Genomic DNA, 132,441 nt, shown 5'->3' on the forward strand with positions numbered 1-132,441 from the left:
GCAACCACAACCAATTAACAATAGTTAGTAGTGTATTAACAATATGACTATTCACCATTTACATAACAAACCCTTAAAAAAAATATTTGCTAGATTGAGTAACTTACTATTATAGCGTTGCCACAATAAGTGTGTCACTCATGGTAGAGCCAGGCCTTTTAGTCAGCGGGCGCTCGCTGAGGCCTAATCCGGAGCGGAGCGGACTTAAAATGTGGACATACTTATTAGTTATTCCTGTGGAATGCAGCGCCATATTTAAAATTTACTGTCAAGCGGCGCGGCACCATTTTGAAAAAATCTTTCTTGACTGCAGTGACACCTACGAATTAATTTCGCGAATTCGCGAATTTTATTAAAAATATCACCAAAAAAAACTACTTTAATTTTATAGATAAGCCTTACAGTGATAGTTTAGCATTAAAATGGCATATCTAATTAAATAACAATGAATGACCTTCAATTTCTGTGAACTTTATTATCATTATCAAATATCTGATAACCAAATTTTTCTCAGTCATGTATAAAATAACTATAATTACAAAATAAAACAATTACCTGTAGGAAACACTGATTTATTTCGTAAAATATTAATTTATTTACGAAACAAAGCCCTTTTATAGTCTTTCAATATCAAATAATAGTATAATACGAGGTTTCAAAAATACCAGCGCACGGCAGCGGCCACACAGTGAAACTTGAGTAAACGATAAGAAAGAAATTTCTTCCGTAATGTTGCCGCGGCCGTTAATAAATGCCATCCTTGTCTATTTATGAACGCATTCTGCAAGAAAAGCAAGCGAGGATATAGGTCTACCAGTTTATATTTGTTAGTGAAATACGTCACCGCTAACGACCGGGAGCCGGTCGCTTGCCACTCAAGGGTTTTTGACAGCGTGCCGGAGCGGTCGCCTGCCAAACAAGGGTGTCCGGGACCGGACGCTTGCCACTCCAAGGTAAGGCATTATTATGTACCTACGTCCCGTGACAATACATTACCTCATCTGCTAGTTAAATTTTGGTGGTCCGGCTAGTTATCGTCACGCAGGACGGAACTCTTCAACGGCGACTTGAAATTTGTACGCAAATATAGTTTTTGGGTGACAATCCAAGTAGAGTCAACGTAATGTTACAGTCAACAAAAAAGCCCGTATTTTTTTAGCAAACCACTTATATTACTAGCCTTTATTTAACTAGTCATTAAAGAGTATGATCCACATCCGTAGTCGGATTGGCTTTAATTGACACACTTACGTAAATCTGATGACAAAACAACAATCTGGTAGTAAAATCCTGGTGGTCCAGCCAGGCTCGCCTCCGCCGGAGGGAACTCCTCAATGACTTGTAGGACAAAAACAAAACTTTGCATAATTGAGCAATTTTAACGAGAAGGCGTTTATATGATACATACCAGTTGATGGTGCAGCCAGGGTCGTCTCTTCTTGAGGAAACTCCTCAACGGTTGACAGCAAGCACAGATATAAAACTTTTCCACAAAAAAGTTTAACAGTATCTACACACTTATAGTTATCATGTAAATTATGTATTACATTACAGTTAGAGTAGGGTCGGGGTATCCTTGGTTTTGCCGACAAACTTTACATCGAATGTCATTTTATCGAAAGCGTTTCAAGGAACATTCATTCTCGTAATATCGTTTGGTGTAATTTTGTCACGTGACCTGTTCATTCAAATTTTTTTACCCCTGACGCAAAAAGAGGGATGTTATAAGTTTGAACGCTATGTGCGTCTGTGTGTCTGTGTATCTGTCTGTCTGTGGCACCGAAGCTCTTAAACGGGTGGACCAATTTGAATGCGGTTGTTTTATTTGAAATCAGGTTTTCTAGCGATGGTTCTTAGACAGCAAAATCGGTTTAGCCGTTTTTGAGATATTGGACTTTGAAGTGACAAAGTCGGACCAACATTTTGTTGGTTAGGTTAGGTTAAGTATATGATTTAAAAGACAAACTGTTCAGGGAATATTATTTGGCAGATGATTCGTTATGTATGAATTTTAAATGGCAGAATTACTAAACCACGATGTTCATTTGTTCAAAATTTCATTACAACAAACACAGAAGGGTAAAGTTATAATGTAACCAGTTACCCCACACAAACTATTTGCTACCAGAAAATAGATTAGGTTAGAGCTGCAATAATTACATAATATATAAATAAAATAGGTTAGATTAGAACTGCGACCATACCCGAATCTAACTCCTACTAGAAAAGTAGTTTTAGGTATTAGGTTAGAATAGAACTGCGACTCCCGCAGAATCGAACTCCTACCAGAAAAGTAGTTTAGGTTAGATCTAACTGCTACCAGTTTGCAGCAAACGCGAGCAAAACTTTAGCACAATCTGTCGTTTTTATAAAATTTTCAATAAAATAGTACTTTTTTTGATTTGCCATTTTCACAAAAAAATATAAGGATATCAAAAAAACGGGTTGCGGCACAACCCAGTACTAGTTGAGCACAAACTGGCACAAAGTTGAGAGAAAAAAAAACAAAAATGGCTGTACAGAGTTTTTTTTAACATGTTTTTGTAAGTAGTGAATAAAAATATTGAAATATGATTTTAAGCATAAGCTAGCACAAGCTTAGCAAAACTTAGTGCATACGTAGTTTTTAATCTCCGACGCAAAATGAGGGGTGTTATAAGTTTGACCGCTATGTGTGTCTGTGTGGCTGTCTGTGTGTCTGTCTGTGGCACCGTAGCTCTTAAACGGGTGGACCGATTTGAATGCGGTTTTTTTATTTAAAAGCAGGTTTTTTAGCGATGGTTCTTAGATATGTTTTATCAAAATCGGTTCCGCCGTTTCAAGATCATCAGCTCTTTTGTTCGCTGCGGTAGGAATCTTAAACGCGTAAATATACTGATATAGATCCATATATACTTATATAATATTATAAATGCGAAAGTGTGTGTGTTTGTATGTTTCTGTGTATATTTGTCCGTCTTTCACGTCAAAACGGAGCAACGGATCGACATGATTTTTGGCATAGAGATAGTTTATACGGTCAGAGAGTGACATAGGTTACTTTTTATTCCGGAAAAATGCCGAGTTCCCGAGGGTTTTTTTTTATTTGCAATTTCTCTGAAACTATTGATGCTATCGAAAAACAGTTTTCGGCACAAGTGAGCACAAGTCTAGCACAAACTAGCAGATTTTTTTTTTTTGATTTTTCAAAATGGCGGTGCTAAGACGTTTGTTGTTTTGCGTTTTTTTTTCGAAACTATAGCCCATATCGAAAAACTGATTACAGCACTAGCTAGCACAAGTCTAGCACAACCTAGGACATACGTAATTTTTTGAAATTTTTAACACCGAGTCCATTTTATGACATAGACTTTCGTCTTAATTATGATTTGTGTTTTAAAAAAATCTGTGGGTCATATCAGAGTATGGTGTGCAGCACGTGCGAGCACAACTTAAGAACAATATATAGCGATTTTATTTCTTCAAAATTGTCAAAAATATGTCGTTTCTTACCTTTTTTGATTTACGATTTTCTGAAAAATTTAAAGATCAAAAAATGGATTGCGGCACAAGTCAGTACTATCTAAGCACAAACTGGCAAAACGTTGGAAAAATTGATTTTCCAAAATGGCGATGCTGAGATTTTTTTTTTATTTGCAATTATCTCTGAAACTATTGATGCTATCGAAAAATAGTTTTCAGCACAAGTAGACACAAGTCTGGCACAAACTAGCAGATTATATATTTTTGTCGATTTTTCAAAATGGCGGTGCTAAGACGTTTGTTGTTTCGCGTTTTTTTTCGAAACTATAAGCGATATCGAAAAACTGACTACAGCACAAGCTAGTACAAGGCTAGCACAACCTAGCATATACGTAATTTTTTGAATTTTTTGACACCGAGTCCATTTTATGACATAGACTCTCGTCTACATTATGATTTGTGTTTAAAAAAAATCTGTGTGTCATATCAGAATATGGTGTACAGCACGTGCGAGCACAACTTAAGAACAATATATAGCGATTTTTTTTTTTCAAAATTTTCAAAAATAGGTCGCTTCTTACCTTTTTTGATTTGCGATTTTCTGAAAAATTTAAAGAGATATCAAAAAACGGATTGCGGCACAAGTCAGTACTACCTAAGTACAAACTGGCACAACGTTGAAAAAATTGATTTTCCAAAATGGCGGTGCTGAGTTTTTTTTTTTATTTGCAATTATCTCTGAAACTATTGACGCTATCGGAAAACAGTTTTCGGCACAAGTGAGCACAAGTCTAGCACAAACTGGCAGAGTATATTTTTTTTCGATTTTTCAAAATGGCGGTGCTGAGACGTTTTTTTGTTTTTCGTTTTTTAACGAAACTATAAGCGATATCGAAAAACTAATAACAGCACAAGCTAGCACAAGTCTAGCACAACCTAGCAAAACTTTTTTTTTTAATTTGGACAAAGTGGCGGTGCTAGCCCAAAAAAAAGTTTTTTTGAAATATTTTTTTCGTTAACTGGAATTTTCAAAAATAGATAACAGCACAAGCTAGCACAACCCTAGCACAACCTAGCACAACCATTTGTTTTTCGAATTTCCAAAATGGCGGTGCTAACTTCACTCACATGAGATCTCGCAATATATTTTACAATCGGTGTTTGGTACCGTTATTGCTTTTAATTTTAAGTTGTCTTGTTGTAAGAGTTTGTACATATTGGCGTCCTTTTCTTGCGCGGCTGCGAGTTGAGTGAAGTCGATCGCGGTGGGGCACGATATCGCTTCGACGCGAGAGAGTGAGTCAGCGACAGTGTTCTTTGCGCCGCTAATATGACGTATGTCGTTTGTAAATTCACTAATGAATAATAGCTGGCGGGTACGTCGTGGCGTGTCGTTGTTCGATGCCGTCTTGTTTATAGCAAAAGTTATTGGTTTGTGGTCGGTATATATAATTAATGGCCTTCCTTCGAATATTTTTCTAAAATATTTTACAGCCATGTAAATGGAAAGTAGTTCTCTGTCGAACGCGCTGTAGTTTTGTTGCGCACCGGTGAATTTTTTGGAAAACTATCCCAGCGGCTGCCATTTATTTTTTATATTTTGTTGTAGTACAGCGCCTGCGCAGGAGTTGGATGCGTCACACATAAGGGCGATCGGTGCGTCGTGTGCTGGGTGAGCTAGTAAGGCTGCGTTTTGAAGGCTAACTTTGCACTTTTCAAATGCCTCTTTTGCTTCATTTGTCCATGGAATTTTAGTTTTATCCTTCTTCTTGCATCTATGTAAATAAGCGTTTAGAGGTGCTTGTATGGATGCGGCTCGTGGTATGGCGTCTCTGTAAAAATTTATTATTCCTAGGAATCTTCTTAATTCGTCGATTGTTTCAGGCAGGGTGAAGGAATTAATAGCTGATACCTTTTCTGCAGGTGGTTTGATGCCATGTTCTGATACGGTATAACCCAAAAAGTTTACTTCTTTCGCGCCAAATACGCATTTTGAGGGATTAATTGTGACTCCATAGTCGTTTAATCTCTGTAGTACCGTACGGAGGTGGGTAACATGGGTTTCTTCGTCCTGGGAGCCTATTATGAGATCATCGATGAAAGGGTAGCAGAAGTCGAGTCCTTGCAATACTTGATGGATAAAGCGCTGGAAAGTCTGACCTGCATTTCTTAAACCTGGGCACATTCTTGGGAATTCGAATAGGCCGAATGGTGTGATGATGGCCGTTTTTTCGATATGTTCGCCGAATACTGGTAACTGTTGATAGGCTCTGTTTAAGTCAAGCGTAGTGAAAATTTTGTTTTTATTTAGCTGATAGGTGAAGTCTTTCAGCCTTGGCACAGGATATCGATCGGGTTTTGTGACGTTGTTCAATCTTCTGTAATCGCCGCATACTCTTAAATCGCCGTTTTTTTTATGGACAACATGTAGTGGGCTCGCCCCACGGACTTTTACTTGGGCGGCAAATGCCCTGTTCCATCATTAACTCGAATTCTTTTTTTACAGCTGCGTAGCGGTGCGTGGGATAGGCCGTGCTTTACAATGTAGTGGCGCTCCGCTCGTCTCTATGTAATGTTCAACCGAATGTTTGGGTGTCTCTTTCATAGCTGAAGGTCGAGTTATGTCAGGATAATCGGCCAGGATGTGATGATACTTCTGCTGCATATCGATTGTTCTGATAGTGGGGTCGGAGAAATTGCAGACTCGAGTTTTTACCGCCATGTTCGTTGTTTATCTATAAGTTTTCGTCCGGCGACATCTACTAGGATTTGTGGTAGTTCAGAAAATCGGCGCCTATGATTGGTTTGCTTACTGCGGCGATAACAAATCTCCAAGAATACGATCTTCGTAAATTGAGGTCGAGTTTCATAGTTTTTTCGCCGTATGTAGGTATAATTGTATTATTCGCTGCGTATAGTTGAAATGTTGATGTTTTGCTTGCATATATCTTGATTTTGGGATGACTGATATGTTTGCGCCGGTGTCGATGAGAAATGTTAGCTTAGAGATTTTATCGGTGACAAATAGACGGTTTGCGTTTTCTGTGGCGCTGGGTTCCGTCGCGTCCAGCGCTGGTTTTAGTTTCCCGTGGGCGGCGTGTGTGGTTTTTGGTGAAAGGTGCATGGCTCCTCACAATTGTATGCTCTTGGTCCAAATCTTTGATGATAGTAACAGAATGATGCATTATACGGTGGTGTACTGCGGAGTGAGCTGCGGCCGCGCTTCATTGATTGGGAACGGGATCGATTCCATTGTCTGCTGCGCCCGCGCCAGTTGCGTTGCGGCGAGCGGCCGCGTCGGTTGTGTGCTTGCGCGATGACGAGTTGTGTTATCGCTTCGGTTAACCGATCAATTTTATCTTCGACGATGCGATGTTTTGCAGGTGCTGGTGAGAACGTTCTAGCGACGGCGTACAGTTCTGGTTGCGAAGTAGATGCGGTTTCTGATTGTGGTTTGTGGTAAACAGCTGATATTTGATGTTGCGCTTGCTGCTCCATCATCTTATCGGCCATTTGAGTGATGTCGCGTATGCTTGCTGACTCGCTGAGGGCTAACACGGAGCTTACGTTGCTGGGTAATTGTTTTAACCACATTCCGCGGAGTGTTACTTCTGAGAGGTGGTTTCCAGCTAAGTTTTGCATTCTTCTAAAAAGTTGGATGGTTTAAGGTCACCGAGTTCCATACCGGCAAGCACGCGTTGCACATTTTGTTGCTCGGATTCTTCGTATACCTCGAGTAGTCTTTGTTTTATGGCTTGATACTTGTTGGTCTCCGGCGGCCGCAATAACATGTCGTAAATCTCGTCGACATCCTGGCGTTCCAACTGCCCCAATACTAATTCGTACATAGCCTGGTCGCCTTTTTTCTGTGACGATACAATTGCTTCGAAGTGCGCAAACCAAGCTCGTAATTTGTCTCGCCATATAGGTGGAATGCGTAGTCCGACTGACAATCCTAGAACCTCGGCATGACTCTGCGCTGCAATGGTCATCGGTGGCTCTTGAGATCCGCCGGAATTATTCGTCTGTTCATCGTTGATTTTCTTAATTGTTCCATTTGCGTTGCTCTTGCGTTGTCAGGGGTCACCACTGTTGAGGAGGATGTTTGGTGGTTTTCCGAAGATCAGAAAGAGCTCTCAAGATGCAATGAATATTTATTTAAGTTCGATCTGTTTTTATACATTTCTATTATTGACACAAGACAGAGACCAAAGATATAGCTATTTCACACGACATGCGAAAATACAATTTGCGGGTGGATTCACCTGGACAGATTTCAAAATACCCGAATGAAATAATTGCTATACTTAAATATTTTATGTGTATGTTTGTCTGGCTACTGCACACCCTTTGTAGCCTACTTACGGAATAAACGTTTCGATTCTGAATTCGTTTTGAAATAATGAAGTAAGAGACCGATCGTTAACCAACTATAGAACGAATTTAGCAAGAAACTTTGCACAAACCTTTTTGTTTAAAGCCTCAAGTGGCTATAATGCGTTATATTTATAAAATCTTGGATTATCATATCATAGTGCTGGCAAAAAAAGCAAACAATATTACCTGGCTGCTGAATGTGCACACAATGTAGTCACACATGGAGAGCATGTGTAGATCCACCAACAGACCGGTGAGAGACACCGGGGTGTAGCGGCGGTGCGTGGCCGCCGTCTTGGCTATGGACGGGTCGCCGAGGAACTCGTACTCCGGGTACTTCGCACGGGCGTCATCTAATACCTGAAAAAAAGAAAAGTTCAACGACCGGTTAAAAAAAACTAAGCTTGTAGTGGTTTGGCGCCACAATAACTCGATTCTCATCATCATCCCAGCCTATAAAAGCCCCACTGCTGGGAATAGGTCTTACAGAATGAAACATTTTGGGCCGTAGTTCCCACGTGAGCCCAGTGCGGATTGAGCACTTCACACACACCATCAATTTCATATTCTTTCTAGATGCAAGCCCGGGTTTGAACCCACTATCCTGTGCTTAAGAGGCCATAGGTTACCACTAGGCCTTCTTATCTTCTAGAGATTCCCATCAAATACCATTTTTTCCGTGACATCAGTGACTTGCCATTCATTAAGCACGTTCTGCTAATAAAAACAAGTATGTATGTAAGTAAACTATTTATTATGCAAAAAAAAAAACAAAGAGATAATCACTCGTGGTTGGTTCCACAGGGGCTTCAAACCAAATTCATTTTCACTGCAATTTGTGTCCGGCCATTATTTGTATCTTGCTCTTGCGTACGGTGTCCGAAAAGGACGGCCGTAGTTGCCGGCCACAAATTGTAGTAAAATATGGCCCGTTTAAAAGCCCCCTTATAATAGCTCCTGGTCTACTTCGGCTGCAGTCTGCTAAACTATCGGGCAAAAGAGTTGTTCGCCCTTTCATGAAATTGAAAAATCCAAGTTACATAGTTTATAATACTACTGGGATAAAACAGACTTACATTAGCGTCGTCGGTGGCCAGATAGACCCGCTTCGTGTCCACAAATTGCGTGAGCGCGAGCTGGTCGTAGTAAGCTTTGACGTGCGCCATGTACTCGTGTATGTGGTGGAACGCCGCCTCCGTGCCCACTTTGTCTGTGCGCCGTATGTGCACCCTGGAACAGAGATAAACGAGTCACTTTTTTTTGTAGCTTAGACTTAACTAAGTTTTACAATACAATACAATACAATAACTCTTTTCTCAAACATGACATGAAATATTGACGCTGTGTTACAAATAATAGGCTGAGAAGTATCGCGCTGCTGGCGCTGTGGCTCAGCTGCGTGCGCGCGGTCACTCTAGCGGCCTGCAAAGAGATTTCATACAACCTTGCAGGCCGCTGGCCGGCAATGCGACCGTCTTTTGTTTCATTCAACGCGCGCTCTGCGACACGGCGCACGCCCACACCCAGCACCACCGCCTGCAGCCGCCGCGCGCCGCCCGCCGCCGCCCGCCGCCGCCCGCCGCCCGCCGCCCGCCGCCCGCCGCCCGCCGCCCGCCCGCCGCCGCCGCCAGCAGTCACACAACAAGGGCGACCAGACTAGCGTCCCGCCAGCTTCATTTCTTGTTTTTTTTTATTTTATTTCATGTCATGTTTGAGTAAAACATTATACAATCTCGCATCCCTATCCGGCCTCGCTACGCTCGGCCGTCTATATCTACTTGGCCGGAAACCCCTACTTCCCAGCCTCTACAGTAATGTACTATTATTGCACACCAACACAGTAAGCAGTACAGAAAACACAGGTATATACATATAGACTTTACTTACTTACCGTAAGACTTATTTAACCTAAGATTATTTTATGTTTATTACCTTTCTTTCTTATGTGATTTTTTATGAATTTTACGAATAAATGAATGAATAGATGACTTTTGAGACACGGAATCCTAAAAAACGGACTGAAACCCTTAGAACTAGAATCCTAACATCTTAGATAGTAGCGAGAAGAAATAAGAACAGATTTCGTTGATGATGCTGGAATTCCGCGTAATCAAAAATCTGACTAGAGATAATATTTTACAGGAGAGCTTTAAAATTGTAGTTTTTGTGTTTATATATAGCAGCCGCGATACGCTACTTTTGACATTAGCATTAGACATTTGTTAGTAACGGCGGCTTAGCAGTACCTTCGACGATTTCGCAAAATTCTAAGTGATAAAGAAATACGTAAGCTAGTTAATAATACCCGACGATGGGCGTCTTGAAGTTCATCTTGGTTATGGTTTCATTGATGGCCTTCTGCATATTGGACCGCGGCTTTAGTATGTATTTCAGCATCTGGCCCACCCACCACGAGGCCGGGTCGCCATTGAAGCGAATTATCCTGAAACATCATTCATTAAATTTAAACTAAGTAATAAAATTACTTGGTGGGTGCCGGAGAACGGCCAGCGACATCGAGGCAGACCGAGAAGGAGATGGCGGGCGATCTCCTGAGTTAGGATTCGACTGGCACGGTTACAATCGAATTGTAGCACGTACTGGTACAGGGGGCTGGACACGTACGCAAAGGACTGGCCTGACATTGCGTCAGAACGAGAGTTGTGGAGGTCAAGAGGGGAGGCTTTTGCCCAGCAGTGGGACACTATACAGGCTACTTAAAAAAAAAAAAATTCAAGCGGGGCTGGGGCAGGACATGTCTGCTGGATGCATCCGGATCGCTGGGTCAAAATTACCACTGATTAGCTTCCATGCGACGGGCACCGGGACAGAGGTAGGCCTTAAGGAGATAGCGGGACGATGTGGAGCGATTCCAGAGGACAGAAACTTTTTCCCGAAGCCAGAGATGAGTCAAAGAATAAAGGGTAGGCCTTAGGAAGGTTTTTGTACTCTATTTGTTGACGGCACTATAATTTGAACTGAGAAAAAAAAATTGCACCATGTACGAATGTTTGCGCGCATATGTATGCCCTCAGTTACATATTTATTTAACCGATATATTTTTGATGAAATTTGTTGCCAGTCTTTTTTATTTGCCGCCATTCCATGCTATTAGGATTCCCTAGTCCTAATCGAATCTATATTCTAAAATATTACCTATGAGCGAGATCCTTTGGCACGGCAAGCGGTAGAAACTTCGGCTTTTGCGATATGGAGTCAATGAACGGCAAGCGACACCACCTTGGCGTCGTGTGACACTGGAAACAAACGCAAACGTCGTGTAACACGTCTACACGGCTCGGCACAGTCAACATAATTATCTCTATAATTATCAACGATAATTACAGAGTCATAGTTATCATTTTAATAAAGTCTTATACCTGCGTATGTTATTATTATTATACGTAAAGTCTATTTATATATCCGAACGCATGAAATATAGTGCAGCACTTTTTCGTATATATGGGTCGATCAAATTTTTCTTGTCACTCGTTGCTATAGTTACGGTCTCCTGAGTCACTCTTTAAACCGTGAGTTTATAGGATTAAAATTTGCCAAACATGCATTTTTGTGGTATTTTTGAGCTATAATTGGTCATCTAATAAGCATGTTAGTATAATGTGACACAACGTTTCTTCTATTAAACTGTACTACTTTTGTCCCCTCGCTGACGGGACAGAATCATAGCAACACAGCAATCGAAATAATATATTTCCGGAACAATCACGACTACTATTTATCGCGCAAATTAACTTCAACGAGTCGAAAGAAATTATATTAGTTATTAGTGATTATCGCAAAAGTTTAAAAAAATATATTCAAAAATACTTCTAATTACAATAGAATAGAATCATTTATTCGCATTACACGTCATGTTTTTGAATAATAACTGGCAAATAAATATCCTATAATTATTGAACATAATTATCTTGATAATTTCGCACCTTGCTCGGTGACAAAATACAGGTAAAAATAAATAAATATCATGAAACAATTGACACCAATTGACCTAGTCCAAAACTAGGCAAAGCTTGTACCATGGGTACTAGGCAACGGATAAACATACTTAGACCTATACATGAGCATACAAGACCCGAGAATAAACATTCGTATTATTCACACAAATATCTGCCCCGGCCGGGGATCGAACCCGGGACTTCAAGCTTCATAGTCAGGTCCTCTAACCACTTGGCTATCCGGTCATCGGTTAACTCCGCAGCTTGTTAGTGGAGACCTTAACAATATTATCTTGACGATTGAAAGGTAATCTTGCTAATATCCAGTTAATAAAAGTTTTAAAACAAATCAGTGCTTAAGTGGCTAAATAAGAAACAAACAAGCTGAGATATGTGGTGCATAGGGGAAATCATGTCAACAGTGGTTTAGCGGTATAGCAGCGGCACGGAATACTAGGACCTGGGTTCGATTCCCAGTGTTGGTCTTATTTTTCTGGTTTTTCTGTGCATCTATATTTCAGTTTGTATTTTCAATTTAGGTTTTACGGGATGACCGTAAAAGTGAAAATTTGGAATTGAAATAAAAAATACAAAAAGATTCAAAAAAACCAATCTTAACAAATCAGTCCTTGTTCGGTAAAACGATCTAAAAAACAATATATGTATATAAAAGAAGTATCCCCTATGACCTGAACGATGACCAATTAGTGACCAATTAATGGAAGTTTTGACGTTCGAAGGATTAACGACGACATAAAACAAGATGACAATCAAAATGCGAAGATTTCCGACTACTATTGGTAAAGTACTGTAACGTACTAGTGACATTTTCAACAAATACTCACGCAACTATTCACAAACATAGGAACCTAATGTTAAGGCCACATTTCGAGTGTTAAAATGTATATACTTATGTATGTACTTATCTATACATCTGACTATTCAAATCTACTAACATAAAACACAAGTCGAGGCAAGTTGTTAGCAAGCCAGAAACTACAATTATCAAAATCCATAACGTATTTCATAGTTCCTCTAAATACTACTATTACTTTTAAAAAAAAATCTAAGTCTCATTTTGGTACATTACAAACTGAAGCTTATAATGAAACACGTTGGGTATAAATTTGTTTGAAAAAATGTGATTGGCGGTTGCCATTACTGTTTTATCAGCCAATAACCATTAAATCGGCATTAAAAATTCACGCAGGCGTATTGAAACAAAGAGAAATAGGCTTTAATTCTAACAGGACAAGGTTAATTTTATAAAAATCTGTGCGGTTTAATTAATCAATATTTTAATTGTAATAATGTGAAGTTACGCTATAATTGCACTTATTATATCCGGTGACGGATTAACTGACAGAAAACGCAAAACCTATGGTTAAAAAAAACAGAATTGTGAGTATAGGTAGTGCCACCAGAATTGAGGTCACGCACACAAGAACATGTCGTGTAATGACAGCGGGATTTTGACATTTGACACTAATTTTTGAATATTATTTATTTGAATAATTATTATTATTAATATTACTATTAACATTTGAATATTACTCGTGTGTGTTAGCGTGATAAGTCCCGTTGGTGGTATTTTGATTAGAAGTGAAAATCACGAAAGTTTAAAACGTTATATTTGACACTAGCCTAACATCAAGTAGCACGGTGAACGGTTGTGTTGCTCTGAGGATGAACTCTGGGTTAAATTTGAAACGTGTAGTGTGGTGGTGGTGATAGCTGGGTTTATGTGAATTGTGTGTGTTAGTTCATACAGTATAAAGGTGGATACACTGAAACACATAGACGTATCTGGGCCAATCAACTATTTTACCGACACTTTGGGCGTCTCCTGCGTTACCAAAATTGTCTCTGGCGGTACCAAAAAATCGTACTTCCAACAAGATATTTCACGGTTTAATAGGTTGAACTTACGTAGGATGGCATGTATTCATGTACACCATCTATTAAATTACACAAAAAAACAACTGCAAACTGCAATTGATTGAAAAATGTCGCGGACAGATTAGTGTCGGTAAAAAAGTTGATTGGCCGATCTATGACAAGGTCGCGGGTGACCAAATTGATTTTAACCGACTGCCCGAAGAATAAAAGCTTTAGAACAAAAGGCCATCTCACCTGCCCACTGCAGCACCTGGTCATCATAACTGCTGGTGCAGGTCTCTGATATGGGATAGAACACATAGTCCCATCCCTTGGTGTTGTACCGCCACCCTTTAGAGTTCAGTATGAGCGTACGTTCCGTGGCGTACGCGAATATGAGGCAGTACACTATGTGGTGAAGTTGACAGCCGAAGCCGCAGCCCTGGAATTTTAATTGAGCATACGTTAATTGGTTTTCCATACCACTATACTACCACTATACAATAATATTATAAATGCGAAAGTTTTAAGTCTGTTTGTTTGTTACTCAACTCACGTCAGTTATATTATTTAACTATTGAACCGGTTTAGATTGAAATTCGGTCTTACAGGTAGTTTGAGTCCCGGAGAAGGACATATTCACAGTTTTATCCCGAAAATTGCTTATCCCCGCGGAAGCGATAAATGAATCAACGCCGACGGAGTCACGGGTAACGGCTAGTAAGTGATAAATGTAGGAAAATTTCACGCGAGTCAAAAACGGCTAAAAATACGTACAGTCGAACAAATTGATTAATGTATGCACGTCACCAACAAAGATATGAATACAGCCAAAGTGCAAAATATGTACACACGACCTTCATTTTCAGGTAATAAAGTCCTGTAAGTATAGGTACATAAATTATTTTTGGCACTAAACGTACGTATATTTTTATTGCTGACTGTACCAAGGTGGAACCCTTTAATAATCAATTTCACAATAATTTTCTTGACAAAGTATGGGATTTCAACATAACATTAGTAGCCGCAAAGGTTCCACCCTGGTACAGTCGGTACCCTAACATAAGTATCCACATTTTTTAGCAACTACATAGTGTCGGTGATACTGCAAGCTTTTTCCATAAGGTATAATTTCCACTGTACTAACAGTACTGACAAGGTACAGTTCTGTTCAAAATAATTATTATTTCACTACCTCAATAGTTACATTAACAAACGTTTGATATAATCATCAACGTAATATAAGCGTACAAAATTCATGTATATGTCTCACTCATTGATAGCGAACTGAATACACACAAAGGTCAAATCAAATTATGATAATTTGTGTTAGATGAATGAACTATCGTGAACTTTGTATTGCCAATTAATACATCTTAATAGTTAAAAATTAATCGCTATTTTCCCTTGGTCATATAAAAGAAGATATAGAAAAATTAAAAAAAAAAACACCGGGGGCGAAGCCGCGGGCACCAGCCAGTATAAAATAAATTGGAGAAGTATTAAAATATTCTAAACTACAGAAAGTATTAGTCATCGTCTCGGCATACGTCCCAAAGGAGGGCACAGGCCTCCTCTTAGAATGCGCGGGCTTGGGTCGTAGTTCCCACGCGTGCCCAATGCTGATTTAGAACTTCACACACACAACATTAAAGCTTCGCAGATTTGTGTAGGTTTTCTCACGATGTTTTCCTTCACCGTAAAGCTGGTAGTAAATTTCGAATGTAAATTTGCACATTTTACGGCGATTCAATTATGGCTGGTTATTAATATTTTTCAATTCCTGACCACCGATTAAAAGTCATCATCGTGTACAGTCTAGTTCATAAGCTTGTGAGCAAAAATTTGATCAAAAATATCTGAACACGCTTCTACGTCGTCAACAATAGAGTCGTTCAGATATTTATTTTGTGATCAAATTTTTGCTCACAAGTTTATGAACTCGAATGTTGAGGTCAAAGATAACTTTACACCTTAGTACCTTGTCACTGTATGCCATGTGACAATTTTATACAAAAGTTCAAACATGAAGTGACAGCGACAAGGTGATAAAGTGTCGACTGTACCAATGTTGAAGTGAATAATGGTATACTATCGGAAAAGCTCGTATTTAAGCATCGTACAGCCGTTTTGACATTTGACACTAAATAATAAAGTTCAACATGGATATCAAAATATCGCTCATTGAATACGGGTGTGTAATGAATGAGCGGTATAACAACATTTGTTATAATTTAAAGGCAAGGAACTTCACGGAACTTTTTTATAAATAAAAACAACCTAACCCAAAGTAAATCAAATCGAATTAATAACAATGAAATATGGATATGGTTTTTAAGATAAATTGCATTATATCAAATGAAAATTATATCAACGCACCGCTCTGAACTATATCTTTACCCGTTTATCGGTACTACATGTGACCCGAAATGGAAAATACCGGTACATACCAGTTTAGTACCGAAATCAAACCCAGATCGTAAAACATATTGTAGTACGTCGAGCGCTAACAAAAATATAGTTTTACTCTGTTATCACAAATCAAGAGAACATTCACAAATCATAAAGATGCTAGGTAGGTTAAATCTTTTTGACATTGACATAAGATTGATTTTTACTTGGCCTGTGTAAAAACATTTTTCACTACATGTATAGTGTTGTTTACCAGATGTCGCCACTTGCATCCGCATGACATTTTGTGTAGCGTAAAAGATGTCATCACTCGGGGTCAACGACCTGTAGTCACAGGTGACGAGATAGCGCTAATTATGGAGCAAACTAATAATAATCATGTTATCACGGTTTTGAGAATGACCTTTTGAAATTTCATAGGCAACGATCGAACTATATATACATTCATCAAAAGTGTCTAGGGATATTTTTTATATTCCTCGACAGTGAACTAAAGCAATTACTTTTCTGCTTTGCTGCGCGAAAGGAGGCGGGTGAGCAAAGTAATTGTTTTAGTTTTATGTTATGGAACTCCGCGAAGTAACGCCTTTTTCAACAAATTACCCTAGGGAGTTTTGAGCATTTCAAGTAACAAACTCTTTATTGTAACAAAAAAAATTGACAAACAATATAACATAAAGGCTTATGAGAAAACATTAGACAAAAAATCCAACACTATTCAGTGGCTGGGGAGGCATGTACACTGCTGGTTTTGGGGCAGTCCATATGATGGATCGGAATTTATGACGAGTGCCTCGAATGCACATACTTGTGGCACGTATAATTAGTGTTGTGAAAAACGCTCATCCCGAGGCTTAAATACTCGAACCCTAAAGACTCTCGAGGCTTAACGACTCAAAGGCCGCAAAGATGGTTTCTTGCATCCATACGCACAATGATGATGATGATGTGAATTGTCAAATGTAGTAGAGTCTTTAAGACTCTGTAGTCTTAAGAGCTCGAGTCTTTAAGCCTCGAATATGAGCGTTATCCACAACTCTACGTATAATATACATTATGATACTTGATCTAAGCCAGCCCATTACGACACTTAGCGATTTATCCCATCGAGGTGTTTAATGAAGGCCGACATCTGTGGTGCAAAAACTCCGTCAACTGATGTGACGAGGGGGGTAAAAGTAGCATGTCGCTTTTCGCAGGCGTTCAAGTATTTTCTTTTGAGCATTTCATATAGGCATATTATTAGTGAGTCAAAACAGCAAATTTGTGTAGGGTTAGAGCAGTCTTTCCCAAAGTGGGCGATTACGCCGCCTTGTGGGCGCTGGAGGCCTAGAGGGGGAGGCGGTAAGGGGCCAGAAAAAATCTTCACCTTTGTGCCTTCATTAGGCGAGACTAATATGTTATCTATAGAGGATTTTAAGGTGAAAAAAAATTTGGGGGGGGGCTACGAAATAACTGATATTCAAAGGGGGCGTGAGACGAATAAGTTTGGGAGGAGGGAGTTAGAGTATCCCGAGAATTTTTTGATGTGTGTATTACTGCATATGATTCTATTAGTTCAAGACGCAGGCAGGTTGGTTTCCAAGAGATTGCGATAGACTTTTTTTATGTCCGCAGCAATGAAATGTGAAATTTATAACACGAAATATTATTTTATTTGTTCTACTAGCTGTAGAACCATAAAATGTTTCGCGATAAAAACTATCCTACGACCTTTTCAGTGTGTTCAACTCATAACCATAACCATAACCATATCAAATTTCATTGCGATTCAACAGCCACATTCGGAATTTCGGAGACGCCAATCAACAATTAAACTTTTTTAAACATGTTTTTTTTTTATTCGACTGGATGGCAAACAAGCAAGTGGGTCTCCTGATGGTAAGAGATCACCACCGCCCATAAACATCTGCAACACCAGGGGTATTGCAGACGCGTTGCCACCTAGAGGCCTAAGATGGGATACCTCACGTGCCAGTAATTTCACCGGCTGTCTTACTCTCCACGCCGAAACACAACAGTGCAAGCACTGCTGCTTCACGGCAGGATTAGCGAGCAAGATGGTAGTAGCAATCCGGGCGGACCTTGCACAAGGTCCTACCACCTGCAATTGATGATTGCCTGAAATGATTGCCAGAGAATATAGTAAACTGCTCTTTAAACACCATTAGTTTTTTATTCAAAAAACGGCTGACAATAAAACCTAAGAACTTTCGTGTAAAAAATAATAATGACCGTTATGTAAGTAAATGGAAGCACATCTAAACAGTCGCAGCGACTGATGCAATGGATGATGATTGGTTTGATCTACAAATAGCGTGGCTATCCACTTTGGTGGTCGCTTTCACGTTACCTGCCAATGTTTATGGGACTGTCTCTGCCGATAGCAGACTAAAGTTAGAGCGAATCCATTATCGCGGGTGCAACATCTTGATAAGTCGAAAATACTTCAGAAAGGATAATATGTATATGCTAAATTGGTTAGATTTTCAAAAAACTCGGACACGTATTTTTTCTTTTGTCAATTAAACAAAATAAATGGATATAAGTATAACCGACCGGTTAAAGTTCCGTGTGACGTCACAATTTTTACACTTTTTACTAAGGTAAGGTTTTACTAAAGGCCCAAACGAATTTATACGCTCTTAATTGTCATTTTTTGTGTGATTGACAAAAGAAAAAATACGTGTTTAATATTTTTTGACTACCTAACTGGCGTATCGAATATTCAATAGAATATTATTTTTCACTGAAGGGCTTAACCACAGGACCGCAGCGCATCAGTTTTTAAGCCCGTGGCAAAAAGAGCGGTATTATAAGTTTGACCGCTCTGTGTGTCAGTCCGTAGCACCGTAGCACTGAAACGGGTGGACCGATTTGGATACGGTTTTTCTTATTTGAAACCAGGTTTTCTAGCGATGGTTCTTGGATATGTTTCACCAAATCGGTTCAGACATTTCTAAGATATTAAACTTTGAAACGACAATGTCGGGGATTTTTAAACTTTCTTAAAGTTTCTTAAAGTTGGTTAGGTTATTTTGCAAACAAATTACATTTCCATCGTATTGGTTAAGTACTCATAAGCTGGATTCCTGTATGGAGAATATTAGTTCACGTTTGTCGTTAATGAAAGCTCAAAGGGATGAGCGTGACTGCGCGACTAATAGTTCAACGTTTTAATAGGCCGCACCTGTTTTTATACGGGGGCGGACCCAGCTATCGAACGAAACTCTATTTACATTTTTAATTTCAAAAAATAGTGATAAGCATCTTTCCTATAGAACATGGTAGTGTGATAATTTAAAGAAGGAAATATTCGCTACAATTGTAACTTTTGGACTACTTGGACTACAATTGTAATAAAAATTACAGTATTATTCTTACTTCTTTCTAATGCAATGGTTGCCTGGAAGTGATCGCAAACGCGAGGTTGCTTATTTATTGCTTACATTGTCAACTTTTCTCTGTGTATTTTTTTTCTGCACTGCTTAAATACTATATTGTGGTGTACAATAAAGTCGTATTGTACCTAAAATCACAATTAGCGTAACGATTTTGAAAAATACTGAAGGGACTGCGTCGCTTCAATCGGTGTTTAGAAAATTCTGTACGATACTTCAGATCACATTAAGGTTACTGACTTCCAAGTGGAAAAACAATGAAATTTAAAAATATAAAGAAATAAAAAAAAAATATGTATGGAGAGATTAATTTTGTGACTCTAAAATTTTTTTTTATTAAAATATTTTCCCGCATGTATGTTATTGATAATCGGTGCCTTAAATGTGGGTTAAATTTTCGCACGGGTCATCAACAACAACAACAACATCAAACAACATCAACAAAATCATCAACTTACCTTGTTCAAGTTACAGATGACCTTTCTCGCATCCTTGCAGTTCTCTGGGTTCTGGAGATGATACAACCTCCGCTGTATTAGATCGCTGACGTTGGCCGCTTCTTGCCTTCTCCATTCGTGGTAGCCATCCAGTTCTGGAAGCTTCTCTTGGTCCGAAAGGAGTGATCTACGGAAGAAGGGAGTCTTGCGTTATGTTGATTGAATTCAGCGTCATTTTGCGGAGTTCCATATTCATGAACTACCTATAATAAATATTTAGGTACCTAAAATTGGGCAGACATTTATTGATGATGACACGGGTACAATAATGAGTTTTTTGAAATTCCCATTTGATAGAGAGCTCATTTTATTATTTTCCAGCCGCGGTATAAAGCTAGCAGTGGCGAGCGTCCATAGAACTCCATTCCCACTGGCTTGCCCAATATTTTTATAAAAAATACAAAATCAAAAAAAAAAAAAAAGACAGCAGAAAGCAAAATAAATTATTTATGAAGGATGTGGGCGATCTTTACTTCGGCTTTACTACGGAAATATCTGACGCAACGCCACTGAAAGCTAGTAAATACATAAATTAAATACAAAAAGATTCCAAAAAAAAACAATCTTAAAAATCATAACATATGATATGTATGAGTATTGAAAAGAGACCCTTCGGTACCTATGTCATCACTTGTGTCGTGCCGTGCTAGTGATAGTTTGTTCAGTTCCGTTTATTAATAAAAAAATATAATGATTCATATAAAAGCCACGGGTGAACATTGTTTCTCCTGATGTATGAAATGTCATAAATAATTATAAAACACATTACCTAGCCGACTACACTTAACTAGAAAACGTTAATGATACAATTCGCGGATCCCGCGATAAATAAAACAAACTTAACAGTTTGCGGAATCGTAAACACATCTGGTGTTCCTAGTGTGAGCGGTTCCGCGAAATCCGAACATAACCAATAGCTTCAAAAGAAAATTGGCAACTAGGTTAACTATCGAATCGTGTGTATTGTTACTACGTATTTTATACTACTAAACTTTACATGTGGCTTTGCACGCGTAAACGTTTTTTTTTTGCGTATGAGACGCGAGTCAAATTTCATGTCTCTAATCATAACGTTGAGATTTCGAGATTTTATCCCGATCCAGCGGGAATATCGGGATAAAAAGTACCCTATGTGTTATTTCAAACATCCAGCTATCTACTTACCAAATTGCATCAAAATCCGTCCAGCAATTTTAACGTAAGGGAATAACAAACATACACACGCACATAAATACACATACTGACAATCTTCGCATTTATAATATTAGTATGCGCGGATTCGCAGGTGCACCATTATATGTGTCGCACCTTTAAAATTAAACTGAAAGAATTCGAAATTTTCTCATTAGAAAATTCAACCAGATTGTGTTTTATTTAAAGTTTATTTCGGAACTGTGAATATTTCAAATTGTTTCAGTTTAGTATTTGAATGATAATTTTGGGATTGTACTCGTATCGTAATGAGGGCTATCGCGAATGAATTCGCCACTAGAGGCGCTAGTGTAGCGTGAGGTCTCCGAAATGCAAATCTCATGGGTTTTTGGGTGAGCTACGCGGGTTTATTTATAATTAGAATAATTTTGAGAATATTTTGCAATATCTGAAATTAATTATGGCAAATATGCGTTCCGGGGCAATGAATGTCTGTGTTTTGAGACAGTTTTGTCTTTCGGAAACATTAGTCCTCCCTTTTTTCCGAACAAAACGGGGACTATTCAACACTGTGGCATGCACGATATTTTTATGGTACGGTTTTAAGGTGTATTACATATGATTTTAATCTAAACTTTGTTTTCACGCCCGTAATAACAGACTTTGAAAGCCATACTTAAAAACCTCACGCAACAGTGCGCCATCTAGTAAGACAAAAAACGATAGCCCTCATTGTATCGTGTGGTCTTCATTTAGATACGTCGTATGAAGAACACTAATGAAAATAATAATAATATAATATAATATAATAATAATATAATAATATCATGGGACACTTGACACCAATTGACCTAGTCCCAAACTAAACAAAGCTTGTACTATGGATACTAATAATCATAATATCTAGTCTAGGCTTGCTTACTTAGCTGTTAAGAATGTGAATTTTACATGCGCACATTCCAGTCTCGTGGGGATATCGTGATGAAAAGTAAAGATGCACCGGATCCCATTCAAATTGCGGCTTTTCAAAAGACGTGCATTCCGTTCATCTGTTTTGAAACTGGCCGGAACTCTCCTAGTAACTCAGCCGCAACCGTAAACTCCGCTTTCTCAATTCACCAAGAGCTTGTAAGGATATAAATCTCTGTATGTACGTTTAATCGTAATAAACGCCTGAATTTGTAAATATTTTTTTTCTCTAATTTTAATCTAGATTAAATTTACCCGGACTGAAGGATTCCTAATAGGGGCCATCCAAAAATCACATCACAGCCATTATGATCACTAAGTTCACAAAGGCAGTTATAAAGCAGGTCTACACTAAAGCAAATTGACAGTTTTAAATGTTGCTGTCCTGCTTATAATAGCAAAGAGTGACAAAGATAGAACTTTAATCACATGATGCGCACCCGGCTTTAAACAGTTGTCATTTATCGTAAAGTCCGAAATGTATACGAGTATTTCCAATATATTTTTACAAATCAAATTAAGTATTAAATTACGACGTTACAAGTAAATACAAAAGATTTTAAATATCAGATTTTAATAAAAAATATCTATTTACTATCACACTATTAAACAAACATAGGAATAATCGAAGCTAAAAGAAGAGAAATAAATAAAACTATTTTTCAGGGTTCATTTAGGACCCTAAACCGTGCTTGTATTATTTTCACATTGTAATGCCACAGATTATGTTATGTACGACCTGAATTTTTCTAGGCTATGCCTGGCAGTCTCACTGTGACGTCATCCAGCGTACTACGTAAAAAATGTATAAAAAATTAATACTGATCCAAATTTAAAATCGATGAAAATGGTATCTTAAAATATACTTTGCTTTCCAAAAAAAACCTATAGGTTTTTTTGTGCATCCCAATACGGTATTTGACAACTCGTGAATTTGCCATATCTTAATTTTATTATGAAAATATAGATGTACAGATAGTGTTTAGCGAAGAGAAAACTGAAATCGGTTGAAAATTGGATTTATAGTGATTTTTTGAAAAATCGATATACCTGTCTCTTTCTCAAAGTATGGCGGTACTGGCGTGTGACGTAACATGCCAGTATGTCTTTCTCTGTCTAATCTTGAATTTCAAACTTTTATAACTTTGTTACTTGTAAAGGTACCTTAAAAATTGTTTCTCGTTTCGATAACAGGCATTGTGAAGTTTTAAATTAATAAAACATATACAAAATAGTCAAATACCGTATTGCTTTTGGAAGCGGCCTGCATCCACTGTAAACCCGCGGCTTTAACCAGGTCATCCATTTATTTCGTTGGTGGACGTTCGAGAACTCACACATTTTTTTTTTAATCTTTATTTATTATGGAACTTTGATCAAACGATAATGAACATGTCAGTTCCCAAAGGCCTTAAACTCACACTTATTACTATGAAAATCTAAATTATTTTGCTTAGTGTGTCACTAATCGCAAGCCCCTACGTGACCCTACTAAAAGTATGACGTAATTTTGGATGACTTCATAAGTGCCGAAACGGCTGGCTCAGTACAGAATCAAAGTACATGGATAAAAAGTAACCTAAGTATTAGTTAGTAACTTAATAACTATCCTGTTGTCTGCTACATCTATGTGTCCTAAAGGAACTATATCATCCCAGCCTATATACGTCCCACTGCTGGGCACAGGTCTCCTCACAGAACAAGAGGGCTTGGGCCATAGTTCCCACGCGGGCCCAGTGCGGATTGGGAACTTCACACGCACCATTGAATTGCTTCGCAGGTTTGTGCAGGTTTCCTCACGATGTTTCCTTCACCGCAAAGCTCGTGGTAATTTCAAATGTAATTCCGCACATGAATTTCGAAAAACTCAGAGGTGCAAGCCGGGGTTTGAACCCACGACCCTCTGTTTGAGAGGCGATAGGTCAAACCACTAGGCCACCACGGCTTAAAGGAACTATATACCTACTTGAAATCCGGTTATTCGTTTCAGAGATTATGTACGAACATACCTTATCGTATTATTTTAGTACGTAGTTTATGAAAGATGCAGTAGCAAAACAATAAATCATTAAAATATAATACATATAATCAAAACTACGAGAAATTCACAATAACTAGTAACAATTGTACAGAATTATCGCTTCATTAATCGAGTTCGCAAATGTTGATAACAATGTCTCGTTAAACATCTTAATAGGGACGTCTGTATTTAAATGTATTGTAATTAAATTTATAAGACCACGTCATTGATTATGATAAAAGCGGAAAGTTAAGATAAATATCTATTTGAACGCTGTCATATATATATTTAAAACACGTTTTGTTACGAGAGGTGCGACCAAACCGCTGCTTAAAAAACGGTGACGGTACGGAATCGCAGTGACGCATCGTACATATGCGCACTGGTTTTTTTGCATGCTTTCCACACCGCTGCTTAAAATACGGGATCGCAGTGAAAGTCCTGACGTTTACGGCACGTCACTGCGATTCCGTATTTTAAGCAGCGGTGCGGAGATCATGCGATAAAAACGGTGCGCATACGGTGCGTCACTGCGATTCCGTGCCGTCACCGTTTTTTAAGCAGCGGTTTGGTCGCACCTTAATATATGTATTCATAACTACACCAAAACATAACCTACTTTTTAATAAACAATCTTTCTTTTTTTCAATTTCTACTGTCAAAAATAAATAAAAACTAGGACTATTGTAGAATCGACTTCCACGCCATTCCCGTGGCACGAGCTAGACATGCGGAGATATGTAGAAAAAATGAGGAGATACGATTACGTAGAAGAAACAGGGTCATCGATGTAGCCAAGCGGATTAACTCGTTGAAGTAGCAATGGGCAGGCTATGGCATATAGAAGTTATCGAATGGAGACCGCAGATCAGCAAGCGCTGCGTAGGACGTCTACCAACGAGATGGACGGATGAGCTGGTAAAAGCCACAGGCTCACGATAGCCGAGAGGCCGCTTACAAAAGAAACAAATAGACGTCTATGGGGGAGGCCTATGACCAAGAGTGGATGTCCTATGGCAGATATAATATGACCTATTAATTTATATTCAAAAACTAACCTTTTTCTGTCGGCAACCTGGTCCAAAATCAACTGCAGCCTATCCGACTTCTTCTCGTCAAATATAACTTTGTTCAACTCATGATTTATGTAATACCACAGCTCCTTTGTATTCGACTGTATCCGTCGTCTGAGATTCTCATATTCTTCTGACGGACCCTGTCCGGAGTCTAGGAATAGGCCAGCGTCTAGGTCCTTCAAGTTGCCGCGTAATCTAAAAAAAGAAACGTTAAGGAAAATGTGAGTCGGACAATTTGTCCACATTCTACAGAGCGTTTTAAAATACACAGGAATGTTCAGATGGCTGGGCAAGTTTAACTGAACACCCCTGAAAAAAAAAATTGCAGGATTTATACTACACACACACACACACACACACACACACACACACACACAACATCACGCCTATATTCCCAAATGGGGTAGGCAGAGCACACGAAACGTTACCGCTTCGGAGCCACTTTTAGCAATTTTAGGTTAATAAATAATTTTAATAATAATAATTTTAGGGCAATTTTATTTATAATAATGATCGACAAATGTATAATACATGGCCACCAGTATTCCTGCGTGCGTCCTTTATAAAGAACTAAATTGACATGTGCTTTGAAAATAACACAAACGACAGAAGATTCAAGACTCTAGGTTAAATTGCTTATTAAGTAAGTACATTGGGCTTTTATGACAGCATACAATTTTTGAGATCCAGGAGGATATCCAAAGTGTCATCATTTAGACTAAGAATATTCCATAAAAATTATGCTTTTTCCTTCGCTACCACAAATTATAATTCATTGATTCACGGATCTCCGCAAATTTACGAATAGATGTAGGACTTTTCAGGAATCTCCTGTCAAAATTGCCCAATCATCAGCAGAAATATTTGTGATTAACAAACTCCTGCTTATGACGTAAGTGTTCCGTTACACTTCTTCCTTAACCTATAAAACTATACGACTATTTAACTCGCCGATAAACGCGTTATCACGGGCTTATACAATTAAACAACGCAATGAACTTGTTTACATGTGCCGGTGTTTTAAATTGCCAACTTTAAACCCTCATTTCTATAGTGCGAGAAGTATCGTGCGAGTTGTAGACAACGAAACTAAATCGCGTACTATATAGGGTGGAACCTTTGCGCTACTGATGTCATATTGACATTCCATCTGCCAAAGAAATTATAGCGAAATTGATTATGAAAAGGTGTCACCCAGGTACAGTCACCTGCATTAATATCTGCCACAGCGGAGCGTGCAAAAATATTTGAGGCACGTCCTACCGGCGCTAGAAATAGTGTTGTATGTCGTATCAGATATCTATGCACGCTTTGGTGTGTCAGATATTGGTACACGATTCATTATCCTCTACTGTACATTGCCGTGGATGACCTGCTGAGCTGGCAACAACGTTGCATTTTTGTTAGTTTTTCTCGATTATTTCATAAAAATTAAATGATAATTAAAAATGTTTTCTGATAGAACACTTCTTAATATATAAGTTAATGTAGTCCAATAATTATTCGAGGTCCATAATTGTTAATATACAGTCAAAACTTAATAACTAAGCTAAGTTAAATTATTGGAGTAGACACATTTACTTATATGGGTCAATCAACAATTTCTTGTTTTTGTGTGTCACTAGTGGTAAATCTATTTTATTTCAAAAAATATAAGACATACATTGATTCTATTATGTTAATAATTTAATGAGACTATCATCCAACAACGGAACAAAATATAGAATAATAAATTTTATAATTTAGAGATAAATTATTGGTTTTCTAGGGGACACATTTTCACTTCCATACAAAAATTTCGTGTCCCTGTGCATACATTCAATGTTTAATTTCGTCTTGGTGTAAAAAAATGGTTCACTGGTATTTAATGTTATGGGTTATTTAAATAAAATACTGCAATTAGTATCTTAAAACGTTGTGCCAATCTACAGAACTTGAATATTTAATTTTACAGTACAGTTTAAAAAAGTGTCCCTGTGAAAATAAAAAATACTAAGTCCCCTAACTTACCATTCTAAAAGTAGGTGTAAATGTAAAGACGTCGCATGACCTTGGCTAGACCAATAGACAACCTATCTGAATGTCACATGACTCGGTCCGCCATTGATGCGGCATTTTTTAGCATTGTTCATTTTGTCTGGGGCTCTTACACAGGTACGGTGTCTTTATTCCAATTCTCCTGACTTACCGCGATATTTCATAAGTTTTTCATGATTGTGGTTCAAAATAGAGCTTAATACATGGCATGACGGTCTAATATTCTAAAGCAACTTGTTTTATTTTGTGTTTTCGTTTATATTATGCTTTTTACTGGTTTTTACATGAATTTGTCTCTTGGGTCATCGTCCCCTAGCTGACCTTTTCGGTGACCCAAGAGACTTTTTTGGTGAGTCATGAGACATTGATCTGTTTGTTAAAGCAATCCGTAACTGAATTCACTAAAAGCTATAATTTTAACATTAACAAACTTAACATTTTCGTATTTCTCAGGATTTTAAATATCGGTGACCCCTGTTCTTCTACGTATCTCCTCATTTCTGATTCGATCCAGTAGAGAAACCCCAAGCATAGCTCTCTCCATAGCTCGCTGAGCAACTCTGAGCCTATTTATAAGAATATAGTGAAGCACCACGTCTCGGATCCATATGCCATCACTGACAACACACATTGGTCAAAGACTTTCGTCTTAAGGCACTGAGGAATTTTGGACGAAAAGACATTGCGAGTTCCCTGAGCTGCCCATCTGAGTTGGATTCGGCGATTGACCTCCTTGTCGAAGTTGGACCCACCTAATTGGATGGTTCGTCCTAAGTCCTAGGTATACATACGCGTCAACAACTTCAAGAACCAAATTCTCAACCAAAACAAGGGTCGACACTACATGAACATTCGACATGACCGTCTTGTCCCTGTTCATTTTGAGGCCCACCCGTTGGGAGACTCGATTGAGGCCTTCGAGCATCAAGCTGAGTTCTTCCATCCACTTTGCCATGAACACGATATCGTCGGCAAACCGAAGGTGCTGATGCCTAGTCCTTTCCATTGCAGAAGCTTGAAGGCGTCTTCCAAAGCGGCAGTAAACAGTTTCGGAGATATGACATCTCCCTGTTTGAAGCCTCTTTTCAAGGGAATTGCCTTCGAACTCTGTTCCTGTACTCGGACCGAAAAAGTGGCGTTTTTATACAAACACTACAACATTTCGATATACTGATAGTCAATACGACATCGCTGGAGAGACTCTAGCACCGCCCGCGTTTCAACCAAATCAAAGACTTTCTCGTAATCCACAAACGCTAGACATAGCGGCAAGTTATACTCTTTGGTCTTCTGTATGACTTGCCGCAGCGTATGTATCTGGTCTACGGTACTATATCATTTTCGGAACCCGGCTTGTTCGGGTGGCTGGAAGTCATCGAGCCTGCGTTCGAGACGATTTTTACTATGACTCTGGACAGCTCCCTGGCACCCGGAGCTTATAAACATGGCTCAACAGCGAGATGGGCCTATTCTTTCTTCAATAGGGCGTGTCAAGTCAGTTGCAACATCGTGATTTGAGTTGTTTTTGTGAAAGAGGTTTTTGCCCATGTCGCTACCCAAGACATTATCAGCCACTTCACATTGGAGACACATCATCATCATCATCGTTAGCCTACAGCAGTCTACTGCTGGACATAGGCCTCCTCCACGGCGCGCCACAACACTGTCTCCAGCCCCTCGCATCCATCCGCCGCAGCGATCCTCTAAAGGTCATCCGTCCACCGTGCCTCAGGACGCCCTACACTACGTTTTCCCGTCCATGGTCTCGTCTGCTCCACCGTTCATCGGTCCTGCGACATACGTGGCCAGCCAAACGCCACTTCAGCGTACTAATTCTCTGAGCAACGTCGGTGAGTTTCGTTCTTTGTCAGATTATGTGATTTCGGATTTTATCCTTCGAAGAAACCCCTAGCATTGCTCTCTCCATAGCTCGCCCCGCATTAGCCCCGCAGTCAAAGTCCACGTTTCAGCTCCGTAGGTTAAAACTGGTAGGACGCACTGGTTGAAGGCTTTCGTTTTTAGGCACTGAGGGATGTCTGACGACAAGATATGCCAAAGTTTCCCGAAAGCCCTACTGTATTCGCCTATTAGCCTCTTTCTCAAAGTTGTTTCTACGGAGTTTTATAGTCTGACCAAGATATAGATACTCAGACACAACTTCGAGCGTGGCGCCACCGACGGTAACTGGTCTCGGAATGACATGACTGTTGAACATAACCTTGGTCTTGTCTAAATTCATTCCGAGACCCACTCTTCGGGAAGCATCATTGAGGCTTTTCAGGCTTGTCACAATCCCTGCAGCGACTCTGCCATTATAACTATGTCGTCGGCAAAAGGAGGTGAGAAATGTATGTGCCATTGATATTTATGCCATGTCCGATCCAGTCCAGCAACTTAAAATATCTTATATATATTGGAGACACACCTGTACTCAATATTGACGACGCCGAGGTATTGACCAGTGGTATTAATTAATGAAAAGCTCAGTTCTAATGCTAAAGTTTCATTAAGTAAAATGCTATATAATTGCTATGCAATGATAAAAGCTAAAGTATAAAAAAACACATATGCAAGCTCAAGTCCATTCCACTTTAAAAGTCTCTTGAGTTATCATTTCGTTCTCATGGGTGACCAAAAGTAAGCCTAGTCAACTTTAAAGTCTCTCGAGTCACCATTTTGTCTCTTGGATAACCAACTTGTCCCCAAAAAAGGCCTTAGTTTTTTTAATTTTTCACACAAGAGTTTCACGGTACTCGATTTTTTTTTTACACGATTTTGTTGTTAAATGAAAGAGGCAAATAAAACTTATGATGTACGTTTTTAGTTGAATTAGATAAACTAATGAAAGGCAAAATATTGTACAGTTTTTGTCCCCAGTGACTCAAAGACATAATTAGTAGTTTGTAAAACATTCTATATAAAATGTGTTTCATATATTTTACATGTAAAACCGATATAAATGTGTTTATTTATGTATTGCACTGATTAGATCTTAATCAGCATGCCGTGTTATCTTAATTATATTATGGTTACTCAGGGGACCACTTTTGAGCTCGAATTATGTTTATGGCTATATAAAAACATACATAATCATACAAGTCCGCGGCAACTCTCAATTTTTAAAATTTAATATGTTTTCTACAATAAAGGCATATATTATGTAAATAAATCTACATTTTATTTTGATTTGTTCCTTTGCCAAAAACAAGAAAAAGTTGATTGACCCATATATTAAGAAGCGTTCTATCAGACAACATTATTAATTTTCATTCAATTTTTATGGAATAATCGAGAAAAACTAACAAAAATAAAATGCAGCGATATGCTGAGCCGGGACCTTTTTATAGGGGCAACACTTATTCTTGTTATTTTTCCTAACCTAAATGTGTCATTGCTGTTATAAATAAATTATTTTCTTTCTTTCTTTCTTTCTTTCAACGTTGCCAGCTCAGCAGGTATAAACGCTATTTTAACAGGTCCATTGCTGCGCAGCCCTACAATGTAACTAAATTCGGAAAATATTTCTAGCAAAGCCTAAAAAGGTTAAAAGGCTAAAGGGTAAAGGTTTAAAGTCGGTATATTCATTGCGACTATGTAATTTAGTACAAAAAGGGTTCATAACTGAACTGGTCAGCCTTTACACGGCTTCAACTTGACACCGCCTCACTTTTACAGAAAAAAAGATCGATTCCTACATGATAGATTATAGATGCCTTATTGCCTAACACACTTGGGATCACAATCGTTTTCACCACTTCTTTCTGTCACACGGTGTAGGATGGGGGTAGAAAGAGGGTAGATTGCTATACGTTTTAGGCAGCTTCTATACGTATGTGCAATATAATTGATCGTTTGGATTCAGAGTGCTATTCAATCTTATTATACAATAAAATGTATTGTACAATGTTATTGTAGGTCTAGGGTCCCCTTTAAGCATAAAAAGTGGGACAATAATATTAGCCACTCTGACCCAAGAGGTCCGTGCCAGTGTGTGCGCCAAACACGTTACGTAGATACAAAACAAATTACATCCACACTAGTAGTAAGCCTTATGTCCACTTGAGTCCGATGTCGGTTAGTACCAAAGGGACGTTAAACTAGTTGCTTGTTCACAGGCAAACTGAAGCTGCTGAAATGGATATGCGGCGCACGAATCTTTAGGGCGTGACAAATAACCGACAATGTCTCGGAAAGCAGCAGGGCTACTACGAAACTCGAAACTCGAAGTTCGTGTCGTGCGGTCCCTCTCGCTCTCGTATTAAATAGTGTAAGTGTCAGAGGGACCGCACGACACGAACTTCGAGTTTCGATTTTCGTAGTAGCCCAGCTGCAACGAGTTGCCTCATAGCGCCGCAGCTTCGGGTTCAGGCAGTGTCTCCACATACGCTCGATCCGAGGCTGGCTCTTATGCAGGGTTTCTTAAAGAGGGGTCGACGGACCCCTTGGGGGTACGTAGCATGTGTATCTGGGATCCGCATTAGGTCATTCCGTAAACATATTTATTAGGAAATTTCCAAAAAAATATTTTTGACAGTTGGCCGGGGAATTGTTTAAATTGTGAAAGTGGTCCGTGACTGCAAAAAGTGCTCTAACGGATCCGCCTTAAAGGTAGCATTCCGTTCTTAGTACGTCGCGCGACCCAGTCGCTAAGAACGGAATACTACCTTAAGGTTGCTCAAATAGACACGCGACTATAAAATAACTATGATTTTACCGAGCTATCTTCCGAGTTCCAAGCATACGTTCAATTCTGCGGGACTCTTGCAATTCTTTTATCTTGAATATATTGCTATAAATAAATAGTGCACGTTAATATCTAGTTATAAAGTTAAAATAAAGGTACTTTTTGTCTTCCGCGTTTTGTTTCGCTTCATCCGAATTCGTCTACCCATAAATACATGTATCAGGCCGCCTTCAAACGAGACAGGAAAAGATGTTTGACACACATTAGGTGTATTAAAAGGAAATTCATGTTTAACGATTTGCTAATAAAACGTACGTATAGTAAACATGTCAAATAAAATTATGTGGGTACAGTCGAGGGCATAAATATCTATATAGCCGTAGCGTCAAATACACGTATGGGTAGGTACATCGACCTTATGGTTATTGGTATAGGGTTTAGATATTTTTGTCATCTTGGATATGTACATATTATATTTGTGCCCTTGACTGTACAGTACAGCCAAGGACCTATTTCACCACGCTGACAGGAGCGACTACTACTTTCATAGAAAACCATTTAGAAAATACGCGGGTTGGTCGATCGTTTATTTTCTCCTAGTAGCAAAATTTCCATTTACTTTTTCCCCCAAATGCTTTTTTTCCCAATACGCTTTTTTACTGAAGCTTATTTTAGCAATCGCGTTTTTTCCAATTTTAATCGACACAAAAACATAGTCAAGTTTTTATCGGCCCAAGGGGCCAAAACCACACAAAAGTAGGTAGTACTGTTTCGTCGTGTCGACACAGCTTAATATGTGATCCGATTTCAACATACAATAAAATAGGTCGGATTCGGATCGCTGTAGATGTTAAAGGGCGTAACGGTACCCGCTCTAAAAGAGACCGCTAGGCCTTACTTCTTCAATTCCGCGAACGAAACCTTGATTGCGTATGCGTATATATTTTTAGTCCGCGTTAACATAATTGATCAAACAAGCAGAAACACCTGCTTTCCTCCCTCAATCTTAACAACCAGAATAATTGATGTAAGCCGCATCGTGTGTTATTAATAACCTTAGAAGGCATGGGGCAGGTGATACCGTCCAGGCCGCTATACCATTAACGTTACAAGTGCTACTATTCTATATACTTGTCACTTTTTAGGGTTCTGTAGTCAACTAGGAATCCTTATAGTTTCGCTATGTATGCCCGTCCGTGCTAGTACTAGAAAACTATAATTTGGCATGAATATACATATCAGTCACGCCAATAGTGGTAAAAAAAAAATTAAAAAAAAATTAAGTAGGTAAGTACCTCCCAGTACAGTCGCCATCAGATATTTCGGAGCGGGCAAGGTGATCAAAAATATCGATACATGAACTCTAATACCTTAATAATAAAGTGCATGTGCCGATATTTTTGACTACTTTGGCCGCTCCGAAATATCTGATGGCGACTGTACGTGAAGTGGGTGTGTTTTTTTTTCTCGACTAACCCTATAGTGTGGGGTATTGTTGGATAGGTCCTTTAAATATATTGGGGGGTTGCCAGGACGATTTTTCGATTCAGTGATCTGTTTGCGAAATATTCAACTTTAAAGTGCAAATTTTCAATAAAATCGAGCGCATTGGTGTGGAAAATTTTGAAAAATTTAGCATGGTAGTAAGTATATCAAATTTACAAGGAAAATTATATGGGCTAAGATTGCTTGAGAATTATTAGTAGTTTCAGGGTAAATAGAAATCCTTAGAAAAATATTCTGTACTTGATTGTACATTATTGTATTCGTAATGGCTACGGAACCCTACCTTGGGCGTATGGGCGTGTCCGACACGCTCTTGACCGGTGTTTGTGTTTGAAGTTATGTCGATTTGCAGCAGTTATATTTTTTGTGGTACTGTTGTAGCCAGGACCTTTAAAAACAACTTCTGAGAGTGTAGATGACACCACCTCTCAGTTGACGGATTTTTTATGAACTGTCAAATCTCGATTCTCCTATAAATAAGTCGCACAGCTGGGCACTTCTCTCAGAATGAGAGGGCTTGGGCCGCAGTTCCCACGCGGGCTTAGTGCGGATTGAGAACTTCACTAACACCAGTACACTTAGCAAATCATGCAGGTTTCCTCACATTGTTTTTCTTCACCTTGAAGCTCATAGTATATTTAAAATGCTATTTCGCATATAAATACCGAAACATTCCCAGTTACAAGCCCCACCCAACGAGACCATTTCAGATATTCTGCTTAAGAGACCATTTTACTACGGGCCCCTAAATGTGAACCTACCAAGACCTGATATTTCAAGTCAACCTCTTGATTTTAAGTTAAAGAGTAGGTTACTTATAGACCTGCCCAAGTACGACAACTTGTAGGTCCTAGTAATTATGACATAAGTACTTCAGCCAGTAAGTACTCGACTCACGTATTGTATCGATGAGGCAATTCACTGGCCATGATGAACCTTGGCCATTAAATAAATAAACTGTGTCGCTACAACTCGTTCCGCGGCTGGTTAAGCTTAACCTCGTAAGTCCATTTATTTTTAATGCTTACTTTCCAACCTAATGTTGGTTGCTTATGTGGTTTCTAACCTCCTGAGAGCCCACGTTAAATTTCTACTGTGACATCAATGAGGGTTTTCACAGAGGTGAAATATAGCTAGATGGCATTAGACTCTATTAGAAGCCCGAAGTCGAAGACTGAGGGCTTTAATGAGTCCATGTTCGTAATTCTAGTACCGCCCGTGCGACATACAATGTTTTTCATAACATTTGCAAGTAAAATTTTATATTTGTAAAAGAAAAAATATAATTCTTCCAAATATTGGCGATACCTTAGGCTGTGCTCTTGGCAACGTCGCCCTCTACCTCCCCCTCCCGCAGCATGCGCCGCAACGTGCGTGTGCATGTGGTGGTCCATGTAGTCCAGCAGCAGCGTGCGCGGCGCCATCAGTACGGGCACTGACTCATTGACCGACCTTGGGCTTCATGACAAGACAATGTGTACGCGCAATGACTCATTTACCGACCACGGGTTTCATGACAAGCACATTAAGGTCGAGGGTTTTATTTCGGGGGTTGCAACTAAGGTAGCCTCATGTTACGACACTGTTTACGAGCAAGTGTGATGAAAATAACTTTCACATTTTCTTCGGTAATATTTCAACCGACATTGTTCAATTGTGATAACCAGACCCCGGAATTTTCACGGCATTTTTGATCTGTCTAAATGACTCTACCTAAATGATATTATTGTAAAACGTAACGTAAAATACGTAGTCGCAATATCTTTTATAAAAACACTAATGAAACGCTTACTAGCAATGAATAGTTAAGATCGTTTATACCTGCTGAGCTGGCAACGTTGCATTTTTGTTAGTTTTTCTCGATTATTCCATAAAAAATTAAATGAAAATTAATAATGTTATCTGATAGAACATTTCTTAATATAGGTACTTATAAGTTAATTTGTCTACTCCAATAATTATTCGTTATAGACTTTTATTTTCTTGAAAAACCGGTCATAAACATTAATTCGTTTTTAAGGAATATAAAAGTCTATCACGAATAATTATTGGAGTATAGTATCAGCTTGTCGAAAAATTCTAACTGAAGAGACTTCACACACCTTCACAGGCCGTACGATTTATTATTAACTAGTAAATACAGAAGCACTTACCCTGGCGACTTCCTAATTTGTGCTATAAGATTGCTATGCTGCTGCTTAAGCGAGTCTAACTGAGAAGAGACTTTCTTCAGCCGCTCTTGGAACTCTAAGACTTCCTCTGTGTTACCTGTGCACCTGAAATTAAACTTCTATTTAGACTCAAGCCACACAGAAGACGTGGGGCGGGGGCGCGTCGCGCTACAGTCGCGGCGCCCCTTGAATCAATTTTCATACTAAATGCATAGAAACATCGCGATCCAAAGCAGACAGAAGAGACGAGGCGGACATGCCCTCGCCCGCCTTCCTACGCTACGCCTTCCTTGTGTTTCGAAAATCGATCCCTGGCCAAATCTACTACGGACATACAGTTAAGGCAAACAAAAAAATAAAGATACAAATAAAATCTACCTTTCATCCATCCAAAGTCCGTCAGACACTGTCTGAGTGAAAAACACAGATATTTTTCTTTGTAACATGTAACAATGGTGGTATATCACACAATTTTTCATCGTAACAAAACGACAAATTTTCTTTACAATCTTCACGCCTATTTCTGATGCAGTTTAGCTAGATTACACGGTTGAATAACTTGAACAGGATAAGCGAATAATAATGTAATGAATGTGCCTAGACTTTAATTTTCTATACGGCGAAGTATGGCGACATTTACTTATAGGGCTGCTAGCACGGTCTAGGGTTAAAAAAAACATTGTTAACCCTGGATTACGCTAGCTGACGCGGTTTGCACAGAGCGGGTGGACACCTATTGAAAAATAGTAAGTATGAGCAACGCTAACCCGGAGTTATGTCATCATCATCATCATCTGCCTATCTTAGTCCAATGCTGAACATATAGACCTCTCCAATTGCACGATCCTCGGCCACTCTCATCCAGTTCTTGCCACCTTGCGAAAATCATCGCTCCACCTAGTCTGATGGCGTCCCACGCCACGCTTGCCGATTCGCGGTCTCTACTCAAGCACTTGTTTACCCCAGCGGTTATCGGTTCTTCGGTTGATATGGCCGGCCCACTGCCACTTCAGTTTGCTTATCCGGTGAGCTATGTCGATGACTTTAGTTAGTGTGAGTTATGTAGTTAACCCCTACATTTGGGTTTAAGTTGCTGTTTACCTGAGCGGCGCGATGAAAAGATACGTAACTACGATCCATATGACAAGCAAGACAACGGCGACCCGTTTCCACCGCGCCAGGTACATCATCAGGTAGTCGTTAGCGGTCATGTGGCCATTGGAGTAGTGCTTCATCGCTGCGCACGGGCAGGGCTGGTGTGGTTACAGCATCTCTGAAACAAAATAATGGTCAAAACACAGTCAAAACGAGATCACCTCTCTCCCTCTCTCTGTTGTATTTTCTCTTTAACTATCTTATTGTCTCTTTCTCTATAACAGTCTGTCTTTGTTCCTTCATTACTTCTCATGCAAAACCACTTAGAGGGTTTTAATTTGATTGTTCTGACCCGGGAAAATAAATCTATCTGCTATATGGACGGCCGTCTTTGAGAAAAGCTAAGCAAGCAGTTCAGTGAGCAATGTAAATCACTCCAAAAACATTAAACACGGTCAAGGAAGAAACCAATAGTGATCAACAAAAAACTACTGAACCAAGCACCCTGCAGAGCCTAACGGGAGAATGCATGCTCTTCTCCCGGCTTTTCAGCAAAGGGATGAAGCAAGACTCTATGATTAGTTAGGAAACCCCTCTAACTCCCTCCTCCAAGCTCCCCCTGTTGCAACTCCCTAGTTGGGGGCGTGCAACCGGGTTTTTTAGCCGGTGAGAGTCCAGCTCAGTTTGGGTCCTATATATAATGGATTTTTCCTGACTGCCAATCCCCATTTTCTATAAACAACCTCATATAAAATTTAATAAACTAAACCAAGTACCTAAACAAAAGCAAGAACCTAGTGTCTTTGCGAACTCTCAATCGAAAAAAACTTGTTGAACTTGAAATATTTAAACTCTATATCTTTGGCACAGTGCTGGATGCTCATAAAGCGTAACAACATTGAAAATCATTGTTATTATGTGTCATCATGTCTATCGCCCACTATAATAGTGCATAATACACATAGTTGGTAGGACAAAGGAAAACCTATGATAACATTGTGGTCACATGGATGTTTTTTGTGCGTTGTTGCAGATGAGGAAAATGACCTATTAGTCAAGGGTACGCTTCAGAGAACACAGAGAGAAAGCCCCAAAAATATGTATAAATGATAGCAGAGTGAAATTGTTATTTATTTATTTTTAATACGGTTAGTATTCAAAACAACCACGAACACAGCAGTTGTAGGTTGTAAGTATATCGTGTTGATATTGAGGGGATTAATTCAGCTAATTGCAATTTTATTACAGCCCAGGGGTTCCCAATCTTTTTAATAATGTGTAACTCCCTTTACAAATTGTAATTAATTTGCGATTCGACTGAAGCGTGTGCGTTAGCGTATGGTATGGTCTCGTGAAGCGACACAGTTTAGGATGATCTCTGTTATCTATAAGGAGCTGACTGGATGATTGACTAACATAGGTAATAAAGGCTCAACCCAAATTACTGAGCCTACGAAACTTCGGAAATTCGACCCCTCAAGGGGTAAAATGAGGCTAGAACTGTGTGTCCGTGCAGAGTTAATGAGAATTGAGCTTTGTTCTTCTAAGCGTAAACCACATAATAGGACGGCAGCGGGTCGGGTGCGGGTCGGGAGCGGGTCGGGTTGGGAGTGCGGTGGCCCTATTTACGAGGCTGTATATGAACCACAACACACCAAACGACGGCGGGTTCGAGTCATGTTCATATACAGCCACGTAAATAAATAGGGCCGCCGCCTTATTCCTGATCCTGACCCCCGATCCGACCCGCTCCCGACCCGATGCCGTCCTTTGAGTGGTTTACGCTAAATACGCTCTAATTTACTTTACTCCTTTAGGAGTGATTTCCAAAAAACATTGAATGCTTCATTGTTTCTGGTTTTCCATACAACATGCGCAATTCATGATCGGATAAGTAAGTACCTAATCTATGCAATTAGATATAGGTATGTATACAGCACTTCAAACTGAACCTGCCCATAAACTATGTCAATTACATAGAACACTCCTAGACATACATTAATATCATAATAATATATGTTTATGAAATAAATAGTATAAATGGTCTGTTCCCTGTTGTACAGATTACCATTTCTATAAATTTCCAATTTTACAAAGAGTCACCGTTCTTCTATGGATCTTCCTAACAATAAGTGGTAATTATTATAATGTATAAAACTTTCGTGATTTTCAATCATAATTAAAATACCACAAACGGGACGGGACTTATCCCGGCCACTCTGTAGGCACTTGTCTCACCGCCAGCGAGGAAACGATTGGCTATCGACTATTTTCTCGCTCAAGAAAGGAACAAAAGATATAAGATCCTGTGTGAGTAAAAGAGACACATATATTAATAGTTGATCGCTGGTTGTTCACACTGTCGGCGAGAACTCGCTCTTACATCTTTTGTCGCTCAGCGATGTCAGCTTGGCGGCCGCCCCGTACGAGCGAGTCGAGTGGAGCGAGTAATCGCCCGTCGCACGCGAACACTCGCTTACAGCCGAGCGACAAAACTACACTCGCTTCTCGCTGCTCGCCCACTCGTTTCTAGTTACTCGCTCTACTCGCTTCTCGCTCATCGTCGGCGGTGGGACAAGTGCCTAGTGGGACTAGTACCTAGTGTCTAGTGGAAACGTCGAGGTAAATATTACTCGTGCGTGTGTTTCGCGTGATAAGTTCCGTTTGTGGTATTTTAATTAGTGATAAAATGAGTTGGAAATTTGTTCAGGTGGGAATCTTTTAAGTTGGAAATCTGTTGAGTTGGGAATGTGTTGAGTTGGAATGGGAATCCTTTGAGTGGTGAATCCGTTGAGTGGGGAATTTATTGAGTTGGGATTGGGAATCTATTGAGTTGGGATTGGGGATATATTGAGTTGGGATTGGGGATATATTGAGTTGGGATTGGGAATCGATTGAGGTGAGATTGGGAATCTATTCAGTTGGGATTGGGAATCTATTGAGTTGGGATTGCGAATCTATTGAGTTGGGATTGTGATTCTATTGAGTTGGAAATCTGTAGACTTGAGATTATGTTCTGTTGGTAATCTATAAAAATTGAATTCTCAAAAAAACTGTATAATTGGACAGAATTTAATATTGATTACCTAAGTTAAAACAAGTTGCATTTATTTAATATCCAATGAGTATCTCCAAAATAATACCTACTAACTTGTATGGAGTTTGGTTAGAAGTAGGAAAGAAATATGTGAAAATGTACTGTTTTATCAAATTAAGTGGCCATTAAAAGGAATTTAAGTAATGATAGGTAAGTACAGTTCAACCATGATTCCTGACCCAACATAGAACATTCTCACAGTAAGTGACAATAACTTTCCTTGTCAAGCAATACAATGTCACTATGACTCTTTCTATGAAAAGGTTCCACAGTGGATCACGATGCAATTAGTTCAATAGTACATGAACTAAAAGAATTTCCTTACTCACCCGCGACCTTACGATAGCTAAACTTATGCAAAATATGCGTGTTCATGCAGTTCCTCCACCTCCACACTGTAAGAACACACACAAATCATACAAACCCATCTATCACCACCACCACACTACACTGACGCGTTTCGAACTCAACCAGAGCTCATCTTCAGAGTGACACAACCGTACACCATGGCGTAGCATATTTTGACTCTGACTTTGACTATAAGGTCACATGCAATTAACTAATAAATCTCCGAGGACTAAATATACATCTAGTTCATTTTTTTCATACAGTTATACATACATACAATACATGACATCAACTTTTGGACAAAAACTGAAATCTTGACTAGGGTTGCTTCCCAAGAATTTTCTGAAAGGTATTATGTATTATTTGATTAGGTGAAAGGAAAAAATTTAAATCAATTTGGTTGTTTGGAAATGTAGAAAGGCCACCAGCTAGTTGGGCCGATGACATCTGTAAGACACCAGGACCAACCTGAACCAAATTCACCGCATCTAGTTGCCACACATACATGCTGAGAAGAAGGAGAAGAGAGGTTGGTTGTTCTACAGATTACCCCATGCATAATTTTATTTTTAAATGCCAATTGGACTTTGAACATGTTTTGGAAATCAATATTTAAGTGTTAGGTCACTAGTATCATAGAAAAATTGACACATGACCTGTTGAATGTTCTTTTAAAGTTAACAGAATCCAAAAATAACAATTTGTTTACATAGGCACATACATACAGCACATGAACATTACGTGTAAAGTACATTTCAAAACTCCCAAGGAAACAAATCACCACTCTTTGACAATTAGAATGACAAAGTTTTAACTATGCTTAACATACATAACCAGTTACAACCAATGATTTCTCTATGTTAAAGGTTAACATGTTAAAGGTGTAAACTATTAAGTTTAAAACATGTTATCTGACCTATTACAATTTAAGAGTTTATAATTTCGAAGTAAAGTACTGTACTATTTGTAAAACAGTTGTCACCTCATTTTTATTTGCATGTTTATAGCAACAGTAAATATAATCGGCAAATAACAGTCGCGCGTAAGCGAGAACTACTCTCCTAAGCGGATATTGTCAATTTAAATCGTATCAACACCCTGCAATACCTAGACACATCGCAGTTGTCATGGAACAACGCGTATTTATCTCGTCTGACATCTACAGCGAAAGAATATTGCACCTCCAACCTTTGAAATAGCAATAAACTCAAAATCTGAGCACAAAATTACAGGAATTATGGAATTATAAACATGGTACCTTTATCCCGCGATGACGTGTTAAAAGTGCACTTAACACTATGTTTCTTAATTGTAAATTGATAAAGTTTGGAAGTTCAGTAATGTTTGCAAGTATTTAAGATTAAATAAGCTGAAAACTAAATATATTCATTTCACGTAGCACAAACACTACACTACACCTGTACACCGAGCCTGTGCTGCTTGCTGCTGCTGGCTGTCATTTCATTGTCTGTCATGTCATTTCCTTCACTGAACGAATGGATGGTTTTTTTTTTTAATTTATTTCATGACCGTGGATTCGAAGTCCTTCAGTCGGGAATGGATGGAATGGAATCAGTGTTGCCAGCTTTATTTTAACGAATCCACTAATTGAGGATAATTTTACGAAAGGGCTACTATGAAACTCGAAACTCGAGGACCGCATGACACGCGAGTTTCGAGTTTCATAGTAGCCCTGCTGACCATATTAAATATATGGGAGATTAGTAAAGCAGGGCTACTACGAAACTCGAAACTCGAAGTTCGTGTCGTGCGGTTTCTCTGACACTTACACTATTTAATACGAGAGCGAGAGGGACGGTACGATACGAACTTCGAGTTTCGGGTTTCGTAGTAGCCCTGCTGACACGCGTTGAAGGGCGTGTGTAAGCGTGGCGTGATGTTGGTTTTTAATAGTATGTCCGCACCTTTATGCTTGTAAATGAATGAATGAAAATGAAACTGAACTGCCGCGTTTCACGTTTCCCGCGCTTTCGGCCATAGAGTTGCCACTCTTTTTCTCTATAGGTACTTATACTCTTTGACTTGACAGCTTGACGGTATTCTTCTCAATATATTTATCTTACTCTATGTTCTCAATTCGCCGGGCTGGCGCGCTGTTTATCTTTGCTGTTTATACTGGTGAAGGTCATTTAGAAATCCATTAAAATGCCGAAAAAACCTACAAGGAACGCATTTTACTTTTATATGCTAGATTTTAAAGAAGAACAAAGAAAAAAGGGGATAAATTATAAAAATATGGCTGAGATTGCTGAGGCAGCAGGACCACTTTGGAGGGTATGTTTACTTATTAGAACTGAACTAGATAAAACGTCGTTATTCATGACTATTTAAAAATTATTATACTAATTGTAATTTTTTCGTGCATGCCCCAAGTTTGTAAAGACCTTGTAAACCGAACTATAAGCTTTTTGTTACAACTTTGTAACACGAAACTTCCAAGAAACTATTCGGACAATTCGTTATCAGTTACTGCACAGGTTCTCAAACTTATTCCACTAGCGACACAGAGGTTTATTATTTTACCCGGGCGCCTTATTAAAAATATCTAGGTATATGAACCATAACGCTTTTTTACTGGCCTAGTGCAGTGTCCCACTGCTGGGCTAGGCTTTTCCTCCTCCCTTCCACTCCTTTCAGTCTGGCGCAATGTCCTTGCGTACGCGTCCAAATCGTCCCGGCACCTCCTTTTCGGTCTGCCTCTCTGTCAATGGCCAGTCTGATTACAATCTTGAAAGACAGTTCATAATGAGAAAATTAGCTTTTTCATGGCGTCTGTAATGACTTCCTCCCATACCCTAGAAGATAATTATCTCTTTAAACCTTTTCAACAAATAGCCCTTTAATTGTAAAATTTTAAAAATATCAAATTGTTTTCTCTGCAAGAAGGCCACATAATGCTCTTTTAAAATGTCACTTTTTTAAAACTACCAGCGCTTTTGGAAAGATCATCTTTGCCAAGAAAAATGTGCCCCAATAAACTTGAAAGAAAGTAATTTTGTTTTCAAGGCAAACAATAATTTTATTACAACCTTGGTGCTGTGATGCACAGTTTGGAAACCCTCGTCGTTTCGATTTGTTTATTTTAGTAACAACTTTGAGACTGTAGGGAGGTCAAACATGCAATCAACAATGCTGAATCGTTCAAGAGAAAAAAAAAACTTCATGGAATTTGTGTTGAATTTTAATTACTAATAACTTTTAATATAGTAATGGTTGCAAGGGACTTGAAATTTGGCAGATGAAGGGTATTTTTAAATTCATGAAGGATAGGTAGGGAATAACACAGTTTTTTTTTTTAATGTAAAGTGACTATCTCCATGATTATAACTACAATCAGAACTGTTTATAGTTGCAACACTAGTAATAAAGACATATTGACCTAGAAAAATGTTGAGTGTTCAACATCCACACATTACTGGCCCTTCAATGTTGTTTTAGAGTTTAGACCATACTAGATTTCATGTTTGGCATGCAAGGAGTTGAGGCAGCATATTTTGAGGATTTTCCGATATTCCTTTATGACCTTGGTCATAAACAAATTGTTCATGGATGAAGTCGCTGGCAACTATTGTCCAGAAGCTCTGAAGCTTCACTGAGTACATAACAAGTTACCAATTCATATATTCCGAACTTTAACTGCTAACTAGTAGGTATATCTATTTCCCCTACCTACATTTCTACTATCTTTCGTGACTTGAAACTCAATAATAATTTCATAGGATGCACCCCCAGCGGCCCGTGCGAAGTTCGAAGAAATTTCGAAAAAGGAAAAACAGAAGGCCAACGTTCCAGAGAAGAAATACACATCAACAGGAGTCTCGCTCGCTGACATTGAACAAATGGACAAAGAGCTAAGAGACACCGAGGCTGCCGAAGTCAAAGCTATACAGAACTTTGTCAAGTTAAATTCTTTTAACTCAAATGAAGGTAAGGTCATCATTAGAAAGCTTGCAAAAGTATGTATGTAAGAAAGAAAGAAAGAAAATACATTTATTTAACGCCATAAAACAAACATAGAACAGATAAAGACATACATGACGCTAAATAGGTCCCCACTCAGCATAATGCCACGGCAAGCCGTGAAGCTGATTGTCAGTGAGGACCTTATCTAAAAACTGACTTAAAATAAAAATAACATTAAATTGTAATTGTATGTAAATTTATGTAAACTCTTTATTGCACATAAATATAAAAATATAAATACACAGAGAGGAGAACAAAGGCGAGCTTATCCCTAAAAAGGGATCTCTTCCAGTTAACCTAGTGAAGAGAATATATTTTGTAATATAGAGGATAAGCAGACAGTGAAAATTACATGTGGTAAAGAGAAAAAACAGAAATACTCAAAAGAGAGAAAATAAATACAATATTGTTTACATTAAATCCAACATAAAATGAGAAGAACATATTACAAACAATTACAAAAGCGAAACACAGTCTCGTCTCAGGTGGCAGTGTCTAGCCATAATTTCTTTAACCTCTCCCTGAACGAGGCCACAGACAGAGATTCCCTTATGGACAAGGGTAAAAGTCCCCATCTAGATGCTCATACATTAGACTCTCGTTAATTCAAACCTGCTATAATTCGAAGTTGTCACGAGTTCCCTAAAACATCTCTTCATATGGTTTAAACCATTTGATTATTCGTAAACCTTGATAATTCGTAATATTTTAAGAGCCCCTCGAGTTTTGAATTAACGAGAGTCGACTCTACTGCATGTGCTTAAACTATTGTAGACCTGCAAGAAAAGTCGTTCAAGCTGCCCTACATTACGGCACTCTAATGACCTCTTCAAACTTGAGGCTTCATTGTTTAAATCTTAACACGCTTGGAATGACAAGTGTTTTTACCACTTCTTTCTATCACTTGGTGTAGGATGCAGGTAGAAAGAGACGATCAATGCGTTCACGAGCTCACAGGCATTAGACAATACAGTCTGAGCCTATACTACGAAGTGCAAAATTCGGACTTCGTATCTTGCCGTCCCGCTAACGCTTATATTATTTAATACGAGAGTGAGAGGGACAGTACTATACGAACTTCGAATTTCGTAGTAGCCCCTCTGTTCTGTACGGCCTGGCACTTTTATTGCAGTTCTAAACTAGGCTTTAGAGCAGTTTGAAATACAGATACAACAATAGTGGTTTAGTGATAAACAAACGAGTAAATTTTCCCCTCCCCTTATCCCCTTTATTAGTTCAGTGTAGTTTTGTGGACATTTTTTTTTAAATTTAATATACAGCTTTTGATAAATACTTAACTCTCTGTTGCAGTTGTTAAGGTTCCCCTTGTTTACGCATAATGTCATAATTCTATTTTGCATGATCTGTTTACGCATAATAGTATTTATGCCGAAACTGTTTTCGCATAACAGTTTACGCAGAATTCTCTTACGCATAACCAATGTAAGCCGAATGGGCTTTACGCATAATTTGTGAATTCCGAATATTGTTTAGGCAGAAAATTACTGTCGCATAAATTAGTTACGCAGAAAGCTACTTTCGCATACTTAATGTAACTTTTAACGACTCTGAGGCGAAGTCGACGGAGCTGCGCTTCGCGGAGCTCCTATTCCGCCTAGTAAATGACAAAATACTAACCTAACCTATAGTTGAACAATGACGTTACCTGGGTTTTCTTTATGGCTTCGCCATTTGTAACGAAAGTTACAAAAAAAATCACAAATGCCTAACATCTGACGTTGTCGGTGAATCCAATTCTAAAAGTGCGGCCTCTTGCAAAGACAAATCTTGCCACGTGACATAGTGTACATACTAGATTTCATCCAAATTGGTCCAGCCGTGTCAGCGTGAATGAGTAACTAACATACCCATACTCACAAACTGTCGCATCTATAACATTAATAGAAATAGTTTTTATCCATTTCGACTATGATCCAAAAAGGAGGTCTGTATTGCGATGTAGTAGTCATCTTTGAAATCCCATCCAGGTCTTCTCCAAGCTGACATCTACATAATGGACGTGAACTACTACTGCCAGGCTGGCTCCGAGTACTTGATCGGTGAAAGCACGATCCTCCGATTCAACCTGATCGACGGAATCAAGGATACATACCCGGAAATGATTAATCCAGGTATGGAATCGCCTAATTCTTGTGTGGCTTTATGAACTGATTGATCACTCTGATCAGGGACACTTGTGGAAAGTCTAGGAAGGTCAAGGTGGTCAGGGAAATCGTGGGATTACGTCATTGGATACTTCATTCTTCTTTTCACAATTCAACAAAAAATGTCGAAGATATAACCAATTGAAGTCCCGTGTGATACTTTTTACTCCCGAACTTTGACGTGCTTCAACATGGACGTCTTTTGTTTCAAAACACAAAATACCTAACTTTATTCCGTTTTATCGCTTCATCTTCGTTAAATAGGGCATATTATGCGAAGCGCTGCGCAGGGGGCGACACTAGCGCAAACCCATGATAACGTCAGTTCTCTTTATATTTTGTCGCCATGACAGATCATGACCAAACAGTATTATTACCTATAGAAATCATGATATATTTATAATTAACAAAATAACATGATATTTTACATCGATAGTAACGATAGAGCTATATTTCCAAAAAATTAATTGAAATAATACGATATTATGGCATTTTACTCAAAAAACTGTTTATACGGTTTTGTGCTAGTGCTGCACTCTGACGGGAGAAAATTTCAGTAATATACCCTATTGACAAACTACCCAATTCATGTACTATTTTAAACACTTTTCACAGGTGGCATCCCCGTAGGCTACGCCCGCGACGTCAAGCTAGGCTGTGAAGAGCTGGGTCTGAACATGCCAGACGACACAAGCAGACCGTCTAACTACATGAAAATCCTTGCTAACACCATAGACTACTTGAAGCAGAGTGACCAGAGCGTCACAACACTGCCCCCGATCTATACTATGCCGGATAAGGTCGCTCCCGTGGTCAACTTTATACAGCAGATGTGCAGCAGGGCGGGTAAATCATTGGACTCTTATAATTATACTTAATTTGCAAGCCGCCAAGCTTCTCTGAGTTGCCAGCATAAACAATATTGATTTTCAACCATTTTGAATTTGGAATGTTGATAAACAATACTGCAACCTTTTTTTTTATCGAACAGCTAGCAAACGAGCAGGCGGGTCACCCTACACAACATTTTTGTGACCTGTACAAAAATACGGTTGAATATGGCTATTCTGTATCTGTAGGGTGCAGTGGGGTTAATGCACGTCCTAGTATATGATGCAACGGAATATACGACCTAATAATATTAATAATCATCATCATCATTATTCCAGCCTTTTTACGTTCCACTGCTTAGCACGCAGGCCTCCTCTCCTCAGATCGTGAAGATTTGGTTCCAACGCGGACCCAGTCAATCGCTACTACCATAGTAAAAGAGAACAAGTAGGCTCACTACGAACAAATGTACATCGCGCGCCTTAAATGTGTGCGCGCCGGTTGGCGCCGGTACGCACGCACCCGCCGCACGCACACACTGATAATTTAAGGAGGATTAAGTTTTCTTTAGTCAAGGCAGCGCTGCCGTCGGTGCCGCACGTTTCGAGCTCGTTTGTCTTGCGCTCGCGTCGCGAGATGATCACCTCTTAAGTTCGCGTACTCGTACTTACGTATTTTTTTCTACTAGGTATATTTGTAAATTAGCAGTATATAAGTGTAGTGTATGGAACTATGGCCCAAGCCCTCTTGTTCTGAGAGGAGGCCTGTGCCCAGCAGTGAGACGTATATAGGCTGGGATGATGATGATGAAGTGTAGTTTAATAGTTCCGTGCAGGGACACATGAAAAAATATTAGATAGGTACCTTCCTACCTACAAACAATATAGTTATAGTATTATGTGTAGGTAAACATGTATACAGTCGCCATCACTATTTTCAGCAATATTTTTAAATTTAGTATAATAATAATAATATAACGGCATAGAATCTGTCTGGTTTCTCTAGACACAGACATTAGACAATTTTAAGTTAACTTTTGTACTACAATTATTTGCCGGTAGGTAATTAATATAAAATAGACGTTGACGTCTCCTAAAGGGTCAGAGTGGACCTACTTGTTCTCTTTTACTATGCTACCTACTACATTGAGTTTTCTGACGTCACGATGTTTTCCTTTACCGTAAAGCTCGTAGTAAATTTCGAATTTAATTTCGCACGTAAATTTGGAAAAACTCGAGCCCGGGTTTGAATCCTCTGCTTTAGAGACCATAGGCTTTTTACTGTATGATCTGAGCTTTTGACCTAATCTTTTTTTTTTCGAGGCTGAAGTGCACTTCTGTGACTATGCCAGCCTCATTGAAAGACTCGATGGCGACCTAATCTTGAATTAAATACATAAATAAATAAATATCACGGGACAATTCACACCAATTGACCTAGTCCCAAAGTAAGCTTAGCAAAGCTTGTGTTATGGGTACTAAGCAACGGATAAATATAATTATATAGATATAGATACATACTTAAATACATATTAAACACCCAAGACCCGAGAACAAACATTCGTATTTTTCATACAAATATCTGCCCCGACACGGGAATCGAATCCCGGGACCTCAAGCTTCGTAGTCAGGTTCTCTAACCACTAGGCCATCTGGTCGTCTAAATAAATTGAATTTCATATTTAATTCTAGCGGAGGACGAGACGTTATTCCGCGTATACAAGCTCGACACTCTGTTCTACAATATGATAAATGCTATCAAAACTCGGCCGGAGGAAGGTTTCCCCAAGATATCTCTGGCTCTCACGCAGCTTAAGAAAGACCCGTTCCAATACAACCCGGGACTGGCCTGCGAGGTAAGTGTTGTTCATCATCATCTCAGCTTATATTCGTCCCAGTGCCAGGAATGAGAGTCTGAAAAGGTTTGGTCCGTAGTTCCCGCGTGGGCCCAGCGCGGATTGGGGACTTCACACACTCCATTAAATTGCTTCGCAGGCTTGTACAGATTTGCTCACGATGTTTATCGATATATACGATACCTTCATCGTACAGCTCGTGGTAAATTCAAAATGTATTTTTGCATATGAATTTCGGAAAACACGGTCGTGAGCCCGGGTTTGATCCTACGGTTCTCTGCTTGAGAGTACATAGGTCGAACCGCTAAGCCACCGTGGCTAATGTTACTACATTGTAAAAAGGTCTTTATGAATGCGAAATTTTGTAAGTCTGTTTGTTTTTTATCTCATTACGTCTAAACTGCTGAACCGATTTAGATGAAATTCAGTATACAGGTAGTTGAGTCCCGGGGAAGGACATAGGATAGTTTTTAATCCCGGAAAATTATGCGTAGGCTTATAAAAATACTGCTTTCATTCAGATTAAAAGAGTGGGTCTTCTGTAATTGTACTATTATTTATGACTAGCTTTTGCCCGCGGCTTTGCCCGCGTGGAATTCGGTTATCGCGCGCTGTTTCCTCGGGAACTGTGCATTTTTTCGGGATAAAAAGTAGCCTATGTCACTCTCGGGTCCATAAATTATCTCTATGCCAAAATTCACGTCGATCCGCCTCTCCGTTTCGACGTGAAAGACGGACAAACATACAGACAAACACACGCACTTTCGAATTTATAATATTAGTATGGAAGTATGGATTGTCTGCCTTTTCTCAACCCACGTTTCCCAAATGTTTCATTTGCCAACTCAGCTTTTTCTCTGTAACCGGAACTTTCGTAAAATGAACCTAAGCTAACCTACTGTGTTCTATAAAAGCATAAGAAAACATACTGAGAAAAAATTTTGCTTTAAAAGAAAATTGCGAGTTGGGAAATTAAACATTTGGCAAACAATAATTCTGCGAAAAGGCAGAACCTAATCAGGTTTATTCGGCGACAGCACCACGAAGAAATAGACAAGGCGGTGAAATGCACGCTCTCCCGCTGCAAGCGTTGGGCGTTCACGATACTGGATAGCTGCTGCCCCGTCGGCGGCGTCGACATGATACCCGGCGCGCACATACCCCAGGACTACGATATGGACGTGAGTGATCCCACTAACACCAATCAAGCGCCATTAATAAATGTCTCCATCAAACACCTAGCCTTAATAATAATAATAAAGAAAGAAAGAAAAAAAAATATTGCCACAAAAAAACCACTAACAATACATTTATTCCACTATCTGCTGGAATAAGCTACTTTCCTAAAAATATTCAAAATATATCGGATACGTATTTGTTCTTTTCACAATTAAACAAAAAATTATGAAGATATAGCGAGTTAAAGTTCCGTGTGACGGCACGCCCGTGTATTTCCCTGCAAAAACCCGCCGTCCTCAACAGCCACATAAATCAACACAGAAACTCAACAAATACACTACGAAAGTTGCTAACGCGTTTTGAACTCTATACGATACAGTCCGACGATACCATGGTATCCAAAACCAAAATGCTTCAACCCGTCCGTGGATACTTTAGTGTCATAAAGTTTAACCTTGATTTTGTGCACAAATCATATATTATAAGATTTATGAGATAGTATTTGAACGAGTAAATATTAATTTGCGTCACAGTATGTATTTTTTCTTTATTCAAAACCTAGAAATTTGTGGACGCGCGGCGCGGTGCGCCCGTCGATAAAAAACCTGGACGGTTAGAGTTAAGAGTTTTGTAGAGACGCTAGCGAGAGCTCCGCGCGTTGCGTAGCTCGCACATCCTCTCGCTCATTTAGAGCGAGAGCGCGGCAAACCGAACGCCCCCTTTTTGTCCTCCGCGAACCTCGCACTAGTTGCAATGAGGGCTATCGCGTATGAATTCGCCACTAGAGGCGCTAGTGTAGCGTGAGGTCTCCGAAATGTCAAATCTCATAGTTTTTGGGTGAGCTACGCGGGTTTATTTAAAATTAGAATAATTTTGTGAATATTTTGCAATATCTGAAATTAATTATGGCAAATATGCGTTCCGGGGCAATGAATGTCTGTGTTTTGAGACAGTTTTGCCTTTCGAAAATTTATGTCCTCCCTTTTTTGCCGAACAAAACGGGGACCATGCAACACTGGCATGCTCGATATTTTTATGGTACGGTTTTAAGGTGTATTAAATATGATTTTAATCTAAACTTTGTTTTCACGTCCGTAATAACAGACTTTGAAAGCCATACTTAAAAACCTCACGCAACAGTGCGCCATCTAGTGAGACAAAAAACGATAGCCCTCATTAGTTTGTTTTTTTGTATAATTTTTTTGCAAATGAAATTTCATCTTCTTCTATACTTACTTCAAACAATTAGGGTGTTTCATTTCTCACAACCAAACATTCCTAAAGAGGCATATTTATTGGTCGCGCACTCCGGACTGTCAAGTGGTTAAAGTATGTTTTCCTTTCAGAGCATCCTCTCGCTAAAAGAGCAAAAGCGTGTGAGGGCGGGGCCGTCCGTAGCTGGACCCAGCACGGTAAGTTATAAGCTAATGTTATCAATTACTTTGTTTGTTTGTATAGGTAGTTCCACCTTCAGGTTCAGGTCACGCACACAAGAACATGTCGTGTAATGACAGCAGGATTTTGACATTTATACTCATTCATTTAATTTAATTCGTTCTCCTTTTGTGCAATCAGTTCTTTTTGTAGCTGTGTGTGTAATCATTCATTTACACTCTGGTGGAACTATCTATAGCAGGGGTCGTCAAACTACGGCCTGCGGGCCAAGTCCGGCCCGCGAACCCCTCTAATCCGGCCCGCGGAAAGAAAGCGAGAGAGTTTTATAAGACCCGCCACTGACGGTAATTGGTCATAATCATAGATAGCCACTCATGAACATAATCAACAACAAGTGCGTTCCTTATGCGTTACTCCCGTTATGGGGTACCCCCTGAAGACATAAGTCTACTTTTAAAATTTTCGAAACTCGCAAGGGAATCAAAACTCACAGGGTACTTCCCGTGAACTCAGAATCTTGACGAAGCAACGTCTTATAGCACAGATAAAGGAAAAATTGCGAAAAACGTAAATTTTTAGTTACATCATATAATAAAAATATTTTTAATAATTTTAAAGTTACTACCTACAAGTTTGTACGGAACCCTGAGTGCGAAAAACGTAAATTTTTAGTTACATCATATAATAAAAATATTTTTAATAATTTTAAAGTTACTACCTACAAGTTTGTACGGAACCCTGAGTGAGGAGTCCGGCTCGCACTTGGCCGGTTTTTTTTATTAATTTAGTGTTCTGTAATTTGCGTATTTATTTTATTTACAGGCTATGCCATCGAGCAACTCTTCGATGACAGAATCCTACCTAGAAACTTCTGCTTCCATCGATGACGGTAAGTTGACGTTTTAGATAGTAAAGGGTCTCTGCCTGTTTTATTTTACATCCACTTTTGTGCACCGTTTGTTCACCTTCGAAACCCAGATGATGGTGATGATGTTACCCCTGGACAGTGGACATACGTCCTGATACGGTATTTGAGTATTTTTTTATTTAGTTAACAAGCTTGACAATCGAAAAGGAAACAATTTTTAAACTACTTTTACATTATAATAGTGTTATAAAGGAATGCTGTGCTGCATAGAGAAGAGCGTCTTAGTGTCGATACCCACCTTCATATCCTAAATTGTTAACTTTTTTTTACGTAAGTCAGTTTGAATAAAATCCTCAGAGCTACAAGCTGCGTTTCAATAGTTCTGTCCTGCACGCGAAAATAGACCCTATTACCATTAAAACAGAAAGAGATTTTATAATGGTTTTTAACCAAATTAATTTTTCTTTTCGCTAAATATTGTCCGTATATCTATATTTTCATAATTACATATAGGTTGGCAAATTCAGGAATTATAGAACACCATATTCCGTCTACTTAAAACATCACTGCCCTACTTCAGGCTCCAGTTTCTTAAACTTACAAGTCTAATAATAATACGAATGTTTGTTCTCGGGTCCTAGATTCCCAGCCTGCTGTATACTTTTATTTACAAACTATCTAATATACAAGACTAAAACTATTTATAAACTAAACTATGTTACAAAAAAAAACGTCTTAGATGTCTAATATGTATTTATCTATATAAGTATGTTTATCCGTTGCCTAGTATCCATAGTACAAGCTTTGCTCAGTTTGGGACTAGGTCAATTGGTGTCAAATGTCCCATTATATTTATTTTATTAGTGTTTTGTCTCTTAAATTGACCGAGAAAATGAAACAAAACACTAATATCGAGAATGGTGCCCAATTAGCTTTTGCTATGCCAGCCATTAAAAAAAAAAAATTTTTTTTTTTAGGTTCTACCAGAAAAAAGAAAATCATGCCGAAAATGCGAATGCCGAAAACCGATTGTGAGTATCCCCAAGCTATTTTAAGCTAATCAACGGTATAAAAAGCAGACTGGTCAAAATATGTTTTCACTTCCCATTCTCGTTAAGTTCGTATTTGTAAACGGATCAAGGTAGCGTGAAAAGTCTTTTCATACTAGTGTTTTATATACCCTTGTGTGGCAGATGGCACTAATAGATGTAGACTTAATAGATTGATGTTTATATTTCATCATATCAAATGTTATTATCATTATTGTGTAGTATGTATGATTATTTTTTATTTATCTTAAAGGTCAGTCTACATAATAAAATAGCTAAAAGTGGCTCCGAAGCGGGAACGTTTCGTGTGCTCTGCCTACCCCATTTGGGAATACAGGCCATATGTGTGTGTGTGTGTGTGTGTGCGCGTGTGTGTGTGTGCGTGCGTGCGTGCGTGTGTGTATGTGTCAGTCTACATCTCGTAACATATAAATCTAGTGTATTTTTTATTTATTATATACATATAAGTATATAAGATTACTGCATGCTTTTACATTTAAGTTCCTGCGCTATTACTACCTTTAACACAACCTTTAGCAGTGTGTTTGTCTGTCAATAGACTCGGCAGCGCTCCGGCCGGCGCCGGAACTAACCGACAGCGACCTGCTGAGCTCTGGTCTGGGCAATGTCGCCATCTCCTCTGGCCTAGGACGAGGTGAGTGACCTTGCGAATCTTTGTAAATCATCACCATCTTCAGCCGAGAGACATCCACTCGTGGACTTAGGCAGAGACGTCTCTAGCCCATGTAGCACCCGTGTGCAGTCATTTAGTGGCCTCTAGAAAGCGCGCGGTCAAAATGGAATAGGTACAAAGTACGGCGGCTGACGTCCCTAACACCGATGCGCCTGTGTGCAACACACACACATAGGTCGTCTTTCGGCTGAAGAGGTTCCACCATAGAATGCTATGATGACCAGGTCTGGAGTGACCGTTAGGTAAAGTAGGGCAACTGCCTAGAGGCCTCGCCCACGCGCACAAAAAAGACATCGAAAATGTTTCATAGGTTGAAAATTTTATTGGAAAATTCGTATCCTCGATTATTGCTTTTTTTGCACGCATGCTATCAGTTGATTTGATTGAAATAATGACGATGAACGTTTTCGCTCCGCCTGCATATCCGCCGCGCATCAGAATCCTGCGATCTTTACTATACCACGCGCCATATAAATCTTCCTAAAAGTTCATTACTTAATACTCCGTTTTGACGCATTTTTGAGATACACTTTTTATGCGACGTCTTTACGTTACTCCCGGATTGTGTTCGAATCGCTTAACGGTATAGTACCTATTCAATTATTGGTATTATACCTTTATAGTTTTTGTGGTACTAGTCGTGGCAATGAACTTTTAGGCAAAGTTAGGCGGCGGAAGGTATATGTCATAGGTTCCACCTTGGTAGCCTGCACACGCCCCGCAAGATATCATACCTCAAAACCATTAAATAGGCTGAACCTTTGATTACTTTAAAGTTCAGTTTACTTAAACTTCAGGTACCTACGAGCTTTTTTTTCCAATTGTATACAGTTTTTTTCCTTGATTTTCGGTTTCGACATAGGTTTTAATTCATTGATAGAAACTATCTGGTGATTAACTTTTTGGCCAAATAAAAAAAAGGTTTTTAGAAAAAGTAATAAGTTTGTTTTTTTTTCAGGACGTGGTCGTGGAAACTTACCAAGCTCAAGCAAGTAACGCGACTCAAGTAAGCACCTATGAATCTCTTAACGTTTGTGTAACCATGGCACTTCTCATCTTATTCTCAGGCGATTCATTTTAGATGGACACCGGAACATAGGCACGGGCTGTGTTGTTATCTTTCATGTACCAGTATGTTGCCGTAGATAATGAATAATTGATAATACCATGACCACGGAACCGTTGATAATGAATCATTGATAAAACCATGACCACGCAGCCCGAGATGAAACGTAACTGTTAATTCCTTGCTGTCTCAATGGTCCTAAAGAATACACTGGAGAGCTGGGAATAGAAGGAATAGTTTGGAAAGATCTAATGGCCGCAATAATAGCGATACTGAAATTAAACTTAAAACAAATATGCAGTGAATCTTACTTACTTTGCTGTTAAGTGTCGACTCATTCCTGAACGTGCCTTCCTGCATTGGCACGAGGACCAGGCATCCATTAATCATGTAAGGTGTTAAGAAGGAGCGGGGGAATCTCACGTAGAAGAGAGTCTCTGCAAATATCGCGTAATTATTCTCCCGCAAGAAACAATATGAAATTGCGCAAATATATTTATCGCTTCTATGCGAACAGAGGCGTCTTTAGCCCATGTAGCGCCCGTGTGCAATTATAACTTTAGCGCCATCTAGGAAGCGCGCGGTCAAAATGGAATAGGCACAAAGTGCCGCGGCCGGCGCTCCTAACACCGCTGCGCCCGTGTGCAACGCACACCCTGCACTATAGCTAGACTCCTCTGTATGCGAACGCCACAAAGTAGCACAGCCCTAAAAATACGCATTTTGAAAAATCTCACGTGAGGTGGGGCGAAAGGGATTAATCCAAATCTCAAGATATCTCACTAGTGCGGGAAGGGGGTTAAAATTTGCCAAAATTGCCTCACGTGATTAATGCACGATCCCTGATGCCGATGCGCATTGCTGACGTGAATGGTGGTTAATGGTGGTTCTGCTACAAATCGCGTATTGAGGTACCTTCCAATCGGTTTCTTCTATGCCGTGTTTATGCCACACATTAGCTAGAGGTTCCATTAGAAAAGGGTGCACTTGTTAAATGTGCCTTAGGTTACTATAATTGTATCAAAGTACTACATACGCTATCTACCTTACGAACATGTTTTATAAATATCCTCTGAGAAATCAGTAAAAGCAAATGTATTTTTCGATGTCCTTTAGCTTAAGTAAATATTGTTCTATTCGCATATAAGTTGACTTGGTTAATTAATATTTGTGTTATAGTAAATGTTATGTTATAGGAGTTACCGTAATGCAATTAAAGGTATCCTCCAAATGTGAAATTTAATGTAAGTATACCTACATAAAATATTTATGTAACTTTTTAACTGTCCAGTAATAGGTTTCTTTTGGTGCTGATAGTAATTACTTAACGACCATTTGTGATTTTTAAATAGAAACATGACAAAATGATTTTATGATGACCAAAAAAATTTGTAAGTAGTTACTTGTACAGAGAAAAAGTACAAGTTTACAAAGGGGACATCTAGCGGCCAATTCTAATAATTAATCCACTAATAGAAAATGCGTCAAAGTGTAAAAGAAATCTATACATGGATTGATTATTGCAACTGGTCTTTATATTACGACCTTGTATCCCCAAATTTTGTTTGATTATTAAGAGAGTGGTCATAAATTAATGAGGTGTTTAACACCTCCATAAGGGGGAGAGGATCAGGCCAAATCTCACGTGAATGATACGGGGCATCCCCCAAATATCACGCAATTTATTTTTCAGCAAGAAACAACGTAAACTCAGGGGTATCGCGTCTGCGATACCCCTGGTGTTTCAGATGTTTATGGGCGGTGGTGATCTCTTACCATCAGGAGACCCACTTGCTCGTTTGCCATCCAGTCGAAAAAAAAAAAAAAAAAAAACTTGCGAGAAAACTGGGTTATATTAGATAATTTATTGAATCAGGCGTTACTTTGCGGAGTTCCATTTCAATTAACTAAAACAATAACTTTGCTCACCCGTAAAATACTTACGCAATTACTTTGCCCGCGGGTGAGCAAAGTAATTGTTTTAGTTCATTGGGTTAAATTAAATAAAACATGTTCATCTACTAAAACTTGCCTAAATTCTGCACACAATAAAGCACAAATTACCGTTTTACACCAAAAATACGCATTATGAAAAACCTCACGTGAGATAGCGGGGAGGGAGTCGAGACAAATCTCACGACTTCTCAATAATCACTAAAATGGCTTCATGTAATATATGGAAGCGCCCTTAATGTAACTTGAGCATGTTTCTCTAAAAATTAGCCATCTTACAGGGTCCATTAATTCTATAACTGATTAGTTATAATATGTATAAGTGATCTCTCGGTTCAATATAGTATGTTTACTATGATTTCACACCAATTAATTAATTTTAATTGTGATGATTAATAATTTCAATCTTTAATTCACAAATCCTAACACTGAAGAAATCTGAAATATTATCAAAATATATAATCAAAAGTTGCATTGGCTCCTAGTCTACTGCGCCAAAATAAGTCAATAATGTTTGATAAATTGCCAAGAAAACAAAATAAAATAAATTATACCTAATTAATGTGATATTTTGATGTTTGTAAAACAAATTAAAATACATACTATAAAATTGTTTTGGCTAAAGCCACACCTAAGGTGGTACGTTTGGAGTTTTGATTAGTCTTTCTCTAACATCAGAATCTAACACTCGGAATCACAATCATTTTCACCACCTCTTTCTGTCACATGGTAAAAGACAAGGCTAGAATCTTTCATTCTTTTGTACATCATTTTACGTTTAAAAATCCACCAGGAGTTGTGCGGAAAAAACCACCAATGGAGTTGCTTTATTTTTCTACTTTTTTTTCAAAAAAATTCTATTGCACGATTTTTATCCCATAGCTCTAGTACACAGCCTGTAACGTAAGAAAGAGAGAGGATTCACATCGTCCAATAAAGCACTTGGTAGCTATCTTATGTTGTGTCACTTGGATATGTCTTAGCAAATGCAAATATCGAAGCTCTAAGCGTGCCACTCTTGGTTTTGCTCCATTAAGCTACAAGCTATTGGCCATATTAAAATAAGTTACTTATCCTAATTTCGTTTCCAGGTTAATTGAAAAACAGTTGTTTTTTATTTGCGTTGTTACTGTTTTGTAATTCTTTTGTTTCGTAGGTTTGACGAATACATTTATTTTTGTATGGAACCAGTTTTTTTTTACATACCTACCTACATATACTGATAAACTTCGAATTAAATGATTGTGTGGAAAGAATTTCATTTTCTTATGCGTATAGCTGAATAGATGCCGTATTTCGTTTGTACAGAATTAAAAAAATGTTATAAGTTTTATCGAAAATACAAACTGAGACATGGATGCACAGAAAAACCAGAAAAAGAGACCAGCGCTGGGAATCCAGGTCCTCAGCAATCCGTGCTGCGTGCTATAACCCCTACACCACCGCTGGACAGGAATTTAGACACGAATTTTTCCTATGCATACATATCTCAGGTTGCTTATTTCTACTACGCTACTTATGCAGCAGCACTATGTATGCATAGGAAAAATTCGTGTCTAAATTCCTGTCCAGCGGTGGTGTAGGGGTTATAGCACGCAGCACGGATTGCTGAGGACCTGGGTTCGATTCCCAGCGCTGGTCTCTTTTTCTGGTTTTTCTGTGCATCCATGTCAGTTTGTATTTTCGATATGGTTTCACGGGATACCCGTAAAAGTAACAAATTTGGAGTTGAAATAAAAAATACAAAAAGACTCCAAATAAATCATAGTTATAAGTTTTTTTTTTATAATTGTTTATAAAACGATTCTTTCCACATTTGACTTACACAGTTCTACTATTATGTATAAAATATATTTAAATAACTCTGGTAAGTATTTTACACGAATCCGAAACATATTTAAAAACAAAAGATATTATATTCGCAGAGAATGACACTCATTTTTTTCTGTGCACCTTTAAATCGATGCTGCAAGAAAACATTTGTTTTCAAACTTTCTTCACCTCGTCGATTTTCTCCAGTTTCGCTTTGCTCTCCTCTATTTTAACTTTTTCTTTCCTTCCAAAAAAGCTACGCGAAGGTTTCTTGATGACTTCTTTTTCCTTGGCTACTTCTTTTGACGTCTCTGCCTCTGCCTTAGTCTCTTTGGGCTCGTGAATTGGCACAGTTATCTCTTTTACCGGTCCCTTAGCTACTTCATGTCTGGTTGCTAAATGTACTGGTAGCGTTGCCTCTTTATCCACAGTTTTAACCGGCAATTCTTTACCCACCTCTGGTGGTTTATGCGTATCCACTTTAACTATAGTTACCGGAGCCTTTTTTATCCTTTCTGGTTCTATAACAACACTGTACTTTTCCTTAGGACCTGGCCCTGAAGGGACCTCGATATCGTTCCGCTTCAAGGTAACTGTGTAGCCATTTTTGATTGTTTCTTGCTTAATTTCGACCATTGCACTTCGTACTAACAGGATCATGTAGAGCTGGTATCCTGAAAACATATTTTACTAGAGATATACGTTTTATTTTTGATTTCCGTTAATTTTAAGGGAATGTTCAACAGGTCTAATTAAGTTAATTTCTTCAAGACACTAGTGGCTTAGCTCTTGCTTGTTATGTAAAAGGTGTTTAACTACACTTAGTAAAACAAAGAGGAGGAACGATTCGACATTGAACTAAAAAAAAAGTTCTGCTAACTGACAGAAATGATGTCAGTGTCAATATGTAATTACTCTAATTACCTCATCAAAAAATTGATGGAGCCACTTTCTCCTAAATTTGAATTGAATTGAACCTATTCATTTCATGGAATTCATTTATTCCTATGCAATAGGTGTCGCGAATTCAATTATCATCGTACATTTATCATGATTATAATCGTGATCAGACGAACCTAACGTTCTCACATAACTCACATTGTCTCATAATATTTTTCGCTGTGAAGCAATATGATTTTCTGTGAGATCGTTCCAAAGTCAAATTGGTCCGTTTATACCAAAGGGTTACGAATATTTATTTATTAATCATTTATTGGTATTTATCCCCAAAATATAAAGTAGCAGCTACAAGTCACACAATTAATAATAGATAAAATGAGAACCATTTTGACTACATTAATTTATTGCTTCTTTATTTAATTTTATACAAAAGGGAGGACTGCTGAACCGAGTCATTTCTAGTGCAAAGGCAGTAACTGTCGTCTGTAGCTAACCAACGCGGAAATACCGACGGCGTTGTAGGCACTTTTGGGCTGGGATTTGATAAGGGCGAGTTATTTGTAAATAATTGTTTTAAAGAAAATGTATAATTATTTATGAATTAATATAAATTAACCTATTCGATTAAGTTCTATTTACCAACAAACGATTTTCCGCTAATGCAATTAACCCGTCGAACGCCCTGCGCGCCACAGTGGTGCGTATCTAAGTACTCGTGATTAATCAATTTTTGTTACTACTTTCGATCACTCTTTAACATAGGGTACTTGTCCAAAATTACCCAAAAAACTCAAAAGTTATTAACTCAAAAGACATGTAAAATTGTAAATACTACACTCATTGTGCTTGTATTTTAAACGGTCGGTTAACGAAACTACTTACCAACACTAGTCAATATGAGGATCTCAAGCCCGACCGACGCGGCGAAGAAAACGACAGAATAAACCATGACAGCTGCCGTTATGACCCCAAATGTGTAGTACAAGAAAACTCGAAGCAATACCAGGTCATTCTGTAAAAAGTCACTCTTTTCAAGGAGGAATGAATGAGCATTTTCGCAAACTGTAAACATATTTTCTTATAAACACTTTCAAAAACTTTTTGACTTCTTATGTTTGTGATTTTCGTATTTACTTGCTGGATCGTGTATACAGGTGTCCTCACGATATTATTACCGTAAAGCTCATAGTAAATTTCAAATATAATTGCTCGCTAATCCTGCCGTGAAGCAGCAGTGCTTGCACTGTTGTGTTTCGGCGTGGAGAGTAAGACAGCCGGTGAAATTACTGGCACTTGAGGTATCCCATCTTAGGCCTCGGTGATCTCTTACCATCAGAAGACCAACTTGCTCGTTTGCCATCCAGTCAAATAAAAATAATAATAATAATTTCATACTACTCCCGAAAAACTTTAGCCCGAGAGGCCATAAGTAGGTCAAACCACTTACTACGACTTCATGACTTCAATAATAGCCTATTTTTAGAACCGGCTGATGAAAAAAAAACAGCGTATTCTCTACCCTGAATATACCGCACAGGAGTAGCGCGTTCGAGCCAAGTTCAACAGCATACGCGACGATGCAGACTGGCTGGAAGTTGGGCGGGTCCCCGTCGCCCGCGAGCCCGTTCAACGCCTGCAGCAACACTGGCTCGAAGGTGCCCTCGGCTAGGGCGATCAGGATGATGAACTGGAATTAGTTTTACGTACGTTACGACTAAAATGGGTTATTACTAAGAGTTTTTGAGCGTCACGATTAAAATGGGTCCCGACTGTTGAACTTTAAATTAGCTACTAAACAGAGTTCTAGACCACTAGACTTATTTTCTTATTTTTAGTTTTCGCAGTCGGGTTTTTTAATTTTTTTAATTTAATGTTTTATTTTACACTTTTTTGATATTTATGTGAAAACGGTAGATTAAAAGTATTATAACCTGTATATATTTAGAATGGGCTAATAATTAGCTTTCATTTTATACCCATATTGTTACAATATATTTTTTTTCTTTCCTCCGCCATATTTTTTTTGCAGACGCCATGTTGAAATATTATATAGCCTATGTCACTCCGACAGTTATGACGAATCCAATGATACCTCATATGTTAAAATCCGTCTAGCCGTTTAGGCTGCAGCGAGGACCAAAGAAATGGACATACATACCCACATACATACATACGCTCGAAAAACATAACCCTGCTTCGGGCAGTGGGGTAATAAATAATACTTAATAAATTGGCTTGAAAGTTTACCTTAGAAGGATAACTATCACAGCTTACTACCCAGTCTACAAATTAACGAGTAACAGTCGATCAAAACTCACTGCACGTGCCCCGACACGCCCTTGGCCAATTTTTTTCTCCGCAAAAAGTTTTCTGTTTCACGAGAATTAACTATACAATTTGTACGGTTAATTTTCGTGTCACAGCCGATTTTTTGCCAGTCAGTCGTTATTTATGGTTAACTATAATAACACGGGGCGTGTTTTTGGTACCTATGCACCCATTTGTAACAAGTTCACTTTTGACCCGGTTCGGAAATTTTGTAGATCCAGCACTGAACGCACTAAAACCCTTGTATGACAGGTTTATTTATTCCATCCCAGCCTATATACGTCCCACTGCTGGGCACAGGCCTCCTCTCAGAACAAGAGGGCTTGGGCCATAGTTCCCACGCGGGCCCAGTGGGGATTGGGAACTTCACACCCACCATTGAATTGCTTCGCAGGTTCGTAAAGGTTTCCTCACGATGTTTTCCTTCACCGCAAAGCTCGTGGTAAATATCAAATGTAATTTCTCACATGAATTTCGAAAAACTCAGAGGTGCGAGCCGGGGATTGAACCCACGACCCTCTGCTTGAGAGGCGATATTTATTTATTATGAGGGAGTAAAAATGTCCACTTACCCCCAGAGCCACATTAGCGCAAGCAAGCATCAGCGTGCCTGCTCTCACGCTGGCTACAAAGCAACATAGTTCCAACTTGAAGTTCAAAACACTTTGTTTTATATAATCCCCCAATTTCTCCATGTTGCCACGCGCGACTCCGAAGTACGAATGGACAAAAATGTATCATAATTATTACGTTTAATTAGGATGTTGCTAATAGAAAAGGTCAAATAAAATGTGTTACGCGACGGAATGCACACATTAATGTACACTTCGGATTGGCATTAGACAAATTTGTACGCGTGTGAAATGGAGTAATAGTACATTGTGTCTTAAGGGTGGTAAATAAGGAATTACGAACGAGAGTCTATTAGAAGCCTAGTAGCGAAAGCCCGTGCGACATATAATGTTTTACATCACATTTGCGAGTAAAATTTTATATTTCTAAAAGAAAAAATATAATTGTTCCAAATATTGGCGATACCTTAGGCTGCGCTCTTGGCAGCGCCGCCCTGCTGCATGCGCAGCAGCGCGCGCAGCGTCATCAGTACGGACATTTACTCATTTACCGACCTTGGGCTTCATGACAAGAAAATTTGTACGCGCAATGACTCATTTACCGACCACGGGTTTCATGACAAGTACATTACGGTCGAGGGTTTTATTTGGGGGGTTGCAATCAAGGTAGCCTTCATGTTTTGACACTGTTTACGAGCAAGTGTGATGAAAATATATTTTCTATCTCTACATAAAGTCGCTTCCCGCCGCCGGGAAACTTTAAACTACGCAACGCAACTGATTTGAATGCGGTTTTCATTTCACAGTCAGACTTTTTTTAAGGTACAGTCAAGTGCAAAAATACGTAGGTATCTATTCGAACCATACAAAAATATGTTCATCATCATCATCATCCCAGCCTATATACGTCCCACTGCTGGGCACAGGCCTCCTCTCAGAACAAGAGGGCTTGGGCCATAGTTCCCACGCGGGCCCAGTGCGGATTGGGAACTTCAATAGAACAAAAATATGTTACTACGGCCTTATTGCGTCGGAATAAGAGTCTGTGGTACTAATATTTTGCTCCCCTTGCTTTTGAGGTTACTGGGTGTTAGGGGTCAGAGGCTATTGCCTCCATTCGGGATTCGGGAGGGGTACGTCGAACTAGGGAGAGAGGTTCTGACGCCCGCGCGGGTCCGTATCTGGTGCAAAGGTTGTCCATCGCCAATCAGGTTTTCTAGCGATGGTTCTTAGACATGTTTTATCAAAATCGGTTCAGCCGTTTTTGAGATATTGAACTTCGAAGTGACAAAGTCGGGGGTTTCCAAGTTTTTGTTGGTTAAGTTATAGGATGTGTCTGTTTTTAACAATGATGTGCGAGGATGCGTTTCAATGAATGTGTTTGTCATGAACAAATAGAAATGTTTCATTTATCTATCCTCGCTACACTCAACTGTTTCCACTAGAGCTGTGCGGAGCGAGAATAGGTAAATAAAGTAATTCTATTGATTCGTGGCAAACACTTTACTTTCCTCGCAACACATCCTCTGACTTGAAAATACAAACTGAAATATAGATGCACAGAAAAACCAGAAAAATAAGACCAGCACTGGGAATCGAACCCAGGTCCTCGGTATTCCGTACCGCGTGCTATACCGCTACACCACTGCTGGTCAACGGTACAGACACGAATTTCCCCTATGCACCTCGTATCTCAGCTTGTTTGTTTCTTATTTAGCCACTTAAGCAGTGACGCTAGCGACATCTATACCGTAGCCCTCATCCGGACAAGAGATGTCGTTTTTTTGTGCATCTATATTTCAGTTTGTATTTTCAATTTAGGTTTTACGGAATGACCGTGAATGACCGTAAAAGTAAAAATTTGGAATTGAAATAAAAAATACAAAAAGATTCCAAAAAATCAATCTTACATCCTCTGACATCTCTGGTGGAAACGCAACCTAAGCTTATTCTCAACAACAACAAGTAGGTATCTTATGTTCACGGGTTTCGCCATCAACTGAGATTTGTGGATCGATATTCAAAATTCCCACCGTCATTAAGACTTATCTGATGAAAATGAAATTGATATTCCAGGCATACCTACCATACATAATGTCACATACATAATGAATGATTTGAATATACATATTTGGTAGAAAAAGATCGCAGACCGGGAGACGGTTTTGCAACTGAGGGGAAAATCAAACTATCCTCAAGTATATTAACATCGAAGTTACCATTTGTTTTTTAGGATGTCTCTGCTTTTTCAAAACTTTTTCGAACACTTATCAAAGGCGGCTTTGTTCGATTTTCGATTTGATTTCAAAGTCTAGAGTCAATACCTCTTTAATTAATGACGTTTATCAACAAACAGAAAAGTATATTTTCTTGCTGCTGTCAAACTGTTGGCGTTCTGCAGAATCAACCGCAACCCTGTCATCGCAACTGACATTGGCCCAAGCCTTAAGGCCGCCATTGAGGGAATAATAATAATAAGTGAAATAAATAAAAAGCTTGAATAATTAATAAATAATGTAATTTGTATATTTCATAATTCAGAATCAACAAGTCTTAAAATCAATCACTTTTAATTACAAACAAAACTGGACAAAAAACTTATGGGTCAAGGCTTTATCGTTTCGTTAACGATCGTTTCACTCGTTATACTCTTATCTACTTTTTCTTTCTTCCATCTACCAAATATTGATCTTTTTGGAGGCCTTATGATTTCCCTAATCACCTCTTCGTCTGTTTTCTCTTTAATCTCAGATTTTACATCCTTATCACTGACTTGCACCTTCTCTTTCTTAAGATTTCCCTCATTCTTGTCATCTTCCTTACTCGTTCCTTCCTTAGGTATTTTTATAGCGACAAATTTGAAAGGGTAACTCAGTGTCTCCTGTTTATTGGCTATGCTTACTTCTACATCCTCGATATTTTCATTTATAGACTTATTATCTGCACTGACTCCAGGCTCAGCTACATATTCCTTCTTGGGTAGCACTGGTGAATCTTCTGGCTCTATTCTAGGAGTATCTGGTTCTATTAAAGCGCTATATTTTCTTTCTGGTATATAATATATTGCTTCGATATCGCTTTGTCTGAGATTCATTCTGTAACGATTCATTTTTGCTTCTTCCTTTATTTCGACGATTACGCTTCTCACTAGCAGGATGAGGTACACCTGGTAACCTGAAAAAGAAACATATGTCATTTAACGTTATCTATGAAAAGGTTCTACAATGGGATGCAAATTATACCGCACGATTCCAATTAGTTCAAAATCTTACTTATTATTATCTTATTTAGAAATTTTACTTAAGTACAGATAGTTTAACTCATCTGTGCGCGCGGCGCTGTGTGCGTGCTCTTGTAATTATACAGTTTTAAATTGTGTGTTGCTCGGACGACGACTGACGGCTGCGTCACTGCCACACAAATTAAAGCTGTATAATTACACACGCACACAGCACCGCACGCACAGATGAGTTGAAATCTGTACTCCCAGGTAAAATGCCGTAGCCTAGTGGTTTAAGTTATAGAATATACCTATGGAATTTCATCGTCAAAACATTTAAACATGTACGAGTAAGTACCTACAGAAGGCACGATTTATGTCTAAACGTCACTTTTGTACGGCAGTGAAGCTTGTTTTCATCACTTCTTTCTGTCACACGGTATACGATGAGGGTAGAGAGATAGAGAACGCTATCTCAAGCAGCGGCGTAGCTAGGTGGACATGGGAACCGGTGCATAGAGAAAGAATTGGGCAATTGGTCTTCAAAATAGACAGGAATAAGAATTGTGGGGGGAGGCTCCAATAGAGAGATCTCTCTCCAGGCAGGTGCTATGCCTGGGGACCGAAGTCCGAAGGACGAGCGTCGGAACTTGTTTATATGCGACCGCGTTGAGAAACTTCGATAGCGCGATGTAGAACATGGTTGGAGTTTCTATTGTTGTTCACTAGATGGCGCTAGGAGTCGCTACAGAATAGGATACAGTGAGTTGAACTTTTCCATAAGCTCGAAGGTCGAGCCTACTTACAAGATATTTTTTCTTCTCTTTTTCTTTTATGCTCTTTTCAAAGCTTAGGTTAGAGGGCCCCTTGAGCTCCGGGGCCCTGGTGCACTGCACCACCTGGCCCAAGTCGCAAGCGCCCGCGTGTTAGACAATACGCCATATGATGCAAGAAAATGTAACTTAATAACTTACACAAGCTCACAATGATGAGTATAGTTGTCAGCATATCCAGTATCCCAATGACCATGGCGTAGACGAGCAGGGAGCACGCCGCCATCCCCATGCCGACGTATGTGAAGTACTTCAGTAAGATCACGTCTTCCTGGACAGATAGACTTAGGTTAGGATTTTGAGGGTCTTCAGCCTTCTTGATAATTAGAAAGAAAACTAAACGGTGTTTGAGAGGAGCCGCATCCCAGGATGATCAGTGGGCATTGTGGTGTCTCTTCACTATTTTTTTACACAAATATAGGCTTGTGTTGGACCACAATCACGCCTTATGGTAGGTATAGTATGATTGATTTTGTGATGTCCCGATCTCGTTAACAGGCCACCTTTCAAACAAAGCCATTCTATTCTATTGTGCCCTCAACCGCATAGGCATAATCCTACGTTTAAATTGAGCGGAAATATAAGATTTCATTGGAAAAACTACTTTATTGTCTAGAGCAGAAAGTGCATTTTAAAATAATTACTCGTTCGCAGAATACTTTTCCATGAGGCTGCTTGTCAAAGTCAAAGTCAAAATATCTTTATTCAATTTAGGCTATAACAAGCACCTATGAATGTCAAAAAAAAATCTACCACCGGTTCGGAAAAACGGAGAAGAATCCGGCAAGAAACTCAACGAGGTATATATTTTTTTTAAAACAGATTTACAATATTATTAAATGATATGTATACATCACAAGTATTTAACACAACTTTATTTTTTAACACAGTAGGTTCGCTATTTGAAGGCATCGCTAGTGCGGATCGGAATTATTTCCAAATATCCCTGTCCATGATATAATCATTAACATTATAATACGCCTTTGATATTAATGTCTTCTTGACAAGTCTTCTTGATCTGAATTTTGTATCCGTTTCATTTATAATATTTTTTGGAATTTTATTATAAAAACGTATGCAATTTCCCAGAAAAGACTTTTTGGTTTTAGCCAGTCCTGTAAGATGGAACTTTAAGCTTCCCTGTGTTTCTAGTAGCCTTTGGCTTATCGACGTTAGTGGGAAAAACACATATGTTCTTCCTAACATACATGATTATTTCAAACACATAAAGCGACGGCAGGGTTAGGATATCTGTTTCCTTAAAAAAAGATCTTAAGATTCACGCGTCTTCAAATTATAAATTGCTCTAATTCAGTCTACGACGCATTCAATTTTGAAGAATATTATCTGCCAACAAAGTTTTATTTAAAATGAACTGTATTGTAAATAATAAAGTCGTTATTCCAATGAGTTATTTTATCACATATTTCCGTTCATTTTAACCTGAGGATTATGCACTTGAGGACATAATAGAATACAATGGCTTTGTTCGAAAGGTGGGCTGTTAACGAGATCAGGACACCTCAAAAAATTCATACTATAAAGGATGATATGGACTAATATGTAGCACGTTTGCCTAATAAATGCTCATTTACCCTAGATTTGAAGAGGGCCAGATTGTAGCGATACACATAGTACGAAAAAAGAGATACAAAAAAAATACAATTATTCCAACATGTTTACTTTAAATTCTTTTGAATGTCGTCTTCACAAAACGACAGAACACCACACCCTCTGGCCAGAAGTCGCTCGCAGGGACATCTGCTGGTGCTGGACGGGCTCTAAGTAATCGTTAGTGGGTGCATATTTAAGGTGCATTTTCCACACCATAAAAAAAGAAGTAAGTAGGTAATATTTTTTCTTAGCCTGGTAAAGTCCCACTGCTGGACAAAGGCCTCACCTTTTCTCTGCCATTCGTCCCTATCGAGAGTACCTATGCTCGTACTACTCCACTTGATATGCGTCCAAGTTCTCCCGCCATCTCTTTTTCGGCCTGCCTCTGCTTCTAATGGCCCTCCCACGGAACCCAATGGGCAGTAATTTGGGCCCATCGTTGTGGGTGCAGCGGCAGACATGGCATCGAGTCCCGCTTAGAAAAAAAAAGTTGTAATATAAAATGATTTAAAATTATACAGTTACCCGATACATGGCGCATAGAAGCATCACGCTGGCACACAGCTCGGCGCAGTAGGCGACGATGCCCGATGACTTGACGTATTCGCCGTCCATGAAGGACTGCTGCGCGTGCATATACAGCGGCGGGAAGCTGCCCGTAGCTACTGATATTAGACTCACCACCTGGGGGCATGACATCTGATATACTTAAACCTGAAACCAAACCTGTGAACGGGTACACCTTATAACTCGCGCTTGCGCAAGCTTTCCTCATGGACCAACTAGTTGTGTCATTAGGATTTTTTTTAAATCTTTCCCATAGCACAAAGTAGATAATATAACCCATAAGCTCAACTAAACTATTATTGTTTAATATTAGTTCCTCGTCGCACAGCCCAGGCAATCTGCTTCGCTCGCTCGACTCGTGCGTTGTGGTCCCAATTCATACTAACCACTCCTCGCTTCGCTCGTCGTACCTAAATTTTCCTTTTTTTCGGCATATCGATGTGCCCTATAGAGCTAGGAATATCGACGAATGCGTTGCTCTAATCGACCTGCCGTATAGTTTCTCAGGCGCATCGTGATATGCCTGGCCAACTTTTAGGCATCTATCATGAAATGGCGCCATTTCATGATATGCCTAGGAATTTCGTGATCTGGCGGATTTTACGATCGGCCGCCAACATATAGGTAGAAAGGAATTGCTGTGCTCCGTCACTACATATAATACTTCCCGATCGGTGTCGTTGATACGCAACGCAAGGATTCTAAATAATTGATGAAATGAACTACAAACAATTACTTTGCTCTCCCGCGACCTTACGATAGCTACGTCTATGCAACAAATGTGTGTTCATGCAGTTCCTCCACCTCCACACTCGAAGAATACACTGAAATCACACAAACTCAGCTATCACCACTACCACACTACACTGATCCGTTTCGAACTCCCAGAGTTCATCCTCAGAGCAACTAAACGATTCACCGCATGGTACCAGACGTTAGTTTCTAACAAGAAATATCTCGGTTCTACAATGGAATTCGTGGCCTTAAAAATAAATTAAGTCGATCTAAAGGCATACTAATTAATGAATGGTCCTCTATTTTGACCTGGTAATCGATTCAGTTTGCTCGACCATTCTCTACTATGCACCTGTCTAATTACCGTACTGCTTTTTTCCGCACTAGTGACACAGTAATTAGACTTTAGACTTGAGTGCACAGATAAATGTAAATGGCAGCCATCCTTTTTCTAGATGTGCACTCAGTCTTAGTGCCGTGTTGCTTTTGCAAGAAAAAAAAAGTGAAACGGTAACTATACGGGTGCACAATAAAATGAGTATGACCGAACCTTTCGAACCTGTTGCTTTCAATCAGTAGATATAATATTTTCACAATTAGTACCTACTTACACTTGATATTAGGTTAAAATATCCAAACAGTAGAATCCCTACTTTTACACGAGCCACGAAACAACACAAGTCTAATTTAAAATGTAGGATACTGTCTCTCAAATTTTCAAATAACTCCATCTTGCCGCGCGGGCGTGGGCCAACGAAATGTTTAGCGAAATGACAGAACGCCGTTTAATTAGGATGTTGGTAATGGAAAAGGTTAATAAAAAGTGGGAATTAACCGCAGTTTAATTGAGTGACCGAGGCTAGCCTGGTCGGCGCCTAATAATATAGAACAGATGACCGACATATAGTGGCGTGCATTGGGTCCAGGGTCCAGAGTACTTAGGCAGCGCTAGGTCGCGCCGCCGGCTCAAGGCGCTGCCTACCCTGGACCTATGCCAACATTACGACTAATGGTAATGGTGGTTATGGTTGCAGGTGGTAGGACCTTGTGCAAGGTCCGCCCGGATTGCTACCACCATCTTGCTCGCTAATCCTGCCGTGAAGCAGCAGTGCTTGCACTGTTGCGTTTCGGCGTGGAGTAAGACAGCCGGTGAAATTACTGGCACGCGAGGTATCCCATCTTAGGCCTCTAGGTTGGCAACGCGTTTGCAATACCCCTGGTGTTGCAGATGTTTATGGGCGGTGGTGATCTCTTACCATCAGGAGACCCACTTGCTCGTTTGCCATCCAGTCGAATAAAAAAAAATGGTATCCATAGGCGTATATAGAGGGGGGCCGGGTGGGCCGTGCCCAGCCCAGTATGTTGTGCTACTGATTCGAAGTTCTATAATACTGATACGCCAATGATGGTATCGGGAACCAGTCTTCAAGGGTTTTGGAAGGATCAGGTTTTCCTAAGACTTTGTTTACCAAAGCTAGACGTTGCGTATTTTAGTAAAGAAAATTAGGTCTGCTTGCACGGTCTCTAGGGTATCAATTCCATACAGTTTGATACTACTGAACCCAGTGACTGAACCCTTATTTGTAATTTTGGGGTGAAATAAAAAACAAATTATCTAAATCGTAATTTTATTTTATTATGTACTTCATAGGTTCAATAGTTTGATATATCCGATTCAGACAAAATAATAGATAATAGGAATGAACATGATTTGCACTACAAAGCTTGCCAAATATAAAGTACACTCAACTAAACAAGTTTAGAGCAGTGTTTGAAATGTAATAAGACAAATTATAAGTACATTTTTGTAAAAGTGAGGGTGTTGATTAGTTTGTTGAACTCTGTACATTATACAAAAGATTATATATAAATGTTAGTTGTGGCAGGCAACGGGCAGCGTTTTAATCGGGAACTATATCTTACTTCATTCTCTGCAATTACGAGCAGGGCAAGGCACTGAAAAATATACTCTACGAGTATGTTGCTGTTCAATATAATTAATACTAATCGAATTTGTTGACCAATTTATTGTGTAAACCTAGGTTTATACAGATTAAATCTGTTTAAAAAAACTGACAAACTTTTGAGGACTTGAAAAGCTTTTAGTTATTAAGTTTTTGTCAGTTAAATTAAAATTAACGCTTGCTTAAGTTTAAACATGTACTACCTACTTAGGGTCTACGTTAGCTGGCACGAGTGCAGGGGGCCTACTCCGAAATTCGATAATCGAAGTTCGTATCGTACCATCCCTCTCACTCTCGTATTAAACAGTATAAGTGTCAGAGTGACGGAACGACACGAACTTCGATTTTCGAATTTCGTAGTAACCCCGCAAACCGCATCAGGTAGCATAGGCCCTTATGGAGATATAAGGGACGTCTCATAGACTTTCTTGGCTAAAAATCAACCCCTTTATTTAGGGTTTTAACACTTCAGTTAAAATTTCGAAGTAAGGATTTATTTGCAAAATCAGCTAGGTATTGAAAAAGAAATAGTTTACCAACTTTATAGTAATCAACTTATCACGTTTTTCCTAAAGTTTCCAAATAAAACTGAAAATGCTATAATCTGAACAATTCAACATGATTATAATTATTTCTATAAAAGTTAAATAAGAAAATAACTCTTTCTCATACAAACGAAAACCCTGTACAATTTTTCCACATAAACGATAAGAAAATAAACATAATCCATTTGAGTAAACATAATTATTTTATTTCAAAGTTCATTATGATAATTAAAACCTTTACCATGGCCTAATTCACAATTACAATACAATAGATACTTTACTGGTCCGTATCAAATTATATTTAAAATTAAAATGAATTAATAAGGAGCAAAAATGCTTTTTTGGGATTGTCGTACAAAATGTGATTTTCTTTAGAATCTTGTAAAATTCACGAATAATCACAAAAAACGAGTTCAAAGAGTTCTTACAGTGAGAAATAAAGACATGTACAGATATGAAGATAAAATTGAAAAATGAAAATTTTCACTTCCATTTTTTAACCCCCAATCTATTGTAATCAAAAATAACATGATTTTTGGGCAGTTGGGCAAAACACGTTTTATTTTTATCTGACATTGTTACATTCTCAGTTGTCCGCGTCCCTTTTTTAACCCCCGACGCAAAAAGAGGGATGTTCTAAGTTTGACTATGTCTGCCTATCTATGGCATCGTAGCTCTCAAACGGTTTAACCTATTTCGATGCTTTTTTAGGTAAAACCGAGTTTCCTTACGGTGGTTTTTGGCTAAGTGACAATAAAATCGGCTCAGCCATTTTTCAGACATTAACTTTGAAATTGCTGAGTAGGGGGCTTTACAAATCGTCCCATGCGACGAAAAAGGTTGTATGATAATAAATGACTAAATTGATTTTATTGTTTTGTTTTATTAAGCTATTCTCCAGCTTCATTTCTGTATATCAATTATTTCTCAAATCCAAGTACTTTTTGAGATTTCAACCCCTAAAAAAGTTCCATGTGATATGAGCTCGACGTAGAAAGTTATACATCTCGATAGAACTTTACACGCCGGTCGCCTCGCCCCGCGGAGGGGCGCGTGCGGGGTTCTATCGTCAGTCGTCACCGGTCTTCGCGGGAGATGACACGCTTTATTACTTTATGCTATTTTGGCACGTTTTCTTTGGTGTGGGTTTCTTTATAATTTTATGTTAATTTTGTGGGGCTTGAATTTAACTCCTAATAAAACGAATCGTCGCTCGAGACGACTTATAAACTTGGCACTAGACCAACGAATCAACGAAGTACAAGTGAAATTAATGATTTAATTACAAATGGTGCAACAGAGGATAGTCATCATGGTTCAGAAAGACGTAATTAGCTATTTCTTCTATTTAAAAAATAATAGTGAGTGTGTTTTTATGTTTTTACGGTTAAGTGCTTCTGCCGTTAGATTCCGGAGTAAAAGGTAGCATATTACCTCTTAGAACTTTATTTATAGTAAATCAATATAAACCGGAAAAAAAATATTCGTAACTTATTATGATCTTAGTAATGAAAGTTTTATATAGATTTCACGATCAGAAAAAGTTTTAATAAGCACGATGTATATAGTTATGTCCCATTAATCGATGGAAACTAGATAGAATTTCAGAGTTGTAAGAGCACTTGTAACCATTTACGCCGGAACAGACACGCGTTGTCGAGTTCACTTGTGCATATGTCACCTTCTTCTACGGAACTCATTTAAGTTAACACTGTTTACGTCTCAAACTTTATTTTCTATTTATTTTTATGGAATAAAATATCATACATACATACATATACGTGACGCTTTATTCCCTGTATGGTAGGAAAAGACAATAGAGCGCTATACGCTTCTATTCTGACATAGTTCTCTCGCTTCATCCACATTCATCACTCCTCACCCATGCACACACAGCATGTAGCTCGATGCTTTCGGGTACTTCTAACCTATATAGCCTCTCTTCAATATGCCGCCGATCTGGTCGGTGTCCGTTTTACGAGGATAATATAATAAACTAATGCCCCAGTCATATCTTCTGCAAATGTAGAAACATCACACAGTACGGAATCATGTTTGTATGTATGTAAACTCTTTATTGCACATAAAAATAAAAATACAAATACACAGAGGGGAGAAAAAAGGCGAGCTATTGATCTAGAGCGTGATGCGATGTAAAATCTAGGTAAAGAAAGTAGTGTCGCCGTTCAACCCGTCACTTTCTGTAGGCACATCGCCAATATTGGAACCATCGTCTACAAAGGAACTGACGCCTATAAATGAAATTTCTGATACCGAAACGGTTACTCTAACTCTAATTATGTCGCAAGTATCGTCTCGAACGCAGGCTCGATGACTTCCAGCCACCTGAACAAGCCGGGTTCCAAAAAGGCTTATAGTACCGTAGACCCCATATATACGCTGCGGCAAGTCATACAGAATACCGAAGAGTATAACTTGCCACTATGTCTAGCGTTTGTGGATTACGAGAAAGCCTTTAATTCGGTCGAAACGTGAGCGGTGCTTGAGTTTCTCCAGCGATACCGTTGACTATTGGTATATCGAAGTGTTAAAGTGTTTGTATAACAACGCCACTATGTCGGTCCGAGTACACGAACAGAATTCGAATGCGATTCCTTTGAAAACAGGCGTAAGATACGTAGATGTCATATCTCTGAAACTGTTTACTGCCGCTTTCGAAGACGCCTTCAAGCTTCTGGAATGGAAAGGACTAGGCATCTCATCGGCGAATACATCACTCACCTTCGGTTTGCCGACGATATCGTGGTTATGGCAAAGTCGATGGAAGAACTCAGTACGCTATTCGAAAACCTCAATCGAGTGTCAAGAACAGGTGTCTACTCCTATTTTGGTTGAGAATTCGGTTCTTGAAGTTGTTGACGCATATGTATACATAGGAAAAACCGTCAAATTAGGTAAGTTCAACTTCGAGAAGATTGACCAATCGTCGAATCCAACACAGATGGGCACCGTTTGGAAAACTCAGCAATGTCTTTTCGTTCAAAATTCCTCAGTGCCTTAAGACGAAAGTCTTTTTAAACCAATGTGTGTTGCCAGTGATGACAATACATATGGATCGGAGACGTGGTGCTTCACTATAGCCTTATAAATAGGCTCAGAGTTGCTCAGCGAGCTATGGAGAGAGCTATGCTCGGGATTTCTCTAGGAGATCGAATTAGAAATGAGGAGATATGTAGAAGAACAAGGGTCACCATTATCGACATGGCCAAACAAATTAGCTCGTTGAAGTCGTGGCAATAGGCAGGCCATATAGGATGGAGAACGTATGGCTGTTGGGGCCGAAAAGTTCCAACGAGATGGAAGGATGACCTAGTTAAAGCGGCGGGTTCGCGGTGGATGCAACTAGAGGGCTATGGGGGAGGCCTATGTCCAAGAGTGGACATCCTGCGGATGTGATGATCACGATGATGATGAAATACATTACTTTTAAAACTTTTTATATAATTTTCATGTGCGATCTTAACAAACAAGCACAAGGAACAAGTGTCATATTGTGAGTACCTAATGGGCAATGTCGTTTGTAATAAGCATTAATTATTATTTATTTCGTCATTGCAAATAATCACGTACAGTCGAGTTCATAAACATGTGAGCAAAAATTTGATAAAAAATATCTGAACATGACTCTATTGCTAACGGCGTAGAAGATAGATAGATAGATAGTCACATGTTGTTAAAAAATTATCAAAATATCCGAGGAATAAAGTTTCATATGCCTATAGACCTCGGTTCACAAAGTCAAACTCCGACAAAGATAGTTCTATATTCTCTTAACACCGAATTTTTGGCTGTGCGTTCCCACGAAAACAGTTACATATTACTTTAAGACCCAGAATTCCTTGAAAGCCTTAACATTTAAAAAATATTGCTACTAAAAAGTAATCCTGACAACTCTAGTAAAAACTATACTTAATTGCATTGACGAATTCCTATTACTTACAAAGCTATAATCAAATTAAACTAAGCGAAAATTCAAATGCCCCTAGTGAAAAGTAACAATTTTGCAGAAGTGACTTTATTCGTCGGATGGGACGAAATGTTCAAGTTGGCTACGTGTTAGTTTCGTAAAATGTTGATTTTCTTTTCCCTAGATGTTCGTACTACTGACTACGGGGAATAATCCGGAAGAGCAGAGAAGAAAAAGCCAATAGGTTTAAACGAGCTCTAGAAAGAGACCACATTTTATACGACAACGATTGAGACTACTTCATAAGAGCATGTACCACAGCATTAGCATTCAACGCCTTCAAATCAGTATAAGTCTGCCCCGTGCCCACGAAAACAATCGGCTGCCCAGTTATATAGGTCATAGAGATAGCAGCTCCTACCTTATCATCAATCGTGTCAAACTTGGTCAAAACAATACCATCGATAGTATGAGGGTTGGAGGTTGAACTATGATCGGCGAGAGCTTGGTTGAATTTGACCAGCTGGTCCACCGCTTCGTTGCCAACTAAAGCTTCGCCGACGAACAAGACTGTGTCGGGTTCGTTGACCTTGATTAGTTTAGCCAGCGCTCTCATTAGAGGCTCGTTGTCTTGCATACGTCCGGCTGTGTCGATGAGAACCACGTCTATTTTGGAGTCGGACGCGTAGCGGATTGCTTCCATTGCTATGCCGGCGGCGTCTTTGCCTGGAAGAGATAGGGTTTATATCAATATATATCAGTTTACACAGCAAAAATCATGCAAGTCACAACATTTAATCGCGACGTTTGATTCATTAATTTAAAGGAGCTAGTATCGTGAGGTAAATCGTAAATGTTTATTTTATTTTAATTTAATTATTTATTTTTAGTGATTATACAACTAAATATTCTGTGAATATTTCAAGCGTCTACCTGTTGCCGTTATTAATATCAAGCAAAAAAAATCACGTTTGCTGTATGGGAGCCCCCTTAATAATATTTTATTGTTTTTAACCGACTTCAAAAAGAAGAGGTTATCAATTCGGTTGTATTTTTTTTAGCATTTGTTATTATAGTAAAAATTTAAACTGTCTAACTATCACGGTTCATGAGATACAGCTTGGTGACAGACGGACGGACAGCGAAATCTTAGTAATAGGGTTATCGGGAACCCTAGAAAGCGCGTGTACCAACCGTATCCCTTCTCATAGAGCTGCACCATGGTCCTGTTATGTCTCTCCGCAGGATGCAAGGCGTTGAGATGTCTCGTGTGTACCAACCGTATCCCTTCTCATAGAGCTGCACCATGGTCCTGTTATGTCTCTCCGCAGGATGCAAGGCGTTGAGATGTCTCGTGTGTACCAACCGTATCCCTTCTCATAGAGCTGCACCATGGTCCTGTTATGTCTCTCCGCAGGATGCAAGGCGTTGAGATGTCTCGTGTGTACCAACCGTATCCCTTCTCATACAGCTGCACCATGGTCCTGTTATGTCTCTCCGCAGGATGCAAGGCGTTGAGATGTCTCGCGTGTACCAACCGTATCCCTTCTCATAGAGCTGCACCATGGTCCTGTTATGTCTCTCCGCAGGATGCAAGGCGTTGAGATGTCTCGTGTGTACCAACCGTATCCCTTCTCATACAGCTGCACCATGGTCCTGTTATGCCTCTCCGCAGGATGCAAGGCGTTGAGATGTCTCGTGTGTACCAACCGTATCCCTTCTCATAGAGCTGCACCATGGTCCTGTTATGTCTCTCCGCAGGATGCAAGGCGTTGAGATGTCTCGTGTGTACCAACCGTATCCCTTCTCATACAGCTGCACCATGGTCCTGTTATGCCTCTCCGCAGGATGCAAGGCGTTGAGATGTCTCGTGTGTACCAACCGTATCCCTTCTCATAGAGCTGCACCATGGTCCTGTTATGCCTCTCCGCAGGATGCAAGGCGTTGAGATGTCTCGTGTGTACCAACCGTATCCCTTCTCATAGAGCTGCACCATGGTCCTGTTATGTCTCTCCGCAGGATGCAAGGCGTTGAGATGTCTCGTGTGTACCAACCGTATCCCTTCTCATAGAGCTGCACCATGGTCCTGTTATGTCTCTCCGCAGGATGCAAGGCGTTGAGATGTCTCGCGTGTACCAACCGTATCCCTTCTCATAGAGCTGCACCATGGTCCTGTTATGTCTCTCCGCAGGATGCAAGGCGTTGAGATGTCTCGTGTGTACCAACCGTATCCCTTCTCATACAGCTGCACCATGGTCCTGTTATGCCTCTCCGCAGGATGCAAGGCGTTGAGATGTCTCGTGTGTACCAACCGTATCCCTTCTCATAGAGCTGCACCATGGTCCTGTTATGTCTCTCCGCAGGATGCAAGGCGTTGAGATGTCTCGTGTGTACCAACCGTATCCCTTCTCATACAGCTGCACCATGGTCCTGTTATGCCTCTCCGCAGGATGCAAGGCGTTGAGATGTCTCGTGTGTACCAACCGTATCCCTTCTCATAGAGCTGCACCATGGTCCTGTTATGCCTCTCCGCAGGATGCAAGGCGTTGAGATGTCTCGTGTGTACCAACCGTATCCCTTCTCATAGAGCTGCACCATGGTCCTGTTATGTCTCTCCGCAGGATGCAAGGCGTTGAGATGTCTCGCGTGTACCAACCGTATCCCTTCTCATAGAGCTGCACCATGGTCCTGTTATGTCTCTCCGCAGGATGCAAGGCGTTGAGATGTCTCGTGTGTACCAACCGTATCCCTTCTCATACAGCTGCACCATGGTCCTGTTATGCCTCTCCGCAGGATGCAAGGCGTTGAGATGTCTCGTGTGTACCAACCGTATCCCTTCTCATAGAGCTGCACCATGGTCCTGTTATGTCTCTCCGCAGGATGCAAGGCGTTGAGATGTCTCGTGTGTACCAACCGTATCCCTTCTCATAGAGCTGCACCATGGTCCTGTTATGTCTCTCCGCAGGATGCAAGGCGTTGAGATGTCTCGTGTGTACCAACCGTATCCCTTCTCATAGAGCTGCACCATGGTCCTGTTATGTCTCTCCGCAGGATGCAAGGCGTTGAGATGTCTCGTGTGTACCAACCGTATCCCTTCTCATAGAGCTGCACCATGGTCCTGTTATGTCTCTCCGCAGGATGCAAGGCGTTGAGATGTCTCGCGTGTACCAACCGTATCCCTTCTCATAGAGCTGCACCATGGTCCTGTTATGTCTCTCCGCAGGATGCAAGGCGTTGAGATGTCTCGTGTGTACCAACCGTATCCCTTCTCATAGAGCTGCACCATGGTCCTGTTATGTCTCTCCGCAGGATGCAAGGCGTTGAGATGTCTCGTGTGTACCAACCGTATCCCTTCTCATAGAGCTGCACCATGGTCCTGTTATGTCTCTCCGCAGGATGCAAGGCGTTGAGATGTCTCGTGTGTACCAACCGTATCCCTTCTCATAGAGCTGCACCATGGTCCTGTTATGTCTCTCCGCAGGATGCAAGGCGTTGAGATGTCTCGCGTGTACCAACCGTATCCCTTCTCATAGAGCTGCACCATGGTCCTGTTATGTCTCTCCGCAGGATGCAAGGCGTTGAGATGTCTCGTGTGTACCAACCGTATCCCTTCTCATAGAGCTGCACCATGGTCCTGTTATGTCTCTCCGCAGGATGCAAGGCGTTGAGATGTCTCGTGTGTACCAACCGTATCCCTTCTCATAGAGCTGCACCATGGTCCTGTTATGTCTCTCCGCAGGATGCAAGGCGTTGAGATGTCTCGTGTGTACCAACCGTATCCCTTCTCATAGAGCTGCACCATGGTCCTGTTATGTCTCTCCGCAGGATGCAAGGCGTTGAGATGTCTCGTGTGTACCAACCGTATCCCTTCTCATAGAGCTGCACCATGGTCCTGTTATGTCTCTCCGCAGGATGCAAGGCGTTGAGATGTCTCGTGTGTACCAACCGTATCCCTTCTCATAGAGCTGCACCATGGTCCTGTTATGTCTCTCCGCAGGATGCAAGGCGTTGAGATGTCTCGCGTGTACCAACCGTATCCCTTCTCATAGAGCTGCACCATGGTCCTGTTATGTCTCTCCGCAGGATGCAAGGCGTTGAGATGTCTCGTGTGTACCAACCGTATCCCTTCTCATAGAGCTGCACCATGGTCCTGTTATGTCTCTCCGCAGGATGCAAGGCGTTGAGATGTCTCGTGTGTACCAACCGTATCCCTTCTCATAGAGCTGCACCATGGTCCTGTTATGTCTCTCCGCAGGATGCAAGGCGTTGAGATGTCTCGTGTGCGTGCGCAGCTGCTCGACGGCGCCGGCGCGGAACGTGTCGCACGCCGCGATCAGCACTGACATGTCGTTCTCTATCAGCCAGAAGCAGATCTTGGCTAGGTTCGTGGATTTGCCCACGCCGTTTACCTAGACAAAATTAAACAATTTATCGAATCAGGCGTTACTTTGCAGAGGTCCATATCATTGAACTAAAACAGACTCTAGAGATGCTAGTAGCATGGTGAACAGTTGTGTTGCTCTGAAGGTGAGCTCTGGTTGAGTTCGAAACGCGTCAGTGTAGTGTGGTGGCGGTGATAGATGGGTTTGTGTGATTTGTATGTGTTCTTACAGTGTGGAGGTGGAGGAACTGCATGAACATTGAACACACATTTCTAGCATAAACGTAGCTATCGTAAGGTCAACAAAGTAATTGTTTTAGTTCATGGATAAAAATAATTAAACAAATAAACATGATGGGCCTTTGCCCAGCGTGGGTCACTATTCCAGGCTAGTAAAAAAAAAACATCATGGGACAATTTACATTTTCACCAATAGACCTAGTCTCAAACTAAGCAGAGTTTGTACAGTCAAGTGTAAAAATATGGATCTGGGTCAATCAACTTTTTAGCATAGCTGGGTTCTTAATAAAAGTATGATTTCTATGGAGTACAAATCCACTAAAAGTTAGTTAGTTTCGTGTCTAGATTCCTGTCCAGCAGTGGTTTAGGGGTTATAGCAGCTGAGGATCTGGGTTCTGGGTTCCCAGCGCTGGTCTCTTTTTCTGGTTATTCTGTGCATCCATGTCTCAGTTTGTATTTTCGATAAAAGTTAGGATTTATGACAATTTTAATTCAACTCCTTCATGGCTCATCTCCTAAGTATGCTAGTAATATACGCTGCAAACATTTTTCTACGTGCCTCTTTGTAAAAGTCAACATACTTTTCATGGAAAACGCGTCTCGTTCCATATGTTGCTTTAGACTAAGTTTAAATCTACTTATGAAAACTGCACGAAAATCTGTTCAATGTTTTCCAAGATTAACGTAAACAAGCAGACAGATATAGCAATGCATGAAAAATTAAAGGTACATACAACTGTGTCCGCTGTTGCTATTTCATCTCCTCGCAATCGCAACTCTAGCATTCAACCCATTTTCCCCTCGACGTGTCTATCCACCCTCGTGGTAGCGGCTCGGGTGGCTATACGAAGGTCTCGGGTAAAACGGTTCTTTTTATGATCTTGTTTTACAATCTTCTATTGGTGGTCGGAGAAAATGCTGACTACAATGCAACAAGCACAGATATACATTACACTAGATTACGCAAATGCATCTACTTCGCGTCTCCGAACCCCGACCAAACGTCGGGGTTGGCCCCATACAAAGACTGACCGCTAACTGACTAATCATGACTAGTGACTGACTCGAGCCCCACGGCGCGGGCGGGCGGCGCATTTGAACGCATTTGAAATTCACATCCCACGATCTTAACCAAATCTTCGCTCCATCTTGTTTACCGAGTGTCGCATACAAATACAAATTGTCATTTTTTTATGGTATAGGGGGCAAACGAGCAGGCGGATCGCCTGATGGTAAGCGATTACCGTCGCCCATGGACACCTGCAACACCAGAAGAGTCACAAGTGCGTTGCCGGCCTTTAAGGTAGGAGTACGCTCTTTTCTTGAAAACTTGAAGGTCATATCGGTCCGGGAATACCGCAGGCGATAGTTCATTCCAGAGTTTTGCCGTGCGAGGCAGGAAATGGTGTAGGCACCGCTTGAAAAGCTAAAGGAGCATCTCACCCCACAAAAGGCCATGACGTAAGGGCGGCCCTCTTGCTTGGCGTGCATCGCGTCGCGCAGGATGTCGACGCGCCGGCGCGGGGACAGGATCTGCACCAGAGACTCCGTCAGCGTCGACTTTATGGTCTTAGCCACGCTGTCGAACGTGCCTAGCACCTGCGGAAGACACATTTTTAAAAATCAAACATAAAATATGTTTATCGCCAAAATAAGTTTTTAGTAAATAACCTAACCTAACCAACAAAAAGTTGGAAAATCCCCGACTTTGTCACTTCAAAGTTCAATATCTCAAAAACGGCTAAACCGATTTTGATGAAACATGTCTAAGACCCATCGCTAGAAAACCTGCTTTCAAATAAAAAACCGCATTCAAATCGGTCCACCCGTTTAAGAGCTACGGTGCCACAGACAGACACACACACAGACACACATAGCGGTCAAACTTATAACACCCCTCTTTTTGCGTCGGGGGTTAAAAAATCCTTTTTAATACAAACTTTATTTGCTGACTGTACTCTTCGACTTTACTTGCATTGCCACCCAAACTACATTTGCATACCAAATTTCAAGTCGATGCCATTAACCGTTGAAGAGTTCCGTCCTGCAGAGACGACTAAAGGATGTCACTACCAGATTATTGTATTGTCACGCAATTTACATAAGTACGCCAAATTTCAAGTCAATCCGACAACTGGAAATGGGTCAAATTTAAATTGAAATTTTGACTACAGACAGACAACGGAACAAGTAAAACTATATCGTGCTTATTTTTTTACGTTTCTCACGTTACGCCCTATTTGTTCTGTGTTAGACGTGGAGATTTAGGGGCTGTTTCACCATCCATTGATTAGTGTTAACTGGCGGTTAGGTGTGATGCCGTCTCTATTTGTTTTGTTCGAATGGACGGAGACGGCATCACATTTAACAGTCGGTTAACGCTAATCAATGGATGGTGAGACAGCCCCTTAAGAAGTAGATGTAGTGGCCTCACCTTCCCTTCGAGCTTGGCGCCGACAGACTCGCACAGCTTGTTGGCGATGTCGGCAGCAACATTCTTGGCGATCAGATGGTCGCGCAGCTTGTCTAGTACGGGCCGCATCGACTCTGCTGACAACGCCTTGGCCCCGACCAGACCTAACAGAAAAATCACGGCATATAAATATTGAATAAATTATACCTTTCTCTATCTCTCTCGGAGATCTAGGAAACGGCTCTAACGATTTTGAAGAAATTATAATAAAAAATAAATATCAATGGGGGGCGGGGTATCTAGATGGTGCTTACGTCAGCAATATTTAGAAGTGACTTTTTTTTAATCGTATGGCGTAAAACATTAAACAATTACACTCCATCATCATCATCATCATCCCAGCCTATATACGTCCCACTGTTGGGCACAGGCCTCCTCTCAGAACAAGAGGGCAAGAGGAAAGAAAATACAAACTAGCTATAAATCCACATTCAGGGTCCCAAGCCACGACATTGTATCAGGTGTCAGATTGTACAGATCTCCAGGGGAGCCCGAGTATGAGTGTGAGTAGAAGTGACTAAAATTCTGCTTATGTAATACTTGAATGAACCCAAGCTCGGTCACCCAGGTACTATTGAATGTAAATACAGCAGGCCATTCATATTCCATATGAATGCAGTCTCCGTGCCGAATCCAAGTTTGTAGTTGTATATCAATTGTAGTTGAAAATAATAATTCTTAAATACACAGACAGACACATTTTATCATAGATAAGATTAACGATTACATTTATTTGCACATATCTAAGCCATACCTACATATAAGTACTCATATATATGTCATTGGTAGCACTTATACCAGGGTTTTGCGATAGTCAGCCCTGTGTGTCTTACGCACACATTGACGCGTGTACAGTCGTCGTCGTGCTTATGTAGATTCAAGAACGCGTATTTTGTACGTCGTGGCCGCCGTGTGCCAAAGGTGTATTTCACTGGTTCAGTAACCCCCTATTCACTCTAGCCTTGAAAAGCCCTAGATTGTATTTATCCGGAAATACAGACGACGGGGTCGAATTCCATTCCTTAGCAGTTCGCATTATGAAAGATGAAGCAAACCGCTTCGTGCGGGCTAACGGAACACTAACTACATAAAGATGAAGACGCTCCCCCCGCCTGGAAGTCCGTTGGCAAAATGGAGGTATTTAAAACATGGAATTTTGCGCCCCGGTTTGAAATGGCTCGAGCTCGAGGCTACTGATAAAAACAGGGGTTACCTTTGAAGATGCTGAACATGCCGCCAGTCTTCTTGGGGCTGGGTGCAGTGGCCACCTCCTCCTCGTCGCTGCTGCTTTCCGAGGAGTCCACCTCCAGGTCGCGGATGGCTCCCGTCATTCTGCCCACCAGCTGTGACAGGATAGAATACTTCTAATAAACTTGCAGAAACATTTTTGTTTCCAACATGGTCAAAGCCGCCTTTGATAGAATACCCTGTGCTTAGCCTTTGCTTAGATAGAGATGGAGTGTTGTTGTGCTCGTACCTGCGTGTCGGGGTTGATGGCGCGGTCCTGCGGCTTGTCGGTGCTGAAGTCGAGGCTGGGCAGGTCCCTCGCGCCGCCGCCCAGCTCCCACACGCGGGGCTTCTTCACGCGCTCCTTCTCCGCCACGGGGCTCTTCGGGGACTTCCTGCGACAAAGCATGTATCATTTTATATTATCCCACTAATATTATAAATGCGAAAGTTGGTAAATCTGTTTGTTTGTTTGTCACCTCGTCAAGCCTAAACCGCTGAACTGATTTAGATGAATATGGGTTGTTTGAGTCCCGGAGAAGGACATATAAATAAATAAATATCACTGGACAATTCACACCAACTGACCTAGTCCCAAAGTAAGCTTAGCAAAGCTTGTGTTATGGGTACTAAGCAACGGATAAATATAATTATATAGATAGATACATACTTAAAATACATAGTACACACCCAAGACCCGAGAACAAACATTCGTATTTTTCATACAAATATCTGCCCCGACACGGGAATCGAACCCGGGACCTCAAGCTTCGTAGTCAGGTTCTCTAACCACTAGGCCATCTGGTCGTCTAAAATGATAGTTTTTATCCCGAAAAATTGCATAGTTCCCGCGGGATAGCGATAAACGAATACTACGCGGACGGAATGAGGGCTATCGTTTTTTGTCTCACTAGATGGCGCACTGTTGCGTGAGGTTTTAAGTATGGCTTTCAAAGTCTGTTATTACGGGCGTGAAAACAAAGTTTAGATTAAAATCATATTTAATACACCTTAAAACCGTACCACAAAAATATCGTGCATGCCACAGTGTTGCATAGTCCCCGTTTTGTTCGGAAAAAAGGGAGGACAAAGGTTTCCGAAAAACAAAACTGTCTCAAAACACAGACATTCATTGCCCTGGAACGTATATTTGCCATAATTAATTTCAGATATTGCAAAATATTCACAAAATTATTCTAATTATAAATAAACACGCGTAGCTCACCCAAAAACTATGAGATTTGACATTTCGGAGACCTCACGCTACACTAGCGCCTCTAGTGGCGAATTCATACGCGGTAGCCCTTATTGCGGGCATGCGGGTAATACCTAGTTATAACTATACTTTGAGCAGATGATCTGGGCCCAATTGCATAACAAATTACAAGCTAATAGTATTAGCGATTTTGTATTGTTTGTTATGCAATTGGGCCCTGGTTAATAAGGAATATTTTTGATAATCCCTCGAAATATTCAGGCAGCATTTTTTGTAATTTTGCCATGGGTGGGTCATTATTCGAGCTTTTATTTTATTTGATTTACGTGAGCACCAGGTTATCTAGTAGAAGTACAGGATGTCAAAAAAAATGGAAAATGTCATCAAATTCTACAGCTCATTAAAAAAATGCGACCACAAAAATTTAAACGATCAAATAATGACCTGAAAGAAAAGAAAGAAATAAAGGTTTATTTTGGCTCCATAAGTACCATCTAAAACTAAGACTAAAACTGGCACTAAAACTATGTTACTTGGTGACACGGCAGGATACCAAAACGGGTCTCCACTCAGCATGTGTTGCCGCACATTGCTGGTTTTCTGTGGAGCCCAAACCTGGACCTGGGTACATATATGCTGGTAGTATCTAGGAGTATTCTTACTTGACGTCCTTCTTAGGTTTATTGAGTTTCTGCGCGAGCTTGGCGCGGCTGGCGGCGATCAGGTCATCCTCTATCTCCGGTTCCTCCACCTTCCCGTTCGTCAGACTCTTACTCTCTACTATCTTCACTGGAAAAAAAAGGCGTTTCCAAATTCAAGTAAGGCGGGATTTTGGTAAAGTGCGCACTATGCGGTTAACTGCATGGTTTAGCGAGCCGTCCCTCTTCAAAGTATCGCTTGAGAAAGAGACAGCGCGCTAAAACCGCGCGATTTTCGGTATCGTGCGTACGTAGATTTGGGACAACGAAGGAGTGCAGACGCTAAGGCAACCAAAGACTGTTTGAAAAAGAATGCAGAAGTTGCTAGCCTGGTGATTAAAAAATTTAAACTTCTATTGTGGAGATCCCTCCCATGTAGAGACTCCAAGGTTGTGTATGCACTTGTAACTTTTATGGGGTTATAGAAACATAGAATATTATCAATTAATTGAGTAATATCAATACTTGGCTATACTTGGTTATCTTACATTTTTAGTTGGTGTTCTTATGGAATGTCATGGAATGACTTTTATCAATGTAACATCCTTATTATAATGTCTTACAATAAAATAAATAAATAGGGGGCTGGTTTTAGTCCAACAAAGAAGAAATTTAAGGTAGATGTTTACATACAATTTAAAGGGAGGGGTCCCCCCTTGTGCCTTCTGTGACCAAAGACAATCGGAACTATACAATGACATTGAAACAAAAGGAAATATATGAAAATAAAAGTTATAAATTCCGTCTATTTAATATTTACCTGATTTCTTTCCCTTCTCCTCCCCTTTCCTCTCTATCATGGAGGCGACAGTCTTCTTGGACTTCTGAGAATCCTCAAAGGTCCTCATTTGCTTAGGCAGCTTCGCTTGGGACTTGGCTGTAAAAAAACATCACCATTAATAGAGACAAATCAAGGAAAACAAGTTATGATATGAATTTCTCAAAATATAAATTTCGTCTATTAATGAAAACAAAATGATTTCTTTTCCCTTAAAACTTCCCCCAACCATACAGACAGTCTTCTGAGAATTCCTAGGCAGGCTTGGGGAAATGAAACATATATGAAACCCCAAATTACGACATTAAATTTAAAGAAATTAATTTGTATTTAGAGTAAAGAATTTTAATACTTAAAAAGCTTTAATTTAATTTGCAATGTAATTTGTTCACATTGTGTTTTTGCAAGTTTATAAACTTTTTAGATTAAATGGAACTTTGGTATGCATTTGTTGATTAGAATCTACTAATCATTAGATGATAAGTACGGTCAGTAAAAAAAGTTTGTAATAAAATGAAATTTTAAACTAAAAAAAAAATGTTTAGGAAAATATTTTCTGTACATTTTATATTTCCAAACAGAGGTATATTTTAAGTTAAACATGTATAATCTGAGCGTCTGTCATTGGCATTGTAATTCCTAAAAGGATAAAACATTGTCAGATGTGTATTTTTTATTGCAGAAACATATTTCTTTCTGGCTGTCACAAGTTAGGCTTTCAAATGGTAATATCAAGGGGGTTTCAAATTTACTAAATTGTTATTATAAAACAGACTTACCCCATTGCTCGCAGCCCTTCAAGACGGCATCAAAGCACGCCTTAAAGTCGAAGTCCCCCATATGCTGTCCTCCCTGCAGCTCGTTCTTGTACTTGTCCCGGAACTCGAGGTGTACATCATTAAGGAACTTGTCCACGTATGAGAGCTGCAAAATGCGCTGGTATGCCACCACGAAGACCAGCTCAAACTCATTGTCGAGCTTATATTGAAGCGTTAGTGAGTTATGGTTGTATGTTGTGTTGCCAGAGCGCTCCTGAGAAAAAAATTCAGTCCTTCACACAGTTTGTCACAAGCAAACCTTCAGTTAAAATATACTAAAAAATAACACAATACCTACCCTAATAAAAAAATTGTTTCATTATTTGCAAGATGGGGATGCACAAATCATGGTCACACTTGGGATGATGCTACAATAAGCCACAGCATTGGTTGTCAGTTGTCTTTCTACTTAAAAACTACATGTAAATCTAGTTATGCCATAAAGTTGTTCCATAATTACCTGGCATAATATTGTATAATTCATTATAAATCAATTGACTAAACATTAAGTTTAAGCATTCAAACCTACCTATGACCTTACAATCTTACATAAAAACTTACTAAAATTGTGCAGATTTTTTTTATATACACAAGCCTAACTTGGTCAGTCTACATTCCAGTAACGGAACAACCATGGTTTGAGAAATTAATACGTAATAGTTACGTGCGTGAATTACGCAAAACTTTATGAAGCATGATTCAACTTTTGGAGTTTCTGATTTTTCCACAAACCTATTTTACAAAGAAAGAAAGAAAAGAAACGAGTAAATAATAATATAAGCTTAGTCGTTCTAAGATAAGGCTAACTATTACGCATTTATTAAACAGGAAAATATGGAAAATTTTCGTGCTCACGGAAAGTCCATACTGAAAGCAGAGTGATTGATAGGTGTACTCCGTATGTGCTCAAACTAATTAGGTATAAATAATATTGACCTTTTGCAGTGCTTAGCAAGTCCACGTTTACACAAATACATTAATTACATTACATTTAAGATCAAGGTCTACAAGAAATAGTAAAACATTACTTACCTGCAAAATAACACTGCGAATTAGAGCGTTTACTGACGGTGAAAATATTTCACTGGTGCTTTGAAAACACCATAGCACGATTCCACCTTTACTGAAGATGCTGAAGAGATCCAACATTATGTATAATTATTTGAAAACAGCGTTAAGGAACAGATGTTTCTACGTGCTATGAACTTTGCGATATGCGATTTGACTGACAGAAAATTGACAACTCACTACTAACTACGTACGTATTCAAAAACATGCTTTGCTATTCACCACAATTTCAAGATCAACTAAATAAAAGAAAATTAATTAAAAAACGAATACTAAAAACATTTTTCTTAATTATCTAATTTTATATGTTTTTGTTTTAATGGTGACTTATTTTAGAAAATAAACTAAATTTAATTTCAAGGATCTTTACTTGGTTTATAGTTTACGAACGTATCTTCAACTCTAGAATCTATGGAGTTAATGGTATAAGTTGCTACTTTATAAAGACAAATAATACCATTTTTGTTTTATTTATTTTAGCTTGGTTGCTACTGTCTGAATTGTTATTATTTTATAATGATTTATTTTTAGTTTTGAAACAATTAAATTTTTGCGTGCAGTCATTTATCTTAATACTTTTAAAAAGAAGAGTTAAATTACAATTGAATTTTACTACGTGAAATTTTTGGTATATTATTGCAACATTTCGAAATTCTTCCTTGTTTATGAATCTAGAAATTTGTCAATTCATTGCGTACTCATTTTACAAAGAAAGAGTAATTGAAATAAATCTGTGAAATATTAATTTTAACATAAAAGTAAGATTTAAAACAACAAGATGAATATCACATCCGCCGCGGGGATAATATCCTTGCTCGACGAGCCGATGCCGGAGGTGAAAGAATTTGCATTGAAAAGGCTGGACAACATCGTCGACGAGTTTTGGCCAGAAATCTCTGAGTCGATTGAGAAGATTGAGATTCTCCATGAAGATAAGGTGTTTTCGCAGCACCAGCTAGCGGCGTTGGTAGCGAGTAAGGTTTATTACCACTTGGGAGCGTTCGAGGATTCATTGACCTACGCATTGGGTGCGGGGGATTTATTTGATGTGAATGCTCGAAACGAGTATGTGGACACAACAATCGCAAAGGCGATTGACTTTTACACTCAGAAAAGAAAGGTTTTGTTCGTGGATAATACTGCGGAACCCATCGACCCTCGTCTGGAGGCCATCGTGAACCGAATGTTCCAGAGATGCTTGGACGACGGCCAGTACAGACAAGCCCTTGGGCTCGCGTTAGAAACCAGGCGGATGGACATCTTCGAGGAATCAGTCATGAAGTCTGATGACATACCAGGTTGGTTGTTTTTGTTTGTCATTGTTAACAATGCTTTTTTTCTTTCTAAACAATGTCACGCTAGGTTAGGGTTGCCATAAGTGTGGGGGCGCAGACCGGTACATTTAAAGAAAAAGTAGTAAAGGTAGAAAAATAGGAACAATAGGTGACTTAGCCCTTGCCTAAATACATAGCAACTTTTAACACAGTCATTCAATGCCAGCAACCCGCCAGTCGGGTTCTCTGTTCATAGACACTTTTTGCTACAAGTGAAAAATGCATGTTATCGGCTATGTTATATGTAGCTTAGCTAGTTAGTTGTGTTTATCATAGGTATATTATTATTTACTAAGTCCAGCACGCAGTCATATATATTTTGATAACAATTACAAAGTCATAATATAACAAGAGGATGTATTTTAACAAGAACATTCCAAAGCATGTTATTGTCATGTTATTCTTTCATTTTGCTTGTGATGTTACTGAAAATAGTTCCAAAATCAAAAATTCATTGTTGAGGTTTGGAATGTTTTTTCTAAAATATGTCCTGTAAGCATTAAATTAAATTAAAATTGGTCCTAGAGTGCTATAAAACATTTTAAAGAAAGTTCGAAAAGGATAGTAAATGTCACAGGGGACCGAAGAGCTGGCAGCTTCCTCGGACAAAGAATTACCTTGGCTATTCAAAGAGGAAACGCTGCCAGCTCAAGGGGTACTCTTTAAGTAATTTGTTTTAGTTTTATTTTATTTTATGTACAGTTGAGTTAACTTGTGAGCAAACATTTGATCAAAAATATCTGAACACAACTCTATTGTTAATGGCGTAGAAGCGTGTTCAGATATTTTTGATAAAATTTTTGCTCACAAGCTTATGAAGTCAACTGTAAGTATTTTAAGTTTAGGATAGGTAGTTTTATTAATTTAATGCTAATTGTTATATTATGACTTTGTCATTTTATCTCAACATACATGCTGTTATATGAATTGCACAGACATAGCTATGGTGCACAATTTGTAGTGGAGGAGCCAGGTATATAACTTATTTTTATTTGGTGGGCACAAGCAGTTGGACCACACATTTGTTTTATAGAAACAGGTCTTATGTTTTTAATTTCATTATCATTATCAACAAACTAAAATGCAGAATATATAATGCTGATTTTTGTTTGCCTGGCTGTATTTAAAACAAATATATAATAATGTTTCCATATGATAAAGAAAGATATTAAGATTTGTTACATGTATGTATTTTGTTTTTTTTTCAGGCATGCTTCAGTACGCTTTCCAAGTAGCAATGAGCCTTCTTCAAAACAGAGGCTTCCGCAGCACAGTCCTCCGCTCCCTTGTAGGCCTTTATCGGGGCCTGAACATCCCTGATTATGTTAATATGTGTCAATGTCTCATATTCCTCGAAGATCCCCTATCCGTAGCTGAAATTCTTGACAAACTGACACATGGCACCCAAGAATCTGTTCTCATGGCATATCAAATAGCATTTGACTTGTATGACTCAGCAACACAACAGTTCCTAGGTAGAATACTGCAAGCCTTAAGAAGCACAGCTCCCATCCCAAGTGCTCTAGGAGGTAAACCACAACCACAGGGTGGACCATTCCCGGAGTCTTCAGCTGCTATGGAAGTTGACACACCAGCTGAAGAAACCAAAACACCTGTTAGAGATATTGAAAGCTTAAACGATGAGGAAAAAGAACATCAAAGGAGGGTAGAAAAACTAATTTCTATCTTAGGAGGTGATGTCTCTCTTAGCTTACAATTGCAGTTCTTAATTAGGTCCAATCATGCTGATATGCTTATTCTTAAAAACACAAAGGATGCCATCAGGGTATCAATCTGCCACACCGCAACAGTTATTGCTAATGCATTTATGCATGCTGGCACAACCAGCGATCAATTTTTAAGGGACAACCTTGAATGGTTGGCTAGAGCCACAAATTGGGCCAAGCTCACGGTCACAGCATCCCTTGGAGTTATTCATCGAGGTCATGAGGGTGAATCCTTAGCTCTGATGCAGTCTTACTTACCAAAAGAGGCCGGACCTTCATCTGGCTACTCTGAAGGAGGAGGCCTGTATGCTCTCGGTCTCATCCATGCTAATCACGGCGCAAATATCATTGACTATCTTTTAACGCAATTAAAAGACGCTCAGAATGAAATGGTGCGCCACGGAGGGTGCCTCGGTCTCGGGTTAGCTGCTATGGGCAGTCACAGACAAGATGTTTATGAACAGCTGAAGTTTAATCTGTACCAAGACGATGCGGTGACCGGAGAAGCCGCCGGCATCGCTATGGGCATGGTCATGTTAGGATCCAGAAACGCCGCTGCCATTGAAGATATGGTCGCCTACGCCCAGGAGACGCAGCACGAGAAGATTCTGCGCGGTCTGGCCGTCGGTATTTCCTTCACGATGTATGGTAGGCTTGAGGAGGCTGACGCTCTGGTCCAACAGCTTCTGAGAGATAAGGATCCCCTGCTTCGGCGCGCTGGATGCTACACGATCGCTACGGCGTACTGCGGCACTGGCAACAACGATTCCATCCGCACGCTACTCCACGTGGCCGTCTCTGACGTCAACGACGATGTCCGCCGCGCCGCCGTCACCGCCCTCGGCTTCCTGCTCTTCAGAACCCCCGAGCAATGCCCCTCCGTCGTCTCTCTGCTGGCAGAGTCCTACAACCCCCACGTGCGCTACGGAGCCGCCATGGCGCTAGGTATCGCCTGCGCCGGAACCGGAAATCGCGAGGCCATCGGCCTTCTCGAACCCATGGTCAAATTCGACCCGGTCAACTTTGTTCGTCAAGGAGCTCTTATCGCCTCCGCCATGATCCTCATCCAGCAGACCGAGACCCTCTGTCCTAAGGTCACGTACTTCCGTCAGCTGTATGCGACAGTCATCTCGAATAAGCACGAGGATGTGATGGCGAAATTCGGTGCCATCCTCGCTCAGGGCATCATCGACGCGGGCGGTCGCAACATGACGGTGTCCCTCCAGAACAGGACAGGCCATATGAACATGCTGGCCGTCGTCGGTATGCTGGTGTTCACCCAGTACTGGTACTGGTTCCCGCTCGCCCACTGCCTGTCCCTAGCGTTCACGCCGACCTGCCTTATCGCGCTGAACTCAGATTTGAAGATGCCTCAAATGGATATCAAGTCTAACTCCAAACCATCCCTGTACGCGTATCCCGCGCCGTTGGAAGAAAAGAAACGCGAAGAGCGCGAGCGCGTAACCACCGCCGTCCTGAGTATCGCGGCGGCGCGCGCGCGGCGCCGTGCGCACGGCAGCGACTCCAGCGTCACCTCTTCCACCACCTCCAAGATGGAAGTCGACGAAGAAGAAAAAAAGTCATCCAAATCCCCAAACCCGAACATCACGGTGCACGGCAAGTCAGACAAGGATGCGAGCTCATCCAAGGAGGTCAAGAAGGAAGAAAAAGAAGGCGAAGAGAAGGAGACCAAGGAGAAGAAGGAGCCGGAGCCAACCTTCGAGATTTTAAGCAACCCCGCCAGGATAATGCGGCAGCAGCTGAAAAATATCTCTATTGTTGAAGGATCTGGCTTTGTACCTTTGAAAGATGTCACTATCGGTGGTATCGTGATGCTGAATCACTCGGGCGAGGGAGAACAGGTGCTGGTTGAGCCCGTGGCGGCCTTCGGCCCCAAGACGGAGGAAGAAAAGGAGCCCGAGCCGCCAGAACCTTTCGAGTACTTAGACGACTGATACTCTCTTTTTGATTAATGTCAGTTAGCTAATAGGACTATTATGATTCATTGTGAAATGTATTGAACAAGTTATGATTACTAAAATAGAAATGTGCAAGTACACCTTATTAACTGAAAATTATTGTCTCTGTGAAATTAAAGATTATAACTTTGATTGGTGGTTTTATTGCTGTTATAGTTCAAATTATGAACATACTCTAACAGAAACGGACTTTCAAGTGATTTCATATATATATAGATCTCCAGTTACCTCGGTTGGAAGCGGCTACCATCCACCTTGAACCCAAACACGAATAAAAATAGAAGAGCAGAACACTATTTTCTCTGCATACTTGATACTGGTCTGATTGTTGACCTCACCTCGAGGCTCAACTACTATTCGACGACCGGATCGGATAGACCAGTGTACAAAGAACTTGACTACGAAGCTTGTGCTACCGATCGCGGTAAATACATACGGGTACGGATCAGTGTCATTGGTCATAGGGGGCCCATCGGCCATCCGCGTGGCGCGAGAGAGTTGCCGTACCACGGAGCTGTATTTGAAATAAGTGGTCAGATTGCTTGATAAGCTGCGGTAAGATGACATGCTCAGCGATTAGAAAAGTATCCCATTTCTACAGTTCCCAAAATAAATGTGTGTGATGTTGGTGCTTTTCCTCACTCGTCCAATAATCTACTATTGTGTGTCTTCTGGGTATTCTTTATCTGTGAAAGATGCTGCCATGCCGAACCTATTTTTTTTAATTTGCCACCATTCCTTGCTGCCACGATTTGCTGGTCAGACTAGTTGTGACGATTAATCTGCAGGATCAGGAATAACTTGTGCCTCTGGGAGAGGATAGGTTAATGTATTTTTAATATGTTTTAACTGTTATGTGTTATTCTGTAAAGTGTCATGGTCCATATAGCCAGAAATAAAAAAAAAAAGAAGCGACTTGAATGCCACCCTAACCAGCTGGTTACTCACTGAGCCTGACCAGATAAGACGTCTTAAGAGGCGCAGAATCCTAGAACTGGATCAACTAATATGAAGATTCAGCCACAGATAGAGCGGTCTCTCGCTGGGAGCCAACTCTACACGCCATTGATCACGCAACATCTGCTCATAGTCCCCCGAGTCCCGACTGATCGCATGATAATAATAATAAAAAAAAAAAAAAAAAAAAAAAATTTTTTTTTTTTATTTTGGCTAATTTCTGTACTATTGACTTCTTTCTATTCTTAGACCGGACCGGGAGATGGTGACACAAAATATTAAGTAATTTGTACCAGTATGGCAGTTCTTCAGGGGTCTAATTACGGAATGACAAAAAAAGAAAATGATTGTCATAGCGCTGGTACCGGCGGCCCAATCGCGTGGGCGTTAATCGAACGTGTCAAATAACGAGTGTCGAACGATTTGTTCCACAAAAATGCTTGTATTTTCCGATAGTCGATAAAAAAAAAAGTAGGCGGTAGCGTAAAAACCCGGCTCGCACCTCTTGAGTTTTTCGAAATTCATGTGCGGTTTTTTTTTTGTTAGCTTGTTTTTGTGTCCCACTGCTGGGCAAAGGCCTCTCCTCTCTTGCTCCACTCCTGCCTATCAAAGGCGAGCTCATTTGAGCTTTACGGTGAAGGAAAACATCGTGAGGAAACCTGCACAACGAACCTGCGAAGCAATTCAACGGTGTGTGTGAAGTTCCCAATCCGCACTGGGCCCGCGTAGGAACTACTGCCCATGCCCTCTCATTCCGAGAGGAGGCCTGTGCCCTGCAGTGGGACGTATATAGGCTGGGATGATGATGATGATAACTCGAGCGCTGCTTTTTAGGGTTCCGGAACCAAAATGGCAAAAAATGAACCCTTATAGTTTCGCCATGTCTGTCTGTCTGTGTCTGTCTGTCCGTCCGTCAGCGGCTTTGCTCAGGGAATATCAATGCTAGAAAGCTGTAATTTTGCACGGATATATATGTAAACTATGCCGACAAAATGGTACAATAAAAAATAAAAAAAAATTGTGGGGTGATTTTTTTTTTCTCATCCAACCCTACAGTGTGGGGTATCGTTGGATAGGTCCATTAGGGGTTTGCTAAGACAATTTTTCGATTCAGTGATTTGTTTGCGAAATATTCAACTTTAAAGTGCAAATTTACATTAAAATCGAGGGTCCCTCCCCCCCTCCTCTAAAATCTAAACCGGTGGGTGGAAAAATTTGAAAAAATTCAGGATGGTAGTGAGTATATCAAACTTTCAAGGAAAACTATAACGGTCAAGTGTTCTTAAGAATTATTAGTAGTTTAAGAGTAAATAGCAGCCTAAGGTATAAAATATACCTAAACTATGGAAGACTCCGTATAAAATACGAAATCCTTAGAAAAAAATTACTTAATTTTTTCGTAATGGCTACGGAACCCTATTTCGGGCGTGTCCGACACGCTCTTGGCTGGTTTTAATGTGGCTTAAATAGCATCTAACTCCTAATCCTCATTTTGACAGCTGTCAATTCTATCATTTTAATTTGGTGCGGTGCGGTTTGCGGCTTGTCTGTTTTCTTTTCTATTTGCCAGGTCAGGGTCGTAGGTTATAAATAAAACGTGGAGGTGATCTCTAATCAAATTCAATTACTACCTACAACATACGAAAGTTTAACCCGCCTGCATTCACATAACACGATCACTATGAATTGGGACCTAAAATACGGAGAGTTGTCGAATGACAAAGACTTCGTGGGAAACTGCGAGAATCTCAAGCAAAATCTGATGGAGGTACAAGAAGTTTTAGACCAGCTGCTGCCTTTAAAGGAACATTACGACAAGTTGACGCTGCCGGCACAAATAGAGTTAGATCTGTTCCTGGCTTTCACCCTGACATCGCTGCATTGGATCCATTTGCGAATAAAAGGTTCGGATCCAACGAAACATCCAATCAAGGATGAGCTGCTCAGAATCAAACAGACGATGGTTAAGTGGCAGGAAATAAAAGATCGAGATAAACGGCCTATTGTAAATATAGATGCAGCTAAACGTTTCGTGCGCAGCGGGCTGTATGACCCATACAAAGGAGTTGGTCAGCCACTCAATAAAAAAATAAAATTCAGTGATGACGAAAGTTAATTAAGTCGTAAATAGTCACCTAACATTTAAGACTGAGTGTTGATTATTGAAGTGTAAGTCTAATTTTGTTTCTGATGTTCAATGGTTATTTAATTTTAAAGTAGGAATAGCAAGCACCAGTGTGTATAAGTATTTATCTAAATGGGTAGTGATTTCCTTTGATGACATACTTTTTTTATCCATGATTACCTCATTATAGTCTAAATCAGAGGTTCCCAAACCAAAAAAGGTTTTTTCTCATAGACTACTTTCAAAGTTTTACTGCTGCTACATTTCTACTGTATTCTCCAAACTCCTAAAACCCTTTTTTTCTCTGGGGGTCTGGGGGGTCCACCTGGAACACTGGGAACCTCTGGTCTAGCTTATTATTGTGACTACACTTTTGTCCTGACTCCTAATGTTTTTTATAGATGAACCTAGTTAGTTTTTGTTTGGAAATTAAATCAACACATGAAAAGTTTTGTGAGGACTTGCAAGACTTGCTCTTATGAGTGAAAGGAGAACAGCAATACAGTCAAAACCATTTGTAAGGACATAGAAGGGACAGTAATATTTGGTTGGTAAACATGGTTGGTTGTTATACCTACCCAGTGTTATTTAGGTATATCCTCATGGGCCCTCGCATACTTTATAAAGGACCAATTAACACTAAGAATAACAGCCGAATGTAATTCATAAAGTACAAATAGTTCATTGAATAAAGAATCTTAAGAATTTTGAAATAATATCCAAAATAATGGTATAAGTAAAAAAGTTAGGTCCCAAGAGGATATAAGATTGTGTTGGGACTTTTTTCTTGGTTTTTACGTGTGATATGTCGTGATTATAACTGGTGTTGCTATAAATGTTTTTGACTGCATTTTCTTGCTGTAAGCAAATGTTGTTCACAATATGAAAAATGATTGTAAAATATAAATTAAAATTTAGAATAATAACATATCCATTATTGATAAACTCATCAACATACTTGTTATTGTGACTCCAGTTTTTTTTTATCTATTATTTTAACAAGGCTTAAGTACACTAAATGTGACTATGTCAGCCTCCAGTTATCATAACCAATGAGTGTATCTTATTCAAATTGGTTTAAATTTGATTGTTCATCAAATCAAAAATACATATTATTATTTTGATGAATGTTTATGAAAAAGTTGCTCATGCCACACAGTGTTTGTATTGATATACATGCATCAGCTCTAAGAGCTGAAAAGTGTAGTATTAACTGAACAAGTGCAATAAATAATTGCTTTTTGTTGGCTTTGTTGAGTAACAAATACTGCTGAACAGACTGTCTGCTTGCTTATGTCTATGTGTGTGGCAACAAGTAAGTATTACTACTATGGTTAAGTATCTCATTTATTCACACTTGTTCTTCAGTACTACAGAGCTGTACGGTCATCATTATAACATTGGAGCTTCTATATATACAATGTAGGTACTCTATGATTGGATTGGAGCTGTGTGGGTAATAAAAAATATTTGAAGGTTGTTCAAGTATTGGTGCTGACCAAGGGGGTGGGGGACCTATGCTTAGGCATAGGCATATATAGCTCCGTGAACTAAAATGTGATTAAAAAAATAAAATATATATTCTATAGATTCCTTAGTTTTCTAGACTTCTTCTGTTTCTCATGAAAACCAATAAAGAAACCATTGTTCATAGCATTGGGGGAGTTTAGAACTTTGTCTACTTTGCTGATAAGGTGGTGGGGAGTACTTGAATGTCCCCTGAATGAGAATATATTGTTGTCCATCACGAAAGTGTGTTCAAATATTTTTACCCCCAAAACCAATACAGATGTGTAATAAGTTTAACTTGTATATCTGTGTCTGGCATTGTATCTGATAATTGGATAAACTGATTTTGGTCAGATTTTTTTGAGCACCAGCACAGCTCCATTGTTTATGATAATGACTGTACTTTTTGTAGTAGTTTATAATTAAGATATTGATAATTATTTTTATATTAAAGTAGGTGGATCTCACTCATGGCATAACAATAGGGACTACCTAAAAATTTAAAGGCAGATGAGCTATGCCCTCTGCATAAGTATTTTGTTTTATGAATTGTGTCAAATTATACATAAGAATCAATGACATGCAAGAATTTTCTTTCATAAGCCATTGATATGCTCAAAAGTGAACATTTATGTTTGGATGTCAAAGACAAAGTACAGTTTTCATTCTCAAGGTCATGTGGTTTGTTCAATTATTTCAGTATAAAGGTTTTTAACAGCAGTAGAGTAAATTTATAGCCATATGTTTCCTTTCATTAAATTTGTTTGAGAAGTTACTTGATATACAAAACATTATGCTTGTTTTTTAGCTTACAGCGTCATGTTCAGCATATTGTGATTATGTATGCCTTAATTACAATAAAACCACTTTGTTGATACAATTGTTTTTATTCCAACAACATTAATATCAGATCAAAAATGCATGAAATTATTATGGGAATGTTTCACAAGACAAGCATGGCTAATATAATTATAATAATTCATAAAAAAGAATGTTCAGTTTCCTATAATACCCTTATAAACCGTCAAGCACATAAATACTTATAATATAACTAATAAATAAATATAACCAACATTTAAGTAACTAAGATGCATACATTGGCTAGTCATTTGATCAAACTTTAATATCAACATAATTAATAAAATGGCACACAATTGGCATGCTTCTAAAATTAAACTGAGCCATTAATGTCCCTGCCTAAATTATTAAGTATAATGCAAGTAAAAAAAATATTGTTCGACTGAAAAGAATGACTTAAATTCACTTCTGTATCTGTAAGACTAATCCTGCTGCTGATATGTTATCTCCGGCGCCTGCTGTGAGCTGCGCTTCCGTGCATATCAGGACAGGAGCCACGCATATCTCTACTTTATCACCATCCAGTGTTTCGTCCCAACACGCTACTGGTTTTGTTGGCTCTAAGAAAACTCTGCTGTTGTTGTCATTCTCTGTAGTAGTTGCAAAGCTGTCATCAAGCAATAGCTTTGATTTTTCCAGTGAAATTGTTGGTGCGTTGCAGACATACCTATGAGCAGTCAAGGATGCTTTAGCTGTGGCTGCAGCTGTCCTTTTCCAGTTTGAATCTTTAACAGTCAATATTGCTTGGTAAGCTAAGGTGTGTACATGAATTCGTGTTACTTTCCTGTTGCTATTGTGTTCTTTGTTTTTCAGTCTGATCATTTGGAATGTTTTCCTCATCTGATCCAATGCTGTGGCCACTCTTGGGTTTGAATCTGCTACGTAACTGACATTTCCGTAAAGGAGTAAGTTGTGCAGGTTTGTTAATTCCTGCTCATTCATGCCTACTGAATCTACATATGGCAGGACTTTGGATTCTAGGTGAAGGAGCAGTTCCAGGTCAACATAACTGGCCATTTCAAAATGAACCAATGTTTCAAGAGGCTGAGACAGGATTTGTTTTTTGACTAGCTTCAGTCTGTCAGCTCTTAAATCTGGAAAATATTAAAGTGAATATTTAGTGGAAAGGTAATAAATATAAAATAAAAATATTTTTTCTAATTTAGTTCATCGGATGTTAGGTATAGGGCAGGTCTACATGCAGGATAAATATAGCAATACATTATTGGAAATCAAAAATTTTATTTCCTGTTAAATGACACATATATTTAAAATAGGAATTCATACAGCGACTGTGTAGTGCTAACCATTAATGAAGGTCATCTCTCAGTCCCCCCGAAATCTTATTTTATACTTCTATGTTAATGGTCACAACTTATGAAGTGCACATTGCATTAGGCATTCTACTTGTAATCCTTACTAATATTATAAATGTGAAAGTAACTCTGTCTGACTGCTACCTTTTCACGATTCAACTGCTGAACCGATTTAGACGAGATTTGGTATGGAGATAGTTGGAGTCCCGAGGAAGGACATAGGCTACTTTTTATCCCAGAAAAATGTATAGTATCCACAGGATAGCGATAAGTGAATTCTAAGCAGACTGAGTTGTGTGCAATAGCTATTTAATCATAAAATACCTTGTTCATCGTCTTTTTTAAAAGGATAGTTATCCATCATTTGGAGACCACTGATCACTAACAGGTCAGGGTTGAACTGTGGCAGATGTTCATCAAACCTCTCCAGAGAGCTCAGCAGAGGGTTGTTCAGGTCATTGTGAATAATATATCTATTAGCCCGAGAGGCTTTCAGTCCACCAAAAGTTTCATCAGCCTTATACTCTAAAATCATGTGAATATCATCTTTGACTTTTTCATTGGCATCTGCTCCTACTATTTTTATTTCTTTTGGAATATATGATTTGAGTTTGGAGCTCATTTTCCCAGCCAGGAGTACTTTCCAGCCTTCCATGTAGAACCGTTTGGCCATGAGCGGAGCATTGCCTCCGATGGACCATCTGGAGCCTTCTAGTTTCAAGGCTCTTTCTACAATGTCATCATAAAGCTTGCTGTTGGAGACGAATCGCCTGGAAAATAAAATAAAATGCTTAGACTTAATGGCCACAAATATTCATGGATTATTGATTACCACTGATTTTGTTTCATGAATAAAATTAAGTTTACATGGCAAAGTCGAAAAACACGTCACGCGAACGCATGTTAATAGAACGTATAGCAAGGTCTCATTAAAAATTCATAGATTTCTACTTACTCGGCGGCAGCACCGTGTTTGAAGAAATACGCGAAACTCTTCACCAATTCCTCCTTGCTCTTTATTTCGCTGAAATGTTCTGGTTCCCCTTTAAGGTCCCTGTGATTTAGGAGTAGAGTTGCATTCACGAAAATGTCGTGGCAGGCTCCATAACCGAGTGCAACTTTCGGTTGGAAGTTCCCGGAGCCTACCTGGTTCTGGCTTTCAAGGATTAGCAGCTGCTCCCTCATGGGGTATAACCTCACGTCTCCAATATCATTTTTACGATAATATACCGCGTATAGCACTATGCAGAACGACAAAACTGAACCCAACTTGATGGGGGTACCAGCCATTTTAATTATCAATAAATTAACGTGTACGTTTCAAACTGGAATGCATGTGAGTCTTAATATATTGTTGATCTACGTCACCTCATTTTATGACTGGTGTTTAATTTGTATTAGCTTCGCGATAAAGATTAAGTCGACCTATTAAAAATATCGGCCCGTTACCAATCACCCGCCCGAGTGCAGTGGCAGTGAAAGATGACAGTGAGTGACAGTGATCAGTATGACATGACAAGTAAACATCAATGTTGGCAGTTACATTCCATTCTCTGCATAAATTTTTCACAAAATTCGGTTTTTTGTTGTAATGGTATACCCCCGGAAAATAATCAAAACAAACACTGGATGGACGTAAATGATTAAATAATATTTATATACCTAAATAAAAAGCGTTCGCAGCAGAAGTAAGTTAAGTTATTTATAAAACACAACTAAACACATAACATAGGTTTGACATCTGAGTGCCTACTCCGAAATTCGAAAATGAAGTTCGTATCGTACCGTCCCTCTCACTCTCGTATTAAATAGTATAAGTGTCAGAGGAACGGAACGACACGAACTTCGATTTTCGAATTTCGTAGTAGCCCCGCAAAAGCGCGGGAAGGGAAGGAAACGGTTTTTAAATGTTCTATGAATAGAAAGGCAAAGGTGTAAAATTATACAGCCTAAAGTCCAGTACGTAACAATAGGAACCACCAGGCATTCCATCACATAGGTTTAATTCAAAGACAGTCTTTATTTCAATGAAAATAATACTTTGCTGCTCTGTCATCATTCTTGTAAAACAGATACGCTTGTGCGAAACATTTACGAATATATCTTCTTGCGAAAACCCACCGTCCTCCTGTCATCGGTTTTATCCTATGTTTTCATTGGAAAGAAGACATACAGTGCGTTACTAGCAGCCTAGGTTTTTTTAAAGGTAGGTTAAAGTAACGTATTTCTGTAACTTAAACATGCTATTTTAAGGCTGCTATTTTAAGCTTATGGATTTTAAACTTGTATAATTTTTAGTTTAGTTTCTAGTCTAGTCACACTAGGCCCGCGAAGTCGAAGTTCCCAAGACGATCCCATACTTAGGGCTTATGGGAACGGAAGCGATACATGCCTCGGTACCGCTCTTATTATGTTTTCACCGACTTTTCACGTAAATAGCTTATGCAACTTTGATAAAATGAGGCAATAAAATGGTTTTCGCAAACCCGTGTGGAGGGAGAGCGACATATAGAGAGATCTCTCCAGGCAGAAGTTATGCCTGGGGACCGAAGGAAGGACGTTGTAATGTAGTACGAGTATACAGAATGGAAGAAATCTATGGGCTCTATGGAGGGCAACTACCTTAAATCCTTTAAAATGAAACAAAACTGCATTCAAATAGATATGTATCTTCTAAACTTCGCTTGTCTCACCCGGGAATCGAACCATCTAAAAATTAAAAAAAAATAAACAGTCGCTATTTTACTATACGAATCGATAGGATTATTGTTCAGGCTAAAATGTGTGAAATAAACATTTTTGTGTTTAGAAGAATTTTGAATGTCAGTACAATTAGCTAACTAAAGGATTATGATAGTTGCCCTCCAGGGCCCATAGATTTTTTCCACCCTGTAATGCGTTCGAGTTGAAAAACTTCGATGGTGCGATGTAGGGATTCGTTAGGATAGTTTCGATAACTATTTGCTCACTTAAACCAATTTTTTGTTTGTCTGGACTCCAAAAAAAGTTGAATATCGTGCCGCCCCGTTTCTTGCAAATACGGACACGAAATACGACAGTGCCTCGTTACTTGATTACAATGGACACCTACGCAAGGCCAGCTTACATTGCTAACTTAAACGTGCAGGCGCCGAATCATTCAAGCTCAAGCAAAGGTTATTGACCACCAAACTAATAAGAGGTTACAAATTGTTACCGTGCACATTTCATTGCACAATGGATGGCACCATTTTGCGAGGTTTTATTTAATTTCATCTGTACTTAATCAGATCTTAGAAGTCAAATCTGACCCAGTTCCAATGGTCAGAGTGATGTGAAATTTGGCTTTATTTTCTAAATCCGGTGATAAGCAATATATATATATATTTTATTCGACTGGATGGCAAACGAGCAAGTGTGTTTTTTTTTGTAAAAACATACTTTCCGCTGATAATGGGTTTACATGTCCATATTTTCATAGGTTTTAGTGGATTTACATTACACCGAATTCTTTATCCTCAAGCCAGGGTATTGACCTACAGCATCCGCGATCCTTCCTTTGCCTGTCCGAGATAACATTATTTTGAGTCCGATTGTTTAGGTTGCGTCCTATAATTTCTTTACTAAATTGTATTAGCTTTTACCCGCGGATCCGTTCGCCGGTACTACTTATTAGAAGGCGTATCGTGCGTACAGTCGAGTTTATAAACTTGTGAGCAAAATTTTTATCTAAAACATCTGAACACGCTTCTATGCCGTTAACAATAGAGTTGTGTTCAGATATTTTTGATCAAATTTTTGCTCACATGTTTAAGAACTCGACTGTACCATCAGCCAAATATGTGGTCTACCTCCCTAAAGTTGATAATCGTTTGCATGTCAAAAAACAATAATGCCAATAGACGTGTTTGCCAACTTGAAAGTTCGACTTTAGCGACATATTCATTTGATAGGAACTTGTTTAAAAATTGATAGGCCACTTATTTGGCTGATGGTACCTATTACGTGGCCCAATAACTACTCATAATTCTTAAATTACCCATACATTTTTGTGTTAAAATTAGTCTGATATCGTAGATACTATGGCATGCATTGAAGGTGCTTTAATTGAGTTTGGCGTGCTGCTGTAGGCGCAAACTACCAGCTGCCTACCCTAGGATTGACCCAATGTACGTCAATGCATAGATACGCTATCTGGGTTAGGAAACATATATACATATGTGTTTGCTTTTATAGTGCTATAGCTGTTCCCGCGACTCCGTTCGCGTAGAATACTTTTATCGCTATCCTGTGGGAACTATGCAATTTTTCGGGATAAAAACTATCCTATGTCCTTCTCCGGAACTCAAACTAAATGTGTATCAAATTTCATTCAAATCGGTTCGCAGTTTAGACGTACAGAGGTAACAAACAGACTTACAAACTTTCGCATTTATAATATTAGTGGGTTTTAACCCTTCAACAATTGTATCACAAGACTCTTATTCCCACGAGACAGTGCCGTGGTAACATATGTTTGAGTGGTTCGAATAGATAATATTTTTGCATTTGACTCATACCAATTTGGGTCCTGCGAGCAATGTGCCCCGCCCATTGCCACTTCAGTTTCGCAATTCTTCGAGCTATGTCGGTAACCTTAGTTCTATTGCGGATATCATCATTTCTGATTCTATCCCGCAGAGAAACCCCGAGCATAGCCCTCTCCATAGCCCTTTGAGTGACTTTGAGCTTCCTTATGAGGCCCATCGTTAGCGCCCACGTCTCAGATCCGTATGTCATCACTGGCAACACACACTGATGGCCGATGGGGTCAAAAGGTTCTCGAATGGCGTCCGCGGACCGGGAGACGAGCTGTCGGTAGGCCTCCAACAAGATGGAGCGACGACGTGGTTAAGATCGCGGGATCGCGGTGGATGCGAAAAGCACAAGACCGGTCTGAGTGGAGAGCCTTGGGGGAGGCCTATGTCCAGCAGTGGACGTCTTTCGGCTGACATGATGATGATGATGATGATGAATTTGGGTCCTATTAGCTGCCCCTAAAATTTGCCAAGCTAGGCTCCAGCCTGCTGGCAAATGCTCCTTTGGGTCTCAGTTTCCATTCCACATAAGGTGGCCAGCGAGCTCATCTGCCTACTTAATATAATAAATATACCTACATATATAAGTTAGCTAGCACCTCACGACCCAACCCGCGGTTTCGAAAGCCAAAAAATATCTTCCACAAAAGGCAACACGGGCGACGACCTCCGAAAATGGAAGGACACGATGTGAAGAGCTTAACTCCCAAATTGCTTGTGTCGGGTACACCCATATTGTAATTAATTTTATGCCGCACGAGGCCTTTTTAGGGTTCCATTGTCAATAAGGCAAAAAGTGCAAAAGTTTCTTCACGCCAGTTCGTCAGCGTTTAGCTTAGAGACTAGTTTTTTTTATAAATAGGGGAAAAACGAGATGGAAAACAATCACCGCCACCCACGGACACCTTAGCACAAGTTGAATTACAGATGCGTTGCCAACCATAACGGCTGCATAGACATAAAGTATTTATGCCCTTGACTGTACCTACTTATAACAAATTTAACCAGGCATTTAGGCATTACCAGGTAATGGTTTAATTAATTATTTGTTTGTTACTTCTTCATCTCTAAACCGCTGAACCGATTTAGAAGAAATTCGAAATACATACAGATAGTTTGAGTCCCGAAGAAGGATATAGAATAGTTTTTATCCCGGAAAATTGCATTGTCTCAGAGATAGCGCTCAACGCATTTCCCGCGGATGGAGTGCTACGAGTAGTAATCAACATTGCGCTATACTGAACCCTACACTCCGCGTGGCTGGACACACACTTGATCAGCTTTTCGAGATGTGCTGGTACATTCTTGGAATTCGTATGTGGCTTATAGCACTTATGTCCGGAGCAGGCAGCGTAAGTTGCACACATTTAACTTCATTGAAAGAATTGTCAATTAGTATTCATTCGAGTAAGTTATTTCAATTGCACGAGTTGTACGTGCACCTACCTAGATTTGAGTGAAAATATTTTTACATACCTACAACATATTTTCGCAGTTTATTACAATACAAACAGTATCTAGGCGAACGAGTTTTGCTCAGGCTAAAACTCGATAATAAGCGTTTTCCCAGAGATAACACTCGCAGCTAGATCGATTTGTCATCCCCTAAAACCCCCACATACCAAATTTCATCGAAATCGTTGGAGCCGTTTGCGAGATCCATGAAATATATACGACGGTACGATATATTACGTGCGATTGTTAAGGCACCTAATTTTCCAGTCAAATAAAAGTACCTACCTACCCAAGTACATCTTAATACCTTTAGAGGAGCAATTCTTGTATATATATATATATATATAGGTATGTAGGTAGGTACTTTTATTTGACTGGAAAATTAGGTGCCTTAACAATCGCACGTAAACACTCCGTAAAAGACACCTTTATATCTTATCTCATATGTATCTAACGAGCTTCTTGTACTTATATTTGTATGTTTCTGAGGTTCTGGACAACGCACTAACGTTTGCGATAAAATTTAGTGTGTGGGGCTTTTCGAGGACGAACAATCAATCTAACTTGGTCTCATCGCTGGGAAAACGGTTTCCGACGAGTCACCTACCCAGTCAGCCAGTCACCCAGGTATTATGAACTAAATAGCTATTAACATAACAAAGTCAGATATACTTATTACGAGTATTGCATGACTACAATGATTATACTATTATTAATAATTTTCATTTTTTTTCTATTTTCATTTTGTATTAAAAAATAAAATTAAAATAAATATCATGGGACACTAGACACCAATTGACCTAGTCCCAAACTAAGCAAAGCTATGGATACTAGGCAGCGGATAAACATACTTATATAGATAAATACATACTTAAATACATATTAAGCATCCAGACCCGAGAACAAAAATTCGTGTTATTCACACAAATATCTGCCCCGGCCGGGAATCGAACCCGGGACCTCAAGCTTCGTAGTCAGGTTCTCTAACCACTAGGCCATCTGGTCGTCAAACTTCGTCAGTTTTGGTCTGGTGGCAAAGTAATTGTTTTAGTTCATTTACAACCCTAAAAGGCTTCGTGTACCAGTATCACACATAAAAAAAAACTCGTACACATAAAAGGTGTCCCAGAAAACAATGGACACTCGGCTAGCAGCGATAAACGTTTTTGGACAAAAAAAAACGTTTAACGCGTAAAGTGCATCCGAATATGGCGCGGTTGGTGACGAGATGAAATCTGCGCGGGCGCCGTACCTGCGACCACCAACACTAGGGACCTAGGATCCAGAATTTTTATCATGGAACTTTACAATAGAATATCTCAATCTTCTTCAATTGAACACCACATAAAATATATATTTTGTATAAATATGGTCAATTTGGTTTTACAAAATAAATAAATAAATAAATATAAATATCACGGGACACTTCACACCAATTGACCTAGTCCCAAAGTAAGCAAAGCTTGTACTATGGATAGTAGGCAACGGATAAACATACTTAAATACATATTTAACATCCAAGACCCGAGAATAAACATACATATTATTCATACAAATATCTGCCCCGGCCGGGAATCGAACCCGGAACCTCAAGCTTCGTAGTCAGGTTCTCTAACACTTGGCCATCCGGTCTTGGTCGTCCGGTCGTAAATAGTGCTAATGTGTAGTGACATGTCTAATCAGACAAAATTAAAGGCGGTAACTACTACTAAATAGTACAGTGACACTCGGACGTTTACATATTACAGAATAGTGCACTTTACAGATAAGAGAACATAGGTATTAAATATATTGACCCGGATAACTCACGTCTTAAATCGAGTTTAGCCCGACATGCCCGGCATGTGTGATGTGTGGGCGGGTAGTTGTGCGCTGGTGTCAGTTTCGTCGGGTAGTCGCGCGAGCAGAGCGGCGGCGCGCAGTGCGCGTGTTGCAGCAGCCGCCGAGTCGCGTTGCTCCTAAGAGGAAGGGCTACGGATTAGTCCGAAACATGTCGGGCTAAACTCAATTTAAGACGTGAGTTATCCGGGTCAATATATTTAATATGAGTGAGTCCTCCCCCTCTTGTTCTGAGAGGAGGCCTGTGCCCAGCAGTGGGACGTATATAGGCTGGGATGATGATGATGAGTGAGTCTCACGGTAGTTTCATGTACAAAATAAGTTTAAGGTAGCGCCGACTCTGGGGTAGGTAGAGCAACAGAGTGCAAAATAAAATTTTGATGGCGCCCTTTTAGTGGATTTTTAGAGACGCGGGAGCGGTGTAGATAATCTCACTCTACATGATCAATTGCTAGACGAATGTTACAGTTTCCTAGAAACCACTTAACCAGAAATCCACTCCAGAAAAGCCAGTAACACTTATGGTTAAGTAAGTACTAAATACATGATAGTTTTGTATTTTGACATAGTGAGCGTATTCGAAAAATCTTTTTTTTTGTTGAGTGTTTTTTTATTTTTGACTATATCTATAATGTAATTGATTTTGTTTTATTTATTTTGTTTGTAACTTTATTTAATGACCGTCTTCAATTTAATTTAAATTGATTGATTTATAATTTTCTTTTATATAATTTTGTAATACCTACTCGCATTTATTTTTAATTTTTAAATATTGTACACCATGAAAATTGTAGACCATGAAAGGATACACCAAAACACGAATATCATATTATATACCTGTGGTCAGGTCATGCCATGCAATAAACGATTTCATTTCATTTCAGTGTCTAGAATCGCCACTTTCCCTACAGCGAGCTCCATGTCCTTAATGGACATCGTCACGAATTTCGCACAAATTACATAACACTCAGAGGTTAAATCCACGATCCACTGCTTGAGAGCAACGCGGCTCTAGCCCTTGATTAATGTAGAGCAACATTTTCTACATCGCTTCCGAGCCTCTCAAATGGCACCATCAGACTTAATTTTGTACTGGAAATTGAATAATTGGCGCCCCTTGCCATCTGGCGCCTAGGATCACCGCTCCTCTTGCTCTACCCCTGGCCCTTTACCACGAAGTGCAAAACTCGAACTTCGTATGTTGCCTTCCCTGCCGCTTATGTCATTTAATACGCGAGTGCAAGGGACGGTGCGATACGAACTTCGATTTTCGAGTTTCGTAGTAGCCCCTCAGGGCCGGCGCTACTTGAAAGTCTATTGGAACCTAAACTAACCTTACATCCGCAAAGCGTGTAATAAAAATAATGTAATATTTGAAAAACTAAAACAAGTACCTAAACAAAAGCAAGGACCTGGTATTTTAGACACATAAAGCGACTCGAACCCAAAAAAATGTTGTAGTTTTTGTCCGTCAGTGTATTTAAGTTCACAGTATATGTAGCCGTCGGGTCCGGGTCGTCTGAGTCATGGGGTCAGGCTTGCCAGCCGCGAGCTGCCCAGTGTTGCCATACCAAAATAAAGGTGAGATGCATGGCGTAACGTTAAAACCTACTGAAAAATTACTCGTAAGTAGGTACTGTTCATTTAAATCTTTCGAAAACATCTGTGGAATTTAACTTCAAAATAAAAAGAAATGAAAAAATGAAGGAAATCTATAATCAAGACTTTAATTTTTTCACCTTCTTTTCTCCAAACACACCCGCGAATCTCAAATATTTACAGTTTCAACAGGAGTTAATTTAAACCAAACGATCATTCGACCAAACCTACATTTAAAAAAATACCACAATACGAATTTTATTTAGGTAAGATTTTTTTAATATAGTAATTAAGAAAACCTTTTTTAGGAGTCATTAAAAATAATGCACATACAATTAGTAATTACACATAGCTCGATTTATCACACTTATTATTAAGAAGCATAATGGGATCGTCCTCGGTCTGGTGGTTGCTTCTGGTATGTCCGAAGTTCGATGCTCGGGCTAAACGGAGCGAGACGAACATTAGTATTAAACTTAATATTCTAAAAATTTTATCATTCGAAATCTTGATCAACTGTAAAATTCCCTTATTAAGAAAAACTTAAACCGTAAATTTAAAATTTCTTCCAAAATAGGTTCCAACTGCTGAAGTTACTTTTGAGTTCTAGACTTCTGGACTGTTTTTGCCTTTTTCGTTTTCATTCAAAGATTTTTTAAGGCAGTCTGGTTTTTTACATTTTTTATATATATTTTCTTGTTTCATACTTACAAATAGGTAGCTTAAAAGCATTATGTTGGTAAGTATTATGTGGAATTAATTATAAAATAATAACCTCCAAATTTTTTTTTCGTGGACGCCATTGTGATATTTATGTTATAGGTACCTATACAGTGTTGAAAAATAAGTCGGGCCCTGGATGGAAACTACCTTAAATCCTTGAGTCGGCTCATTTCATTTGGCTCAGGTATTCTTCATGGATATCTTGTACGACAGACGAGATTAAGACCAAATGTTTGTTAGAGAAATTTTATTCTGAATAATAATCGATTAGTATAATAAAATAGCGTGTTTTTTTAATTTTAGTTGGTTCGAGTCCCGGGCGAGGCAAGCGAGTTTTAGAAAATCTTTGAATGCAGTTTTGTTTCTTTTTAAAACTAAAGGAATGTCTCCTTTAAGTAAAATGAGACAACTTAAGGATTTAAGGTAGTTTCCCTCCAGGGCCCGATTTATTTTTCCACACTGTATACCTACTCTACGTCATTCCGACAGTTTGACAAATGAAATGATAATGCCCAAAACACGACACCCTGCTGGCATATCTATTGCTAATGACAAAAGATCAAAGATGCCAACTATTGGGACAGTGAACGAGCACTCGTGCGTTTACCTTACCTCATATTTTATATTCAAACCGTTCAACCGTTTAGGCTAATACAGTGTAAAGATATAGATATACATGTATAACGCTCGAAGAACATACCCCCCTTCGGCAGTCGCGTATAAACATGACATTGGCTACCATAATTAGCAGAAATAAATACCATACCCAGCAACTATGCAACTAAAACTTAATGGTTCCCGATAGTGCTCCGCGAGTGAGCAAGTGACACAGAATCAACACTAATTGGCTGTAGCGCCAACAAGCTCGAACATTCTTATAAAAACACAACCATAGTAAATCCAATAAATGAATCATGTTACATATTAACGCACGTGAACACACACACACATGCACGCACGCACAAAGTTTCACATTTGTAATATTAGTTTGCCCGTGTCCTGCTCGGTTTTAGAATCATCATCCCAGCCTATATACGTCCCACTGCTGGGCACAGGCCTCCTCTCAGAACAAGAGGGCTTGGGCCATAGCTCCCACGCGGGCCCAGTGCGGATTGGGAACTTCACACGCACCATTGAATTGCTTCGCAGATTTGTGCAGGTTTGCTCACGATGTTTTCCTTCACCGCAAAGCTCGTGGTAAATTTCAAATGTAATTCCGCACATGAATTTCGAAAAACTCAGAGGTGCGAGCCGGGGTTTGAACCCACGACCCTCTGCTTGAGGGGCGATAGGTCAAACCACTAGGCCACCACGGCTTTTTTAATAGGTTTTAGAATAGGACGTACCCATTTCTTCCCAGGAGTGTCATAAAAGCGACTATGGATGTGTGTTGTAAGACCCAGCATTGCGATGTGGATTCTGTGGAAAGCAAGTGGAAACCACCGCATTATTTTCCCAAGAGTCGTCCTGAAGGTTCACTGCTGATCCTCAGACAACAACCACGACCACTCTGCCAAAAGTGTAGCGATTTAGAAGGATTACTAATACCATTCGAAATTGGTATTTATTCGTAAGGTAAACGTCCGAGTGCTAATGCCCAATAGACGACACTCTGTTGTCATCTCTATTGCTAATGGCATAAGATTAAAGATGCCAACTATTGGGACAGTGACGAGCACTCGTACGTTTACCTTATATTGCCGCAATAATACAACTGAAATAAATATTCTTGTATAGCACAAGAGAAATCTCTCTCCAGGCGGATGTTGGACGTTTAACTATTATTACTATCATCACAATTAAATTAACTAGTTAACAAGATGGGTAGATTAGATACTCTGCTTTTAAAGTCATGTGGGGTAACGTACGCTGTGCGCTGATTTCGGACTGAAATGTACTTACCCACTACGTACGTTAAGTTAACCCCACATGACATTTTGCAGGTGGTAGGACCTTGTGCAAGCATCTTGCTCGCTAATCCTGCCGTGAAGCAGCAGTGCTTGCATTGTTGTGCTTCGGCGTGGAGAGTAAGACAGCCGGTGAAATTACTGGCACGTGAGATATCCCATCTTAGGCCTCTAGGTTGGCAACGCGTCTGCAATACCCCTGGTGTTGCAGATGTTTATGGGCGGTGGTGATCTCTTACCATCAGGAGACCCACTTGCTCGTTTGCCACCCAGTCGTATAAAAAAAATTACTCTATTTTAACTTTAAAGCTAGATACACACTGACGGCGGAGGCGGAGCGGTGCGGCGCGGCGCGGAGTACTGGTTGTAATATTCGAGCTAACATGAAAAAGGACACAGAGAATAAGCGTGGCGCGGTATTCTGTGTGGCCTCTTTCACGTTAGCTCGAATATTACAACCCGCCTCCGCGCCGCGCCGCCTCCGCCGTCAGTGTATTTCTAGCTTTAAGTTTTTAAACACTTTTCGCGGCAAACGCGGTGACTCGAGTTCACGACAAACGTCGTGAAATTGACCGTTGTTTATAGGCCTGTTTATTTATACTGTACGAGGTTCGTAATTATCCAATAAATGCGTCTATAATTATTTAATCGAGGACGCTACAATTGGAAAATACTATGGGAAAAGATATGGCCAAGCTATTGCTGTGAAACGTTTAACAAACTTCAAAGAGGGTATCTTAGAGAAGATCCTCTTCATTGGTTTTATTCATACCTACTCGCGTCTACTTGCTGAGCTGAGACGAGAACACACTGAAAGCAACAAAAAATAAAGTTGGGGTTAGGAATCGATCTCAGTTTCTACATCATTCCGTAAATCCTGCATAATAGTGGGTACACCATCTTGAGCGATTAGTATGGATTCCAGAATCTCGTTGTAAGTAATTTGTGATTAAAAATGTGAACAAAAACATTAAAAAAAATAGTGAAATCAAAAACAAAGATAGCCATGCCTGGCCATTGACTGGACTGGGTGGACATATTTGTTACATTACATGATATTATATTTGTACCGAGGTCTTGCTGATGAAATGGTTACAAAAAGTAAATTGGTCTCATTAAGATTGGTTTCTTGGAATCTTTTTGTATTTTTTATTTCAATTCCAAATTTTTACTTTTACGGTCATCCCGTAAAACCGAAATTGAAAATACAAACTGAAATATAGATGCACAGAAAAAACAGAAAAATAAGACCATCACTGGGAATCGAACCCAGGTCCTCGGTAATCCGTACCGCGTGCTATACCGCTACACCACTGATGGTCAACAACCACCAGTGCACCTGGGTTCGATTCCCAGTGATGGTCTTATTTTTCTGTTTTTTCTGTGCATCTAAATTTCAGTTTGTATTTTCAATTTTTAAATTGGTCTCGTTAGAAGCTTAATATTTTAATGTAGATATTTACGATCAGTGGTAGCGGTCCGCATTAACAACGGTTCGAATGCAATGTATCGTTAAAAACTCAAGGAAATATGACATATTACCATTAGAACTCCAAGGAATGCGCTAAGCGCTTGTAGGACCGCTTTTTGTCTAGATTTTTTGAATTACATCTGACTCCTTTGCTGACCAAGTTAATAAGACAGACCCTCAATCACTTGTCAAGGAATATCTACCTTTAACACATTGTTGGTAAAGTTTAGGGGTGGTATGTTTAAGCGAAAATTATTCTTGTTACGTCGTTAGACCTTTGGCTAATGTCCAATTAGCGCAAACACTAGATTTTCTTCAATGAAGAGAGTTTCTGTTATTTTCTTCAGCCGGACTGGTTTATGGTGAGTGAATGAACTCAAGAATGAAGTCGGTCGGAACATAAGTTACGTTTTTGCTTGTTTGGAGTTAATTATTGTAGCTCAGTAGTGGATCCATAGCAGATCATTATCGCGGGTTAGTCTTACCCGGGCACTTGGATTTATAAAGTTTTTTGTGGCTTATGATTAAGTTATATACGAGACGTTGGATAGATTTACGACCAAATTAATTAAAATAAGACGACTAGTGCTTGGTTAGTTAGTACTTTGAATCCCGGTAGGGGCAACTTGAAGGTATGATGAATACGAATTTTGAATTTGAATTTGAATTTTGAATTTGAAGGTTTGTAGTTATGAGTTCTGTGTGTTTATAAATATCTGTTAGATTTTACCTGCGGCTTTGCTCGTGTAACCCTTTACTCTGGTAGTTGAAGTATTTTGAACATTCATACTGCTTTATGGCGTCCACATACACACACCCACACACACAAACATCACGCCTGTATTCCCAAATGGGGTATATAGGTAGAGCACACGAAACGTTACCGCGTCGGAGCCACTTTTAGCAATTTTAGGTTTTAAGTTTGACAAAAACGGTACAATAGTGACAGGTTGCTAGCCTGTCGCCTACGGTATACTTTAACCTATATCCTCAGTCGCCTCTTACGACATCCACGGAAGAAATGGACAGGTGTAATTCTAATCCGACACCACACGGGATATATTTATGGTGTCCAATAAAGAATATGTGTATTTTGAACATGAAACTACCGTGACACTCACTCATATTAAATATATTGACCCGGATAACTCACGTCTTAAACCGAGTTTAGCCCGACATGTTTCGGGCTAATCCGTGGCCCTTCGTATTCGGAGCAACGCGACTCGGCGGCTGCTGTAACAGCCTAAGGTATAAAATATATCTATACTTGGAATATTCCGTACAAAATACGAAATCCCTAGAAAAATATTACTTAATTTTTTCGTAATGGCTACGGACGGAACCCCATTTTGGGCGTGTCCGACACGCTCTTGGCCGGTTTTATTATTTTGTGAGCAGGTTCGATTGTTAATTATAGAGTGTTTTGTGTTGGGGTTTGAAAACGTAAAAATAATATACATTTCAGCCATTTTGAAAATCTCACGGCTTACAGCTCATGGAGCTAATTGTCAATTTACGCCAGTAGTTCCCAAACTTATTTTTCTCGTGGACCACTTTCAAAATTTTACTGGTTTCGGTGGACCCCCTGCTACTACATTTCTACCACATTCTTAAAGTCGCCAAAAAATAAAAATTGTGTCGCTTCTGAGTTCTGTCCAGTCGCTTGCCCTATTAAAATATTATCTGCTTAGTTAGGTACTTAAAACAATGTAGGTAGGCCCTTATAATAACTATGCTTACATTTTGGCTCTTTACTATCAAAAGCAGATAAATTTTCGTGGACCCCCATTAACATCTTATGGACCCCCATTTTTTGTTCACGCCTATGTAGACCCCCAGCAAGTCTCCCGTGGACCCCTGGGGGTCCACCTGGACCACTTTGGGAATCACTGATTTACGCTATTTACTTTTCGCAGTTTTACATTGTAATACTCTTGGTCGTAATACATGGACTCGGTTGTAATAGTTGGACGGAAAGAAGACGCGCTGGGTGAAGGAAAAAATCGTGGCTGCGGAACATCCGAGAGTGGACCGGCATCGCTTCCGTCGAACAGCTGTTCCGGCTGGCTGCTCATAGAGACGAGTACAAAAAGCTAACGGCCAACCTTCAGGATTGAAGAGGCACTGAAAGAAGAAGAAGAATACTTGCAACGGAGTCACCCAAGGGTCTACTTTAAGGAGCTTTTCCACCGGTGACGCGAGACAAGTCGGCGCGAGACGATAATGAGGGCTATCGCGAATGAATTCGCCACTAGAGGCGCTAGTGTAGCGTGAGGTCTCCGAAATGTCAAATCTCACAGTTTTTGGATGAGCTACGCGGGTTTATTTATAATTAGAATAATTTTGTGAATATTTTGCAATATCTGAAATTAATTATGGCAAATATGCGTTCGGGGGCAATGAATGTCTGTGTTTTGAGACAGTTTTGTCTTTCAGAAACCTTTGTCCTCCCTTTTTTCCGAACAAAACGGGGACTATGCAACACTGTGACATGCTCGAAATTTTTATGGTACGGTTTTAAGGTGTATGAAATATGATTTTAATCTAAACTTTGTTTTCACGCCCGTAATAACAGACTTTGAAAGCCATGCCATGCTTAAAAACCTTACGCAACAGTGCGCCACCTAGTGAGACAAAAAACGATAGCCCTCATTGAAATTTGTATGGCGAAATTAAAATCCTCTCTTAGAAGTGCGATATGAACATTTTTTTTTGTTATTGTAACAATGAACCGTATTGCTGCGTACATAGAGTCTTTATATAACTCTGCAACGGAAACACAATTCTCGATCTCGGTGGTAATTTTTGGTGGAAATGGGTCGGAATTTCAATTCTCCTTTCGCACGCCTCACTGGTGGAAATGCACCTTTAGGCACCAAGTAAAAATTCGTGCATAAACCAATACCCAGCATACAATTTCCAAGCAAATGTCACCTGTATATTCTAAAGCAAAGTTTATAAACTGCAACAGTTTACTTAAATCGTTAATTTTGATGTGAGCGGTTTCTTAGCCTATACAGGGTCCAGTCGAAACCACTTTAGCTTTACCCCTGCTTGCTTTCAATTGAACTTTACATCTAAATTTTAAGACTTAAATTTCATCGAATTGTTAGAATTGCTGGGTAATATGGCAGTGGTCTGTAGCAGGTTGGTTCCATCCTTTATATGGGAATTCTGCTTCATTCTAATGCGGGCGAGTTAGGTCTCAGTAATATGCAATGGAATGAGTAATGATTGACGACCTAGAAAGGTTTTGTTTATATATTTTAGCGAGGACTGGTTACTTTGTCTGGTGTACCTACCTACTGGAACTGCTAGGACAGGGAATGGTGTGGCATAGACCTGTTTAATATGGACCTTGTTCTGTTTATGCTAATTCAACGGCATCGCCTGTTTATGTTAGTATCTTAATCTTACTAAAGGTAGGTACTAGGTTATAAACGTGAAAGTTTGTGAATCTGTGTGTGCGTGGTGCGTATGTATGGGTGGAAGCTATACTTTCAAAATATTTGCCTATAACTGAACTGAACTCTACGCACATTCTTTATTTTAAGTTAACCTGCAGTTTGCAAGGAGACTGTAATATTTCACTTCTAACAAGCTATGACACAACCTTTCATAAAATAATAAACACATCACAACATTTTGAGATAACGATCAATAGCGACTTAATATCAACAAATCGTCTATATTTCACGTTCTAGCAAACACCATATCGGGATTATCGCCTACCAAATTAGCTTTGCCGTTGGTCAAACTAGTATTTCTAGCAAATTCTGTGTAATAGTACATGGTCAGTAGCCGCATTAAAAGTTTGTAGCTATAACTGGCTCCCGTGTTGAGCATTGAGTCACATTATCGCGGGGCTTTAATATTTTGAAGGATTCGTGGGTTTGTGCTGCACGAGTTGACATGGGTCGTTATGTCATCCCGCCTTTTAGGGTGTATCTTGACTCTTTGGTGAAGGATGTCATCACTAAAGCACGGTTTCCACCGCGAACGGACAGGGTCGTCTTAGGCTTGGGGCCCTGGGGCACATACTAAATTGGGGACTTTTGGAAAGTTATTTTATTTATTACACTCACATCAAATTATATGAGAGAGAGAGAGAGAGAAAGAGAGATATTTATTTACACATATTCGATACATCGAAAAAACACGTTAGGAAGAAATAATAATAAAAAAAAACATCGAATAGTATAAATTGGGGCCCACTCAGCATAATGTTGCGGCAAGCTATATGGGTAAGTATGATTAAGATACGGGATTTCTTTTGAATAAAATCTTTGATATATACGAGTAAGCAGGGATGATTATAACTTTTCTTCAGGATAAAATGAAAAAATAAGTGAAATTTGCCTTTCGGGGGCTCCCTATGCTGGGGGCTGGCGGGCGACGAGCGTTTCTCTGTTCATTGCACGACCGAGACGGTCGCCGCACAGTGCTTAGGCCGCTTGTAGACGTTGCCGGACTTACGGTGTTGTATGTGTATGGCTAAGTCGCCAGACAAGTGTCCGTTGCGTATACACACATTCATTGTAAGCAATACAACACCGCAAGTCCGGCAAAAAAAAACGGTCCGTTGTCCGGTGAAAACAACGGACGTCTACAAGCGGCATTGTTAGTTGGCAGAGGTTGGCACACTCAAAATGTCACTCAAAGAAATTAGGCTAGTTTCCTAAAAATGTGCGTAAATATCTAAAAGCGTGCATAAATATCTGATACGACTCTCGAAACTCGAAGTTCGTGCCGCACCGTCCCTCTCGCTCTCGTATTAAACAGTATAAGTGTCAGAGAGACCGCACGACACGAACTTCGAGTTTCGAGTTTCTACTGCCCTGCAGGTTAACAGGTGACGTTTTAAGGCGACGCGATGTGGTGATGTGGCCGAGCCCTCTCTTCTGATTGATGCAGTAAGTAATAAATGAGGCTAATTTACAAACTTCTGTAAACATTGTACATTTTCCGAGCATTGCGATAATATCTTGATTACACTAAATTAATCGTCATTAAATGGCGTTGGCGTCGTAACTTGGTCGTCAGTCTAGACAGAATTCCAAATGTAGTTAGTTACATTTAATAGGTAAATAGCGAAACCACAGGCCCGTGTTTTTTAGTAAATCGACTATTTTATATCTTACTTGCTTTTGCCCGCGCCTTCGTCCGCTTGGAATTCGGTTATCGTGCGCTGTTCCCTCGGGAACTGTGCATTTTTCTGCGATAAAAAATAGCCTATGTCACTCTGGCCCATAATCTATCTCTACGCCAAAATTATGTCGATCCGTTGCTCCGTTGTGGCGTGACAGAAGGAAAAACATACAAGTATTTGTTTGTTGTGTGTACACACACTTTCACATTATAATATTAGTACTTAGTACGGATAGTGGTAAAGGAAAATGGTGCGATCTTTCGGAAAGTTATGTTCTGTCCAGTCTTTTACGCCAATTAAATGCAAGCCTTGTCACAAAATATATAATAAATATACTAGTAAAAGCCTGGTACTCAATTATTTTACGTAATTCAAAAATTGTAACTTTTTTTTTACTGAAACTTCAGGAAACCTATCCAATTGCAACGTAAATGCCAACTGCCGTCTGCTCGCACATTTTCCATTGTAATTCCATGGCAGTCGGCACAACTGCACGCAAACTGCACGCTGGCTGCGATTGAAATGTATGGCCCGTCTACATTTGCGGTTACATTAGAATCCAGTCAGTCTGTGTACTCGCCCTTAGTTTTTATATTTTTTGACATATGATGCCTGTGTTTATGAATATGTAGGTCAAGGAGGCAACAGTGGCTAGAATTTTTTTAACAGGCTGTTGCATGAAAAGTATAAATCTCTGAAATAGTTGTTACAAGCATAAACCACGCTGCATTATTAAACTTTCACATGTGGTTTGTATTTTTTTTAGTTTGTATTTTCGATAAGAGTTTTCATATACAATGACCGTTCTTTTTGGTTTAGTTGGTTCCTCAAAACTCGCAATCATAATGATACCAATTGTGTTACATAATACCACTACCACTACAAGTATCACTACAACTACCACTACAAATACCACTAACATAATACATAACCATAATATTCTGCTATTCAGGACAGAGACAAATCCAACAAATTAGAAAAGATGATGATCGGTCCAGCCGTTCTCGAGTTATAAGTGTTCAAACAAACCCGACTTTGTTTTATTATTCGTAATATTTTAAGTCACCCGCTCTTCTCCCACTACTTCTTTATCTTACGACTATGACTTCAGTTCAGATTCAGACCAGATTATGTATGACTTCAGTTCCTAGGTTTGTGGATAAGTCCCGAAATTTCGAGACACCTGGGACTGACGATAAAGTCTCGTCTTAGTCCCGAGACTCAAAATTATTTCAGAGACTGGACGCCCTAGAGGTACACAGTGGTTCGCGAGCCACCGTGTACTTTTCGGAAACAAGCCACTGTTGACTCTGGAGCCGTTTTGTATTTTAGATGAAACTAGAAACGAACTGCATAACTAAGGGCTTCGAATTATCAGCCTACACTAAGAAGGTAAGATAGTCTTCAACAAAAACAGAAGAAATAACATAACTAGTACGAGTTAAGAAAAAAATAAAGTTAAACTTGCCTAAAAATGTAATTTCGGCAGGATGAAAACAAAAACGCATCATAACACATCCGCGTAGCGCCGGAGCAGCCGACTAACTAGTTCATACTTGATCGAGTATCGAACGCTTTCGTTTGATGTACAGGACAACTTTATAGCTCTTTCCCTTTTCAAAACAGCACCTTCGAGCCACTGTTCCCTTCGAGCCAGTGTTCCCTCCCTGACCTACTCATATATTCCATGAAGACTCCATCGCCCCGGTTGAAATTTTTGTGCTTTTTTATTTCAACCGCTTCACGTACCATTCTTGAGTAGAAATGACGTTCTGTGGAGATGATTTTGGGATTGTGAAGCTCGCAGACTGTGACTTCAGCCTACTGGTGACCACGGCCACTGTAATGTGGTTGAAACGTCGAGGTAAATATTACTCGTGATTAGCGTTACGTGACTCGTAATTAGCGTGATAAGTCCCGTTTGTGGTTTTCCTTAGGGGTGATAAGTACTTTTCCTTCGCATTTATATTATTACCTATTATTATTATTATTATTTAAAAAACGGGACCAAACGAGTAGTATACCCTCCCAAAAGTCCCAAATGAAACAAGAATGTTCCGAATTGAATCATAAATGAGTTCTGTGGTAACAAACATAATAAAAATACAACTGAATCGAGATATTCCCCACTTTCTTAAGTTGGTTAAAAATAAGTACGTTTTTCTCTACCCTACTTATTATCATCACCGTACTCGTCACCCTACCATAAAATGGATTTATTTAGTTAAACATTCAATGCAGACAATTGTTTTGTTACCCATGAGGCTTGGGAAAACAATACTTCAATTCACAACTAGATTTCAGCCTATTTATAGTAGGATGACAGCTTTTCGACACTCCATGTATGTGAGTACCTACACCTGTCTGTCAGTACAAAAGTCACGTTCCAGAATTCTTAGAATCAGGTCTAGGCCTTTTTCCCAATCATTCGACAAGCGTTCACTCCTAATACGACGTCAGGTGGACAAACCCTGCTACAACCAACTTTACTCTGCCACTCACAAAACACAACCCAAGGAATCATGATCTTAGAAGCTTGTCTATAGAGTCTGTGGTAGTTTGTTTTGTACCCATTCCACGTATGACACGACGTGTGCAAAAGCTCACGATAGATCATATTGTATTTCTTTATAAATGTTCAAAACGGGTCAAGTGCGTGGCAGGCATGCGCAGTAGGGTTCCGTAATTTGCCGCCACAGATTTGAAATATAATAGTATTTCAAGTCTGTGTTGGCCGCTAATTTTCTGTTTTGGTCGATCTTCACACGTCAACTTATGTAACCAGCTAATGTAAGTCTTACATTACTTGTATTGTGCTTTGGCGCTTACAGACTTTAAATTTTTCAAAGACCTATCCAACTACGAGTAGGTACCTACTCCTCACACCGTGGGTTAAGTATAATGGTCACCGCTCATTACAGCCACCCGGCACCCGATCAGCACCGCCTTGCCTCGAGCGGTTAGTTTTCTTCATATGGATTTGTATGGGTAAGCGCGCACTAAGTACATCAACTCCGTAGCGTCACCGGCTCACCGGATCGCCTCACTCGTGAGGTTGCCACGCGCGGCCGGCGAGAGGACCACTGTGATAGTCCACTGCTTACCGCCATAGTGACTACTAGGAAATTCGTGGACCACGCGAGGTCCACTCGTTGTCAACGCGGCGTCCACCCGTGAACCACCTGTCGACAACGAGTGGACGCCGGAAGTCGAGGCGGTGCTGGTCGGGTGCCGGGTGGTTCTAATGCGCTGTGACCTTAAATATAAAAAACACCTCCCTATTTTTACGCGTAGGGGGGCAGCTCGTGCTGTGTCAACTTTATATGTCGGTGTTTATAAAGTAACCGTGTTCTCTATTAGGTATGTTATACCTATACTAAATTACAGCTTTTTAATACAAAATTTATTTGAAATAAATCGCGAAAAATCAGACAGACAAGGTGAAACTACATAATACTTAACCTCCTAAAAACACCCGAAGTGGAGTTATCGGTGATTTAAATGTCATTGAACTCTCCAAGAAGTGACATAATTTTTTATGTTTATAAAACAAAAATTTGACTTGGCCCTTAAGAGGTTGGCTCTGTCTTTGACATTTTGACTTCGGAACCCTAATGAGCGCATGACCATATCGCGCATAATGGTTATAGGTTGCCAGTACGCCTTCGCTCAATTAGAAATTGTTTTGGGCGTGGGAATGAGAGATATTGGGCAAGGTAGAGATACGTAGATACTAACGTCTATCTAGAACTCTAGGTAATCAATATGAACCTAAGCGAAGTTTTTCTTTTTTAGTGTTGAAATCCTGAAATCCTAGGAGGTTGTTCCACGGACGAGCGCCTAGGACGGCTTTCTACTACAAGCAGTGCTACACAATGTGCATGAAGCTATTTAATAAATTGCCTCTAGATTTGCAGCAGTTGCCGTTTATTAAGTTCCGAAATAGCTTAAGAAATTTATTACGCAAGGATCAGTGTTATGATGTAAAAACTTTTCTTTCAAATAATTTATAACATTTGCACTCTAGTATTTGTTTTATATAATAAATAATACTTATAGCAGAATAAGTTCCGAACAGTAAGTTATAATTATAATCAACCATCTTTTTGATTGTATTATTCTGTGCAAATAAAGAAGTTTGAAGTTTGAAGTTTTTGAAGACGCAAAAGTTTCTGCGATAGAAGTTCTGATGCCAATGCGTGCGATTTGTTTTTGTTCTTATTTTAGGGCTCCGTAGTTAAATAGCAAGCTAAACGTTTATAGGCTAAGTTTGTCCATTCGTCTGAATGTTCATTTGTCTGTGGTTCATTTGACTGTCTGTGGCTTAGGTATTAGTTTTTAGTTTCATTCGTTTAGCATATTGTTCAAATGTTTTGAAATATAACTAAAAATTAAACACTCACGCGATAATGATGATGATAAAGAGTTTCAGTTTTTTTGGATGACCATTTTCATGGAAGCGTTCACTGTCCAGTCACGGATCAATTCCTGACAACGAAGCGTGCATAATTATTAGCAGGGCTACTACGAAATACGAAAATCGAAGTTCGCATCATACCGTCCCTCTCATTCTCATATTAAATAATATAAGCGTCGGCGAGACAGTACGATACAAATTTCGATTTTAGGATATACGACTCTATTTCTAGGGCCAGTACCTACGCCGTGTCAGATATTTTTGCACGCATCCGCTGTTTCTGTTGTTGTTGCTGTTAAGGGATGGGGCAATTAAATGTGACACAATCCAATTACTTGCAAAGAACTCGTAAGCGGTACGGTTTCAAAAATGGCAACATTTTTTCCGTTTCAGAACATTAATCAAGCTCCTCCTGTGATGTGACCCCAAAAATGCGTTTTTATACAGAAATGTCTCCTAAAGGCGGGTATAGACCATCCAACCAGTCTTTAATCTCGCTATAATAATATCAATATTGGTCGTGACATTAAGTATAAAGAATGCTTGTACGGCATGAACGGTCGCAGACCGCAGTGAAAAGGTTCCACTTTCTTCGACTCTACCTACTCGGATAATTCAATTTTGAAACGACTTGAATACTGTAAGTATGGATATGGTTATAGTTCTTTTTAATATGCAATTCTATTCTTTGTTCTGGACCCGTCCCGTGGAAGATTTTTTAAAATTAAATGATGGCGCCACTGTCTATGCAATGCAAAATGTTTGCTCTAAACCGAGCATTGTGTTACAATGTTTAGTTCCTTTTTCATCCGCTTTCTTTGTTTTAGGACCCACGTAGTTTTCGGCGATGGGCCGATTCCAGCATGCAGGACTGCCGGACTGGACTGTGAATGGTAGGCTTTAGCGCGGCGCCTCTAAACAGAATCTAGGTGAGGGTTAGGACATTTTTCTCACACTCTGCGCGACGGGCGCCGCCGCCCGCAGAGTCATACATAACATAAGGCTCCGAGCATACACATAACATGACATAATAGGTAAAATTATCTATTGATTTAACTCTATAACCTACTTACTCATACCGATGTTATTTATTTATTTATCAGCAATGCGCTGGCTCAAGAAAATGTAAAATATATTCAACTAGTTTGCTAATGTCGGTCTGAATTTGAAACAAAGGTCGGTTTTCTTTTTCTTTCTCATTTGGATCTTCATAAAAAAATCAGGATGGTAGTAAGTATATCAAAGTTATACGGAAAACTACAACGGTTAAGTTTTCTTGAGAATTATTAGTAGTTTAAGAGTAAATAGCAGCCTAAGGTATAAAATATGCCTAAACTTGAAATATTCCGTACAAAATACGAAATCCTTAGAAAAATATTACTTAATTTTTTCGTAATGGCTACAGAACCCTATTTCGGGCGTGTCAGCATGTGTGTTAGCATTTAACTGAAAGGGACCAATCGGGATTTTTTTCTTTCCTTCCAACTGGCTAAAATCAAATCAATTCATAAATGACTGACTTTTGAGATATCAAACAAAAAAATAGATCCGAATTGAGAACCTTATCTTTTTAGGGTTCCGTAGGCAACTAGGAATAGGAACCCTTATAGTTTCGCCATGTCTGTCCGTCTGTCTGTCTGTCCGCGGGTAAGCTCAGAGACCGTTAGTACTAGAAAGCTGTAATTTGGCATGAATATACAGTATATGGCAGTCACGCCGACAAAGTGGTAAAAGAGGGGGTGTTTTTTTTATCGACAAACCCTATGGTGTAGGGTATCGTTGGATAGCTCTTTTAACACCATTGCGGGGTTGCAAAGACAATTTTTCTATTCAGTGATCTGTTGGCGAAATATTCAACTTTAAAGTGCAAATTTTAATTAAAATCGAGGTCCCCCCCCCTCTAAAATCTAAACTGTTGGGTGGAAAATTTTGAAACAATTCAAGATGGTGGTAAGTATATCAAACTTACAAGGAAAACTATAACGGTTACATTTTCTTGAGAATTATTAGTAGTTTAAGAGTAAATAGCAGCCTAGCCTAAGAGTAAATGTAGCCTAAATAAATCCAAATCTTTATTATTATCAACAACAAAATATACATAGATCAAATGATAGAAAAATTACCTAAACTAAAATATATATATATATATATATATATATAAATTTGTAATGAGCTAATTATTACAGACCTACTTGTATTGTTACCATTTAAAAAATATATATTCCCCTCCACATTTTTTTTGCGGACGCCATTTTGAACCATTATTATATATGCCCTTTGTAATTCCAATAGTATTGATGAATGATGAATCTTATCATATACCCCATATGTTGAAAACCGTATCCAGCCATTTAGGCTACAGAGAGGACCAAAGAAATGGACAAACATACAATACGTCTGAAAACATCACTCTCCTTAAGGTAGTAGGTAGTATAATAATGTCCTGTCTTTTGCTTTTACGAATTTCTAAGCATCATCTCTTTTAACACTATTAACTGAGAGGGTAACAAAAAAAAACTTGACCCAACTTAGTTATCTTATGAGTGGTGGAATCTGGTACTATTATTTGCAAATGTATTTTGTTTATCTAATATGTAATATCATTCTTAATCTTACGATACGATTTATCCATCCACACACTTACGTAATAGCAGATCAATGTTTAAAATATCCCTACGTACAAAATAACGTCATATTATAGCAGTTACAGATAAACATTCTGACTTATGGGGAACCGGAACCCTTTGATATGATCAAATGATCGACTGTCTGGACGTCCGTGATATTTATACTTAGGTTTTTGATATCTGGTTATAAATATCGGTATTATAAGTATCGGTATGTATGTAATATCATATTAAATGTGCTTGTTGATTATCTGCAATCCTTCCATCAGTTTCATGACTGCGAAATATTTTAAAACTCAAAAGGTACAATTTTTACCAATATTTCTTCCTCCAAGACCGAAATGAGTTTATTAGTGGCCACGTAGGTAAACACGTGACTTTTTGCTAGCGACAATGCTAGGATATACGAAGACAGATATGTACCTAAATATAACAAAAAATATTCGGCCTAAAAAATTTTTAGGGATGATATTTTGTCTTCAATTTTAAATTAGACCAAAACCTTCGAAATAAAAAAAATGTAAATGACGGAGTCAAAGACTAAGTACCTAACAGTACAAGTATAGGTGGTTCAGTTGTTACAAAAATGACGTTAGGCATAACAATATGTGCCTATGTTTATCTGTCTCTATTTATCACATAACTTGTATTCATTCACATCTAGTATTAGAGTTGACATTTTAAAAATAGAAAGCAAGTAATTTTCATGAATTATTATGAAATGAATTATTTGTATGAATAAATACGTAAATAACTGTGATAGAAATGTGCCAGCTAAACCGTGGGTAATAATTTGTTGTAAATAAAATAGTAGAACTTATAAACAGACCTTTACAAGCTCAGTACGACACTTCACGAGTACAAACCATCAAGCATTATCAGGCGTCAATCGCGTCTGCGTCAGGATTCTTGGCGACAAAACTCGACGTATAGTACGTTACGTACCCCTAGTGTACGGTTACAAAATACGTCTCGATCGCGTTCGCGTTAAAATCTCAATTTATATGGAAACACGAACAGCGCCTCTAGCGGAACGTTTGCGATGTTCGTGTTTCCATGCAAATTGAGATTTTAACGCGAACGCGATCGAGACGTATTTTGTAACCGAAAACTTACACTAAGGGCACTTTTTCACACTTAATAGCTAATAGCGAAACGAAACTTAATACATAAATGCGAATGTAACTCTGTCGGTCCGTCTATCTGTTCTTTCACGCAACTGATTTAGTTAAAATTTAGTATGGAGATAGTTTGACGCCCTGAGAAGGACAAAGGATAGTTTTTATCCCAGAAAATGTACTATATGACATTTCACTGTGCTTAAAAAGATTTTACATTCCTTCCAATAAAGACATTGCGAGATGTTTAAAATGTCAAATGAATGCTTACAATACTTGCAAGTGGCGTTCATCCGAATTAATTTCGCTCGACAGTAAAAAACGTCCGCTACCCACGGCGAATCTGCCGGATCTAATATTTACGGCGCCCTAAAGTTACTTGCGTAGGATGTACGGGCGAAAATCGGACGGTGTTGAATATTTGAGATGGAAAATTAAGAAAAAAGTGTCACAGCGATATTTAAATACTAGCATATAATTAATATAGAAAAGGTGACCATAGGGCTGGCTCTTTCCTCGGTCAACGTATTGGCATTACCGTACATTGGGCACCCTGCCCGATAGTAACGATCTGGGAGATATTTATTTTGTAATACATTTTTTAGGTTTCAAGTAAGTTCGTTTTAGTTCAATTTTTCTTTGTTTTTTTTTTATAATGCCGTTTTTGTTAATTATTGTATGTATAATATAATACCTAAGTAGACAGATAAAAGTTGTCGTGGTAATCAGACGAAGAACGCCAAACCTGAGAATGACCGATACGAAGATCACCAATAAAAAAAACCTTTTCTCTAACAAGCGCAACCCAAAAAATATGAAAAAACGCCTCAGCAGATTTTGGCGTAAAGGTCGTCCCACGGAGTCGTCGCCCGCGCCGTCGCGGGGTGTGTGACGTCACAAGGCCTTGCGCCTGCGCTTTCAATACACCCACTTAGTTGGCGGGTGAAAAATGCCTGGTTTTTTTGCTGTGAATTTGGTTACCGTTCAATCTATGCAAAATCGTAAATACAACGTTTAGAAATGCGGCATAGAATTGCGTGCGGTAGGTACAAAAGAAATTGTATTTATTTTCAAAAGATTTCAAATCAGTAGGTAGCTATTTTGATGCTGGGCAAAATTACCGTCGAGTAGTACGAGTAACTGGCACTTCATGAAGCTGTGATAGCCAACTGAGTGAAGGTAGAAACAAGAAGAATGCGTATTATTGCCTACTCCTAAATTATAACCTTCTTTCTACTAAAGCACTCACAATTTAATAAAACGATTTAAGTTGGTATGTAATACTTTTTGAGCTTTTATTTGATGCCGCGGGCAAAATTTTCAAGGGGCAAAATTGGACGACTTTACGGTTTTGTTTGAAGACTGCTTGAAATTCGGGCAACCGATGGAGAACCTTTCTGTCTTATTTTACACGCCAAAACACAGCAACAGACTGCTGCTTTGGCGGCAGGATTTGTGCGTAAGAGTATAATAGCCATCCGAATAGACCTTGTACAGGGTGATCATCCATCATATATTTGTACGTCCCACTGTTGGGCATAGGCCTCTCAGAATTAAATGGCTTGGGCCGTAGTTCCCACGCGGGCCCAGTCCGGATTGGGAACTTCACATACACCATGAATTAGGTACTTCGAAGGTTTGTGAAGGTATCGTCTTAATGTTTCCTTCACCGTAAAGCTCGTGGTAAATTTTAAATGTAATCTCGCAAGCTCACAGGTGCGGGTTTGAGCCCACGATCTCCTGCTTGAGATGCCATAGCATAGGTCCAACCCCTAGGCCGTCACGGCTTCACAAAATAATATGTCGAATTCTACGCGAGTCGCTTCCTTGCATGCTATTAGTCACAAAGGTGACGTTATTTTACATTTAAACGTATACATTAGTCATAAATTATGTATTTTTAATCATTTATATTATTGAGTATTGTCATGTATTGGTCTTACTCAATACAAAATATGCGTTCAGCATTTGTTTTTTAACAAATTTCACGTGAATATAATGACCTCAATAGTCTTTATCATTTCGAGGAAGAGCATTAATATTTAGTTTAAAGCTACATATATAGGTACCATTACATCTATATTTTGTTTTTATTTTCCTCCTTTAAGTTGCATCCTTGCATTGGTACCTAGAACATTTAATTTTTATTAGCCTGTACTGTAGTAGAATCCCACTACGGGCGAAGTCTCTCCCCTGAGCACCCAACCGTTTTGTCGGCATTTAAGTAGTCACTTTTTTTTTATTGCGATTATTTGTTATTTTTATTATATGTGATTATTTTTCATGTTTTGAAATTTACAGGGCATGGGAATCATGGGATCAACTGTAAAACTGTAAATTTTCATTGACAAATAAATACATATGACTCTAATGAAACATATATAGGTACCGACTATATCAGTAGGTATATAATGTTTAGCTTTATTTATTTGTAGTTAGTAAATCACTTACAGCAACGGTTACTAAATGGATATCGTCATCACTTTTACACCTGCCTACGCGAGATCTACGGCCTTCTAAATGATTCATCATCACTGACAATTTAGTTACTGACTCATATTATAATGACTCTTCTCAACATAGTAGTTTAGTTTTGTCCATATTTTATAGCAAGTATTAAAAGTTTTTGTGTTTTTTTTGCCGGCAATATTAGGAATAGGAACAAAGTAAATACGAGTATAGGACAGTAAGCTATCTTCAAGCAAAATTACTTCGCCCGACGTGTAGTTATATGTGTGTGCGTATACCGTCAACCAATTAGATTCCTAGGCCATCTTGGACCCATCATTGTGTCGTTTATGCGCCAAAAGAGCAAGTCCACATTCAACACCCAGCACGACAAATATTGGGATTGGATTTCACATTGATTTTAATACTATTTTTTTATTCAGACTTATTAGTGATTCGATATTATTACTCGTAATTCATTAAATTGCATAATTGTGTTGTTATTATTTGACATAATCACATTTGACATAAATTTTAATTTTATATTTTTTTTCATTCGTAACTATTATTCAAAGTCAAAGTCAAAATATCTTTATTCAATTTAGGCTATAACAAGCAAGCAAAATGTTATTATTATTGTCTTGTAATGTATTAATTTATTAAATGAATATTGTACACCTCTCCGAGGCAGGACATGATGTGCTGTGAACTAAATTTATAATTATCATCTGTGTAAAACTCATGTCCATGCAATAAATATATTGAATTGAATTGAAAATTTGACTATAACATGTCTGCAAACTTTCTACAAATATTTTTTCTACGAAAGAAAACCTTAAAAAACCAATCTACTGCTCTTACCCCAGCTTGGAATCCACGAAGTGTCCATAACTTCGTATGAACTTCGTCTTTGTTTCTATTTCTGTAGTTTGTGAAGTTTGTCCCCCACCAAGGTTAAGCCCTTTTTAGGTCGCCTCTCGCGTGCGACAAAATTAACTTAGGAACTTACTTATTCACAAGGCATATTTAAGATGGGAATGGGACTCATCAATATACATATATAATAGCTATATATGTAGTCGGATAAGTCTTGTACATGTATACATATAGGTACATGGTTGTAAGACTAGGAAATACTTAATCGTAAGGAAAGTTAGAAATCATCGAAATATCAAGTTAGGAAACCTTGACTTCTCGTTTTATTTGCAGTAATATATATTTTTTAAATCAATTTGTAATTTCCACCACGTACTCCCGATCAACTCATGTGAAATTTTTGATCCTTGTGTACGCAAAAAGTGGCGTGTATGTAATGTAAGTCACGCTACTATTCGCGTGTGCAAGTGATAATTGTTTTTGGGTGAGTTAGTCGGGAGTGCAGGAGTCACACTTGACACGTACATAGGTATATATAGGTATTAACCAGGAGACACGGGTGCGAATCTCGCCTCTCGCCTGGCACACCTCAAAAACATTTTGTTTCAAAAATGTAAGCTAAGATTTCATGGAATAAACGTAGAGGTACTGTTGATAATCCTATTAATATTATAAATGCGAAAGTTTATAAGACTGTTTGTTTGTTGGTTTGTTTGTTACTGCATCACGTCTAAACCACTGAACCGATTTAATAGAAATTCAGTATACAGATAGTTTAAATCCCGGAGAAGGACATAGGAAACTTTTTGTCCCGGAAAATTGCATAGTTCCCGCGGTATAGCGATAAACGAATTTAGCGCGGGCGGAGTCGCGGGTAACGGCTAGTCAATAAATAATTTTAAGATTAGATTTCTTTTTTTTATCACGTTACGTATGAATGAAATCCACTTTAAAGCTCATCTCTGTAGTAACGCATTAAGCTTGTGAGTCTGTTGTTAAATTTTTCAAACTATTCGGCCACTTCACGTATCTGATTGAGCTGATGGCATACCTACTTTATACGAGTATATCTTCTGTGACAATACGTACCTACCTACCTATTGTAGCGGGCTGTTTTCCGACGACTTAGTGCGAATGTTTTGCGTGACAATACAATAATTCCTTTGTAAAATTCTGGTGAAGGTTGGGATCCTCTTTCTACAACGGGAACTCTGCAACGGTTAATTATGGCATTGATTTGAAACTTGGTACGGATACGTAGTTTGGATATATGGAGTAATGGTTACAGTTAACAAAAAGTACAGTCACCAAAAAGCCTTATTAGTATAAGGTAACGGCGCCTATTACCGGGGGTATC

The 132,441-nt window shown here is 39.4% G+C and overlaps 8 protein-coding genes across 10 annotated transcripts; 3 read left to right on the top strand and 5 right to left on the bottom strand.

The window, feature by feature from the left end:
* Positions 1–8,025: 8,025 nt before the first annotated feature.
* On the bottom strand, positions 8,026–41,592 carry FucT6 (alpha-(1,6)-fucosyltransferase 8; the record flags this gene model as incomplete). The annotated part of the gene is given in 11 exon segments (XM_074089885.1): positions 8,026–8,199; positions 8,916–9,069; positions 10,145–10,282; positions 10,996–11,069; positions 11,071–11,096; positions 13,929–14,115; positions 19,945–20,110; positions 25,183–25,395; positions 35,581–35,703; positions 36,700–36,871; positions 41,397–41,592. Coding segments are annotated over 10 exon segments (1,389 nt in total), but the record flags the coding sequence as incomplete, so codon positions are not given.
* Positions 41,593–42,198: 606 nt separating this feature from the next.
* mael (germ-plasm component protein maelstrom) lies at positions 42,199–58,020 on the top strand. Its single transcript, XM_074089871.1, has 11 exons — positions 42,199–42,433; positions 43,879–44,086; positions 46,111–46,254; positions 46,903–47,133; positions 48,810–48,973; positions 50,011–50,154; positions 51,499–51,564; positions 52,370–52,436; positions 53,393–53,446; positions 54,024–54,119; positions 55,117–58,020. The coding sequence occupies exons 1-11, from the start codon at positions 42,305–42,307 to the stop codon at positions 55,152–55,154; spliced, it is 1,341 nt and encodes a 446-aa protein (XP_073945972.1). The 5' UTR covers positions 42,199–42,304; the 3' UTR covers positions 55,155–58,020.
* On the bottom strand, positions 57,038–62,927 carry LOC141429532 (uncharacterized). The gene is made up of 4 exons (XM_074089875.1): positions 62,790–62,927; positions 61,409–61,576; positions 60,772–60,901; positions 57,038–59,663 (listed from the first exon to the last, which is right to left on the bottom strand). Exons 1-4 carry the CDS (start codon positions 62,910–62,912, stop codon positions 59,164–59,166), a joined length of 921 nt encoding a protein of 306 aa, XP_073945976.1. The 5' UTR covers positions 62,913–62,927; the 3' UTR covers positions 57,038–59,163.
* A 2,363-nt stretch (positions 62,928–65,290) lies between these two features.
* Positions 65,291–70,546, bottom strand: LOC141429531 (uncharacterized). 3 transcript variants are annotated; one of them, XM_074089872.1, is made up of 4 exons: positions 70,370–70,546; positions 68,982–69,140; positions 66,984–67,113; positions 65,291–65,963 (listed from the first exon to the last, which is right to left on the bottom strand). In XM_074089872.1, exons 1-4 carry the CDS (start codon positions 70,487–70,489, stop codon positions 65,395–65,397), a joined length of 978 nt encoding a protein of 325 aa, XP_073945973.1. In that variant the 5' UTR covers positions 70,490–70,546; the 3' UTR covers positions 65,291–65,394. The 3 variants fall into 3 exon arrangements, with proteins under 3 accessions (XP_073945973.1, XP_073945974.1, XP_073945975.1); XM_074089873.1 differs by having other exon boundaries at positions 70,366–70,452; XM_074089874.1 differs by lacking the exon at positions 70,370–70,546 and adding an exon at positions 70,123–70,335.
* A 5,423-nt stretch (positions 70,547–75,969) lies between these two features.
* Positions 75,970–89,264, bottom strand: SrpRalpha (signal recognition particle receptor alpha). Its single transcript, XM_074089900.1, has 10 exons — positions 89,059–89,264; positions 87,988–88,240; positions 87,191–87,307; positions 86,395–86,521; positions 84,767–84,911; positions 84,503–84,632; positions 83,251–83,393; positions 82,260–82,415; positions 80,400–80,604; positions 75,970–76,921 (listed from the first exon to the last, which is right to left on the bottom strand). Exons 1-10 carry the CDS (start codon positions 89,173–89,175, stop codon positions 76,491–76,493), a joined length of 1,824 nt encoding a protein of 607 aa, XP_073946001.1. The 5' UTR covers positions 89,176–89,264; the 3' UTR covers positions 75,970–76,490.
* Positions 89,265–89,753: 489 nt separating this feature from the next.
* Rpn2 (Regulatory particle non-ATPase 2) lies at positions 89,754–94,266 on the top strand. Its single transcript, XM_074089876.1, has 2 exons — positions 89,754–90,392; positions 91,637–94,266. Exons 1-2 carry the CDS (start codon positions 89,873–89,875, stop codon positions 94,108–94,110), a joined length of 2,994 nt encoding a protein of 997 aa, XP_073945977.1. The 5' UTR covers positions 89,754–89,872; the 3' UTR covers positions 94,111–94,266.
* A 2,346-nt stretch (positions 94,267–96,612) lies between these two features.
* On the top strand, positions 96,613–97,850 carry Rrp47 (Ribosomal RNA processing 47). Its single transcript, XM_074089878.1, has one exon. It carries the CDS (start codon positions 96,773–96,775, stop codon positions 97,205–97,207), a length of 435 nt encoding a protein of 144 aa, XP_073945979.1. The 5' UTR covers positions 96,613–96,772; the 3' UTR covers positions 97,208–97,850.
* Positions 97,851–98,109: 259 nt separating this feature from the next.
* LOC141429534 (ADP-dependent glucokinase) lies at positions 98,110–102,394 on the bottom strand. Its single transcript, XM_074089877.1, has 3 exons — positions 101,855–102,394; positions 101,224–101,669; positions 98,110–100,677 (listed from the first exon to the last, which is right to left on the bottom strand). The coding sequence occupies exons 1-3, from the start codon at positions 102,187–102,189 to the stop codon at positions 99,986–99,988; spliced, it is 1,473 nt and encodes a 490-aa protein (XP_073945978.1). The 5' UTR covers positions 102,190–102,394; the 3' UTR covers positions 98,110–99,985.
* Between the last annotated feature and the right edge of the window lie 30,047 nt (positions 102,395–132,441).

The sequence above is a fragment of the Choristoneura fumiferana genome, chromosome 7 (genome assembly GCF_025370935.1).
Source record: "Choristoneura fumiferana chromosome 7, NRCan_CFum_1, whole genome shotgun sequence".
NCBI classification, from domain to species: domain Eukaryota; kingdom Metazoa; phylum Arthropoda; class Insecta; order Lepidoptera; family Tortricidae; genus Choristoneura; species Choristoneura fumiferana.

Excerpts from the sequence above, each read along its gene's own strand:
- mael (XM_074089871.1), top strand. The coding sequence starts at position 42,305 with ATGCCGAAAAAACCTACAAGGAACGCATTTTACTTTTATATGCTAGAT. Across the intron at positions 48,974-50,010 it reads ACCCGGGACTGGCCTGCGAG|CACCACGAAGAAATAGACAA; the intron begins GTAAGTGTTGTT and ends ATTCGGCGACAG. Across the intron at positions 50,155-51,498 it reads CCCAGGACTACGATATGGAC|AGCATCCTCTCGCTAAAAGA; the intron begins GTGAGTGATCCC and ends TTTTCCTTTCAG.
- LOC141429532 (XM_074089875.1), bottom strand. The coding sequence starts at position 62,912 with ATGGAGAAATTGGGGGATTATATAAAACAAAGTGTTTTGAACTTCAAG. Across the intron at positions 61,577-62,789 it reads GCGCTAATGTGGCTCTGGGG|TTCATCATCCTGATCGCCCT; the intron begins GTAAGTGGACAT and ends AACTAATTCCAG. Across the intron at positions 60,902-61,408 it reads TCCTGTGCGGTATATTCAGG|AATGACCTGGTATTGCTTCG; the intron begins GTAGAGAATACG and ends GACTTTTTACAG.
- LOC141429531 (XM_074089872.1), bottom strand. The coding sequence starts at position 70,489 with ATGGAGTTATTTGAAAATTTGAGAGACAGTATCCTACATTTTAAATTA. Across the intron at positions 69,141-70,369 it reads ATTTTAACCTAATATCAAGT|GTGGTGAGTCTAATATCAGT; the intron begins GTAAGTAGGTAC and ends TCATGCCCCCAG. Across the intron at positions 67,114-68,981 it reads TTCTATGCGCCATGTATCGG|GAAGACGTGATCTTACTGAA; the intron begins GTAACTGTATAA and ends CTATCTGTCCAG.
- SrpRalpha (XM_074089900.1), bottom strand. The coding sequence starts at position 89,175 with ATGTTGGATCTCTTCAGCATCTTCAGTAAAGGTGGAATCGTGCTATGG. Across the intron at positions 84,912-86,394 it reads AAACCTAAGAAGGACGTCAA|GAAGTCCCCGAAGAGCCCCG; the intron begins GTAAGAATACTC and ends GCTTTGTCGCAG. Across the intron at positions 80,605-82,259 it reads ACGTCATGGCCTTTTGTGGG|GTAAACGGCGTGGGCAAATC; the intron begins GTGAGATGCTCC and ends AATTTTGTCTAG.
- Rpn2 (XM_074089876.1), top strand. The coding sequence starts at position 89,873 with ATGAATATCACATCCGCCGCGGGGATAATATCCTTGCTCGACGAGCCG. Across the intron at positions 90,393-91,636 it reads GAAGTCTGATGACATACCAG|GCATGCTTCAGTACGCTTTC; the intron begins GTTGGTTGTTTT and ends TTTTTTTTTCAG.
- Rrp47 (XM_074089878.1), top strand. The coding sequence starts at position 96,773 with ATGAATTGGGACCTAAAATACGGAGAGTTGTCGAATGACAAAGACTTC.
- LOC141429534 (XM_074089877.1), bottom strand. The coding sequence starts at position 102,189 with ATGGCTGGTACCCCCATCAAGTTGGGTTCAGTTTTGTCGTTCTGCATA. Across the intron at positions 101,670-101,854 it reads AAACACGGTGCTGCCGCCGA|GCGATTCGTCTCCAACAGCA; the intron begins GTAAGTAGAAAT and ends TTTATTTTCCAG. Across the intron at positions 100,678-101,223 it reads TAAAAAAGACGATGAACAAG|ATTTAAGAGCTGACAGACTG; the intron begins GTATTTTATGAT and ends AATATTTTCCAG.